General features: G+C 32.6%; 20 protein-coding genes and 1 non-coding gene across 25 annotated transcripts in view; 7 read left to right on the top strand and 14 right to left on the bottom strand.

Annotated features, from left to right (window-relative positions):
• Positions 1–612: 612 nt before the first annotated feature.
• Positions 613–684, bottom strand: TRNAG-UCC. Its single transcript has one exon. It is a non-coding gene; the product is annotated as a tRNA-Gly (tRNA).
• A 69-nt stretch (positions 685–753) lies between these two features.
• LOC123898971 (dolichol-phosphate mannosyltransferase subunit 1-like) lies at positions 754–4,354 on the top strand. The gene is made up of 9 exons (XM_045950025.1): positions 754–891; positions 1,012–1,139; positions 1,459–1,558; positions 1,975–2,008; positions 2,076–2,152; positions 2,339–2,364; positions 2,450–2,614; positions 2,697–2,811; positions 3,821–4,354. Exons 2-9 carry the CDS (start codon positions 1,018–1,020, stop codon positions 3,923–3,925), a joined length of 744 nt encoding a protein of 247 aa, XP_045805981.1. The 5' UTR covers positions 754–891; positions 1,012–1,017; the 3' UTR covers positions 3,926–4,354.
• A 977-nt stretch (positions 4,355–5,331) lies between these two features.
• LOC123898970 (RHOMBOID-like protein 1) lies at positions 5,332–8,584 on the top strand. Its single transcript, XM_045950024.1, has 6 exons — positions 5,332–6,013; positions 6,781–6,944; positions 7,120–7,283; positions 7,418–7,674; positions 7,881–8,007; positions 8,195–8,584. Exons 1-6 carry the CDS (start codon positions 5,652–5,654, stop codon positions 8,318–8,320), a joined length of 1,200 nt encoding a protein of 399 aa, XP_045805980.1. The 5' UTR covers positions 5,332–5,651; the 3' UTR covers positions 8,321–8,584.
• An 11,147-nt stretch (positions 8,585–19,731) lies between these two features.
• On the top strand, positions 19,732–22,366 carry LOC123898725 (expansin-A6). The gene is made up of 3 exons (XM_045949740.1): positions 19,732–20,073; positions 20,285–20,603; positions 21,516–22,366. Exons 1-3 carry the CDS (start codon positions 19,914–19,916, stop codon positions 21,823–21,825), a joined length of 789 nt encoding a protein of 262 aa, XP_045805696.1. The 5' UTR covers positions 19,732–19,913; the 3' UTR covers positions 21,826–22,366.
• A 1,640-nt stretch (positions 22,367–24,006) lies between these two features.
• On the bottom strand, positions 24,007–33,306 carry LOC123898598 (factor of DNA methylation 4-like). The gene is made up of 8 exons (XM_045949594.1): positions 33,297–33,306; positions 27,731–27,823; positions 26,362–27,292; positions 26,021–26,202; positions 25,656–25,724; positions 25,276–25,560; positions 24,757–25,008; positions 24,007–24,437 (listed from the first exon to the last, which is right to left on the bottom strand). Exons 3-8 carry the CDS (start codon positions 27,290–27,292, stop codon positions 24,195–24,197), a joined length of 1,962 nt encoding a protein of 653 aa, XP_045805550.1. The 5' UTR covers positions 27,731–27,823; positions 33,297–33,306; the 3' UTR covers positions 24,007–24,194.
• Positions 33,088–35,977, bottom strand: LOC123898599 (factor of DNA methylation 4-like). The gene is made up of 6 exons (XM_045949595.1): positions 35,873–35,977; positions 34,960–35,141; positions 34,589–34,657; positions 34,211–34,495; positions 33,878–34,090; positions 33,088–33,551 (listed from the first exon to the last, which is right to left on the bottom strand). The coding sequence occupies exons 2-6, from the start codon at positions 35,128–35,130 to the stop codon at positions 33,312–33,314; spliced, it is 978 nt and encodes a 325-aa protein (XP_045805551.1). The 5' UTR covers positions 35,131–35,141; positions 35,873–35,977; the 3' UTR covers positions 33,088–33,311.
• Positions 35,978–39,186: 3,209 nt separating this feature from the next.
• On the bottom strand, positions 39,187–40,859 carry LOC123896633 (factor of DNA methylation 4-like). The gene is made up of 3 exons (XM_045947002.1): positions 40,680–40,859; positions 39,702–39,953; positions 39,187–39,484 (listed from the first exon to the last, which is right to left on the bottom strand). Exons 1-3 carry the CDS (start codon positions 40,857–40,859, stop codon positions 39,227–39,229), a joined length of 690 nt encoding a protein of 229 aa, XP_045802958.1. The 3' UTR covers positions 39,187–39,226.
• Positions 40,860–41,558: 699 nt separating this feature from the next.
• On the bottom strand, positions 41,559–42,521 carry LOC123896632 (factor of DNA methylation 4-like). Its single transcript, XM_045947001.1, has one exon. It carries the CDS (start codon positions 42,519–42,521, stop codon positions 41,559–41,561), a length of 963 nt encoding a protein of 320 aa, XP_045802957.1.
• A 4,172-nt stretch (positions 42,522–46,693) lies between these two features.
• LOC123898597 (factor of DNA methylation 4-like) lies at positions 46,694–52,110 on the bottom strand. The gene is made up of 7 exons (XM_045949593.1): positions 51,767–52,110; positions 50,147–51,254; positions 49,820–50,001; positions 49,657–49,725; positions 49,279–49,563; positions 47,550–47,801; positions 46,694–47,227 (listed from the first exon to the last, which is right to left on the bottom strand). The coding sequence occupies exons 2-7, from the start codon at positions 51,252–51,254 to the stop codon at positions 46,985–46,987; spliced, it is 2,139 nt and encodes a 712-aa protein (XP_045805549.1). The 5' UTR covers positions 51,767–52,110; the 3' UTR covers positions 46,694–46,984.
• An 11,888-nt stretch (positions 52,111–63,998) lies between these two features.
• On the bottom strand, positions 63,999–66,632 carry LOC123896631 (receptor-like cytoplasmic kinase 176). The gene is made up of 6 exons (XM_045946999.1): positions 66,542–66,632; positions 65,757–66,124; positions 65,305–65,440; positions 65,063–65,226; positions 64,820–64,943; positions 63,999–64,712 (listed from the first exon to the last, which is right to left on the bottom strand). Exons 1-6 carry the CDS (start codon positions 66,630–66,632, stop codon positions 64,312–64,314), a joined length of 1,284 nt encoding a protein of 427 aa, XP_045802955.1. The 3' UTR covers positions 63,999–64,311.
• A 1,255-nt stretch (positions 66,633–67,887) lies between these two features.
• Positions 67,888–71,351, bottom strand: LOC123897756 (probable serine/threonine-protein kinase PBL9). The gene is made up of 7 exons (XM_045948506.1): positions 71,165–71,351; positions 70,924–71,020; positions 70,194–70,519; positions 69,495–69,630; positions 69,264–69,406; positions 69,041–69,164; positions 67,888–68,914 (listed from the first exon to the last, which is right to left on the bottom strand). The coding sequence occupies exons 2-7, from the start codon at positions 70,973–70,975 to the stop codon at positions 68,466–68,468; spliced, it is 1,230 nt and encodes a 409-aa protein (XP_045804462.1). The 5' UTR covers positions 70,976–71,020; positions 71,165–71,351; the 3' UTR covers positions 67,888–68,465.
• Positions 71,352–74,576: 3,225 nt separating this feature from the next.
• Positions 74,577–76,061, top strand: LOC123896630. The gene is made up of 3 exons (XM_045946998.1): positions 74,577–75,114; positions 75,245–75,424; positions 75,570–76,061. Exons 1-3 carry the CDS (start codon positions 74,665–74,667, stop codon positions 76,059–76,061), a joined length of 1,122 nt encoding a protein of 373 aa, XP_045802954.1. The 5' UTR covers positions 74,577–74,664.
• Positions 76,062–79,303: 3,242 nt separating this feature from the next.
• LOC123897257 (triosephosphate isomerase, cytosolic-like) lies at positions 79,304–82,601 on the bottom strand. Its single transcript, XM_045947819.1, has 8 exons — positions 82,309–82,601; positions 81,841–81,916; positions 80,918–81,041; positions 80,604–80,688; positions 80,323–80,455; positions 80,047–80,141; positions 79,799–79,877; positions 79,304–79,669 (listed from the first exon to the last, which is right to left on the bottom strand). The coding sequence occupies exons 1-8, from the start codon at positions 82,345–82,347 to the stop codon at positions 79,542–79,544; spliced, it is 759 nt and encodes a 252-aa protein (XP_045803775.1). The 5' UTR covers positions 82,348–82,601; the 3' UTR covers positions 79,304–79,541.
• A 2,132-nt stretch (positions 82,602–84,733) lies between these two features.
• Positions 84,734–87,150, top strand: LOC123897589 (outer envelope pore protein 16, chloroplastic-like). The gene is made up of 6 exons (XM_045948294.1): positions 84,734–85,004; positions 85,089–85,140; positions 85,349–85,380; positions 86,129–86,162; positions 86,253–86,320; positions 86,877–87,150. The coding sequence occupies exons 1-6, from the start codon at positions 84,891–84,893 to the stop codon at positions 87,015–87,017; spliced, it is 441 nt and encodes a 146-aa protein (XP_045804250.1). The 5' UTR covers positions 84,734–84,890; the 3' UTR covers positions 87,018–87,150.
• A 1,383-nt stretch (positions 87,151–88,533) lies between these two features.
• On the top strand, positions 88,534–90,362 carry LOC123897588 (outer envelope pore protein 16, chloroplastic-like). The gene is made up of 6 exons (XM_045948293.1): positions 88,534–88,743; positions 88,833–88,884; positions 89,050–89,081; positions 89,585–89,618; positions 89,711–89,778; positions 90,087–90,362. The coding sequence occupies exons 1-6, from the start codon at positions 88,630–88,632 to the stop codon at positions 90,228–90,230; spliced, it is 444 nt and encodes a 147-aa protein (XP_045804249.1). The 5' UTR covers positions 88,534–88,629; the 3' UTR covers positions 90,231–90,362.
• Positions 90,363–90,410: 48 nt separating this feature from the next.
• Positions 90,411–95,215, bottom strand: LOC123897587 (pentatricopeptide repeat-containing protein At1g07590, mitochondrial-like). 5 transcript variants are annotated; one of them, XM_045948292.1, is made up of 6 exons: positions 94,895–95,215; positions 92,606–94,178; positions 92,066–92,146; positions 91,835–91,973; positions 91,517–91,689; positions 90,411–90,467 (listed from the first exon to the last, which is right to left on the bottom strand). In XM_045948292.1, exons 1-2 carry the CDS (start codon positions 95,180–95,182, stop codon positions 92,928–92,930), a joined length of 1,539 nt encoding a protein of 512 aa, XP_045804248.1. In that variant the 5' UTR covers positions 95,183–95,215; the 3' UTR covers positions 90,411–90,467; positions 91,517–91,689; positions 91,835–91,973; positions 92,066–92,146; positions 92,606–92,927. The 5 variants fall into 5 exon arrangements, with proteins under 5 accessions (XP_045804248.1, XP_045804244.1, XP_045804245.1 ...); XM_045948290.1 differs by lacking the exon at positions 90,411–90,467 and having other exon boundaries at positions 91,365–91,689; XM_045948289.1 differs by lacking the exon at positions 90,411–90,467 and having other exon boundaries at positions 91,364–91,689; positions 91,835–92,146.
• A 970-nt stretch (positions 95,216–96,185) lies between these two features.
• LOC123898351 (protein TRM32-like) lies at positions 96,186–100,349 on the bottom strand. Its single transcript, XM_045949280.1, has 5 exons — positions 100,179–100,349; positions 99,418–99,638; positions 98,644–98,705; positions 97,266–98,511; positions 96,186–97,099 (listed from the first exon to the last, which is right to left on the bottom strand). Exons 2-5 carry the CDS (start codon positions 99,563–99,565, stop codon positions 96,489–96,491), a joined length of 2,067 nt encoding a protein of 688 aa, XP_045805236.1. The 5' UTR covers positions 99,566–99,638; positions 100,179–100,349; the 3' UTR covers positions 96,186–96,488.
• Positions 100,350–104,079: 3,730 nt separating this feature from the next.
• Positions 104,080–108,464, bottom strand: LOC123897882 (U-box domain-containing protein 33-like). The gene is made up of 7 exons (XM_045948681.1): positions 107,942–108,464; positions 107,670–107,788; positions 107,398–107,507; positions 106,302–106,806; positions 105,588–106,139; positions 104,721–105,449; positions 104,080–104,631 (listed from the first exon to the last, which is right to left on the bottom strand). The coding sequence occupies exons 1-7, from the start codon at positions 108,165–108,167 to the stop codon at positions 104,449–104,451; spliced, it is 2,424 nt and encodes an 807-aa protein (XP_045804637.1). The 5' UTR covers positions 108,168–108,464; the 3' UTR covers positions 104,080–104,448.
• A 1,387-nt stretch (positions 108,465–109,851) lies between these two features.
• On the bottom strand, positions 109,852–112,593 carry LOC123897427 (actin-like). The gene is made up of 5 exons (XM_045948066.1): positions 112,304–112,593; positions 112,033–112,102; positions 111,023–111,416; positions 110,254–110,867; positions 109,852–110,149 (listed from the first exon to the last, which is right to left on the bottom strand). Exons 2-5 carry the CDS (start codon positions 112,087–112,089, stop codon positions 110,084–110,086), a joined length of 1,131 nt encoding a protein of 376 aa, XP_045804022.1. The 5' UTR covers positions 112,090–112,102; positions 112,304–112,593; the 3' UTR covers positions 109,852–110,083.
• A 1,816-nt stretch (positions 112,594–114,409) lies between these two features.
• LOC123898523 (uncharacterized protein At3g17950-like) lies at positions 114,410–116,911 on the top strand. The gene is made up of 3 exons (XM_045949506.1): positions 114,410–114,529; positions 114,635–114,772; positions 116,361–116,911. Exons 1-3 carry the CDS (start codon positions 114,518–114,520, stop codon positions 116,856–116,858), a joined length of 648 nt encoding a protein of 215 aa, XP_045805462.1. The 5' UTR covers positions 114,410–114,517; the 3' UTR covers positions 116,859–116,911.
• A 4,973-nt stretch (positions 116,912–121,884) lies between these two features.
• The window catches only part of LOC123897697 (putative E3 ubiquitin-protein ligase XBAT31), a 3,440-nt gene continuing 3,428 nt past the window's right edge, over positions 121,885–121,896 (bottom strand). The window contains exon 8 of the mRNA XM_045948434.1: positions 121,885–121,896. This exon is cut by the window's right edge and continues 903 nt beyond it. The gene's annotated coding sequence lies outside the window, so the exon portion shown is untranslated.

Genomic DNA, 121,896 nt, shown 5'->3' with positions numbered 1-121,896 from the left:
GACTAAGATTGTGGCTAATGTAAATGTAGATTATTTATATTTACTGCCCTCATTTTACTCAATCATAATTACCTATACACACCTAAATGTGATGAGATTTATTTTGACCAAATTATGAGTTGCGTACAAAGCAAGAATTTTATTTGCGTATGTAAAAACAACAGAGTTAATTATACAACAAAAAAACAGAGTTAACATCATCAATACACGGATATTTTAATTTAAAAAAATTGATAGCTTGTGCAACCCACGTTGCAATGTGAATTATGTATGACTATAGAAAAGAAATATAAAGATGCAATATCAATCACACAAATATAAATGAGCTAGTACTACTAGTAGTTTTGAACCAACAAGAAAAAAGAGCCATTAGCTATCATACCAACCACACAAATATAAAGATACAACTAAAACCACACAAAATTATATATTAATCTCATTTGTCCTTACTTTGGACTTTATATTTTTATGGATTCAGACAAAAACCATTCATACAGAATATTGATAAAAAAGACTTGTCATGTAAAGTAACGTATAAAATTAATTTTTCGTGTAACAAAAATAAACAAACAAAAAATAAATAAATAAAAAACAAATAAATAAAAAACAAAATGCGTTTGCCGGGAGTCGAACCCGGGTCTATTGCTTGGAAGGCAATTATCCTAACCGTTGGACTACAAACGCTTGTTGAGTTTCAATCTCACATAAAACTATTAGAACTCAATTAAATCTTGAAACAAGCGAGTAATAACGATAGCTCCAAAATACAAAATAAAAAATAAAAAAATGTAACCACTTTACCATTGGCATCAGAAAGAAACAAGTTGAAATCGCTCTGAACTCAACTTGCCGGAAAACGCAACCGGGGTTAGTTACCGGTCGCCATAAACAGTGAGAAACTTCGTCCATCCTTTACTTTTTTTTTTTTGGTGAAATGTGTTTTTCTTTACATATATGTGATAATTGATGAAATCAAAATCACTATATTGATTTGATTTGTTCGAATTTCAGATTAGAATGGATGAGAAGAAGCTGAATCAGAATCAGAATCAGAAAAACAAATACAGTATAATTGTTCCTACATATAATGAACGACTCAACATTAGTCTCATTCTTTACCTTATATTCAAACACCTTCAGTAATTTCTTCATTTCTTTTATCTATTTTTCTTATATGTTACCATGTTTTTATGAATCTATGTGTATAATTAGCTTCTTTTTCAACCCTAAATTAAAAGATATGGTAAGAAATTTGCTATAGAATGCTCATCTTAGATTATGATCAAAATGCTGTCTATTGCGGATCGCCGGTTTATTCAAATTTTGTTATGCAATAGTGCTATTGCCGACTATACTTAGTGTATCACAAAACAATAACAATGTGTTCGAATTCTGCTACACTATAGCGCCACTGTTTAACAACATTGACAAATACTCCTTTTCATTTCTCAATTTTAGGGATGTTGATTTTGAAGTTATTGTTGTGGATGATGGGAGTCCTGATGGTACTCAAGATGTTGTAAAACAATTGCAGCAGGTTTATGGAGAAGATCGGATTGTAAGCACTCACATTCACAATTTCAATTTTCATTTACGAATAAATCACTAGTAATTAATTCGTAAATAGGCATTTTAGTCATTGAAATTGAAAAATATCCATCAATTTAGTCATTTTCTCAAATTTTGCACCACAGTTTTAAAGGTTCTATGCTTGTTTTGATGCAACAAAACACCAGTTAAGTAAATATGCACTGTATGTCTTTTATTGGTTTTGATGACCGTTTACTGAAGACATATTTTGATGGAGACTAAATGATTGATAATTTTCAATTTAAGAGACTAAATTGACCGATCGTTGCAATTTCAAAGACTAAAATATTTATTTACTCAATTCGTGACCTATTCTATTTTTTGGGATCTATCTCACTCCTTTTGTATCATTTAGAGTAACTGTGCTTATTCTTGTGGATACAGCTGTTAAGAGCGAGGCCTAGGAAAATGGGTTTAGGTATGTACCTGAGACTTTTACTAAATCATCTTTGATAAAATTGGCATTTGATGTGATTAATTTGCAGGAACGGCTTATATTCATGGCATGAAGCATGCATCTGGAAATTTTGTTGTCATTATGGATGCTGATCTATCACACCATGTATGTTATTTTGTTCACATGTAGATAATAGGTTGCTTTCATGAAGAGTGATTAAATTTGAAAAGGAATTGAAAATTAACACTTGGATAGTTGAATGAAATTTGTTTTAGATTCTTAGTTTAGAGAATTTTTTAGTTGCAGCATTCTACAATTTTTCCTTCCTGATATGTCTATGTTGTTCTGCAGCCAAAATATTTGCCAGGCTTCATTAGGTAAGGAAAGCTTTTAATAATATATTTCTTGTTTTCTTGTTACCTGCCGGCTGCCACAACTTAACTCTTCCCTTTTGTTTTTCAGAAAACAGTTGGAAACTGGTGCTGATATAGTTACAGGGACTCGTTATGTTAAAGGTGGTGGTGTGCATGGATGGAATCTTATGCGCAAACTAACAAGCAGGGGAGCAAATGTTCTTGCACAAACACTTCTATGGCCTGGTGTCTCCGATTTGACAGGATCTTTTAGGTAATGGATATTAAACTGTTTGGTGAGTGTTGTTGCTCCTCTATTAACTGGTTGGAGATTGATGTATTGTTGTTCTTTGTAGACTTTATAGGAAATCGGTGCTTGAAGATATCATTAGTTGCTGCGTTAGTAAGGGATATGTCTTCCAAATGGAGATGATAGTACGAGCATCCAGAAAAGGGTACCATATTGAAGAGGTGCAGTTGCTTAATTCCTGTTGGTTATTCTTTATGTTAACCTGTTTATTATGTTGATTTCATAGCTCATGAGTTAGATGCGTAATTAGCATTGATCATCACTATATGTGCTGGCCGTTTATACATTCTTGACATATCTAGCGTAACTTGTACCATTTATTCATACAACTTGTAAATTGAATGATGAAGTGCCATTTTTAATACTGTAGTAATTATAATTGGCTACAGCTTACAATTGCGCTGGTGGATTCTAGAAATGTTTCACCAATCCACATTCACCCTAATACTGTGACTTCAGTTGCCTATAATCAATGATATGCATGTGCTTTGTCATGTAATTGTTTTTAAAAGGCAGTCAGCATGTATTATCCATTCAGATATTCTATTCCATATATTAAATCTAAGCTGTAATTATGGCTTTGCTGTGCCACCATTTTTTGAAAATACCTGCTTTGATAGGCTGTTGGTCTTCTGTAGGTCGCTGATAAATTGAGTTTTGTATGACATATTTTTAATATGAAAGATGCATTTGGTATTAACATTGCCAATTGAATGACAGTCATACTCATACTTTCATCTGCTTTGCAAACTGTCTGAAATTATAATTGCTAAACATGGAAATAATTCCAGGATTGCCCTGGTTCCTTTCTATTGTCCTATCTTTCTCGAAATCTTCATATTTAAATCTGTTTATGCATATACTTAAGGAGAGGATTTGAATGCTTGTTGGTTTAGCTTTTCTTTTTCTCTTTATCATGTCTTTCCAAAATACTTGTCAAGTAGAGGGCTTCTAGTTATTAGGATATGTTTGGTTGTATGTTGCACTCACCGAAACCGCAAGTTTCAGTGCATTTCACTGGGGAAATGCACAAGCTACAAACTGTAGTTTCTAAAGGAACACGCGTTCACATTTAGCCGACTGCTAAAATAAACACAGGCTCAATGTAATTACCCTGTTCAAGCTGTTATTATTCACTTCATAGCTTATCTTAGTGTCACATGTGTACAGGTTCCAATCACATTTGTTGATAGAGTATATGGAAGTTCAAAGCTTGGTGGATCAGAGATTGTTGAATACCTGAAAGGCCTAGTATATCTTCTGATGACAACATAAAAAGATAAATGATATCGACTCATGTATGTAGTTCAGTTCAGTAAGCTAATTATTGAGGACACAGGTTTGGCTGCTCGAATCTTTCATAGCTTGCCTTTTGAGTTTTGTAGCAAGCATATCTGTTTGGCCAACAGTTATGTAGCAACTGTGTGGTGTTTTTAACTGCTTGCAAATATTGATAATTGATTTTGTTTTAGCTGAAGTTGTGACTAATGTTGATCCATTTTCTGGTTTTCCCTTTTTGTCACCACCATTAATATGTGAATCTTCCTAAATGGAAATACAACTACTCAGGCTAGGAGATTTCTTGAACACGATAAATTTTAAACCATAGGTCATTAAGAAGTTGAGTTTTGTACTATTCTGAGAAGGTTTTGTCAATTGTGACACCTAGGAAGAAAGCTACTTGAATGAATGTTTTATTTTCTATACTGGATGAGATTGGACGTTTTAGAATACAGAAATTGCTATAAAAGAAAAATCTTTTTTATTGTTGAGGCAGTAGTATTATCATTCAAATTAACTCAAAAACATTTTTGAATTTTTGTTTTTTTTGTCGGAAACAAATGCATAATACAGTTGGAGAAATAAAACCGTATTATAGTTGAAATTGTAAATCGTGTGCAAACTATAATAGTGCAAACCTGCAACAGCAAAACAATTTATCTGAGTACGTGAAGATGAATAAGGGGAAGTATTAGAGTTCAAACTTCAATCTCTTTGTATATTATGTAATTTTTCTATCAACCGAGTTACGCTCACTAGGAGACGTACATAATACGTATTAGTCATCAAAAAAGTACTAAAAATTGATTTTTTTTTTTTTTATACTTAAATTTTTTTTAATATAATGAATGATTTTTGTATACTAGTTGCTATGATCCGAACATAACCGATTAATTTCAACGGTGAAATTTGAGGTAGTTACGGTGGTGGCGACCACTACAAAAGATAAACTATTACAAATTCACACACATACAAAGTGGAGAGGCCTATATTTGAATCCCAGTCATAGCGTCTAACCTACCAATTTTGATATTTCTACGGGTTGAAATACTGTACGGTACATTAGAATATATATATATTTTTTTATGGCTATTAGAATATTTTTTTAATGAAAGGTACATTCGAATTTTTTTTATAAAAAAGGTTCATTAGAAAATTTGAATATGTTAATCTTTAAATTAATAAATTAACAATATCAAAAAGTTATTTACCACTACAATATTTAAGAGAAAAATTATCATTAAAAAGAAACACAATTTTATTATTTATAATACTAACTGTAAAAAAAACCATTATACTAATTTTTTTACTTTTTTTTTCATATAAAAAAATTCAATACTCACCAATTTTTATCATCTCATGATCCAACATGCACTTAGTATTATATAATTAAAAAAAATTAGAATAAGAATATTGGTGTAGTAAGTTAATTAGGTGGCGTAGGAAGGTAAAGAATTCCTCTCAAAACCAAACCAAACCAAAGTACCAAACATAATCATCATCGTCAACTAACAAACAACGTATCGTCAACAAAAAAACAACGTTAACACACGAGACATTCAAAAACAAACAAACACAAACAACAAATTCCTAACTTTGCTAGGGTCTTGTTGGATTCTGGCTGTTAATAATATAAAACATTATTCTTTTTCAATCATTATTCACCAAAATGTGTTAGAAACTTGAATTCTTTGGCTAACAAGAATCAAGAATCATCATCATGGGTGGACGGAGGGACCAACATGGTGACTCCGTTGAAGTTGACATTGATTCTCCCCGTGATGATGCCGCCGTTCATCATGGACGTGGTGGTGGGTCTCGGCCTCACTCTCGGCCGTCGTCTCATCCTCCTCCCTCCGTCACCCGTGGTTATGATCGTGATTTTAGGCTCTTTGAGCAATGGTTCCCATGGTTGATTCCAACCTTTGTGTTTACCAACATTGTTGTGTTCATTGTTACAATGTATGTCAATGATTGTCCTAAGAATTCTTTTAATAGTAATTCTTGTGTTGCTTCTTTTCTTGGAAGATTCTCTTTTCAACCTCTCAAAGAAAACCCTCTCTTTGGTCCTTCTTCCACTACGTGAGTTTTTCTTTTCCCTTTATCTATTCATCTCATGTTACATTTATAAACACAATTTTTAATTTGTTTTATTTCTTAAAGAATGATACATTAATCATGGTATGTATATATGTATGTATGTATGTATGTATGTATGCTTGTGTCTTGGTGTCGGACACCGACACATGTGGTTTAGGGTTCAATTATTTATATTTTTAAAAAATATTTGTTATCGGTGTTGATGGGTCAGTGTCAGGTGGTTCATAGATTACATGTGTATTTGGTATCACAGTAGGCAGAGGCAAAAGTAATAACAGATACAAAATTTATTTTGACATGTTTGGGTGATGTTGAATGTAATGGATGTTGTCTCTAACTTGAAGCTAGAATTTATAGCATTTGATTGAAATTGATTTCACCTCTAGAATTTATTCTAACTTGGAGTTGATATTTGTAGCTTTGACTTCAAATGTGATTTTTATTTATCGTTCAACTCACTTTTACCTGAATGTATCCATACATAAACCACTTCACATTCAATTCACTGTTAACTAAAATTTATTTTACATAATCAACATTCAAATCAATTTTTGTAACAGCAGAACCAAACACATATTCCCTTTATGGCTATGAAATTTCTATAATTGAAAAGTTTTCAACTCAAATTCAATCCAAATTATGTTTTCGAAATGGCTAATGGATAGTACCAAATATACTTATTTAGGTGGATATATGTTGGAGCTGTTTTTAATGTGCTGCTGAAAACTACTTATTTCTCACATTTTCAGATTACAGAAGATGGGCGCTCTAGAAGTAGATAAAGTTGTTTATAGACACCAAGTTTGGCGCCTTCTCTCTTGTATATGGTTGCACGGTGGGGTTATCCATGTACTTGCCAACATGTTGAGTCTTGTTTTTATTGGAATTCGGCTTGAACAAGAATTTGGATTTGGTATGGCTCTGGTAATTATCGTTGCATTGTTCAAGTATATCATTATATTTATAGCGACCAATAAAATGTTCAAGTATATGTATACACACCGTTGTTTGCCGAGTTTATTTAGCAATTAAAAGCTTCATTTTGCACATTACAGATTGTAATTTCTACATTGTTTATCTTTTTGCAGTTAGAATTGGATTTCTGTACGTGATATCTGGTTTCGGAGGGACTGTGCTATCTGCTCTATTCATACAATCAGGTATCTCGGTTGGCGCTTCTGGTGCATTGTTTGGCTTACTAGGAGGAATGCTCTCTGAGCTCTTGATAAATTGGACAATATATGCCAATAAGGTGAGTCGCAAAATAAACGCGTTCAATTCAATTCAATTCAATTCTATTCGTAGTGCTTCCTGATAAACACTGTGTTTTGTCTTTGTGCCGCAGCCATTTAATTTCTTTCCATTTCGTCTGGTCTTGTTTTGCAGTTGGCTGCATTGTTGACTCTTATATTCATTGTTGTAATCAATTTAGCTGTTGGAGTCCTTCCACATGTTGACAATTTCGCTCATCTAGGAGGATTTGGTTCCGGCTTTCTTCTTGGATTTGTTCTTCTGATCCGTCCACAGTTTAAATGGATTAGCCAAAAACAGTCTCGATCTGGATTTGCACCTTCTGTTAAACATAAGCACAAACCTTATCAATATGTACTGTGGCTTTTGTCTTTCCTATTACTCACTGCTGGGTAAGTTCTCTTTCGTTTTCCATTCATTTTTGTATATTACCTTTTATTTTCTTAGGGTTATAATTGCATCGATATGATCAATGAGTCAGTGCATTTACGTAGGTTTAGGACGTGAATACTATTCTGCAAACACTTTGCTCATAGAGATTGAATTTATGTCAATGCTTGTAAGTACTATTTAATCTAAAGTTGAATAATTTTGACAGATTGATTACGGGGTTGGTTTTGCTCCTTCGAGGTGTTAACTTGAATGAACATTGTTCGTGGTGTCATTATTTAAGTTGTGTTCCTACCTCAAAATGGAGTTGTCAAGAACAAAGGACTTATTGTGAGGTAAGTTCTCATTTCTCGTGTAACTTCTTCCATCAATGCTATTTCCTAGTGCCTAGAGCTATAAGCTGGTGGAATCAATTAACGTGAAGAAAATTTACGATTTTGTTGCTGATTCGAACATTTTATGAGATTGTTGCACAATATTTTTTGTTTAATTAAATCGATTTTGATACAATATTCTATGCAGATGACACAAATCGGAAATCAACTTAACATCACATGCGTGAGCAATGGGAAAAGTGACTTGTATCCTCTGTCGGATAATAGCTCTTCTGAAACGCAACAACTTTGTTCACGACTTTGTCGTGGATAGATAGATACACACACAACATTTCTTGAAGGGATATCATTCAACAACTTGTGTATATAGTGCAGAGAAATTGTTTCTTCTCATGATTGTAATGCCAGCCATCATGTGTATATTGTATCCTTGTCACTGCTATTTCTATTTCCTACTTAGCATGAAATACTAATCATTGTGTAAAAAGAGAGCAAAGGAATGGAAGATGTATATTTGGTTTAAGAAACAAACTAATTCTTAAAAAAATGAAAATGCTGTCAAATGGATTATTAAGGATATCATAATCTAAATATTATAGGGTGCCACTGCCAGTGACATAGTAGGAAGAAATCCAACCAGTGAATTACTTCCAAACTTTGGGGAAATTTCTTTTTTTTTTGGTCAAGTAGCCTAGTGGCTAGAAAATCCACCTTAAAGGTGAATAAATTTCTTCTTTTACACTTCTAAAATTCTGCATTTTTTCGGAAGTATATTTTCGGACGGCTAAAACAAATTCTTCCAAAATTATACTTTTGAAGTGCATGTGTGGGGTGCAAAAAGAAGCTCCTGTGAGTTAGGGTTTAGAACTCTTTTGTTTGGTCTTGTATGTGGCACAGGCCCAAATGAACATGGAAAATGTACCATTTAGAAAGTCCAATTCTAATGCCTGTTAGTATAACTAACCACAATGCATATTTATGATGATGAGGGACCTAAAGAGAATTTTCCATATATGATTACAATCTTATAAAAATAAAATATATTTTTTTGCCAAAAATTAGAACTCCAAGTAATCTATTTTTTTTTCTACATATAATTTATATTATACAATGTCATATCTAATATACCTCATTCCTCACCATAATTTATCTGAAGAGAGTTTTTTTATATGGTAAAAATGCGACACTTATTTTCAAATAAATGGAGTAATTAATTATGCATGTGAACAATCAACTACATACATGAACTTTTTTTTTTGAGCCAAGTAGCCTTATAGCTAAAAATTCACCTTTTGTGGTGAATAAGTGAGAGATCTCGAGTTTGAACTTCAGCCTTACATATAAAATACAATATCATTATCAATCGAGCTATGCTCACGACTCAAGAGCATACGTGAAATAATTATTATGTGAGGTGAACATGAAAACATGAGCACATAAGCTAGTAGGTTGTATGATTAAATATGCTACCTGCCCCTACCACAAATTCTCATCCACCCTTTACTTCCATTTCAGATTGTGTGGCCCCATTTTATAATCAATTATCAATAGTAGTATTTAATTATATGATGCCATGGTCGTTAGTACTTCATGTATACTCAAGTATGGCAGTTAGTTAGGAACAAGAAAAAAAGACAATAAAGAAGGAAAGAAGTTGCTTGTTCCTTAATCTTAGGACCCCCAAAAAAGAGAAACAAATAAAGAAAAGGGAAAAAACAACATGACATTGTGCCTCCTAAGGCACGAGAACAAGATAACTTGTGTGACAATATATATGATTGCTAACTGCTTGTTTAAGAAAACTATGATTGATTAAAGTATTGTCTGTTGATTTGTGGGGATGCAGAATCCTCGTCTCAATGGCTCATTCATACAGTAAAATGGTCCAACTTTGAGAGCATGCATGCCCATTTAACTAGTGATCATAGCACCAAACACCAACAACATGAGGATGATCCGAATGGTTAAGGACTCGGACACTTTAAGTAGTTAAGAGTTTGATCGTTTGAATTTTGCGTATGAAAGAAATTTCATTGATAGAGGAAAATTCAATTTTTGTGTTTAACGGTTTTTACGACAAATGTCATTCATTACGTAAGATACTTCATGACCAAAAATAGTTACGCCGTTGAGATATACCTAACGTCAATCATATATATGATTGTCGTTAGAGGGCCGCGATTCATTCATGATTTGATCCTCTAACAAATTGAGCATTGAACTATTCTAGAGCAACTAATTAACAATGTTTTTTTCAAGGTAAGCAAGTGAGTTTTTTGAACCAAACAAACTTAATTCATATCATTAACTAGTAAATGTTCAATACATAAGGGAATAATCTCAAATCTCTGGAAACTAGCCCAAACATTGGCCGCCCTAGCAAGAGTATGAACAACCAAATTCACTTGTCTCCTAACAAACTTAACCTCAAAGTTTACAGAAGATGACATAAGAAGAATAATGTCGTTAACAATTAAACTAAATTCCGAATTGCCCCGTCTTCTCGAATGGATGGCGTCAACCAACAACTTTGAGTCACTTTCAAATTGGACTCGCTCAAATCCACGATGGATAGCCTCTTTCATTGCATGTAATAGTGACAATGTTTCGCCTTCCAATATGGAATAAAAAGGTTGCTGTCATTGAGTCAAGTCAGCCACAAAATGCCTATTGGCATCACGAAAGCAAAGACCCATAGAAGTAACACCGGTCCCACCTACAAACGCAGCACAGCATCAACATTACACTTTATTTGCAAAAATATAAAAAAAAAAAAAAAAAAATCGGGCATTCTATTTTTTATTTTATTTTTTCTAATGGTTCTCTTCACAATTTTTGTTACTACAAAATACTTTCCATAGCTACTGTAGAGATTGAAAATGTGTCAAACGAATAAAAATTGTACAATCAGGTAGTTTTTCTTACTTTTTAAACCTACTATCTCTATCCTGCAACACACATCTGTGGCCAATGTTTTTATTAGAAAAATTATGTTTTTACGAAGTTCCCAATGCAATATTGATTGCTAATCTCCGTCAAGAAATTTGTAAGGTGCATAATGTGGGTTCTCTTCGGCCAACCAAATTTTCTCCATACACATAAGTCGGAAATCGAACCTCTGACTACATGCTTAAGGGACTAAAACTCTTACCACTTGTACGACCAATATAAATTTTGACATGTTTTTAACATTTTTTTGACATAATATGAGGTTTAGCATATTACATTGACACATCTTAAACATAAAAAAGTATTAGCATTGAGATCAAAATGAACATAAATTGATCATTAAGAACTAAAAATATTTTTAGGGATAAAAACACGTGATTTTTTTTTTTTATACAGATAAAAAACCGAAGTTTATCAATTTTTTGTTTTGTTTTTCACCACCAGTTGAATCTGGTTCGGGGGTCCGTTCTGGCATCAAGTGGTTTCAGCCCCTTCCCGATCGCAATTGCGGGGGATCGAACCGCGGTCCTCCCTACCAAGTTCAGCGTCAATCATCACTAAACCAACTAACAATTGGTAATCAATTTTATAGAGACGAAAAACATATTTATAAATAGCACTTACAATTGTTTTCTTAAAAAATAGAATTATTAATCAAACACAAGGTAACTATAAATAAAATCAAACACAAACATTTTTTATAAAAAATTGAAGGAGGATTTTTTTTAATTATCGAAATGATATCATTTTACAACTATTTTTTTAAAAAAATTAAACTCACTACCTTAAAGTTATAAGACTAAAATTCTACAACTGAACACTTAAAATATAAATTAAATCAAACACAAACATAATTCAACCAGTATTTATATGAACAAAAGAAAAGGAGTAATAGATGATTAATAAATTTGTCCATATAAATAATGTTGTCCCCTCTTTAGTTCACTGGTTATTCTGAACTTCTGATCCCATATATGTGTTGTCTTAGTCTACCTTCTGAACCAAAGAGGTACATTCATTCCCAAATGCAGCAGGATTTGGTAACAGAAGAACAATATCTCAGGTAGGGTATGTTACTGTAACCCAAAGACAGAACAAGCCCATAATTTTTTGTATTTTCCACCCGGGCCCTTTCTTATCTTTTTACTCCACGCTCTCTCTACTTATTTTTGACTAAAAACATTGTAAAAAAAAAAAAAAGCATATGCAATTCTGCATAGTTGCTCAAAAGCGCACTGATGAGATGATGCAGAATTTTTTTAGCTTAACTAAGATTTTGGATTTGATATTTGTTTTGGACATGCAACAACATTAAAATTCTTAGTAAGAGTTCGTCGCACATTTGAGTCCCACAAAGATATATGCAGTTACACGCAAAAGATATATGTGATTTATGAAAAGGAAAAAAAAAACACCATATGGTCAATAAGTTAGTTTATAACACATGGCAACAACATTAAAATTCTTAGTAAGAGTTCGCCGCACATTTGAGTCCCACAAAGATATATGCAGTTACACGCAAAAGATATATGTGATTTATGAAAATGAAAAATAAAACAGCATATAGTCAATAAGTTAGTTTATAACACATGAGTTTATAACGGTTAAGATAATTGATTAGACTTGTAATATTTAGTAAAATTAACGATTAAACAGACTTATAAATATAAAATGACATGTCGCAATGCACAAATTTGAGTTTAGGATTTATAGCTTAAAGCGTACAACTTCATATTGGGAAAAAAGACATGTTTGCTAACATTTTTTTCAAAGAACTTATAGCTTATTTTTAATATTTATAATTTATTTTGATAAACTAATTCAATATTTTTTTTTTACTTATAATTAAGACCCGTGACTTTATTTTAGGGACTTTATTTTATAAGAAAACGGAATTTTTACTTTTATTTTTCATTCAGGGAAAGTGGAGAAATCCAACCAATTTGAAACTAAAAAATTGGTTGGATATGACATTAATTGATGCCAACGGCCAATCCATCCTCTATATTTGCTTTGGATTTATAAGTTGATCTTTTGTTATAAACTGCTTGCATTCATTCATGATCTTATTTTATTTTAATTTTTAAATAGAGTCGAGGTACTAAATGTAAATACATTCATAAGTTGAATATAAATAATGATTTGTTATGTTTTAAGAGTCTAATATATTTTGTTATTAGTTTATTAGCTAGTATTTTATCCTTAAAGTAAATAAAATGGTGTGTTCAAAGGTCGAACTCTAACTTCTGCATATATAACACAATGTCTATATTAATTGAATTACATCGAAAAACCATCCAATTCAAATCCGATCAAACTATAATCCGACCAAACCGAAACTCTAAGCTGACGAAGATATTCAAATTGTCGGATGGACAATTTTCGATCCGAATTCGACCGTTGTCCAGCCCTACTCATAGGGACCGATCATACTTTATTTTATAATTAAAAGTTTTATAACATGATTGACAAAGATGGAAATGGATAAACTGATAAAGTTAAGCCCATCTTCTCACATGGAAGTGGATAGTAGTTGTGTGTCTAATATATCTCATCTTAGTCTTACCATACAACCACATCACATGCAATCGCCTTATAAGCCAAATTCATTTATATCTAACTAATCTGCCACACCAACATAAAAAGTTGCACACCACCAAAAATCTGCCTCATTACAAATACCATGTGCAAGTGCAGTTGTAATCCAAGACTCCTCCACACCACACTCCAAGGCAAAATTGATGGAGACAGAGATCGATCAATTACACCAAATGAATTCGGTCTTTGATTGAAGTTGTGTTTTTATTGATTTATTTTGGTCAAGGTATTTTTATGGATTTTATTAAGTTATAGATACAAAATTATAGCAAATATTTATAATAGAGATGATGATCGTGCGTAACTTTAAATTTGCAACAAAAATTGCAAGTAAAAGAATATATGTCTTAGAATCGAGAGTTAAACTTATCTCAATCCTATAAAATTGATTTGTAAAGTGTTCTCTAAAGAACAACTTTTCTAAAAATAGCAAAAAGTGCCGAGTTGGAATCCCATTCAAACTAAAGATTCACGTGGTTCTGGAGGATCCAGCTACAGGAGAACCGGGAACGAGGAGTTCTCCCCCCTTTTTCCGCCCGACTCGTGATGATTGTCTTTTACTTATAAACTCATGTTCAGATGAACTCACATCCTATGTGAGACTCGCCCCAACATCATTGGACTTTGAGCATAGATATAAATGGTAGGTAACCTGATAGCGGGTGACCCAAGAATCTTTGAGAGGTTCTGATATTATCTTAAAATTAAGGGTTTGGACTAACTAAATCCTACAAAACTGACTTATAAAATGACAATTGCCTCTTACTTATAAACACATGTTCAAGCCAACTGAATTTCTTAACAATATCATAAGAAAATGACGTCTAATTACATATGTTAACCGTTTAATGAGACAAACGATTAAATAGTTAAACGGTAGAAGATAGAGAGCTACATGCAGTTGAGACTTGAGACTTCTTTGTTGACTAACTTTTTTCAATGTACATTCAAAAGTCGTATTTTATTTTATTTTAGTTAAAGACAATGCAAATAAATTCGAGACAATTAGATTTGCTTTATAATTTAAAAGGGGAGACTTGTTGAGCAATGGTATTTGTTGATGAATGAGAATGACCCACAAAATGGTGGATTATTATGACTTTATGCCTCCAACAATCAAGCCTAAATAGGTGGACACCAAATGCTTCCATTCTCATTCTTAAGTCTTTGTTCCGTATTGAATGACTTGGGAGAATTAGGGTGGTTGTCTAAAGCTAAAATATGTCACCAAAGTGCATTAATATAAAGTCGGGAAATTAATGTTTTTGGTTATTAATTGGATTCATTCACTCATTTCCTACCTAATAAGTAATCTTATCTTGTCTACCAAAACAAGAAAGTAGTCTTATGTTCGTAAATAAAAAAGTCTTATGAGTTTACTAATTACTTGGATTCTCTCTCATGTTTTACTCCAAATTTTTAGTTATATTCAATTGTCTTAACATTAAAATTTATCTGATTTTATCACTCACAAAACATAAGTGAAAAATCCAATAAATTTTAATAGTGAGATGATAAATATAATTTTTTTTCTTTACATTTAAAATTCATATTTTAAAGAAATGTAGGATTTCAGAGTGACAGTGGATTGATTATTTATTTTGTGAATTGAGATTTAGATTTAGCGAGACTATATGATGTATGATGGTGAAGTGTATGTATTTTCAGACACTCCGTCGTTAAATGAGTATAATGATTAAAGTGAGTGAGAATTTTAGAATGAGTCTTAACTAGAATATCCTCCTAATTTTTGGACATAGATGTTGAGTCTTAATCTCTATTTTTTTTTTACATATTTTTATAGTGAATTATGTTAGCTTCTAAAGTTTGAGCAAATGAATTTACAAGTTAGAGCAAAAATAAAATGAATTTGTGCGCATACACTAGAATGTGTGTGCCCTCTCAAATATTTTTTATTTAAGATTGTGACTATGAAAATTTGAAAAGCTAGACTTTAATTTTGAGATGTATCGATGGATCAAAATTACAGCAATGGGGTAGCATTGGATAATATTGATGACTGAAGACATATCACTATCTGTTTGGTTCAGCATTCACCACATTAGACATTTTTTTGGGTAACTCCTCTCAACATTAGAACATGATATAATAAATGTGTCTCTTTGTTTATTTTTGACAAAATAATTGTTGATCTTATACTACTACTTACTATAATGTACTACTCCTATAAATGTCTAATGTCTTGAGTCTGGATGACAAAGTTTGAGTATGGATAAATTTGATTTTGAAAATTTAATTTGTTTATAATCTATGATACATGGGTATTCCATTTTAGACAGAGTATCAATACGCATACGATATTCTCCCAGTATGCACCCTCAGAGTCAACGGGGGCGTGTACTTTTTCTTTACAAAGAATTGCTTCTACTTAAACCACGTTTTAACCCCCAAATCATGTTTAAATTTTTTAACACACAAGATAGTAATGCATGTCTTACTAATGATGATTGGATTCCTTTTAACACACAAAAAGGAACATTACATAAAACCATAAAACACTTTTTGTTGATTAATTACAATGGAGGGAGTAAAAAGAAAGTTAAAGGCTTGGGGAGTGTTGTGATTATGTTTTCTTAATTTGGGTCTAAGTGAATGTTGTTAACTTATGATGTCGTGCATGGTTATGTTATGTAGTAAAATGTAACACTCCTTTTAAAGCAAGCATGGTTCACATTATTAGTATTTATAATTGTTAAAATTAAAGTGTTTCCTAAGCAGTGATTAATAATTATTTGACTAAATCTTAAATGTGGAACAACATTATTCAGCAGAGGTTTAAATTGCATGCCAAATCTGAAATGTGTATTCTTTTCATTTTTTGAAATTACATAAATAGACTATAGTCTTACCAAAATAAAATAAATAGATATCCCAAAAAAAATACACTATACTTCGATTCCGCCCTTCGAAAAGGAACATCCGCTCTAACAATTCCGTCTCGCAAAAAGAAAAGGCTATCCGAGATACTCTTTGGTCAACGAAAGAATTTATATTCATTAATTTTTTTTGTTTCGCTGTCAAGATCTTTTATTTAGGCAAAACATGATTTCTTGTTTTTCTATGCGCGGTATTTTTTTTTAATGACAAATTGTTAATTGTTAGCATATTAGAATGTTACGTTAGTTTTTCTCTTTGTCAGGACTTGAACCCTGAACCTCAAACTCCTTAATCCACAGCTTAACTAACTTAACCAGTTGAAGTACTCATCCAACCCCTATACACAATATTTCTACTCTTAGGATCTAAACAAAAGATTTTCATGGAAAAATTGACTATAGTAATCCTCCTTCTATTTCTAAAAGGCTTAATTAGTAAAATGGTCCCTTAAAGATATTTTTGGTTTCACATTGGTCCCTTAAAGAAAAAAAGGACCAAATAGGTCCCTTAAAGAAAAAAAGGTCTGAATTGGTCCCTTAAAGATATCTCCGTTAATCAGTTTGGTCCCTTAAAGACATCTCCGTTAATCAGTTTGGTCCTCAAAAAAATGGACGGAAAGGACCAAACTGATTAACGAAGATGTCTTTAAGGGACCTATTCAGACTTTTTTTTCTTTAAGGGACCTATTCGGATCTTTTTTTCTTTAAGGGATCTATGTGAAACCAAAAATATCTTTAAGGGACTATTTTATTAATTAAACCTTTCTAAAATTACTATATAAATTTATCGTAGAATTAATATATGTATGTAAACTATACTATATGATCGAAGTACGTTGAAAATAATAAGCTACGCATCTATGGCATGTGTTTTTATCATTGCCTATGGAATTCAATTTTGTACCAAAACTTGAATCTTTCTAACTTAGCGTGGGCTTTACTTCAATTTATTCGATTTGATGAGTGTTCAAAATTTTCATATATTTACATATTTTGAAAAAAATAAATGAGAATCGTGTTCCAAAAGGAGGAATGAAATGATGAAGAACGTAACTAACGAAATCTAGAAACATAAACAGCTGCTGGTCATTATCAATCATCTTTTCATATTATTGGGGAATCCAATGCTTACTTACTTCCCAATAGAAATTGTTAAAGAATTTTTTTAATACACTAGTTAAAGAAAGTTTTAATTTTCTTTAAGTAAGATGACAAATATATTGAAAGAAAAATGATAAATTATACTTGATTGAATTAATTTATCAAAATAAATTATAAACTAGTAAAAATAAGCTATAAAAACAAAGTTAATAGAATGAGACTTTTTTTGTCGTGTGAGCTTAAATTATAATATGATGTTGACAAGGAGTTTTAGGCTCTATTTCATAAGGTTATATTTTTAGCTTATACTAGTTTATAAACTCATATCAACTAAAAAAAGACATTTTTTAAAAAAGAGCTTATAACTTATTTTACTAGTTTATAGTTTATTTCTCAAATGTTATTTCAAACAACTTATGAGTTAATAGTTTATCTTTTTTCTTTCAATTTTTTTTTTAAAATCAAATGTATCCTTCACGTACAAGTGCAGAGACTAATCCCCTTGAAGTAATTGAGATACATTAAAGTGGTTGATCTCTCCCAACAAATCTTCTCCACACGCACCAGCTAGAGATCGAACCGATGGCCAAATGGTTACGAGCCCAAGTATCTACCACTTATGCCACACTATGTCGATATTTTTCTTCTAATTTTGTCCATGCCATCTTACATAAAAACATTAAATATTAATAAAAATATATTTTTTTTAAAGTTATTTTAGACTTTTAAGCTAGTTCAACCGCTAATTTTATCTACTATTATCTACTATTTTTTTTACCAAACAGCTTTAGTCACATAATAAGATCCGTACATACAGTTTATATTGTCATTCTCTTTTTGGTTGACGATTAACTGTTACAGGCTGCAGCACTTTATATCATGAATTACATAGACTACTTTATTATATTTTTTTTAGCAGTCTAGTGGTTAGAAAATTCATCTTTAAAAATTGAATAAGTAGAGTGTCCCGGGTTTGAACTCAAATTGCTGCACATATAGTGCAATGTCGGTACTAACTGAGCTAAGCTCACAGAGACAGACTATTATTATTATTATTATATTATTAAATTAAATAATAATCTTTTATTCACCTACTCTAATCACACCCGCATATCACGCCATTTGGGAAACCAACATTACTTTATTCACCTACTCACAATTCATTTTTGTTTTACGGATCACTGAGATTTATTTATTTATTTATTAATTTCATATTAGAAATTGAAGAGAATGATTTCATGACTCGCAGTTAGAGCGTGCAAGGCAGAACAAAAAATAAAGCATGATATTGATAAAGACCAGAATGAATTCACAACATGTGAATGTAATTGGGAAAGTGTTATCTTATACACGGGGCTCAACAATGCAGTCACTTAAATAATTGCATTTAGTATTTAATCTACTTCCACCATTCTAAGATAAATTATACACGGAGTACTCTTTCATCTTCTAAATATAAGAGAAAATTTACTTTTTAAATATATTAAACATTTAATGTATCTAGCTTATAATATAAACCAAATATATTAGATTCTTAATAAATCTAAAAAGTTGATCTTTTTTTATAGTTAGGATCGGAGGGAGTATTTATTTTTGTTTACTTATAAATAAATCATATATATTAGTAGACAAATATTATTGAATTTGTTACAATGAATACTTTAAAAATATTAATAATTAAAATTATGAATGGACATGTGTGAAACAGTCAATTAGATTACTCATTTATGAGACTAAGCGAATAATATATACTATTTGATGACTAACTCATTCGGTCTCAAATTACCTATGTATAAGCAAATCTACAAATCCTAATTCAATCGATGAGTATAATTGTAGTACTCCCTCCGTCCCAAAATGAGTGAGCCATTTTGACTATATGCACTATTTACATATCTTGTTTTGACTCTATTTTTGCTACTAATAAATAAAAACAAATATTAGTATATAAGATGTTATTGAATTCATCTCGATGAATATTTTTAAAATATCATATTTTTATAATTTTTACTATTATACAATTAAAAATATTAATCATCAAAGTTATACATTGACATATGTGACGCAGTTAACTAACTCACTCATTGTAAAACGAAGGGAGTCCTTTTTAGGCCGGATGTCCTAGCTAAGATTGAAAGTAACTTGAAGTATGATTTTTTGAGAATTAAAAAAGTAACCCTCATTATGTACTGGTAGCACTGTCCACTGTAACTAGAGGCAGCATTGTCCATAAGTAGCCCCAAACCCAACCCAACCATTCCCCACTTCACTAACTACTCATCTCTCTGTTTTCCGTATCTCTCATTTTTCTCTTCTTCTTTTCCACTCTCAAAAACAAATTAAATTAATTCAAATCCACAAATGGGTACAATGACCGTGTTGTACATTGTGTCTCTAATCATGTCATTAACAATGTGGATGATGGTAGTAGAGGCTAGAATCCCCGGTGTTTACAACGGCGGTTCATGGCAAACCGCTCACGCCACTTTTTACGGCGGTTCTGATGCTTCCGGCACCATGGGTATGTACTATGTTACTCTCATGTTTATAACTAATTTTCAACTTCCCACTTGGGTTGGTCCGGAGATATTGACTTGAAACCTGAGAGTATGCTCCTCCTTAAGGTCTCAGGTTCGATGCCAATTTGGTTGGACTAATTTAACTTCTAAAAAAACTAATTTTCAACTTAAGAGTTAATTAATATCAACTAATGTTGTTTTTGTTGAGTTTAGGTGGAGCATGTGGTTATGGAAACTTATACAGTCAAGGTTATGGAGTTAACACTGCAGCATTAAGTACAGCACTTTTCAACAGTGGACTTAGCTGTGGTTCTTGCTTTGAATTGAAATGTGCAAATGATAAACAATGGTGTCACTCTGGTAGTCCTTCCATTTTCATTACAGCTACTAATTTCTGTCCTCCTAATTTTGCTCAAGCTAGTGACAATGGTGGTTGGTGTAACCCTCCTCGCCCTCATTTCGACCTCGCCATGCCTATGTTCCTTAAAATCGCTGAATATCGCGCCGGAATCGTCCCTGTCGCCTATCGCCGGTTTGTACCCCACATTTTTACTCGATGAAATTGATTTTGACATGTTTGAGCGACATAAATGTGTTTAATTTTGCCTCACAAAAAATTGAAATCCATAGCAAGGTAGATGAATGGTAAATTTGAGTGTAATAATTACTTTTCAAGTCAAAAGCTACATATTCTAACCTATAGATTCAATTATAGAAGGCAAAGTGGAAATTTAGTGGGAGACATCTAAATATCTCAAAGTTTGTCAATTTTTCCCTAGATAGATGAAATGACTCTCATTATAAACTTACACACAAGTGAAGGAGTCATGGTTTGAATCCTAAGGGTGTGTTTGGTAACACAAATAAGCTAGCTTATAGCTTATTATACGAGCTTATAAGCTTGTTTCAAAAAATTAGAGGTGTTTGGTAACAAGATTTTTTTACTAGCTTATAGCTTTTTTTCAGATGCTATTTCAAGTAGCGTTTGAGCTTATAGCTTATAGCTTTTTACACTTTATTCCATTTTTACCCTTTAATTTAATAACTACCCACTCTAAAAAAGAAACTACCCACTAACAATTATGTCATTTTATATTTATTAACCACTTTAAAAGCTAATTTTACCAAACACTTTAATTTCAATTAGCTAGCTTTTCAGCTATCAGCTATAAGCTAGCTTTTCAGCTATCAGCTAGCTTATCAGCTATCAGCTAGCTTATAGCTTATTTTTACCAAACAGACCCTAATTATAACGTCCAACCTAACAATTTCGACAATTTTTTGTCAATTGAATTAAGACTTATTAACAATATCATTTGGCATTTTAACTTAAACAAGCAAACTATACAAACATCATTTGGCATAAATGAGAGATACTAAGGCAGTGTATAATCAATAAATTTGATGTATTGTACTAAGGCAGTGTTTGGTTGTGATTATGCAGGGTGCCGTGTAGGAAGCGCGGTGGGATCAGATTCACAATTAACGGATTCCGTTACTTTAACTTAGTACTAATCAGCAACGTCGCGGGTGCAGGTGATATCGTGCGCACTTATGTTAAAGGCTCAAGAACAGGGTGGATGCCAATGAGCAGAAACTGGGGGCAAAATTGGCAATCAAATTCTGTTTTAGTGGGTCAGTCTTTGTCCTTCAGAGTTACCGGTAGTGACCGTCGCACTTCCACTTCTTGGAACATTGCCCCACAAAATTGGCAATTTGGTCAAACTTTTACCGGAAAGAATTTTCGTGTTTGATCACTAGATTACCGGTCACCGGTCATCGGTCAAAGTTCACATTGTTATTGTTACAGTAGTATTTTAGTAATTTTCAATATATAATGTGACAAAAAGTGTAGTACAATGTTGTTTTGTTTTTTTTGTTTTTCCACCAATTATGTTTTTGGCGCTCATTTTTACAGCTTTTTGACTGGATGTTTTGGAGACTGTGACGGATTAAGGGGAAAGGTTATTATAGAAAGGTGTGTCAAAGAGGGTAATTAAGTGAGTGAGAGACTTTTGTGAGTTTTGTTTTTTTGTTGGTTTGTATGAAAAATTAAAAGATTAGGGTAGAGTTGTATTGGTGAGGGGATTAAAAAATGTGTAGGTTATGCTGAAGTGGCTAAGGGGAAAATGAAAATGTAAGCCCGCGGCTAATTAGATTTTAATTTAAGTATACAATTATGATTATGATTTATGCAGCATGCATTAATCTATGTAACCATGGAAGTGTGTTAGTTGTTACTTGTTTAACCTTATGAAAGTTGAAATTGAAAAATTTGTTCTATTTTTTCTTGCACTTTGAAGTTTTAACCTTTTGGTGGGGATGTTGTTGTAGTATAATGTTTGTTGGAAGAATTGTGAAGATTCAATCTAGCCAAATTAACAATCCAACTACTACAACTACAAATAGTCAAATAGTGTATATGAAATAAAATCAAGTTGCTACTATGCACAAGTCGATATTCGAACTCGAAATGCTAGTTAAGTAAGTTCATACACTCTAAGGGTAGAATTCTAACAAGTAAATTACTTTTAAAAAAAATGGCTACTTCTTTGTCAAAAAAAAAAATGGCTACTTCAACACAATTACTGGACTCATGTAAATGTAGCAAATTTGTGTTGTGAGCCAAGCCAAGTGTATAAGGCCTATAAAATGAACCTTTTGTTGAAGTTAGCTTGGGGGTCTTCTTATGTAGTAGTATGATTTTCCCCTCTCAATCATCCATATCTCTGTACAAAATTATTCAAGGGCTCCAACTGCAACTACCCACAAATTTATGGATGCAATTCAACACATAACTTTGATTACCTACTTCCTTTTGGAAAGTTAAATTAGAGATAATTACTACCACACTCAGTTTGGTATTGCAGGTAACTAAGTCTGTATTTTAACCTAAAGTTGGGGCGTTTGATTAATTTAGAATAAAACTATCGTTTTCACTTTTATTTAATCCGTAAAATATATGCAAATTTGTCAATTTAGCATGTAAAATATATAAAAATTTATCAGTTTAGTTTCTAACATATACATATTAACATGAACTTAATTGATAGATTTCATATATTTTAAAAACTAAATTAGATTGTTTGTCAAATAAAGAAAAGAACCTGAACTAGATTGAAGAGTGAGTTAAAGATAATAATTATTGATGTTTTATTTATTATTTTTACACCCTTTCTTTAACAATGAACAACTGATCATTTTTGCCATGTATGGCTCGATCGCGCTAGAAATCTAACGTGAGACTCTGAGAGCACCGGGTCTATCCAAAAGTGTTCAAGGATTAACTTTACACCAACTGGACAAGAGCCAAGAGGCAAGGTAAGGTTAAATGCATACATTCTTCTTTTTTTACATAGTTTTTTTTGGTATGGAGACTTAAATGCATACACTCTAGTTACCCATAAATCTAACCTAACGCAAAATATGGGCGTCAATTGCAGTATTTGAGAAATTATTTTGGGGAAAAAAATCTAGCTAGCTATATTTTCATTATATGTGTTGCTATTTATGGCAAAAGTTATTATTGTTAAAACATCACGAATCAATTATGAGGATTAGATCTCTCTACGGGTATAAGTAAAAATATCAAAGGTCCGCTACAGTTACATTTTTCTATCGCGATATCTTGGAGAATTTTTTATTGCTAGAAGTCTAAAACTAGCATTTTCCTTTCACTATTTAATGTCTAAAATTATGAGAATAATATTTACTATAATTACTGTCATAACAGTTTGAGATAAGTAAATCTCTGAAGTACTTTAGAGAATTGAACTGGTATATAGACTATAGAACATCAATATATAGTAGTTCTGACTAATTGTTAGAAAACAGTTCTAGCAATGATATCATACCAGTAATCAACAATTTTAAAGTTCAACTTGTATCAAAAGTCTTAACCCAAAAGTCATACTTATATCCTAAATAAAGTACTATGATATCAGTACTAGCATATAACTAACAACCATACTTAACTCCTAAAGAAAGTATCATTACTAATATGAAGCATCAACAACCATTGGAAATATAATTTTGAGATGTACCAAAGTCTGCCAAATGCCAATTTAAATTAAATTCTCTGCAGACAATTCAAATTCTAAGCTCTTACCGCCCAAATGAAGCCTCAATTTCTCTTTCGCTTAGTAGTTGGTTTCAATAGCTTCCATTGCTTCATTAAATGGCAAACACCCTCCTTCAACGAAGCCTTCCTTCCTTCCCTAAAATTCCAGAGTTCTGGTATTGTGTACCTACCACTAGGATTGTACTCATTCATCTCCTTCAGAGCTGTAGCTACTGCATCATGGACCTCATCCCCAAGCTCTTCTTTCAAACTTTTCAGTTTTTCATCTCCTTCATCTAAAATTTCCTGCATGAAATATCTAACATATATTAGATCATAGTCCTTGCAGTCCACGTCAGGGAAAGAAACATGCCAAATAAGTGTTAACGACTATGCAGCCAACAATTTTTCGCTAAATAGATCTCTTAACAATACTACCAGCATAACATGCTATGTAATCACTAAGAAATGACACGTAAATTTTTTAGGGAATAAATATATCCAGAGGAGTTTCTTTTCTTAATAGAACAGTTAAATTTACAAGTTGTAGAACCAGTCTCTAAACTGAGAGGAAAAACAGATTAACATTAAGTTTAACATAACATAATTCTGTAAGTGATTGTACCTTGGAGTTCCCTTCTTTGTCAATTACAATTTTGAACGGATGCCAACTTGGATCCTTAAGATGTTCCTCCCACTGTGAGCACCACTCAATTGCTTTCAATTTCACTTCATAGGAAAGTTTTCTCTTAGTTGCTGCTTTCATATTCACATCATCAGATAACTTTCTCTCAGCTGCTTCCTCAAATGGCTTGATATCTATATCGCCCATCCTTTTCACAGCAATTATTGCATTACCCTTTGGGAGGCCAATCCACTGTGAACAAGGAAAAATAATTACTTGAACAAAACAAACAATGAAATCATAACAGATAATGAAATCATAGCAGACATTGAAACCATGACAGCAAAACAACAGCAACAAACTAGCTGAACTTATCCTTCTCAACATATAACCAATCTATCATGATATTGCAAAAGACAGTCTAAAGTTGATTTTCAGACCATTGGATGAGTTGGTGGCAAAAAGACATTAACATCATAATAATTATATTTAGATTTATATGTTGAGAAAGATACATACACTTGTTAAAGTTTTGCGGGCATCTTGCAATTCGTCATTAGTTTTGCGCTCCTGAACAACCAGTGTTTGTTGAAGATCTTCCACGCCTTCCAATTCCTCTTCCTTTTCTTGCAGATCCATTTTGATTGACTCCAGTTTTTTCTTCTCTTCCAGATCAGTATCTCCAATGTGATTCATTACTTGGAGAGCTCCTCTCAGCTGTTCAATTTCCAATTCCAAAGCTTGTTTTGCATCAAGTCCCCTCTCCAGATCATGAATTTTCTTGTGAAGTTTCTCTTTTGCTTTCTGCAACATTCAAACCATAAGACTCCTCAAAACTTAAGTGGAGGCAAGTAACTGAATAAAATACATTATAGTTAAAAGGAAAATGAAATTTGTGCCTTGTGTTCTTCAGCCAAATGCATCATTTGTTCATCAGCCTTTTTTTGCTCTGCTATTGCCATCTCATTCTGTAAACAACAAGGTGAAGAATAGATTTAATCCGTCATGAAGTATAAAATTAAGAGGGATTGGTGTACATAATTTGACACGACCAAATGGTCCATACATTAAGCAATTCTAACAATATTTTCTGTGATTGGTCCATTTTACAGGAAGCCAATATACTTGTCCTGTAAATTGATAACTTTCAAAGAAATGTGTTCAAATTTTAATTAGACCTATCAGAGAAAGTGTGTTCAAGAGTAAAAAAGAGAGAATTATTAGAGCATTGCTACCATAAATTCAAAGAGCCAAAATAAATTACTTTTTTCTTCTCAAGATATATCTTATTTCTCTCAGTATGATTATTTGCTTGTCGCCTCTGCAGATCCTTTTCACGGGACATAAGTTCATTCCTCCGAGCTTCCAGTTCCAGCCTAGCTTTTTCGTGATCCTTAGAGACATTCTCCAGATAATCACGTTCAACCTGCCGCATCTTGCTTATTTCTAATGGAAAAATGTGAAACAGAGTCAGATACCATGAAATTTTAAAAATTCACATCAACTACAACAAATCATTCCAAAATGCAACAGACAGTAAGCTACACTAAAAGTATAGATATAATAATGAGAACCAGAATTAATTCAACATAAGTATCAACATACCCTTATTAAAAAGTTCAAGCATCTCCTCTTTTTGAACCATTACTTTTGTTAGGGTCTCACTAGCCTCATGAAATTTGCTTGCTGTCTGTTCATATTCCTTGTTTTTCATCAGCAAAGTGTTGGCCAAACCGATGACAAGCTTTTTTGCTTTCCTATTATCCTCAGCTTCTTTTCCAGAAACAGTTTTCAAATCCCCATTATCCCGGAGGTGTTTACCAAATATGTCCTTAAAATTATTATAGTCGTCACCACGTGCCATCCACCCATAGAGACTATCTCCTCGGTCCTGCTTCTCTAAATCCAAATAATCCTTCTTACCGCAATGCTCAGCTATAAAGCTCCTTTCTAACATCACAGCATTGTGGAAACCATCCCACTCTTTGCCAAACTCAACAATCGCAAAAGGTGTTTGTCCATAACGGTTCCACAGTGCAATAACTTTCAGCGGCTGAAACCCTTTCATGATCAGCTCCTCCTTAATTTTCTTATGATTCTTTCCAACATGCTTTCTGCTCTTCGGGTCAAATTTAGTAACATTGTTTGCCAGAATTACTATCCAAGGCCAGACAAACAATTCATCACCAGCAGCAATGTCAACATTATGTGAACTATCCTTATCAATAGAAACACTCAAAGCAGGTAACTTATCTTTACAAGTCTTAACAGAAGGTGACTTGTGATTACCAAGGTACCTTTGAAGTGCTGAGTGTTTAGCACACTCCTTAACCGTCTCACGTGTGTCACCTATGATCCTGGCAGCATGTCTCAGAAGCTCACTCAAAGAGTCATAATCTTTGTTCCTACAGAATGGACACCTATATGTTGAGCCTGAGATTTCCAACTTATAGTAACCATCCTTCAAGCCATTGTAATATCTCCGCTCATAGTACTCCAAATCAGACTCACGAGTAGGTTCTGATTTTCCATACATCTGGAAATGAAAATAACAAAATCAACTCTCAAGAAGTAGCAATACAACAAATAGCTACATACAGTGATCTGATGACTAAAATAAAAAATTAAAAATCACAAAATCAACTCTAGATGATTATTAAGCTGAATCAAAGCAATGCTTAAAAGGAAAAACACAATTATGAAGCAGAGTTAGAGTATAAACACACAACAATCCATCAAACAGTAGAAATAGATGATTATTAAGCTGAATCAAAACAATGCTTATGAAGCAGATTTAGACTATAAACAAACAATAATCCATGATTAGAGTATAAACACACAATAATCCATGAAACAGTAGAAACAGATGATTATTAAGATGAATCAAAGCAATGCTTAAAAGTTCAAACGCAATTATGAAGTATAAATACACAATAATCAATGAAACAGTAGAAATAAATGATAGTACTGTTACCTTGTGGTTGAAGAATTCGATTTGTGAGCAATAATGATGGTGAAAATCAGAGGAGAAAATGGCGTGAATGAGTAAGAAGATGAGAAGAAAACCCTAAAAGAATGTTCCAGAAACTGAAATTAGTGTATGAAATGAAAATATGAAATGGAAAATTTGTACTATTTGTAAATAAGAAAAAAAAATAAACAAATTCTTGTTACAGTAGTATAATATAGTAATAAAAGGATGAAACGGTATCGTTTGATAGTATTTGGATAAGAAGAGAGTTGGTTTTGATTTGTACGAATACGAATTCGTTGTTGCTGCATTGCATTACATTTTTCGTTAGTACTACCGCGTGCTGTGCTTCGTTTCTGTGTACTGTGCTGAGCAACGACGCAAGCAAAGAAGTTAGTTTCAAACGTTCTATAGTTGGATTGGGATTTTGTGTGTCTTATTTGGGAAAGGTATTGTGGATCAATTTCGTCTGTATGATAAATCAAAGGCTGCAGAATAAGCCACGTGAATCCTTTGTTTGTGTTAATTACTAAATTTTTAAAGATGATAAAAGTAAAAATTGATGTACAAGTGGCTTGTTCTACACCTTCTGATTCATCGGGCAGAATAAATTGATCCAAGAGTATGGTGTTTTTGAGTTAGGATACTTTACAATTTTTGCTTTTTCCATTTTTGCCATTACTAAAGTTTTTGGAATATAAATTCAATGATGTGACATTTAGTGGAGTCAATAATTATATATATATATATATATATATATATATATATATATATATATATATATATATATATATACATAAATGGCTGGATCATAAAGATATAATGTTTCTGTAAACGAAAACATAATCCATAAAATAATATGATCAAAAGTAGGTAAATTATCAAGAAATAAATCTAATTCAGTTGTTAAATAGAATATAATTTGGAAAGTTAATATAAGAAAGAAGAAATTATAACAAAACATTTTTATTCAAATAAGATGCTTACAAAGTATTGGATCTCTAGAATTCCTCAGATTGTTGTACTGTGAGAATTTTTCGATGATCCTTAACACAAACTACACTTCCTTTTATAGATGAGAAGGAAGCTCCTAGACTTTAATGCACTGACAGCTGTCAGTTGAAACTAAATAATTACATGACCATTATTTCTAAAACAAACAAAAAACTTTTACAAAATAGTCAAAAGTAAAGATAAAGATGTCTGCCACGAATCTAGCTTTCTGAAAAGCAAAGATTCCCAAATAATCTTGTCGGCCAAATGACAATAATGATGCTTGAACCAATAATTTTTTAATCCTGTAGATCTATAATTCCATAGCAATCGTCTCCATTATCCCTGGTGAGGCTTTGAGACGAATCTCCTGAGTCTTCATCGTTGTTGATGTCTGACTCCGATATTGCTACTTGTAATTTCTTTAAAAATTCTTTTTTGTTGGTTGAAGAAGATAAATCAGCCAAAAATTTTGATTTTTCGGCTAAGAATTCTTCTTCTTTTTCTGCGACCTCTTTGGGAACGAGGCACTTTGGATTTTTATTAAACCAATCTTGTAATACTTGTGCTTTAATTAAATCGGGATTAAACTTGTTCCACCATTTAATTCTTATGCTCCGAACGATCCAAAAGGTGTTGGAATTGGGAATTGATAATTCTTTTTTGAAAGTCCATGAAGTAATCCATGAAATTCCAAATGTAGCATGAAAAGCTAATACCTTTAAATGATCTGGTACATTAATTCTTGAGCTAAAAGATTCAAATGCTATAGCTGCAAAATCTGGATAAATATTGTCTTCTGGGCCCCATTCATGGAACCATTTAACAAACCATAATGGGAATTTAAGGGGGAAGTCTTTCTTAAACCAGATGAACCAAGAATGATCAAATGGCTGATAATATAACATATTGGACCAAGCGTCCATGTAATCATAATATGAATAATTCTGGGGAGTAAAGCGCCTAGTGAAGCTTCTGGTATGAGAAGGATGAGCCTTCCAATCAGAAGGTGATAAAATTTTTAAAATTTTTAAATTTTGAAAAAATAATTTTATTTTTATCATTCTTATCAAAAGTATGAGTTATATCAATGGACTCAGTATCCACTAAAATAAACTCATAAAATAATCTGGACTTTTCTGGGTGAGAGGGTAAGTAATGAAAACCTTGAGGGAAGAATTTGGAAGTAATTTGAAGTAATGATCCATTGGAATTAAATTCTGGCTCTAATAGAAAAAGAATCTTTTTGTAATCTTTTTCCATAAAAGGACAGGATAATGAATCTGGGGGAGTGTAGAAGGGTAATTTTTCTGGGTTTTTTGAAGGGGTATTTAATGAGGATGGAGTGTTTAAAGAAAAAGTTAATGGCGAAATTAATTTTGAATTTAATGATGGCCTAATACCTCTAGGTGATGAAGAGGGATAAAAGGCTGGTAAGGCCAAAGGGGTTAATGGGGTGAATTTATTTTGGGTTGGTAATGAAGTAGAAGCCGATGAACTCTGTAATGCTTGTTTTGCGGTAATAACTTTTTTGGACTCCTCAAGAGGAGGGCCATAACTGTCTTTTTTACTCATTTTCTCTGTAAAAATTCTCTAGTAAGATAATCTGGTAATGAATTCTTTTCTCCTTTAATATGTTCTATATCAAAATCAAAACAGGATAATAAAGCTTGCCATCTGGCAAAAATATGTTTGGAAACTAGATTTTTAACATCTTTTTGTAAAACTTCTTTTGCAGCCTTACAATCAGATCTTAATAAAAACTTCTTTGAAAATACATCATCTTGAAATTTAGTAATACATAAAACAATTGCTAAAACTTCTTTTTTAATAGTACTGTAATTTAGTTGTGCCGGATTCCAGGTTCCAGAATAATACCTAACCACTTGTTCTAAGGATGACTCTGGTAATTTTTGTTTTAATATTCCTCCAAATCCTAAATCAGAGGAATCAGTTTCTACTATAAGAAAGGCTTGGGGATCTGGGATTCCTAAGCAGGGTAGTCTTTTGACTAGTTGCTTAATTTTTCTAATACTTTGACTCATGGTTTCATCCCATGGGGGAGGGTTCTTCTTAAGTCTTTTGAACAAAGGTAGACAAATGATTCTAATGTTGGGAATAAAGTCAGCCACATAATTTACGCATCCTAAAAACCTTTGTAATTGTGTTTTATCTTTTAATTCATCTGGGAATTTATCTCCAAATTCTATAGCTCTACTAATGGGAGTAATAGTTCCTTGATATATGTTAAAGCCTAAAAATCTCACATTAACTTGGAATAATTTCATTTTTCTAGCTGATAAAACTAATCCATTGTTTTTAATGATTTTAAAGAATTTTTCTAAGTGATCAAAATGTTCATTTAGAGATTTGGAAAAAACTAATATGTCATCTAAATAGACAATGGAAAATTCTTGATAATCATTTAATATATCATTCATAATATGTTGGAATTCACTAGGAGCATTTTTTAACCCTAGAGGCATTACATTCCATTCATAATGACCGAAGGGAACTACAAAAGCAGTTTTATACTTATCTTTTTCTTCTAATTGAATTTGATAATATCCTGACTTTAAATCAAATTTAGAAAATATAATTGAATTAGATAATCGTCCTATTAAATCTTTTTTATTAGGAATGGGATATCTAATCCATTGAAGCACTTTATTTAAGGGTTTATAATTAATAACTAACCTGGGAGCACCTCTCTCTAATTATATATATATATATATATCATAAAACTCTTCAAAACTATTTCTTTTGGTAGAAAAACTCTTCAAAACTCTATAAATGAAGAGAAAAAATGGAGAATAGAAAGGGAGATGATCATAACTCGGTGTTTTTTCTCTTACAAAGACATACTAGTAGAATCACAATCAAGTTTTTTTCAAACGTAATAAAAGCAAACAAAAACTATCTAATTTTCTTAAAGTTTATTATTATTTTTTTATTTATTTACAATGAGCTGAGAATCGAACATACTACCCAAACCCCACACCACTAGACCAAACTTAGTGGCTTAAAGTTTATTATTGAATTTCAGATTTTTGCTTTGACTGATTAACTAATTTAACTTAAATAGAAAATAATAAAAAAATAAATAATTGTGCAAAAACAGAAAAAATAAAATACTGTTAATAAAGAACAAACTTCCATTTTAAAAAAATGACAAGTTCTAAATTTGAATAAAAATCTTATAAAGTAAATTTTCAAACGGTACAAAAAATTTAAAATTTTTATTTATAACTTTTTTTTGCATGCATGTACTTCACCCATAGTAGTTCATATTTTTTTTCCCCAGATGGAATAGTTATTTGCAAGATCTAATTATTTTTGTAGGCAGTGAATAATATCTTATAATCTTGAGAATGGAACATGATCAATAATGTTTAACTTGTCAAGAGAAGCCATAAAATATTTTCATGTCATGGACATATTATTAATTGGAGGTAAATTGTCACAATCCATTTGTTTAAGATTTAGTTAGATCCTAGAAGTAAAGAATCCGAACATCTTATATCATAATTTAGTTCGGATTCTAAAAGGTTGAAAGTTTTCGTAGCGCCACTGGCTTAGTTCCCCACTCGGATTGTCGTGCTTTGTCTTTCTCGGGTTTTTTAACCGTTCACCACGACATATACATACATTAACCGATTAACGACTTTCTCTAAACTTGCAAGAATAAGAGAGGGCGCATAACTTGAAAAATAATTGGAGGTAACTTTCGTGTCAAACAAATTAGGCACTCAAAGCATATTTGACATATTTACTTTGTGTCAAATAAATGACCAATGTAGATCACCAGTGGACAAAGTGAGGAAAACTGTGCTTACCAAAAACCAATAGGATTCAGAACTTTCAGAGTTTTGGTGAATCAATGTTGGCAAAACAAAGCTTAAGGATTATATCTCAGCAACATTCATTAACAGCTAGTTGCAATAAAAGCTAAATGGATCATAAAAAATGAACTTGTTCGAAAATAGAAAATGGCAAAAACATCAACATTTGGGAAGACAATTGGATTCCCCCATCAGATTCGAGTTTGAAGTTGTAACACGAAAGCCTCTAGAGTCAAAGATCTTATCGGTTAGGGACCTTGTTGATACGGACAAAATTCCTTGCTATTGATCGAGAGATGGTATTTAAAATTCTTATTGAACATCCTAATGAGAAAGATCAACAACCAACATTGTGGGTGGACAAGGACAACAGAGATGGAATATACATTCTTATGTATGGCCAAAATCAAACAATGGAAAACAACAAATACATTGTGGAAAAAAGTTTGGAACCTAAAAGCACCTCCTAGACAACAAATTTTCATTTTGACTTCAATTTATAGAAGTTTTTTTCTGACCAACTTGTTTTACAATTTTTTATAACTAAATATTTTCAAAAACATTTAAAATGCTCACATTATCTGCTAAAATAGTATATATGATATTACATTATATATCACAATTAAACGAAGTATCACCATCACCATCCGGAGATATAATTTGAGCCGGAGAGTCTGTTAAAGCTAGAATTTATATTAAATTTTCTGCATATAAGTCTAATACTAAGTTCTTACCACTGAAATAAAGCCTCAAATTCTCCTTCGCTGATTTGATCTCGATTGCTTCCATTGCTTTATTAAATCGGAAACACCCTCCTTCAATGAAGCCTTCCTTCCTTCTTTATGATTCCAGAGTTCCGGTATTGAGTACCTACCACTAGGATTGTACTCATTTAACTCCTTTAGAGCTGTAGCTACTGCATCATGCACCTCATCTCCAAACTCACCCTTCAAACTTCTCAGCTTTTCATCTTCTTCGTCTAATATTTCCTGCGTGATATAACTAACATATATTAGATCATGGTCCATGCAGTTCACATCAGAGGAAGAACCACACCAAACAATTGCTAACGATGGCAATTTTCTGTAAATATATGTCTCTAAACAATACCAATAGCATGCGATGCATTGTAATAATTAAGAAACGATGCATTATATTTTTAGGGGATACATGTTTTCCAAAGAAGTGTCTCAATACAACAGTTGAAGTCTCGGTCACAAGTTCGAGTAGCAGTAGGATCAGCCTCTAAATTGAGAAAAATATTAACTTTAACTTGAAGTTACGGTCACAGTTGAAGTTATAGAAGTCATTGTACCTTGGAGTTCCCTTCTTTGTCGATTACAATTTTGAGAGGAAGCCAGTTGCAATCCCTAATATGTTCATCCCACTTTGAAAACCACTCCATTGCTTTCACATGCGCTTCATCAGAAAACTTTCTCTTAGCTGCTTCCAAAAACGGCTTAATAGGAAGTTCGCCTATCCTTTTAACTGAAATTGTGGCTCGAGCATCTGGGCAGCAGCAAATCCACTGTGAACAAAGAAAAAGAGTTACTTGAGTAAAAGCCATTCTAAAGTTGATTTTCAGACCATTGGATGAGTTGATGGCAAAAAGATATATATAGATTTATATGTTGAGAAAGATACATACACTTATTAATTTTTTGCGGGAATCTTGCAACTCGTCATTAATTTTGCGCTCCCAAATAACCAGCATTTGTTTAAGATCTTCCACAACTTCCAATTCCTCTTCCTTTTCTTGCAGATGCATTTTGATCGCCTCCAGTTTTTCCTTCTCTTCCAGATCAGTCTCTCCGATGTGCTTCATTACTTTGTGAGCTCCTCTCAGCTGTTCAATTTCCAATTCCAATCCATGTTTTTCATCAAGCTCTCTCTCCAGGTCATGAATTTTATTGTGAAGTTTTTCTTTCTCTTTCTGCAACATTCAAACCAAAAGAGTCCTCAACACTTATGTGGATGCAAGTAACTGAATTAAATACTTTAGATAAAAGGAAAACGAAATTTGTGCCTTGTGTTTATAGGCCAAATGCATCATTTGTTCATCCGCCTTTTTTTGCTCTGCTATTGCCATCTCATTCTGCAAAAAACAAGATGACGAACAGATTTAATCCGTCATAAAGTATAAAAATAAGAGAGATTAGTGTACGTAATTTGACGCAAAACACCAAATGGTACATACATTAAGGAATGCTGACAACACTTTTAGTGATTGGTCCATTTTTTAAGAAGCCGATTTAGTTGTCATGTAAATTGATCACTTTCAAAGAAACGCATACAAATTATAAGAAATAGACCAATCGGAGAAAGTGTTTTACGAGATTGTTATAAGAAAAATTATTAGCATTGCTACCATAAATTTGAAGAGCCAAAATAAATTACCTGTTTCTTCTCAAGAAATAGCTTATCTATCTCATTTTGATTATCGGCTTGATGCTTCTGCAGATCCTTTTCATGGGACATAAGTTCATTCCTCCGAGCTTCCAATTCTAGCCTAGCTTTTTCATGATCCTTAGCCACATTCACCAGATATTCGCGTTCAACCTGCCACATCCTGCTTATTTCTAATGTGAAATAAACTCAGGTAGTCAGGGACCATGAAATATTAAAATTTCACATCAACTACAAAAAAACATTCAAAAATGAATTTAAGCTACACTAAAAGGATAGATATAGGGTGTGTTTGTTTAAGCTTTAAAAAAAAATGATTTTGTTTTGAAAAAATCTAGAGATTTTTTTTAGGGATTTTTTAAAAAATCTTAAACTACTTTATGTTTGTTTACTATCTAAAAAATCATTTTCTAAGCCCCTACACCTAAATACCTTTTTCTTTAAAAAAAAAAAGTTATTAGGACTCATTTCAAGTCTAAAAATGATTTTTTTAACAAAACGATTTTCTAAAAAATCTAAAACAAACACTATTAAAAAGATAAATGTGATTTTTTTTAAAGAAAAAATAGATTTTTTTTTGGAAGTATGGCTAGTCGAGTTCTCTTGGGTTCGATTGATCTAGAGGTTTTCTTTTGTGGGAAGTCTTGTCTCATGTCCTCTCATTGAGGACTAGTTTAGGGATAGTCTCCCTAATTTTGGTTTTGTTTTTGTTCCCTTTTTTTTTATCTGGGTAAGGTTTGGTCCCCCACTTTGTATAGTTTCCCCCCTTTTTTTATATTATATATATGAGCAAAGAGGTATACGATTAGTGCTACTAGATGTCTCTCTCTGATGTCTACTAGTCACTATGATGTCTTATAATGCTCTTAATTTACCTACAAAAAATAATCTGTAACAAACGCACCCTTGATAATATATGTTGAACCTGAGTAACCATCCTTCAAGTCATTGTAATATTTCCGCTTGTAGTACTCAAAATCAGACGCACGAGTATGTTCAGATATTCGATACATCTGAAAATGAAAATCATAAAATGAACTTCAAAGAAATAACAACATAACAAATAACTGCATACAATGATGACTAAAATGAAAATCATAAAATCAACTCCAAAGAAGTTACATATATATGCAAAATGAAGCAATATGCAAAAGGAAAGTAAATACTAGATGATCATTAAGCTCAATCAAAGTTATGCTAAAAAGAAAAAACGTAATTATGAAGCTAATTAGTGTATAAATAGAAAATAAACAATTAAATAGTAGAAATGATAGTGTTACCTTTGTGGTTGAAGAATGCGCTTTGACAAGCAAGCCTTAAGGGTGAGAATGAGTGAGAGAGAGAGAGGAAGAAGATGAAAAGAAAACCCTATGAATAAGAACTTCCACAAATATGAAAAGGCGTGCATATATGAAAATATGAAATGAATGAAATATTCAAGGGTAATGAATGCTAAATGGAAATGCTAACTACAAAAAAAAAATTGAGAATCGTGAGTACTATTCATATAACATGTTCAATTTATCGCAACGAGTATTTTTAAAATATATAATTTTTATAATTTTTTATAATAGATAATTAAATATAGGAGAATGTTAACTTGTGCCCTTAAGGCACATGTTAAGGAAGTAAAAATAGAAATTATTAAATGCTAATTTGTGCATTTTGACTTTTGAAGCATTAAATTTCTTGTATCATTAAATGTTGAATTTCTATTTTGGTATATCTTATCATGTGCCCTTAGGGCACATGTTAACAAGACCCTTAAATATATTATTGACCAAAATTTTGCATTGAGATGTGTGTATTGATCTAAAATGACACTTAACAAGTTCTTAAATATAGTTTTTTTTTTGATAAGTTCTCAAAGGAAAGAGATTTCATTTTAAAGAAACTCATTAAGTTCAATGTCTTGGTTAAATGTCGAAGGAGTAAATGTTTGTCACACTAGATATAAATAGGACTCGAAAAAATAATTAAACTATAGATTGTTTCTTCCATTCACATAAATATGCAATAGTTGCATAGCTTCGTTCAATTTTAGTGTTAACTAAACTGTGTATAGTTAAGACAAGCTCTCCAAAATATGCATTGTAATAATTATAATAACTAGTACATAATTTCAAATGCATATATAGGCATTAGATTGATAGGAATGAAAGAAAAGAAAAGAAAAACTCATACAACTTTCCAAATTGTGTAAGATGACATTATACTCTTTGAGAATGATTTGGTTACAGTTCACCTTCTCTAAACTTGTACTCCCCCGTCCTAAAATATAAGCAAAATATGGTCGACGAAAGTGGATGTATTTGGACCATATTTTGGACCTATAGATCACTCGAGCGTAAAAGGGATAGTGAATTTGTGAGTTTGTTCTAATGTTGTTGAGTCGAGTCCTTTAACGGGTGTGGTTTAGATGTTGAAATAGTGGTGGAAGTTGGAATGTCGGATGGCTTCGCCGGAGCTTGCCAGCAACGAGGATCTGACTGTGATTGGACTGAGCTAGGAACCATTTGGCGTAGATAGAAATACATAACATTAGCTAATTGTTAAATAAACCAGTCAGTCAGTTGTAGCTAAAAATAAAAAATATGCTTTTTATAAGGATAGGTTTGATTTCAACCTATATGCTTCCCAAAACATTTGTTACTGAGACAATACCCGATTTTATAGGTTTGATTTCAACCTATATGTCTTATAGGGATGGCAAAAAAACTCAAACCCGAGAGACCCACCCGAACTCAAACCCAAGTCAACGGGCGAAACCCGATTTGACTGGGTTTGGGTTCGGGTGACACCCGATAATATGGGTGTGGGTTTGGTATCAGTCAAACCCACACCCGAAACTCATACACCCACCTGAAATATTTTACAATTACCTAATTACCCCCATAGTCTCCCTCAATTTCGTTGGAAGACCTTAAATTTTAGTTGTAATTTAATTTCTTGAAAGTCTATGTTGTAATTTCTTGAAAGTCTATGTTTGAATTTCCTTGGAAGACCTTAATTTTAGTTGTAATTTAATTCAAAGTCTATGTTGGAATTCAATTTCTTAAATTTGCAAATTATTTTCAAATGTGCTGCGGGTTTGGGTGGAAAAAACTCGAACCCAATGGATGTGGGCGTGGGTGTTGTTTTGCCACCCGAACATCCTTTGGGTTTGGGTTTGGGTGATGATTTCGAGTGTGGATTTGGTAAGTGTCAAACCCGCATCCATGGGCGTTCGTTGCCATCCCTAATGTCTTAGTTGAATCGTCAAAACAATACCAATAGCATACCATCCTTTTCCAAATGTTACAGCAAGAAAAATGAACCTGAACAAACTCATCATATAATGCAATGCTGCACAGGGATGTCAAAATGTAGATGCAATTGCCATTGATATATATAGTTTCAGCATGAGGCAAGTCTCGCTAAGCGACAAACTTTCCTTCAACACCAGCTACTATGCATATGTTAGAATCCAAACCATGTATATCAAATGACTGAGACCAGTAGAGCATGATCTCCAAATGTAATAACAATACCAATAATTGCAACACTAATAGCTCTCAATATTGTAGCTAGCAGCCAACACATAATCCAAAACTGTCTTCAATATCAGAAAGTCACAAACACTAAGCCAAGAGTTCATCAAACCATGTATAAATCTTCATCAAAAGCTTCCAACAACGAACCCAAAATTTGTCTTCAATATTCAGGGCTGTAGGCAAACTAGTAACAAGGACAAACCATAATAGACTAAACATCAGCTATTGTTACTGAGGGAAAGTAATGACAAGAACAGTAGTGATTGCAACTTCAACAATTATGCAGAACTGAGTTCGATATTGCAATAGGAAAGCACTGTAAATCACTGACATACGAAAAATCCACCGGGATCGAAGGGAAAGATTGAAACCGAATCGAATATCAACAATTTCAAACATATACTCGCCTTAATAATTTTTCGACATATACTCCAATATCGACAATTTCAAACATCAACTCGTTTTAAAGTTTTAACCCAAAAGTCATACTCACATTATCCGCTAAAAATGTATATATGATATTAGCATTATATGTTATGAAACATGGTATCCATGGAAAAGTAGAGAAAACGTTGTGAATATATATAACAATTATACCAAGTATCACCACCAACAAACAGCAATATAATTTTGAGCGGTACCAAGTCTGTTAGAGCTGAAATTTATATTAAATTTTCTGCATATAATTCTAATTCTAAGTTCTTAATTACCGCCCAAATGAAGCCTCAAGCTCTCTTTCGCTTATTTGATCTCTGTCGCTTATTTGATTTAAGTTTCTTGTATTTCTTCACTAAACAGGAAACACCCTCCTTCAATAAAGCCTTCCTTCCTTCTTTATGATTCCATAGTTCCGATATTGGGTACCTACCACTAGGATTGTACTCATTTAACTCCTTTAGAGCTGTAACTACTGCATCATACACCTCATCTCCAAACTCATCCTTCAAACTTCTCAGCTTTTCATCTTCTTCGCCTAAAATTTCCTGCATTATATATCTAACATCAGAGAAGAAACATGCCAAATAGCATACCATGCATTGTAATCATTAAGAAATGATGCATTCTATTTTTAGGGGATACATATTTCTAAAGGAGTGTCACACATTCGAGTAGTAGAATCAGCTTCTAAATTGAGAAAAGTATTAACTTTAACTTGAAGTTACGGTCACAGTTGAAGTTATGGAAGTCATTGTATTGTACCTTGGAGTTCCCTTCTTTGTCAGTTATAATTTTGAAAGGATGCCAGTCAGGATCCCTAAGATATTCTTCCCACTGTGAGCACCACAGGATTGCTTTCACTTTCGCTTCCTCGAAAAGTTCTCTCTTAGTTGCTGCTTTCGCATTCACTTCAGCAGAAATCTTTCTCTTAGCTGATTCCAAAAATGGCTTACGATCAAGTTCGCCCAACCTTTTCACTGAAATTGTGGCTCGAGCATTTGGGGAGCCAATCCACTGTCAACAAAGAAAAAGAGTTACGTCAACAAAACAAACAATGAAATCATGGCAGCAAAACAACAGCAACAAACTAGCTGAACATATTTTTCTCTAGGTTTAGGCATCGAATACCCTATGATTGAACCATTATGAAAAAACATGACATATTAACTAAAAATGTAAAAATAAAATATGTTCATTTCATAGACCTGACCTGATTCTACCAATTTTCTTCTAAAATGTGAAACATTATGTATCAATATCATCATCTTTGGACGCAAACAACTGGAGAGCAAATAGACAGTTTAAACAAGCAATCACATGATTCACATTGTAGGATATGATATGTTGAAAAATTGTAATTCCAAGGATATAGAAACTAAGGTTAAAATGTCGAACATTTTGTATTGACCATTGTAAATACATGTAAACAAAGACTGATGCGAACGCAATCTCAAACACACAGAAGGGAAATAGCTGAATATTATTGATGGTAATGAAATTAAACTGCAAAAAGGGATGAATCCCTTTCCACCCACAGAACTAGGCTCCTCTCAGAGAAGACATTTCTGCTTAAGTTTTACAAGGCAATTTATACGAATCGAAAATCTATCATGATTTTATAAGAGACTAGTTACAGAATACATTATAAAGTTGATATTCACACTATTAGATGAGTTGATGGAAAAAAGACCTATTAACATCATAATAATATTTACATTTATATGTTAGAAAGATACTTACACTTATTAACTCTTTGCTGCGGACATCTTGATACTCGGCATTAGTTTTGAGCCCCTGAACAACCAGTTTTTGATAACGAGCTTCCTCGGCTTCAAATTTCTCTTCCTTTTCTTTCAGATCCATTTTTATTGCCTCCAGTTTTTTCTTCTCTTCCAGATCAGTCTCTCCAATGTGATTCATTACTTGGAAAGCTCCTCTCAGCTGTTCAATTTCCAATTCCAATGCTTGTTTTGCATCAAGTCTTCTCTCCAGTTCGGTCCTAAGACCGGATACCAAGTTTTCAAAAAAAAAAGTCCTCTCTCCAGTTCATGAATTTTCTTGTGAAATTTCTCTTTTGCTTTCTGCAACATTCAAACCAAAAAAAGTACTCAAAACTTAAATGATGCAAGTAACTGAATTAAATACTTACGATAAAAGGAATATGAGATTTATGCCTTGTGTTCTTCAGCCAAATGCATCATTTGTTCATCAGCCTTTTGTTGCTCCGCTATTGCCATCTCATTCTTCAGAAAAAGTGTGTTTAAGAGATTGTTAAAAAGAAAAATTATTAGCATTGCCACCATAAATTCAAAGAACCAAAATAAATTACTTTTTTCTTGTCATGATATAGCTTAGTTCTCTCATTATGATTCTGCAAATCCTTTTCACGGGACATAAGTTCATTCCTCCGAGCTTCTAGTCTCAGCCTAGCTTTTTCGTGATCCTTAAACAAATTCTCCAGATAATTGCGTTCATCCTGCCGTATCTTTCTTATTTCTAATGGAAAAATGTGAAACGGACTTAGCTACCATGAAATATTAAAAATTCACATCAACTACAACAAATCATTCCAAAATGCAACAGACTGTAAGCTACACTCAAAAGATAGATATATCAATATTAATTAGAACAATTCAATTTAAGCATCAGCATACCGTTATTAAAATGTTCAACCATCTCCTCTTTTTCAACCATTACTTTCGTTAGGTATTGACTAGCCTCGTGATATTTGCTTGCTGTCTGTTCATATTCCCTGTTCTTCAGCATTAAAGTATTCGCCAAGCCAAAGACAAGCTTCTTTGCTTTCCTATCGTCCTCGGCTTCTTTTCCAGAAACAGTTTTCAAATCCCCGTTATCCCGGAGGTGTTTCCCAAATATATCCCTAACATTATTATAGTCGTCACCACGTGCCATCCACCCAAAGAGTCTATCTCCTCGATCCTGCTGCCGTAAATTCAAGTAATCTTTCTTACCACAATGATCTGCTTGAAAGCGCCTTTCTAACATCATAGCATTGTGGAAACCATCCCACTCTTTTCCAAATTCAACAATTGCAAAAGGTGTTTGTCCGTTATGGTTCCACAGCGCAGTAACTTTCACCGGCTGAAACCCTTTCAAGAGCAGCTCCTCCTTAATTTCATTATGTTTCTTTCCAACACGCTTTCCGCTCTTCGGGTCAAATGTGGTAACATTGCTTGCCAGAATTACCATCCATGGCCAGACAAACAATTCATCACCAGCAACAATCTCATTCGGTGACTGGTTCTCAGCAATGTTAACATTATGTGAACTATCCTTATCAATAGAAACACTCAAAGCAGGTAACTTATCTTTACAAGTTGCTTTAACAGCAGGTGACTTGTCTTTACCAATGTACCTTTGAAGTGCAGAGTGTTTAGCACTTTCCTTTATTGTCTCGCGCGAGTCACCGGTTATTCTAGAAGCATGTCTCAGAAGCTCACTCAAAGAGTAATAATCCTTGTTGTTACAGAATGGACATCTATATGTTGAACCTGAGATTTTCAACCTATAGTAACCATTGTAAGAGATATTTCCAAAATATATAAACTTGGAAATAAACATTGTTTTACTGGTTATATAATTATGGTTGAGAAATATATCAGAACTATTAAACTGGCCTAGTGGTTGTGCGTTGAAATAATGAATTGGAGGAACATGGTTCGATTCTTGCCTCTTGGTGTTTTGCGTTTTTATTGTCAATTAATTTGAATTATCATGATTCAAATTTTTAGCAAAAACGGTTGAGGGAGAAATTACCAAACGTCTAGCATTCCCTCACGCTTGGCGCCAACGATTCTTTTTTCTAGAAAAAAAAAAAATAAAGAAAAAAAATCCTATGCCTACGCTAATATTAAGTAAAAAAAGCATGGCACAGGAGTTAAACACAAACACAGATCAGTTTGTTAAAGGTTACACACACATGCCAATAGACCAGACCAACAGTTACTGATATATTTTGAATTGTAACCGCTAATAACGGTTATTTGGGAGAAGTTATTCTCTTAATCAAATCATGGTTATCTCTTTATAAATAGAGAAAGTTGGAAACAGTAAACATAAGAAAACTGACATAATCAAACCAAATTCTCTCCCACTTACATTTTCTTCTAAATCATCCTTCACTTCATTAATGCATGAGTGAATTGTTGGAATCATATTTTTGTAAAATGTTATCAAAGATATGCTTGTTGTGTTAGTGCAAACCACTACAAGGTGATCAAAGTATCCTGCAGGGTATTCGCCGTACATCCCAATTGCATCCAATACACATTATTGGTGGGGGCGAATAGAACCTAAAGGTTAGTGTGAAAACACGCTTTGAATCTTTACGTGCATCCATCGGCGACATCTTCTTTGTTCAAGTGTTGCAGCATCTTCCCCAACAAAAATCTCCAACAACCATCCTTCAAGTGATTGTAATATCTACGTTCAAAGTACTGCAAATCAGACTCGCGAGTATGTTCTGATTTTCGATGCATCTGAAAATGAAAATCATAAAATCAACTCCAAAGAAATTGTTACACAAATAGCTACATACAGTGATGACTAACATTAAAATCATAAAATCAACTCCGAAGATTGAGCAACACAAATAGCTACAAACAGTACTGCTAAAAAGGAAAAACCCTATTATGATTTAGATAAGAGTATAAAACCTATGAAGCATGGTTGCAAACACGACACCAGATACAACACGAATACTGGCAGCTTGGCACCCATAATAATATGAAAAGAAGGAAATAATTCAAGAGTAAACTACCAAATTGGTCTATCTTTGTAACTCGCTCTCAAATAGGTCCCGACTCTTTCAATATCTCAAATTAGTCTGTCTCTTTCAAACGTTTCTCAATTTAGCCCTCTGTGAACATTTGTTTCACTTTCGGTCAAATAAATCTCTGTCTTCATCCACTTTCTATCAAAATAATTCCACATATTTTCAACTTACCGTCAAACTAGTCTTTATCTTCTTTACCCTTTTTTTTATAAAATAGTCACTGTTTTAAATTGACCATTGACTACGTGACACTTAAATTGTGTGATGATAATATCCATTTAACGGTGTAGAGAGAGAGAGAGAGACCAATTTTATAGTTTACTCAACAATTCAATTTAATCATATATGTCAGTGTCACACACTGACGCATGTCCAACATTGGAACACACCTAATCGGAAGAGTATCTCTGCATCATTATTAAAACGTAAAAGTAGATGATGATTATTAAGCTGAATCAAAGTAATGCTAAAAAGGAAAAACGCAATTATGAAGCAGATTTAGAGTATAAATACACAATAAACAATGAAATAGCAGAAATGAATGATAGTACTGTTACCTCGTGCTTGAAGGATTGAATTTGTGAGCAATGTTGATGGTGAAAAGCAGAGGAGAAAATGGAGTGAATGAGTAAGAAGATGAAAAGAAAACCCTGAAAATAGGAATCTTCCACAAATGGAAATGCGTGTATATATGAAACTATGAAATGACTTGCTATTTAAAAACGTACCTGCCTCATGCCTGTTTGTTTCCAACGTTCCATATTCCTTCCGATCGTGCAACGTCCCAAAATATAAAACCTAGTTTGATTAAGGCTTAATTAGTTTATTGGTCTCTTAAAGACATTTTAGGTTTTACAATGGTCCCTTAAGGGAAAAAAAGTCCGGAATGGTCCCTTAAAGAAAAAAAAGGTCCGGATTGGTCCTTAAAGACATATATTTTTGTCATATTGGTCATTTCCGTTAAAATTTAACTCCAAATATAACAAAAAATTCCAATGGTTAAAATTTTAAAAATTAATAAGGTTTTTGGTGGACCACTTACACTTAATGACATCCACAATTCAGTCTACTAAAACTAACGTTTTTTTGTAAAAAATTGACGGAAAGGACCAATTGAGAAACATATGTGTCTTTAAGGGACCAATTCTGACCTTTTTTTCTTTAAGGGACCATTGCGAAACCTAAAATATCTTTAAGGGACCAAAAGACTAATTAAGCCTTTGATTAATACACTTATCTTAATGCACAATTTTGATCACTAATGTTTTTAATTATCTATTAGTAAAAATTATAAAAACTTGATATTTTGAAAGTACTCGTTAAAACAAATCAAACAAAATATGATATGCTAATATTTATATCTTTATATTATTAAAAAATATGGTCAAAACAAAATAAATGAATAGTGTCGTTTAGTCAAAATAACTCCTATATTTTGGGACGGAGGTAGTAATAAAGAACAAATTTTTCGTGGGTGAATTTGGTTTGCGACAAAGTGAGAAAAACATGGAAACTAATAAATGTATTTGGACTAAAGTTTAGTTCAAATATATTCATTTTTTCTCTTTACTTTTTTTCTTTTTCGCAAACTAAACACACCATTAAAAAAATAAATAAAAGGCAAACAAAGAAGAATAAAAGACAACTTTCAAAGTTGAATAGAAAACTAGTAAACTAAATTTTTCAACCAATAAAAAAAATTAAATTTCTATCTATAATTTTGATTTTATTTGACATGCATACTCCCTCCGGCCTCCGTCTTATATTATATGCAAAAACGTAATAAAAAATATATATTATAAGTAAAAAAAATCATTTTTTTCCTCAAATTATAAGCAAAAACAATTAAGTTTTATCATTTTTAAGATTTAATTTTACTTATTCTCATAAAATCTAATACAAATTACATTTAATTTACTCTTTTTTTCTTCTTTTCCCCATAATAACCAATCAATTTTTTTTTACATTTTTCCATAATACGTATTTCAATAGAAATATAAAAAAATCATACTTCAAATTATCATTTTTTTTTTAATAAATATGATTTTTTTTATTTATAATATAAGACTGAGGGAATATATCTCATAACATAGTAGTTCAAATTTATTTTAGTTTACATATATGTCGAGAGAAGCCGTGAGATATTGCCATGTCATGTCATTTGTAACATGGATATATTCGATCTATCGGTTAAAATTGAAATGAATTCCACTAAATTTATAATATAATTTGATAGGACCAATATTATTTTCAATCAATAGAAAGTGTGTTGTGTTGTGTTATGTATGTCAGTTGTTAAAGAGTGTGTTTCTAATAGCAATGTTGTGGCCTACTGCAGAATTCTGCAGGTCAATAGCCTGTGGAATGCGGTCTTGTTCTCCGCGGTTGTGAAATGGAGTAGGGATCTCGAGGGAATACATTGCTTGTTATGGAAATTGTCTCGTGAAGATGAAATCCTCCTAACGAATGTGGAAGGTCCAAGACGGACACTAACAGATAGTGATCTCTGTCCAATTTGTAATAATAACTCGGAATCATATCTCATATTTTTCGCGACTGCACACTGATCACAATAATTTGGACCATAGTGGGAGCTTCTAAATTGAGTAATTTCTTTGAATTGGCAGGTGTGAATGCTTTTTAATATGGCTGATAGCAGATATGTGTCTGATTAGAACTTGACTTTTGTGGTTGCATTGCATTAGATTGTAAATGGAGGGGGAGAAATGAACTGATCTTCAATGACCACATTATATCAGCACCTGACACAATCTTATCCAGTATGGTTCACTGAGATGACATTAAGCAAGATAATTTGTTGGCTAATTTGGTTGATATAAATGCATAACATTACTAGCTAAAAAATTAAAAATATGCTTTATATATAAGGTCAGGTTTGACTTCAAATGAATTTAACTTAAAGGAAAACAAATTATACCACTTATTCGCCTTGATAATTTTGCAGTAATCAACAATTTCAAACATCAAACCTGTTTTAAAGTTTTAACCCAAAAATCATACATTATCTGCTAAAAAAGTATATATAATATTAGCATTATATATTGTTATGAAACCTGGCATCCAAGGAAAAGTAGAGACAATGTTGTGAATACATAAAACAATTATACGAAGTATCACCACCAACAATTGGCAATATAATTTTGATCCGTACCAAGTCTATTAGAGCTAGAATTTATATTAACCTTTCTGCATATAAGTCTAATTCTAAGTTCTTCACCCAAATTAAGCCTCAGGTTCTCTTTCGCTTAGTATTGGGTTTCAATAGCTTCCATTGCTTTAGTAAATGGGAAACACCCTCCTTCAATAAAGCCCTCCTTCCTTCTTTATAATTCCAAAGTTCCGGTATTGCATACCTACCACTAGGATTGTACTCATTTAACTCCTTTAGAGCTGTAGCTACTGCATCGTGCACCTCATCTCCAAACTCATCCTTCAAACTTCTCAGCTTTTCATCTTCTTCGTCTAAAATTTCCTGCGCGATATATGTAACATATATTAGATCATGGTCAGTGCAGTTCACATCAGAGAAAGAAATATGCCAAATAATTGCTAACGATGGCCATTTTCTGTAAATGGATGTCTCTAAACAATACCAATAGCATACCATGCTTTGTAATCATTAAAAAATTATGCATTATAGTTTTAGGGGATACATATATACAAAGGAGTGTCTTAATACAAGAGTTGAAGTTAAGGTCACACGTTCGAGTAGTAGAATCAGCCTTTAAATTGCAAAAAATATTAACTTTAACTTGAAGTTACAGTCACAGTTGAAGTTATGGAAGTCATTGTACCTTGGGTTTCCCTTCTTTGTCGATTACAATTTTGAAAGGATGCCAGTTAGGATCCCTAAGATATTCATCCCACTGTGTGCACCACAGGAGTGCTTTGACTTTTGCTTCATCGAAAAGTTCTCTCTTAGTTGCTCCGTTTGCATTCACTTCAGCATAAACCTTTCTCTTAGCTGCTTCCAAAAATGGCTTACCATCAAGTTCGCCCAACCTTTTCACTGAAATTATGGCTCGAGTCTTTGGGTAGCCAATCCACTGTGAACAAAGAAAAGAGTTACTTGAACAAAACAAACAATGAAATCATGGCAGCAAAGCAACAACAACAAACTAGCTTAACATATTTTGCTTGAGTAAAAATGTAAAACATTATTAACTATGATTGGACCATTATGAAACAATATGACATATTAACTAAAAATGTAAAACATTATGACCTGATTCATTTCATACATAACATCACATAATCATATTTATCATTTTTAATTTCACAAAAATTAAATAATGGGTGACAATAAATGCAAAAGAGGTCGCAAAACCAAAAATCCTTCTCCCGAAACCCTAGACATCACAGCCACCGCCCCAACCACCGCCATAGCCGCCGAACCTTCCAACATTGACGACGATTTCTCCATCGGAAACGTTGAACTCGTAGACAACAGCACCACTTCTTCCCAAATCGGCCGCGGCCGTGGACACCCTAAAAAACTCCCCCACCGTTCCCGACAAGGCTCCAGCCGGACGCCGTGTCACCCTCGGGGTTGACAGTAATGGTGCTGTCCCAACCGTTCTGGTTGAAGTCGGGGGCCCTACTACCATGGACGAGGATCCTATATGGGAAAGCGTGTCTGCTAGGGTGATACCGTCGATGGATTCGGTGGTGAAAGTGTTCTGTGTACATACAGAACCAGATTTTTTTCTACCATGGCAGAGGAAGAGACAATACAGTTCTAGTAGTAGTGGGTTTGTGATAAGTGGGAAGAGGGTTCTAACTAATGCACATTCTGTTGAGCATTATACTCAGGTGAAGCTCAAGAAACGTTGTCTCTGATAGTATTTGGCTACGGTTCTTGCCAAATTATGTGATGTTATGTTGATGTTATGAAATGTAAAATCTGTTCATTTCATAGACCTGACCTGATTCTACCAAATTTCACCTAAAATGTTAAAATTATGAATTAAAATCATCATCTTTGGACACAAACAACTGGAGAACAAATAGACGGGAAACAAGCAACCACATGCTTCACATAATAGAATATGATACCTTGAAAAATTGTAATTCCTTGGATATAGAAACTAAGGTTAAAACCCCGAACATTTTGCATTGGCCATTGCAAATACATGTCAACAAAGACTTGTTCAAACCCAATCTCAAACACACAGAATTAATAGTAAATTTTAAAAACTGAAAAACAATTGAGGGAAATAGCTGAATCTTATTGATGGTAATGAAAGTAAACTGCAGAAACCAACAGACATATGCTCCTCTCAGAGAAACAGCTGTAGGTAAATTAAAAAATGTAAATGACCTTACATTTCTGCTTAAGTTTTACAAGGTAATTTTTTTTTAACATGGTTTTACAAGGTAATTTATTATACAAATAAAAAATCCATCATGATTTTGTAAGATATTAGTTACAGAAGACATTCTAAAGTTGATAATCAAACTACGAGTTGATGGCAAAAAGACATATTAACATGATAATATTTATTCGTTCAGAAAGATACTTACACTTATTAATTTTTTGCGGGCATCTTGCAACTCGTCATTAGTTTTGCGCTCCTGAACAACCAGTGTTTGTTGAAGATCTTCTACGCCTTCCAATTCCTCTTCCTTTTCTTGCAGATCCATTTTTATTGCCTCCAGTTTTTTCTTCTCTTCCAGATCAGTCTCTCCGATGTGATTCATTACTTGGATAGCTCCTCTAAGCTGTTCAATTTCCAATTCTAATGCTTGTTTTGCATCAAGTCCCCTCTCCAGTTCATGAATTTTCTTGTGAAGTTTCTCTTTTGCTTTCTGCAACATTCAAACCAAAAGAGTCCTCAAAACTTAAGTGGATGCAAGTAACTTCATTAAATACTTTAAATAAAAGGAAAATGAAATTTGTGCCTTGTGTTCTTCAGCCAAATGCATCATTTGTTCATCAGCCTTTTTTTGCTCTTCTATTGCCTTTTCATTCTGTAAACAACAAGATGAAGTATGTCTAAGAGATTATTAAAAAGAAAAATTATTAGCATTGCTACCATAAATTCAAAGAACCAAAATAAATTACTCTTTTCTTTTCAAGATATAGCTTTTCTCTCTCATTATGATTGTCTGCTTGACGCTTCTGCAGATCCTTTTCACGGGACATAAGTTCATTCCTCCGAGCTTCCAGTTCCAGCCTGGCTTTTTCATGATCCTTGGATAAACTCTCCAGATAATCGCGTTCAACCTGCCTTATCTTGCTTATTTCTAATAGAAAAATGTGAAACAGACCAATATTAAGCTACACTGAAAAGATAGATATAATAATAAAATCCAGAATGCTTCGCCTCTAAATTCAGTGAACCAGAATACCAATATTAATTAGAACAATTCAATTTAAGCATCAGCATACCGTTATTAAAATGTTCAACCATCTCCTCTTTTTCAACCATTACTTTCGTCAGGTACTCACTAGCCTCGTGATATTTGCTTGCTGCCTGTTCATATTCCTTGTTCTTCAGCATTAAAGTATTTGCCAAACCAGAGACAAGCTTCTTTGCTTTCCTATCATCCTCAGCTTCTTTTCCAGATACAGTTTTCAAATCCCCATTATCCCGGAGGTGTTTGCCAACTATATCCCTAACATTATGATAGTCGTCAGCACGTGCCATCCAACCATAGAGTCTATCTCCATGACCCCGCTGCCATAAATCCATGTAATCCTTCTTACCACAATGCTCTGCTTGAAAGCTCCTTTCTAACTTCATGGCATTGTGGAAACCAACCCACTCTTTCCCAAACTCAACAATTGCAAAGGGTGTCTGTCCTCTAGCATTCCAAAGCGTAGTAACTTTCAGGGGCTCAAACCCTTTCAAGAGCAGCTCCTCCTTAATTTTATTGTGATTCTTTCCAACATGCTTTCCGCTCTTCGGGTCAAATGTGGTAACATTGTTTGCCAGAATTACCATCCATGGCCAGACAAACAATTCATCACCAGCAACATTCACATTAGATGACTGATTCCTAACAACATTAGCATTATGTGACCTATCCTTATCAACAGCAATACTCGAACCAGCTGACTTATCTTGAGCAGTTTTAACAGCAGCGAACTTATCTCGACCAGTTTTAACAGCAGCTGAGTTATCTCGACCAGTTTTAACAGCAGCTGACTTACCTTGACCAGTTTTAACAGCAGCGGACTTATCTCGACCAGTTTTAACAGCAGTTGACTTATCATGACCAGTTTTAACAGCAGCAAACTTCTCTTTACCAATGTACCTTTCTAGGGCAGAATGTTTCGCACTTTCCTTCACCGTCTCACGCGAGTCATCCATAATTCTAGAAGCATGTCTCTGAAGGTCACTCAAAGAGTCATAATCCTTGTTGTGACAGAATGGACACCTATATGTTGAACCTGAGATTTTCAACCTATAGTAACCATCTTTCAAGTCACTGTAATATCTATACTCATAGTAGTCAAAATCAGACTCATGAACATGTTCTGATTTTCGATCCATCTGAAAATGAAAATCATAAAATCAATCCATAGAAATTGCTACACAAATAACTATTACATACAGTGATGACTAAAATGAAAATCACAAAATCAATCCAAAGAAATTGCTACACAAATAGCTACATACAGTGATGACCTAAATGAAAATCATAAAATCAACTCCAACAAAATTGCTACCTATGAAAGCACAAACATGGACACCGGACACGACACATACACTAACTATCAACATTGATCATAATTTTAAAAATAACATAATTCAATGTAATCACGCGTCGGTGTCAGACACCTGGACACGCCTAATCCGAAGAGTGCGTGTGTTTCATAGATTGCTACAGATAGCTCCATACAGTGATGACTAAAACAAAGCAATGAAAAGTAAAGCAAAAACTAGATGATTATTAAGGTGAATCAAAACTATGCTGAAAAGGAAAAACGCAATTATGAAGCAGATTTAGAGTATAAATACACAATAATAATCAAATAAGCAGTAGAAATTGTAGTGTTTGTTACCTTGTGCTTGAAGGATTCAATTTGACAGCAATGTTGATAGTGAAAATGGAATGAGTGTGAAAGAGGGAGAGAATGAGGAAGATGAGAGGAAAAGAAAACCCTAAGAATAAGAATTTTTCCGGAAATGAAAATTGCGTGTATTGAGAATATGAACTCAAATTTTGCTGTTCTTGGTAAAGAATCAAAAACCGGTGACTTGTCAAACCGGTAAATTATTTTAGTATTTTAATTTTAAAAAAACAAAAAAAAAATTGAAAAAGAAAGAATGAAAACGAGAGATCTTCGAATGAGAGAGAGGAGATGCAAGAAGGGTTTGAGTTTGAGAGAAGAAAACTAATGGGCGCAAAAAAAAAATATTTGAAAAAAAAAACGATTTTCTTTATTTATTGCTTTTCTTTTAATTAATAATTCTATTTGGTGAACTTTTTCATAGTAACATTTTGTTAATTTTTTTATGAATAATGGAGTAATTTGGTTTGCTTTTAGTCAAATTTTATGGGCCCGTTTGGTGCGCAGGATAGGATAGAGATAGGATAGGATAAGTAGCTGGATAAGGAAATGATAGGATAGTGACAGGATAAACATATATCATGTCATGTGTTTGGAGCACACCAGATAAAAAAATAGGATATCATTATATTATCTTATCATGTGTTTGGTGCAACTTAATATTGACAATAAAATATCTATTATATATTTAAATGCCCAAATTATATTAGTGAAACAAATACATATTTTTAAAATAAATAAATTATTATATTTTTAATTGACATTACAAATTAATAAATAATCAATCAAAATGTAACTTTTTATAGAAAACAAAAAATAATTAATTTTTTTTAGGAACAGGAGCACAAATTTTTTTCCAAATCAACAGTAGAGCAAAATTAGGACCGAAAAACAAGATCAGAGACTAATTAGGAATTAGAAGCATATGAATACTAATTCACAAAAACAAACCGATTCAATCTCTGAGAAACAAATCCTTTGATGATTAGAAGCAAATAAATTTTGGATTGTTACATGAAAGAAGGTGGAGTTGAGAGAAAAGAGGTTGTTGCAAATTAATTGTGGATTGTAACATGGTGGAATAGGAAGGAAGGTGCAGGAAATTGAATTGATTGTAGAGAAGAAGATGACAGTGATAGTTGCAGCAAACGAACGATGATCGAAAGAGAAGAGGAGGTTGGTACAGAGAATGAATGACAGTGGAGTAAAAAATAAAATAAGAAAAAATACGATGTTGGTAGAGAGTGGGAATCGAAGGTCTTTCCTGTGGAATGGAAACAATACGCGTGTTAGCTCTATCCTATCAGGTTGCTAACCCACCAAAAAATAAGGATTAAAATAACAAAGGAGTAATAGGATAGGATTAGTAATAGGTTAGATTTATCCTTTCCTCTTGGTGCAACAAACAAGAGATTTAAACAGGATATGATAGTTTTATCCTATCCTGTCGCCTTATCCTGCGCACCAAACGGGCCCTATAAGGATAGGACCGAGTGTGTCGGTTCAATCCAATTTCTTTAAAAGTATCGGCATAAATAATATTGACTAATTATATTTTTGACCAATTATACCGTAAATTTGGATGTGGATATGACCGAGGGCACCGGTTCATTTGAATTTAATATTTTTTTGAATTTGATATTTTTGGTTTGACTAATTAATTGTTTTTTATAGAAAAATCTTTCAAATAATATTGGTTGATTATATTTTTAATCAATTGCGTCATAAAGTTGGACGCGGATATTTGACCGTTGCGCTGGTTCAATCCATTTTTTTTTAATTTGATATTTTTGGTTTGACTGATTAAGTGAATTAGGTTTATTGACGTGATATAAGTAGAAAGTTTTGCTGATTAATCAAACATATGAACATTTACTTAAAAGGGCACAAATCTCATAGCATTTTTTTATATTTACAATGGAGTTGAATATCGAACTCAAAACCTTTAACATACTACTCAAATTCTTATTACATTTCTTTTTATAATTTTTTGTATGAATATTCATTTTTATAATAAAATAATCTTCATATATGTTTGACAATACCAATAAACCAATTTATAATTGATTTCTTATAAGCTCATTTGATAAAAGAGGATTGTGAATTCTCTTTTAGAGCAAAGTGTTATAGAATATTTCCCTAACACAGGGTCGTTCCAATTAAATTAGAGGCTTGACTCTCATAGTAAAAATAAACCCCGAATAAATTAAAAATAAAAAATTTTACAAAAAAATAAAAATAAAAATTTCTATTTAAATTGTAAATAAATAAACTAATAATAATTTGCTTGTGGGGTGCAAACAATAAGTCAATGTATCCTAGGGAGGGGAAAACAGTAAGTCAGCAGTCCACTTCCATCGGCCTAACACAAATCCAAGTGAACTGGGCTGATGGAAGTAGCTTGTAAACTTGTTGCTTACACCCTCTATTCTATGATGACTTGTTGTTTGCATCCCTAGATAAAAAAAATTAAAAATTGGAAGCCCGGCTCTGTTGAGCAATTTGCACCTCCCTGAGGGCCGTGCAACAAGTTTTTGTAACCGAAGAAAACTTGAAGGGTAACGGTGCAACAAATTATAAACTTAAATTACCTATTATTACCTAAAAGACTTAAACGTTACCTAAAGTCATCATAACCGAGAGATAAAAATGCATGCGGTTCGATTTGATTCGGTTGATTTTTAAAAAGCCATCCAAACCAAATCAAACCAAACCAATGCGGTTTGGATTGGTTCGGTTGGTGGTGCGGTTTACACATTTCAGTACCGAACAATTTTAAACATCCAGTTTTTTTTTTTTTTGAAGTTCCACCAATAAAAATTGTTCATCCAAAATAAAATTATAATATCTTACAATTTTAAATATCCAAAAAAGAACTTGAATTTTCAAAATAACATCACAGTACCGATAACAATCGTTTATCTAAAATAACATTACAACACCAAAATAACATTAAAGTACAAAAAATAAAAACAACTTGAAGTTCCATTAATTTGGTCGACTGACTTGGTAATTGGGATATGTATATTGGAATATAAATATATATATATAATAGTAACTTAATGCGGTTTTTGCGGTATCCACGATTTTTGTGATTTGCGGTTCAGTAAGAAATTCATCAAAATACATTCAAACCAAATGCGATTTTTACGGTTTTCAGTTTGGTTCGATTCGATTTATGATTTTACTTTTGAATTAGTTAGGATACGATGAACCCCTAGTTTGGAGAATCCAAATTCGCATACATAAGGCACAGAATAGATACATTGGAGATTGTGAAACAAACCCAAAAACAAAAACAAAAGCAAAACAAAGCAATGTCTGGTGTGTGGGTATTTGACAAGAAAGGTGTGGTGAGACTAATAACAAACCCAACAAAAGAATCATTCGAACTCAAAACAACAACAACAACTCCTCATCAAGGAACAGCTACTGCTCCAGGTGCAAGACCAAGACTTCTTGTATATCTTCCAACAAACCAAGTCATTAATTCTTTCTCTCAACTCGAACAACTACTCACTGAACTCGGTTGGACTCGTTACAACTCTAACTCACACATTGTTCAGTTTCATCGTTCAGAAACATCAACACACCTTCTTTCTCTTCCTAAAAATTTCTCTAGTTTTAAGCATTTTCATATGTATGACATTGTTATTCAAAATCGTTCTTTCTTTCAAGTTTGTGATCCCACTTCCTACTACTAAGTACTACTAACCCTAGCTAGATACCTTAATTTCTAGTTACTTGTCCCTAGCTAGCTACATACACACTTAACATGCATTGTGTGTACTACTAGTACTACCATTTTGATGATGATGATGATGATGATTATGAACGTGTAATGTTTTGATCATGTATATCTCTTGTTTAATTAATTATTAACTATTCTCAATATTTTGTGCTTGTTTAATTTGATGTACTTTCTCCGTCCCAAAATATAAGCAAATATTAGTCTAACAAATTTGATGTATTAGGTCCAAAATTTGGACTAAATACGTTCAATTTTGTTGACCAATTTTTGTTTATATTTTAGGACGGAAGAAATACGTCATTTGTTTGAAATTTGAATTCAATGGATTTTTTTTTTTTTTTTACAATAATTCAATGGAAAATTTAAACGACTGTATCATCGCCATTGAGTGATTTATTTGTGCCAATAGTGGTCAGCTTCTTATTTTTGTTACATGGTTAGCTTCTTATTTAATATTGTTTATGTTATATTTCTTGTATTCAGTGTATTTATTGTTAAATTGAGTATGTATTTCATCTAATTAAAGATTAATTATATGCTATTGATTTTTTAAGAAGGAATTATATGCTATTGATGAATACTATAAAATGCACCAAATTTTCTTTAGTTTTCAAAATTCTGAAAATATATATATAGCGTTTTTTTTTTTTTAATTTGAAAGTATATGTACATATGTAGTCAAACATATGTCGTGATAAAGATTAAAGACCCCCCTAGTGTTTAAGGATATTTCGAATCGAAAATATAAATTGACGAATAAATTTAATTTATAAGAAATTAAAGATTTTTTTTATAATTTTACCAAATGAAGTTTTCATAAAAAAAAAAAATCAAAAGTTTACTCGACTTGGATTCAAGGAGTTCCCTAGGGTCGGGACATAAGTCAACGGTCAAAAATGCCGATAAAAAGTTTTTGTTAAATTTTTCTAATTTCGCATTCAAACTCTAAATTATCAATAATTTTTTTTTAAGAATTAGAGGAATAATGTCAAAACAAAGTACTAAAATTCATTTCTAAAGTGTTTACTAGTATATTTTAAATAACATATTAAGGCAAGTATCAGCTTGATCCGTATAGAAATTACCTGCAAACAGAATTCTAATGTGTCTATTGAGTGAAGCAAACAAATACATTCACATGTGACTATTTCTTGACACAGATGATCAACAACCATTAATTAACCAAACTAGTTTAATAAAAAAATTTCAAAAAAAAAAATTAAATAAAAAAAATAAAAACAAAGCAACTAGTTAGCTAACTAGTTACGATTTCAACTGATATAAGTTGAAAACAAACTAGTGGCTTGGCCAAATACTGATCTTAACAGTGGAAATATGCGAACAAGGATTCTCAAGTCATGTGTTTTCTTTCCTTCTTGATAGTGAAACTTATCTGATGTGTAAAAAGCTGAATTAGATGATGCAAGCAGATTATAAATAAGCTGATAGCTGTCAACTTCTCAAGGCTGCAATGTTAGTGTACTTTAGTACTGTCTTATTAGTGTATATTTTTGCATCACAAGTTTCATCATTTTGGGTCTATAAAGCTATAAGGCTACTCAAGTTATAGACTCTATTGTATGGTCATAGAGCTATGACTCAAATTTCTTCAACTAGCTAGCTATAGGGAGGGGGATGACAGGTAAACATCTTTTAATATTAATATTTGTTTCAAATATATTATTGCGTTCTTTTTTTTTTAATATATATATAAATAAGGTAGACGGACAACAAGCTGCGCTGCTAATCTTTTTTGAATAGCAAAACTCAATCTTTGAAAAACTACATCCCTAAACCTAATCGTAACGACATTACAATGCATCACCTTTTGAACTCTTTTCAAAAGGTTTACGGCTAAATTCAAAAGTGTCGAATGCAAATGATATAAAAACGTGTTGATTGTCAGAGCATGCTTTCTCATGTTTGAACATTTTGTTTGAGACAGCTTTGAGGGCTGCCCGTCCCATAGTAAAATCTCCAACCCCTAGTCCCACAAGTAGGGAAACTCCAATCAAATCTACACAAGCATGTTTCTCACATACTCATCCAAACACTAGAACATCCGCTGAACGAAGTGTCGATCTCGCTTCTTGTGAGTCAGTCAAGAAGTTCACTGGTGCCTCTTTCTTCACAGAGATTCCAGCATGCCTAAAAATATCAAAAAACATATCTCTGACCAAGTCATGCCTGTATTTGAAGTCGGGAAGCTCCCTAAATGCTCCCCAAGAGGGTCGAGACACGCTTTACGACAAACAGGACAAACCTCATCCTTATGAATTATTGGAATTATGAGGCGGTACCTAAGGATGGTACGATACTCAACCGGGGACATGTGTTGGCCTAACCTATCGATAGGGATAGAGAGAAGAAAATATTCAACATGTGCCGCTTTCAAACACCCAAAAACTTTATTTTTTTTTTTTGTCTTGTGGTCATGCTAAAATCAATTTCCATGTCCTAAACAATTTTGCCAAAAAGAACACTCGCCAAAAGATGTTGGAATTTAGGGGGGACAATGTCCTTGATAGCAAAATTGCTAAAGTCATAAGTCGGAATCGTGTCCCGAAGACCGTCCAAAGGATTGTTAAAATCCAAGTCCATACCACATCTTTCGCTGTCTCTCAATATATGATCTTACAAAACACAAGATTGAGCCCTAAAAAGTTACAAAGGCATATGAGGTGGCCTTTACTGCTGAATATAATCCTAACCCTCAAACTTAATGGTTAAAGAAGCGATCCTCTATTGAATGTCTCAAAAAAACGAATCTCCTCCAACCACGATGTTTTCAACCGTCACTCTCAACTCTTTCTCAAACGAAACAACTACTCCTCCATGTAAATTGATTGGCATGTCCTGAGGTCGAAAAAAAGTTTGGCAATACTCATGGATGACCGAAGTAGAAGAAACTCACTTTGTAGATCTCTTAACTTATGAAGAATATGCATTAACTCAACAGCTCTGAAAACTCTTTTTATGGTCACCTCCTCTATAAAACCTCTATCTCGACTAACAGCACCTCCAAACAAGGGCCTCTCAATGTTCGAAAGAAATGACCCCTTACGAAATTTGCGCTCAATTACTTTAATTATAACAAAATTTTATTGAACAACTAATATATTTATTTAATATATAATATAAACAAAATAAATGACTTTTTATAATCTGTATAAAATGTTCAAATAAATAATTTAAAATAAGAAGATAAAACGTATAGTCAAACAGTATGCAGGACTACTTTGGTGACTGATATTCGGCAGTGGTCCAAAAGTAACAAAGTTATCTCACTTTTTGAATGGCCAAAGTATATGATGGGGCCTTTTGGGGAATGAGAGAGATTTGCAATTTATGATATGATGGCTACGAAAACAAATTGACTCTGTGAACTGAATTACACCTTCTGATTTGACATACCAACTGACCCATAGAGTGTACCAATAATTCCCCATTCCACACCTACACCCTTGGTATAGTATAGTAAAAAGGCGGATTCTAGGGTGAGAGAGTGAAACATATCTCTCACCCATGAAGAGTGTTTTTTCACCATTGGATTAGATGACAAAATAATGGAAGGTAGAGATGAATGACTAGAAACTTGTTGCTACAGTGTTTTTTGGGTTATTTTAAATTCTATTTTTGCTATATGTTTTTTAATCAAAGTGGAAGATAGTAATTAGATAAAATACAACAAAACCTGTGTCATAGACAGACACCACCTCACAACTAGCCAACAAAAAGAAGCTAAAGAATACAGCAATCAAAGAAAACAATCTGAAGCTTACTCTCCAAAAACTCTCAGGACCTAGAAAAAAAATTCATGAAAAATTGTGATGTTGTTTTCTTCACATTTTTCCTCTCTTTTTGTTCATCTTTCTTCATAAAATTCTTGAAAAACTCCAGATGCTTAACCAGGCTTCAAACAAACCCAGAAAAAAATTCCAAAATTCGACCATTTTTGTGTGCAAAGATCTGCGGTTTTTCTAGATCTGGGTAAAAACTTTAGTCATGGTCATTTTCTCTATTTCAATCGATGACGATCTGCCTTTGCCTTTACTATCAGCATCAATATACACTTCTTTTTCATCAGATTCTTGATCATTTAAAAACATAGCATATTTTATATTGCAAAGAAGTTAAGTGAAAGAGGAAGAAGGAAATATTTGAGTGCAGAGATCTGGGTAAAATTTGGGATTTTGTTTGAATTTTATAATTTTGGAATTTTTTCTGGATTTATTTGAAGCTTGGTTGAAGATCCTGAATTTTCATGAAGTTTATAAATAAAGATGAACAAAAGGGATGAAGAAGGTGAAGAAAAATAAATAAACTTTTATCAAAAATAAAATAAACTTATGTATTAAGGGTTCATTATTAGATATAATGACAAATGCTGGGAGTATATGAGTTTTAATATCTAATTTTAATATCTAATAATAATTACAATATTATATTCTCAATTAATAATTACCAAAGAGAAAAAATCGGAACAACCTCTAATAGCAGGTAAAAATCACACTTCACGGGTGAGAGATATGTTTCACTCTCTCACCCTAGAATCTGCCAGTAAAATAGAGTTCGTTATTTCAGATTTACTATATCAATTAAATTTATAAAATGGAAAAAACTAACATACACAGCTTAAAGACACATGTTAATGATAAAATAAAAAAAAATTATTGTAATTTGTGTATTTAATTCACTTTTTAAATTTTTTGCATAAAATTTCAAAAAATATTTCGTGTTTTGAATGTTAGAAAAACCCTTTATAAATTTAGAAAAATGTCAAATATTGTCTCTGGAATACTAGTTAAAAAAATTAAAGCAGACAAGATAAATGAGCGAATGTGTGTAAGTCCGGTTAAACATGACCGACTATATAGTAAAAACATTTTGAAACTTGTATAGTAAACTTTTTTTAAAATGTAAAAAACATAATATTTTCAATATAAAATTCTTATCATAGAGCATAGACCATCTTGGTACCCAATAAATGTGTCTATTGGGAAGAAAATACAAGTAATAATTATTGATTTCAGTTCTTGGAACATTCTATTTTTATGGTTCACATACTATTTTAATACTTTTTTTATCTTTAATCATAATTAAAAACTCACTTTTAAAATTTATTGACCGATATACTAGTATTTGGGTTATTCAATGAATTTGAAAAATTGACTTTTGCTTATAAATTGATGGAGTATCTAAATCTTGAAATACAACAATGATATAAAGATAGGGTGATGATAAACAATATCCTTGGGATAACGGTTAAGGAAATAAAGGTAAAATTTTAATTTGAAAAGATTCATTTTTAAAATTTTAAGTCATTTGTCAAAAAAAAATATTTGTCATTTTTTTGAAATGAATGAATGGATAGATAGATAGAAAGAAAATGAGTGTTTATTAAAAAAAAATGATTTTCATTGTCAACTTCATTCTTGCCATGGTGGATATGAGATTTGAATAACAAATTGACACATATTAGTTCGATGTGTCAAATGTTAGAACACATTATAAAAACCAAACAAAAATTGGTACTGTCAAAGATAATTTTGGTTAACAGAATTTTGAATTTGAGATTTTTAAATGTTTTTCTTGTTAGAAGTTTATTTTATTTGGTAGTTTATTTTATTTTCGTATTTTGTTTTGACAAACTCATAATGCTTCTTGTTAATGCATCATGAGTTTGAGAGTAGGTGTTAGATAATAAAATAATAGTCTATGTTATTGGGCCTATTAGTTTAGAGTCCATTAGGTTTTATTATATATTCTCTCCAATAACCTTTTGTAATGTCAAGCTATTGGTATTCTATTGAAACCCTAGCCGTCTTTCTCTTTTCCTATTTGTGTATCTCTAATTCTAACATGGTATCGAGAGCTTGTTTCGATCCACCTTGAACCACTTGTCGCTTCCGCCGTCGAGTTCCCACAAATTTGGGAATTTGTTTTGTTTTCTTTTTTGTATGGTTGATTCTATTTGACCGCTGGTTTTAGTTGTAACATTTCTTTGTTCGTCTCGAGGCTGTGTGTGGGTTCTTGGTTGTTTTTCATCTGCAAGTATTTTGGTTGCTTCTCGGTAATTTGTGGGTTTGTTGATTCTTTGTTTGGAATTGCTTGTTTTTTCACTTCGGTTAGTGTTAGATATATGTTATTGGTTTAGATCTAAGACTTGCTACTTAGGAATTTTGAAGTTGAAGTTAAAGTCAGTGCTTCGGTCAAACGGTAAAACTTGCATTTGTTTTTGGTAAATTGATTGGTTTGAAGAAATAATTTAGTGGCTTTTGGATGCTGAAGTTGTTGGCACGTGATGAACGTGATGAGCTATCATGGTGGAACATGGTGGTTGATTCAATTATAGGTAATTTTCATTGTTCCACGAATTGGAATAATGGATTGTGGATATTGATTTCTCTATGTTTGATTGCACTTCTCTCTGCCTTCTTCTGATTGCATTGTACTTCTCCCTATTGCACTTCTGATTGTATTGCACTTCTCCCCTATTGCACTTCTTCTGATTGCATTGCACTTCTTCCTATTGCACTTCTGATTGTATTGCACTTCTCCCTATTGCACTTCTTCTGATTGTATTGCACTTCTCTTTTGATTGCATTGCACTTCTCCCTATTGCACTTCTGATTGCATTGCACTTCTCCCCCTATTGCACTTCTTCTGATTGCATTGCACTTCTCCCCCTATTGCACTTCTTCTGATTGCATTGCACTTCTCCTCCTATTGCACTTCTTCTGATTGCATTGCACTTCTCCCTCTATTGCACTTCTTCTGATTGCATTGCACTTCTCCCTCTATTGCACTTCTCTTCTGATTGCATTGCACTTCTCCCTATTGATTCTTATGATTAGTTTAGTTTGAATTTGTTCGATTGATTTGGATTGATTGACTTTGGACCGGACTAGATTGGATGTTGGATTAATTTGATTTGGTTCTCCCCTCTTTGATGGTAAATTGCTGCGTTGATCGTGATCTTAATTTGGTTGATTTGTTGTCAGGGCTAATTTGTAACAAGCTTAAAGCTTAGTAAGCTTTAGCTTGAGGGGTGATGTTAGAAGTTTATTTTATTTGGTAGTTTATTTTATTTTCGTATTTTGTTTTGACAAACTCATAATGCTTCTTGTTAATGCATCATGAGTTTGAGAGTAGGTGTTAGATAATAAAATAATAGTCTATGTTATTGGGCCTATTAGTTTAGAGTCCATTAGGTTTTATTATATATTCTCTCCAATAACCTTTTGTAATGTCAAGCTATTGGTATTCTATTGAAACCCTAGCCGTCTTTCTCTTTTCCTATTTGTGTATCTCTAATTCTAACATTTCTTTCATCTTAGGACTAATATGATATAGTGTGGCGCTTTCAAGAACGAAAGTAACTGTTTATTCGATTTTTGACATCAAAATATTGATGTCCAATTATTATTTTATATATAATATGACACTTAACATTAAAAAAAACCCACATAATTTGCAATGGCCTAAGGAAGAAGCAGCCCAAACAGAGATTTTATGCCTCAATATTTTGAAAAGAAAAATGTATTAAAAGATTTAATTGATTATCTTCTTAACCTAAGTTTAACTAGTCTCAACAAAATTTATTATTATTTTTTTTTAATTTAAAAGTTCTCAATATAAAATTTGATAGGCTTTTAAATATTGGGTCAGTCCTAATTTAAATAAATACCACTCTGATCTTAAATATAAGCAAAGATTAGTTTTTCATATTTATTGAGTAATTAATGTATTTGGTCTATAATATAGATAATATATATTAGTTATTTAATAAATTTAAAAAAAGACTTTTTTACTAATATTTGAAGGAAAATGCTAACTAGTTAAGGAATCAAAGATTGTAAAAACATCTTGAGATTTATATAATCAAACTCTTAAAAATATTAAAGGTGTTATTTTCAATATAAAACTTACTTCGTTTAGTTCCTTAACTAATGTCACAGGGGCACTAGTTAGTATGATCCACATTTACAATCGGACGGAGTATAATTATAATTTTTTTTATAGATGAGTGATCTAGTGGCTACACACCTAGTATAAAAATGATAGAAAGGGATTCAGACAATCTCATAAAATATCTTCACAACCAATTAGGCCATAATAATGGGGCCAAATAGGGCTTTGTCTAACTTGAAAGAGTAGTTCAAGTGTGATGCATAGTGCATAAGTCATGAATATAACATTACAACGAATATGAATTTTACAAAAGGTCACGTTGTGACGTGTATCCTGATCAATTACCTCTCTCATGTGACGTGACACCACGTTGGCAGGTGCCACGTATGCGGTAAACAATCACATCATCAAAATAGATGAAGTAGGGGCAATTTGATTGACGTTTTACAATTTCAGAAAATATTTAACGAATTTTAAAATTTCAAAGGTATTTGGCATTTCAATCGTTGAACAATGATGTAGTGCTTCAATTCTCATTTGGTTCACCATGTGAAATTAAGAGGACCGATAAGGATATTTGGGTCCTTTTTAAAGTTCCCTTATACTTTTGGAAACAATTCTCACTTAGTTCATCATACAAAATTAAGAGGGCATTTAGGTCTCATTCAAAAAAAATCAAAAGATGAGTCACATGAGGAGGAAATAAATGTCAACCGTATTTGGAAGACTTTTGGAAAACAATCGAAACTTGTGTCTAACGGCAAGTTTAAGCACAGAGAGAAAACTATAAGATAAACAACTCAAGTGTTGTTGTGACTATATATATCCATTGTGAGTGGTACCTGTGATCATGGACAACATCACCAGCAAATCATGCAAGGTGGATTCCCTGGTCTGTCTGCAGGACAGTCAGTTCTACCAAGTTTAGAGATTGTCCATCAGCATGCTTTAGATTGCCTACATTCAAATTAGGAACTTGCAGCTTCTCCAAAGTTCTAACAACTTCATCCATGTTAGGCCTGAACTTGGACTCTAATGATAGGCATTGCAGAGCAAGAGTGGCTACCTTGTATGCCTCTTCTGTCAAATACTGCCCTTTAAGCTCACTGTCCAACAGACCGAAAATCTTGGTTTTGTCGGCCAGGTGCGGCTTTATGTATTCCACCAAGTTGTCACTTCCATATTTAGTCATGTCAAGTACCAACTCACCAGTTAATATTTCCAGCAGGACAACTCCAAAACTATAGACATCACTCTTAGTAGTAAGATGGCCTACAATAACAACGGTTTTAGCTATTAACCGTAAGTAAGGCTACTAAGTTGAATCAGTAATACCTTAACAAAATATAAAAAAATGAGAAACATCAAGCCGAAAATACCCGAGTCTACATATTCGGGATCTGCATATCCCTCAATTCCCATTATCCTGGTGGAGACGTGGCTTCCGTTGTCATTCGGACCATCCCTTGCCAGTCCAAAATCAGAAAGCTTTGCATTATAATCCTGTAATCAAATCCAGAATTATGATTCGGACATGTTATCCAAATAATCACTTGCATTTATCTATCCTAGGTTTCTTTATTATTTATTATAAGACAGTGAAAGAATGAAAGTGTACATACAGAATCCAACAAGATATTTGAAGTCTTGAAATCTCTATATATCACTTTTGTTGTAGCACTGTGCAGAAATGCAAGCACTTTGGCAACATCAAGAGAAACCTTCAGACGGATGCTCCAAGAAAGAGGTTCGACAGCATCTGGATCTGGCTCTCGCTTTCGATATCCTGTTTCAATAACATTTTCAATGTCAAACTTCTTCTGAAGTTAAAAACAGATGGAAAAGATGGGGACAAATAACTCACTGCTGAACAAGTGATCTTCCAAGCTTCCAAGGGGCATAAGTTCATATACGAGAAGGCGGCATTCATCTTCAAGGCAATAACCAATCAATCTCACTAAATTAGGATGAGAAAACTTTCCAAGATAGTTGACTTCAGCCTAGATGTGAAAACAAAAGCATTGTAAGATAAACATGTACCGTCTGCATGCACAATCAAAAATAAATTCCTTAGTTTTCCAATCATAACTAATTACTAACATAGTTGACTTCATACTTATAAGATAGTTCAACGGCTAATTCTACTAAACACTATAAATTCAATTGGCTATACTATCAGCTTCCTAATTTATCTGCTAGTTTATAAGTTATTCGTTATAAATTAACTTATCAACTATCCACCGTTATTTGCATAACTATTAGCTTCCTAATTACAACATTAGGAGCAAATAATTTAAATAAGTAGATTAAACTCACCAACCACTCCCTATGACCCTGTAAGCTCTTTGGTCTTAGTCTTTTGACAGCAACAGCAATGCCAGTGCCAGGTTTGGTAGCAGCCAATGAATTCTGATGAATCCACCCCTTATAAACCAATCCAAAACCACCATCTCCTATTATACTATATGGATGGAAATTTCCAGTGGCTATCTCAAGTTCTGCAAAGGTATATCTCTTCAAATTGGACGACAGCAAGATATCACGGTCACTTCTTCTAGCATTCTGAGGCCCTGATACAGCGGAAACAGAAAGGTCTAAAGTTTGAGAAATTAAAACAAAATTGAAATGAATGGTGGATGACCCGATCAGAACTTGATACCAGACGGCCGAACGGATTATACCATCTTAGAGAGTTTGGCCTAACTCAACCTATAAAATCCGCTTGTAAGAGCCTCACTTATAAACACGTATTCAGACCATATGGTGATAAGTGATAAGGTATTCAGTATTCTTATAAGTTATAACCTTAAGGAACGAAAATGAAATTCTATTGACTAATGTTGTAAAACTTCTATTATTACTATATAATAGAATTGTTATGATCTTTAATTTTAGTATATAAATATTGTTTTAGGGAGTTCAGCTGAAAAAAAAATAGATAGCGGAAGCAATAACAATAATTGAAAGAAACAAAACAATGATCAGAACAAATAATGTTTGGCATAATAAATGTTGTTCATTGATGTGTATACGTTGGATAGTATCAATATTGTTTCCAAATAGGAGTAAGTGTGAGTATTACATTCGGAATGGAGTCAAACCACCACCATCAAATATGTCATTGAGTGTGCAACTTGATCGGTTTAAGAAATTAAAACCCTCCTTGTGTAAATGCAAAGAAGGTTTCGTCATAACTCTGCATATTTTTTGTGTTCAACTACATAGATTTTCCGCGATATGACTAACATAACTTTTATTTTATTGTGACATAGAATGTGATATATACTTCAAACAATCATTATTTATAGTGGGAGAGATTGGTGGGAATGATGAAGAAAATTTTGATAGTATATTATATAAGATCATGACGCATACCTTTTAGGATTTCGGAGAACGATGACAGAAATAAGCATGAGAAGCGGAACTACCCTCATCATTACTAGTGTTTCAGAGAATCGGGTCTTACCTTATGTTGAAACGTCTGATGGGATAAGTTTATATAACTGAACGGCTGAGGGCAGGGACCTCTCGTTGGGCTCTTGTTTCTGAGCTATGACTTGTCATTTCGTCTATTTAAAAATAAAAAAAAAAACTAATATGGATCTTAGGGTAATTTATTTATTTTTAATGCGGATATTCAAACTATGTTAGGGTAGAGAGTTCCCAACAATATTCCTTCTGCCTCTCATTATTTTGCCAGATGGTTTGACAATTTGGTTAGCATTTGTCAAAAGAGTGACCCAAAAAAAGGTAGTACGGCTTGACAAATCCTAAAGGGTCCAAATTACTATAAATAAATAGCATAGAGAATCATGTGGAGGGGAGTATTATCCAAAGTCAAAAGATTTTGCAACCTCATTATTATCTAGTAGGGCAGGGTTAACTGTACTGAAAAAACAACATACAATACAGTATACAGGAATTGTCATCATTTGGCTGGTGGTTTGGGTGATTTGGAGAACAAGGAATGATGTAATTTTCGCTTATAAAGCTCAAAATATTCATGAAGCGGTTGAGAGAATACAATATATCTCTTGAAAATTGTTGTTGACATCAAAGCCTCACTCTCTTTGTTTGTTTTATGAATGGAATGTAAATCCATTATATTGTATAATTAAGACTGTCTTCGCTAGGTTTAGTACCCCAGGTACTTCATTTCATTTTAATATATTCATGCTTTTTTTGGCCGTTAAAAAAATATATACTATACTAGTAGTTACATAAGATTTTAGTATATCCAAAGTTCGTATCATATTCCAAATCAATTTCAAATGTTTCTTCACATAATGATGAAAAAATATATTGACCAATGTTTTCATTTATTGTCAGAATCATGTATACATGAATGATGAATGAAATCAAGCTTGAAAGAATCAATAGAATATAGCATCAGCCTTTAAAATGTACTTAGTAAGTAGTACTATATATATACTATGGCAACCATGTGTTACAAAATAGATTAGGAAAAACCACACCAGCCCAATAAATACTATAACAAAAAATGAGCTAACCATAGCAATTATACAAAAGTACCTTCTCTTCCGTTCCCAACTACTTTTAGCAGTTACAAACATTTGATAGAACTCAAACAAAATCTATGAAGCGTTGACACAGACACATACATATACATGGACACAACATTGACATGTCAAATTGTTGTCAGTATTGACATGTTGATACTGACAATAATTTGAGAAGATTGAAAAAGTAAATGTAACCACACATATGTTGGTGTCATGTTAAACACTTGACATCTCTCAGACAGCCTTTAATGTGAAGTGTCGGTGCTACATAGCTCAGAATACACTCAATATTAATTGTTGAACATTAGCAAATCTCACCAGGAAATGTTAAGAGAAGCTTGGTTCTGAATATATTAGCGCAAATATGATATGTACAGTCTATTAGCTAAAGAGGTGCATGTATTAATGAACAAGATCGCCAGCAAATGATGCACGGTGCTTTCCCTGGTCTGGCCACAGGACATTCAGTTCTGCCAAGTTTGAAGGTTGCGGATCTTCAATTTCAAGCATAGAGAGGAGATGCTGAAGGACGGGGATAAGATGTGTGAGCTCTCGCACTCGCACAAGATTTTTTGTGAGTCCTTGCATGGGTAACATCATCAGCACTTTTTCTCCGATAACGCCTTTGATTGCCTACATTCACATTAGGAACCTTGAGCTGCTCCAATATTCTAACAACTTCATCCATGTTGGGCCTGTACTTGGATTCTGTTGATAGGCATCGCAGAGCAAGTGTGGCTACCCTGTAGGACTCATCTGATGAATACTGTCCTTCGAGTCGGCTGTCTAACACACTGAAAACCTTACGTTTGTTAGCGAGATACGGTTTAGCCCATTCCACCAAGCTGTGTTGTCCAGATGGTCTATTCTTGTCAACTGCCCTCTTACCAGATAACATTTCCAGCAGGACAACTCCGTAACTATAAACATCGCTCTTAGTAGTAAGATGACCTACAGTAACAATGTTTTTTTGCTATTAACTGAATTGCTACTAAGATGAACCTACAATAACTTAACAAAATTATAAAAGGAGAAGCAAAAAACATATATGGTTCAGCAACATGAACTCAAATATACCTGTGGCTAGATATTCAGGAGCCGCGTACCCATAGGTTCCCATTACTCGGGTAGAGACATGGCTTTTGTCACCTGTTGGACCATCCTTTGCCAACCCGAAATCAGAAAGCTTTGCGTTATAATCCTGCAATCAAATCATATAACACGTTTCAGACATTTCATCCCAATAATCTTTACATTTATCAATCTAACTTCAAAAGTAAAAGACTAAAGGTTTACATACAGAATCCAACAAGATATTTGAAGTCTTAAAGTCTCTATATATCACTTTCGTTTCAGAGCTGTGCAGAAATGCAAGCCCTTTTGCAGCATCAAGGGCAACCTTCAGACGGAGGCTCCAAGAAAGAGGTTGAAAATACGAGCCTCCTGTTTCAATAAAATATCGCCAATGTTAAACAAACTTCTTCCATTGTTCAAAACTGAGGGAAAAGATGGGAAAGGATTAATAACTCACTCCTGAACAAGTGGTTCTCCAAACTTCCACGGGGCATAAACTCATAGACGAGAAGGCGGTGTTCATCTTCAAGACAATAACCAATCAATCTCACCAAATGAGGATGAGAAAACTGTCCAAGATAGTTGACTTCAGCCTAAAAGTGAAAACATTAACATAGTAAGGCAAACATGTATTGTCTGCACATCCAAACATAAATTCCTCTTAGGTTTTCAATCATAATGAATCACAGACACAGTATTGAAATTGTAACGGGTTTTAAATGCAGGGATGTATATTGACTTATTTGAGCTTATCAACTAGTAAGTGGATTTTTTTGGAGAAAGTTTATGAAAACAACTTATGACATATTCATAAGCTGTTTTCAGTTTATTTCCAGTAACTTTACAGGATAGCTTACGAAAACAACCTATAGCTTATATAAAATCAATTCGACTTTATTTTATCTCTTATTAAGAAAATAGCTAATAAATAAGCACTTATATGACAATAACTTATGCTATAAGCGCTCAATTAAGTTGTTTATCCAAATAGGACCTAGAGCTTAGAAGAACAAAGATGAGACAAAACAACTTGAGATTTTCTTTCCATCATTAATTAACCATAGTACCTTGACAGTTGACCAAACAATGTAACAGAAACTATTTGCTTCTTATAATTATCAAAAGCAAATGCTTTAAACAAGTAGATTAAACTCACCAACCACTCCCTGTGACCCTGGAAGCTTTCTTGATTAAGTCTTTTAACAGCAATAACAATGCCAGTACCAGGTTTAGCAGGTGCCAATGAATTCTCATCAATCCATCCCTTAAAAACTGATCCAAAACCACCTTCTCCTAACACACTATCCGGACGAAAATTTCTAGTGGCCGACTTAAGTTCTGCTAAGGTATAGCTCTTTACATTGGTTGATTTCAAGATCTCACCCTCGCTTCGAGGAGTCTGAGGTACTGATCCAGTTGAAACCTTACTATTTGTACTGCTCAGATCATTTCCAGCTGAATTAGAGTTCTTTGAATTTAACCCTGCCAAACCAAACCAATCCATTTTCATATTCATATCCGTTACAGTTAAAGCTTACACATGAATATCACATGAAATGTAACATAGATTGAGCTATCTAACTGGATCTTCAATTGTGTTCATACAATGAAATGGATCAATTTTTGTACCTTTAGGGATACAAGTTTCAGAGTTGAGCCTCAAAAATACCACTAAATGAACTTTTTGGATATTGAAACTGATAAACAAGGTAAAATTCTACATGATTTTATTTTGGAAACACAGAAAGAATCAAACTTTGAAGAAATAAAAGGAAATTGAGAATACCCAAAAGCAATAAACATCAAAGCAACTCAAACTCAAATGAAATATACACAATTCATGTAAAGGGTAGCAAAAAAAAGGAAGAGAATTGAAGAACATATACCAGTGTTATAAGGACTTTCAGCTTTGATTTGAGCACTCAAACAAACTCCCATGTTGTAGAGCCTTGTTCCCTCAAGACAGCTATATGCAATAGACAACTGCAGAAAGCATGAAACTTGAATTGAATGAATGGAAATAAAAGGAAAGGTTAAAAATCTATGGTGGTAAGTAAAAGTGGAAATATGCACGAAGGAAAAAGAAAGCTATGAACCTGTTTAGAGAGAGAGAGAGAGAGAGAGTACCTTGTTTTTGGGGTAAGTAATTGAAAAGGTGGGATTAGAAAGAGTTGGAAAGGAACAAGGAAGGTGGGTATGTTATGGTGACAGACTCACATCATAGTGACACTCATTCATGAAATCAAATAGTAGAACGGACCCTTCTTCAAGATAACACAATTAATTACATCGAGTTCAAGCAGTTAACGAGTCTATCTCATTATCAAATCTGATAAAAGAAAATTCAATAGTTAGTTGGTTTAGTGATAACTGATGTTGTACTTGATAGGGAAGATCATCGTTCGATCCCTACAACTGCGATCTGGAGGTGGTTGAAATCACTTGATGCCAGAATTGACATTCGAAACAGATTAGACAATCCAGCGGACCAAATACCAGTGATCTTGATAAAAATACACTTCAAATTCTGATCAGAACAATCATCAACCTTCTCTTATCACACTTTCCACTATCATTTTCTTCTAAAAACGGAGAGTTAAGACAAAAGCATATCCTAAGTAGTGTACGATGTATGTCTTACTGTATTGGCGGTGAGTTCAACAAATTCATGATAATATCATTATTTTATTTAACTTTTATACCAAAATTACACTGTTTCACCGTAATTCTGTCAAATTTACTGTGAATTCAGATAAGCTCTTATTTTAATGTGATTTGCAAACAAACACCAACTTTCTTTAGAAAATGCCACATAAGCTGTCAATTGGTGTTTGGTTTGGCACCGTTCAACTTGTTGCTTTTATGCTGCATTGCTGTTCCATGGCTTTTTTACACTTTGACATTAGGTAAAAGCTAACTACCAACTTTATGGTCCTTCTTATTCGTCATTTAACGTTGTTTTCATTTAATTTCTATTTTACTATTATCATTATTATTACTACTACCACCTCTATTTTGTCCTTGTCTTTTTAATGTTTTCATGTTCATACCTTATCCTTATTCTGTGTCTTGTCTTGGTCTGTATGAGTCATGTATGTTTCTTTTTCCATATTTTGACTTCAATATGGCCTATTTTCCTTTTCAAATATGTATTTTTCTTTTAGGTCTTCTAATAAACAAGGGATTAAAGTTAGTTTTTATTTATAATGATTAATTTTTGCTTCATCAATAATCAACAATATTAATAATATAGTCAGAATATTTTATTTTAGAAAGAAAAAAAAAATATGGACAAACCATTATTTTAGTGGTCAAAATTTTATACCCTAAAATAAATAAATATGGACAATCATATTTAAATTTATATTGCAATATTTTTATTAACTAAGTTAGAGATATTAGAATGAGTTTGAATATTCTAATCAAGGGAATAATGGTTCTTGACTAAATTGATTTTCATTATTTGGAATTGGATATATAGTGCTATATATATTATTTAATTTAGTATATACGGCAAACCATTATTCTCTTGCATATGCACATTGACAAATTTGGATTCAGAAAGGGTGGAATATTTGACTATCTTACGTATTCTTTTTCAAAACTCTCTCATTATTGAGATGTAGAATAATTGAGCATATCCTCATGACCTGATCAGTCTTCTTCACTAACAAAATTATATTTTATTTGAAAATATCTCTACAAGAATTTGGTGTACTACTACTATATGAGCAAATATTTTCTCAAGATCTCAAATATCATAAAATAGTAGTACTCGAGAAAGATTTTATGTGGAATTTAAAAAATAAAAAAATTATGTTAATTTACTTTTTTTCATGATAAACATTATATTATGTTAATTTACTTTTTGTTATAGATATATAAAGGGCTTTTTACTTTCAAAAAATTATTTTCAGTTTTTAATTTCTAAAACTTGTGTTCATTTAAATTGTTAACAAGATGAGAAATTCATGCAGTGAACAACTATGTGTTCATTTAAATTGTGTTAACAACTAGTATGTGTTAACAACTTGTGTTCATCTAAAATCTAAATTGTTAACAAGATGGAAGTTAACCTATATATAAAGTTTGCAATTTCAAAAGATGATTATTATAGATCGGCTTGATATTATTTATTCTTTTTTAACTTTAATATAAGGCAATGTAGTTTATTTTATGTTTCGTAAATGTAGTTCAATTGGTACATGTGATATTATTGAAGGAGTTGGAGCTCGAACATCAAATTTTCCATTTCTCCATATTTAAAATGTGTGAATCAAGGCTCTGTTTGGTAAAATTAAGCTATAAGCTGACTTATAGTTGATAGCTGAAAAACTAGCTTATAGTTGATAGCTGAAAAGCTAGCTGATTGAAATTAAAGTGTTTGGTAAAATTACTTTTTTAAATGATTGATAAATATAAAAATACATAAAATGACATTTATATGTAGTAGGTAGTTTTTGTTTTAGTGGGTAGTTTTTTATTTTATAAAAAAAATAATAAAATTAAATTAAAGGTTAAAAATGGGAAAAAAAAACCTGTAAAAAGCTATAAGCTATAAGCTCAAACGCTACTTGAAATAGTATCTAAAAAAAAACTATAAGCTCGTGAGAAAAGCTTTTTACCAAACACTTTTATTTTTTTCAAACAAGCTTATAAGTTAGTCCAATAAACTATAAGCTAGCTTATTGGACTTACCAAACACACCGGAAATCACTATACTACTAAACTAAAAAACTGTAGTTCATTCTCTTGGAAAGGAAGTTCTCCTTGTAGCTTGTCTCCACTTATTTTATCATGTTTCACTTTGTATAAAAATTTAAACAAGATGGACAATGATATATTTCATGTGTTAGGCCTCACGTATGCAACATAACAACTTATGCATTCATGAAGCGGGGTCCAACGACATGCAACTTGGATTTAAATATTTAATAATTTTTTTTGACCAAATTGCAATCACATTCACCTATAACATCGTAGCTAGTCGTGGGACATTTGCAGCCGCGTAGGGCTCTTGGCACATAAATTTATTCCAAGGCTTCATGTTGAATTCTGTTATACTGTACTTTGAGACTGAGAAACAGATATATAATATAATGTGATAAAAAGAAAGATACAAATAAATAAGGTTTGTGAATGAATGAATGTTTAAAAGAGCTAATGTTATGGTGGACGACTTTGATCTATCGAAAACGAATTTTATAAAATTTACTAGAAAATTTGAAAATCATTTGATATGTTATTGAAACCTATCAACATTTACAGTATTTAAAAAATTGAGCTATACGGGTCGGCCCATCGGGCTAGCCCATTTTGATAGCTCTACTACCAACAATGAATTTGTCAAAGTGGTAAGAGTTTTAGTATGTGTTTGGTTCTGCGGTGTACAGAATTGATTTTGATAGAATTGAGTTTGACAGAATTGATTTTGATAGAATTGAGTTTGATAGAATTGATTTATGTTTGGATATCCTATATATTAACAATGCAAACCCATTCGTCGAGAACTATTTCAGCCAAAAATCATCCAGTTTTCAAAATACTGAACTCTCCTTGATTGGGCCACTGTTTGTTTAGAAAAAATAGGGTTTTTACTATTAGATTGTACCTCAAAATTCTCATCAATGGATACATCTCTCTCTTTCTCTAGACTCCTCTCTTCTTCCACCACCACATCACTCTTATCTCCCAAAACCAAAACCCTCTCTTCCAATTTTACCCTCCCCCTCAAACTCAACCGTTTCAACCCAAAACCTCTCCGATTTTCCACTTCATCCAAAATCTCCGCCACCATCTCCGTCGGCGACAAACTTCCCGAATCCACCTTCTCATACCTCGACCCCGCCAGCGAAGTCCAAACCATAACAGTTTCCGACCTAACAAAAGGCAAAAAAGCCGTTCTCTTCGCCGTTCCAGGAGCTTTCACACCAACATGCTCACAGAAACACTGCCAGCTTATCATGTGCGATTGTTCCAGCTTAATAGGGTGTTTTAGATTCGTTTTTCAAAAGCTTTGCGCGCGTAAATTGATTCTGATTATGGGAATACTATGCGGCTTTGTTTCTAGCAATTGGGTAAGAATATATTCTGATTCTTCTTTTCTCTATAATCATTTGAATAAGACTATTCTCAACAGTGTGTTATTGTTTGTGATTCTCACTTATAAATATCCATAATTTCTTTTCTTCTTCCATTGCATTTGAGGCTGAATCAGTCATCCAATTCGATTTCGAAATGGCAACCCAATTTGACATGTTGTGCGATGTTCTTCCTGGGCATAATTCATGGAAGTTCAAAGTTCGTGTCCTCCGTATGTGGGCAATTTCTTCTTTTATGAAGCCTAATGAGTTGAACTCTATGGAAATGGTGCTGATAGATGAGAAGGTTTGTTCGTAATATTTGGTTTGTTTGCTAATTCATAGAATTGATTATTGTGTATGATTATTTTTTTTTGGTTTTGTTTTGATATGTTTCTCGTGTTCTTGGTGATGGTTGATCTATAAATAACGAAACTTTGAATAATACACAGGGAGGTAAGATTCATGCCTTGATAAGGAAAGAATTGGATCTATGGAAACTTAAAATTCCTAGCAAAATCTATAACCACACAATTAGTGCAGAAACTACTAAAGTGTCTGCAAATAGTTCCGATGAAAAAGCAATAACAATAGAACTTCATGTACAAGGATTCTATAAGCTTTTTGTTCAGCCTTTGGCTGGACTTCAACCTATACCAACCGAAAGTGATTTTATTGTATCTCCTATCTATAAATACAGTTTCAAGATTCCTCTTTTCTATCTCTCTATTTTATCTTTCATTTTATCTCGAAGGTTGGCCAATTTACCCATTAGCAAGGATTTAGCTAATTATATTGAACCCTATATTGTTGAAAATTGCATTTCAATGGGACAACAATTTGGAGAGAAAGAATTTAAGATTGTTTTTTATATTGAGGTCGTTGAAATAGATCTGGCAGATTGTGAAGATTGCGATGATTATCGTAGACGCGGTATCGTTTGATTGATATTAATGATTAATTGTTGATGGTTTTCTAGGTCTTGGTATTTTTCTTTAATATATGGTATGTAATTTTATTAAGTCGTGGAATGCCCTTATTCCTGATGATGAATATTAATTGGTTTGTAATTTACTTATAGTTAGAATTGAAATTTATCTATTTGGGTTGGTCTGTGCAGATAATAATTGTATCATTACTTTGTGATCAAATATTCAAATGTGCTAAAGTGATTCAAAAAGAAGCTAAAGGATTAAGAATATATTGGTCATCATATCTACGATCATGTGCAAGACCTCCATTCAAGATAAATATATATTATGAAATACTTTGTTTGTGATAAATCTCATGTCTCTGATGTGTTTTATCGACAAAGTTATTGAACCTGATTTATTGTCATTATGTTTGATAACTTATCATTAGCTTCAATGATTTGAAAGTTTATTTATTTATGCTCATGCAACATGTGTCTGTAGTACGGACTTTGAATATAAATATCAATTAGTTTTAATAATCTGGTCTTACCTTTGGGAAATTTTATTTTTAATTTATTTATAAAAAATTTATCCTTTATAATTTTTACTATTTATGGTTGAAAATAATTGTTAGATTATGTATTAATTAAATATTTTAATTAAACCCGTGCATCCGCACGGGTCTTACACTAGTATTCATACAAAAGTGAGTTGAACAAATAATTTGAGTGTAAAAATCAATTCTAGAATGAGAAGCTACAATTTATAGCTTCAAGTAGAATCCATTCTGGAGGCAGAATCAATTCTAGTTTTGAGGAACCAAACAAGTCAGAATTCATTCTACATGTCCAGAATCAATTCTGGCTGCTCCAGAATTGAAACCAAACATACACTTAGTCCCCTTAACCATATAGTCAGAGATTAAATATCTGACTCATGCGTATGAAGAAAATTCGATTGAAAGAAAATAACTCAACTGTGTGCCTAGAAGTTTCCAATGGAGAATCGGAGATCACCAGCATGTCCAGGTATGTGTAGTGTATGTGACCAGATCCACTTTTTCCGTTTGCAAAACCTGTCCGTACGAGAAACAATTAAGGTAGCTGTCCAACTTTTCATTACCATCATCACGTGTAAAAGGATCTTGACTCAATTAAAGAGAGGGATTCTTTCGTGTATGAAAACGAAATGACAAAGAAAAATGGAAGACAAATGAATAACCAACAACCATGATTCATGCTATGTTTAACCGGAATTTGATTGTTTTAAAGTGGTGCATCTACATTTTAAAAGATTAGTTTTGGTGTAAAATCCATTGTCAATTATTTTTTGTAATTATAATATTAGTTACACGAAAATAGTATTAGTATAGTATATACCGACTATATAGAAATATAGTGTTTGTCTGTCACAAACCTTTTATCTCATTTTTTTAATTTAATAGTTGATAAATAAATAAATAAAAAAAACTTGAGAAGAGAGAGAAGAAAATTGAATAAATGATTAAAATTATCCCATTTTACATTGGAGAGGATCCAAATATGATTCTTCTGCATAACTCGAATAATTTGTGTTATGAGTTGACCGAGACTAAAACTATTCACGGGATGATTTTGTATCAACTAAAAATTGGATGAAAATATTTAGAAAGACTAAATGCAAAGTATTGAAATTTTATAGAAACTATAACACATATTCACATGTTACAATTATTATGTTATGAAAGAAGAGGGAAGGAATCAAAGGCAGGAGTTGAGATTTCCACATAAAATGGAGACCACATATTAGGTATGTATGTATGTCACATTTGAAAGTTGTATAGTATATATGAGTTAATAAAGATTAAACAAATTTCTAGAAAATGGTTGTCCATAAGTGTTTCAATCTTTTTATTTTGTATCATCATTCCAAAACCTTAGATATGTGGTAGGAATTAACGAAATTTGTGGACAAGGAATAGCAAATAACTTTACAGATTGTGAAAACTAAATAACTCTCGTGACATGTTCATACAAAGTGAGTGAAGATGGATTAATTTACCAATCCAAAATTAGACTTTGACCTAAATAATAATGTAGTAGTGTTGTAGGCTTTGCGTGACCAATTTTCCTTTCATTCATCAACCATTCACTAGTTCATGACATGGAGTAATTATAGTATTTGTAAAATGCTTATCAAAAAAAAAAAAAAAAAAATAGTATTTGTAAAATATTAACAAAAATTGAAATTAAAGACGAACTATGATTCTTGTCATTAGTTTATTTGTTTTATTTTTGTTGGCGGTTCTCATTTATACTCTGTTTGAGAAGACTCATAAGCTAGTTTATAGCTTATTTTACTAGTTTATAGCTTATTTTTCAAACACTATTTCAAGTAGTTTATGAGCTTATAACTTATCTTTTTTTTTCAATTTTATCCCTACCATCTTACTTTAAAAAAATTAAATATTAATTAAATATTTTTTTATGTCATTTCATACTTATAAAATTATTTCAACCGCTAATTTTATCAAACACCGCAAATTCAATCAGCAAGCTTATTCGCTATAAGTTAATCCACCATAAGCTAGCTTATCAACTATTCATTATTTTTTAACGAACAGAGCATTAGCGTTATTTCAAAATAAATTCTTAAAGGTTGTCCATAAGACTTAGTTCAACCAACAAATGTCGATATTGTTAGACTAACAGTCTAACACCTTAACCCAGATCGAACTCGGAAACTTCATTGTTGTGTGTAAGTTTTTGGTGGTGATTGTTCTTCATAAATATGCTAAGAAAAAAGTAAATAAATTGTTGAGGGCTTTTAAATTGGCTTGTTAGAACCAACAATTGTGTCTATATGAGTGGACTTTTCTATATTGGTTCATTGAAAACTTTGTATCTAATTAGCATGGAAGGATTTGTGATCAAATAACAAAACCAATGAAATTAGATCAGATAATTTCCTCCTCAAACTGTAACAGATTTTGCTTCACGCAGCTGAAGCTGGAGCTACAAACACTGACAAATATATGGCTTTGTTCATATTCAGCTGGTGAAATGATTCTAGCACCTCATTGGTATCAACGTTGATATATAGAACAAAATTGGTTAAGATTGAGATCCACTTATTATTGCATGAACAGCACTTGTCTTATGGTTATCAAAAACTAAGCACTGGAGCTTCGTGTGATGAGGACAATTCACTTCTAGTTTAAGGGTCCAAATCCTCAAAAAACAAAACACAATCCAAATAATACAAGTATCAACAGATATATAAGAAAACCGCGATAAAAAACACAGGCAATTTGAAATTATTTACTAACCAAATGTTATGGCAGTACACTATTTCTGCATAGAAACTTAACAAAAATCCAATTCATCGCCCATGGACGAGTTAAAAGGAAACAATATTTATTTAGTACTAAACACAAGCTTAAAGCATTGGTCACAAAATACAGAATGAAAACTCAAACAGAAATTTCCGAAGCAGCTTGTAAAGCAGCATATCAATTTCTACCTACGGATTTCAGTTCTTCACAGTGGCAGCGTTGATGATGTCAACGAACTCTGGCTTCAAAGAAGCACCGCCAACCAAAAATCCATCAACATCATGCTGTGATGCCAATTCTTTGCTGTTTCCTCCATTTACAGAACCTGCAGTCATTAAATTAAGTTAATTAAATAAGAAATTATTGCCAGTTTACTACAATACCTCAAAACTCAGACAAAGTTGTTATTCTTTGACATTGAAAGTAACCGCATATACAAGGACAAGTAAAGTACCTCCATAGATGATTCTGACAGAAGCAGCAACTTCAGCACTCACGTTGTCGTGAACCCATTTCCTTAAATCAGCATGGACCTAAACCAAAAACCAACACAATTATCAAGAGATTGAGCAACTATATAGCAGAAAGAATGAGATGTATCCAACAGGCTAATTGTTCACAAGAACAAAGATATAAAAACAATGAAATTTTAAAAACAACTATAAATCGATAATGTTATCAATGAAATATAGGTAAGCATACCTCTTGAGCCTGAGCAGGAGTTGCAACCTTTCCTGTTCCAATGGCCCAAACTGGCTCATAGGCCAAAACAACATTATCCCAATTTGATACTTTAGCTGCAAATAGAATCGAGGTCAGTAACAATGTCGATTGCCAGCAAAAAAAAAGTAAGTGATGTAAATTGTAATAAATCAAATAATTGAAATCCAGTTGATGCAATTAGAATTTTCATTTTCTTTGAGAACATCATCTCACATAGAGAAAAAAACAAAACAAGAGTTCGTGAACATAAAGTACCTGCAATTGCCTTTGTTTGCTCAGCAACAACAGCAAATGTGCTACCAGATTCACGCTGTTCAAGAGTCTCCCCAATGCAAGCAATAACTTTCCTCCCTAGTGAAAGTGCATAGGCAACTTTGTCTCCCACAAACTGTAGCAGATCAAAAAGCAATAAAAATTGGGAAAGTATAGCAAGTAAAAGTTGATTTTTTGCAAATACAAACAACTCCACAAAGTAGATAAGTTATAACACAACTAGCACAGAGGGGAAATTTGAAAATATAAACCAAAGTTCATACCTCGTTTGATTCATTTAGAAGCTGTCTTCTTTCAGAGTGACCAAGAATAACCCAGGGAATATCCAAGTTAACAAGCATTTCAGCACTGTTAACAGAAAAGACACAATAAACACAAATTAGATAAGAGATAGAAACTTCAAGAATGTGTGCCACGCAATCAATAAACCACCGATACAAAAAGGGAGACAGAGAACCAGACAGTTCTGTTACATGGTTTAACCAAACATTGAAAGGCCAAAACCCTTATGTCACTGGCAATAAAACGAAATGCAAAACACCAAAATAAATTGAAGAGACAACTATGGATAATATACCTAATCTCCCCGGTATAAGCACCACCTTTGCTAACCCAGGCATTTTGAGCAGCAACATGGAAGTCAGAGCGAAGTAAACTTTTCACGAAGGGAAGGAACACATAAGGGGGGCTCACAACAACTTCTGTAAAACCAAAAACACATTTGTTAGCACACGCCATTTACCAGAAACATCATCACCAAAACATCAAAAACAACAACAGAAATTAGATGAAATGAGTTAATATTAATATGAGTAATAAATGAAGAGATGCAAAAAAAAAATCGATATTACGATACCAGTGGCAGTGAGAAAAGTTCAGATAATTCAGTGGTTGCCAGAAACTTGATATTCAGTTAAAAGTTTAAGAACCAAATAGATAAGCAAATTTCGTTTGTAAAAAAGTGAAGATGCAAAATACAAATAACTTATAAAGTGCAAGCATGGAAAAACACCGGGTATGCCTGTATAAGGAATTTAATTCTCATTTTAACAACTCAAAACTTGCTATAAGTTAACTCAAGGTACATAAATAAGCGGTTCTGTTTTAGAAAAAAAAAAAAAACAATTTAAGAACCTTCTAGTACTCACACTCAGCACTTTTCTAATTAGAAACATAATCCAAATTAATACTAAAATTAACTCATAGCAAGATAGGTCATTGGCAAAAGTGATCTAAGAGCCGTTTGGATTGACTTATTTTTAAGTTTATGTAAAACAGCTTATGCAAATAAATAAGCTTTTATGTATTATTCATAAGCTTGTCAAGATAGCTTATGAAAATACAATTTTTGTTAGGGAGAACTTATGAATTAACATAAAAGCTTATTTATTCGCATAATCTATAAGCTCAAAAATAAATCATTCCAATCAGGCCCTAAGTATCAAATATATTTTGATAAAAAGAGATAAAATTCATTGCGATCCTGCTAAGATCACTCACCAACAACATCTTCTCCAGGAACTTTAGCTTCATTCAAAGTAGTCACAATCTTTTTCACCTCTTCAGTGGTTCCATTCTGCAACAAAAATCAACCCAAAAAACATTTACAATTATAGATCACTAGAAATAAATAATCTAAATACAAGCAACACAAAAAATCCATAAAAAAAGTTCCACAAGACAATTATGAATGCTAATATCATATATTATGCAAAAACCATTCAAATAAACACAAAAAATTCAATTACACATGAATTTTAGCATGAAGAGTGTGATTAGAACTAAGAATTTGGTAGATCGGTAAAAGGGTATTGAAAATCAATTGATCCAATATGAATTAACAACACAACAGAAATAAATTCATCCGATCTAATTTTTAACATAGTTTTAGAATCATAATCGATGTTGTAAATTGAAAAGAAAAAAAAAATAGAGAAATAGAAAGAAGACAGAGTGATTGAAACATACGCATTTCCAGTTACCGCCTACGAAGAATTTTCTGCCCATGTTTTTGTTGGTGTTTTCGATTTCAACGAGAAATTGTTGTTGTTGTTGTTCTAGAATAGAGTGAGTGTGTGTGTGTGTCCTGTATTCACCTTATATATTGTTTATAGATAAACCTAAGAATATGCTTTAAGCATTTTTCAATTTTCAATTTTCTTTTCTTGAACAAAAAGAAAAACAAAAAAATTCTTTTTTTTTTAGAGATTAATTTATTGAGCGGATTTTCTTTAAATTTTTTAAGAAAACCAAAATACTATATTAAAAAATAAAGAAGCATGGAAAGTGCTTAAAATTACAAAAAATTATACAAGAAAAAAAAATTTATTTTCTTGAGCAAAAAGAAAAAAATTCACTTTTTTTTAGAGATTAATTTATTGAGCCGATTTTCTTTAAATTTTTTAAGAAAATCAAAATATATTAAAATAAATAAAGAAGCATGAAAAGTGTCTAAAATTACAAAATATTATACAAGAAACAAATTCTCAAACAAGCACAAGCGAAAATCAATTTGGTCCCTAAGCTATCAATCTCTCTCCAATTTGATCCCAAAACTATACAAATATACCAAATGATTCCTAAACTATTAATAATCCATCATTTTGGTCCTTTAATTATCATTTTCTCTCATGTTTTTAAAAGAATTGAGAGACTAAATTGATGTATTAATAATAGTTTAAGTACTATTTAATATATTTTGATAGTTCAAGAACTAAATTGAAGAGAGATTGATGGTTTAAGAATCAAATTAATGATTTATTCGAAACTTCTTTTTGGTGAAATAAAGGGGTCAAGCCCCTTATTCGAAATTATTTACCTAGACAAATAATACAAAGGAAAATATTGAGGAAACTTTTTCGATTATTATGGTCAGACGTTTCCCTCTATCCGTTTGGTTGGAGCAGAAGGGCTGTAATCTAGTGGTCATTATAATTGGAATAACTTCATTTTTCTATTTTGAAAACTGAATTAACTTTATTTTTTCTTAAATTTTGTTTTCTTAAATAAAAAATGAGAGACACTCTTTGTCGATAGATAAATAAATGAGAGACACTGACCTCAACGTGACAAAAAGTTGAGATGGTGATCTATATTATTAGTCACTCAAAATTTATTTGTAAAATGTAAGTACCGTACATAACAGTATATGATAGTGTAATTCAAGACAGATATTTAAAGTATTGAAAAAAAAATTGTCTTAAAAAATGCTTAGTGAATTTTTTTTTTGTTGATATTTTAGACAATTTACGTAGAAGGCAAAAATTTATCATGTGATTCATTGAAGAAATTTTTTTAAAATTTTATCCATTCATTTAGTCCTAGTTTGTCTAGTAAACAAATTTAAAATCAAATATATATATATATATATATATATATATATATATATATATATATATATATATATATATATATATATATATATATTTTTAACGGATCAAACAAAGTTTTATCCTTCAAACTCAATCCTTTATGTTATGTCTCTCTCTCAATCTACTTTACTACTCTTCAAATTAATATAAAAGTATCTTTATTTTGGCCAAGACATGGATGAGTATCTTCAAACGTGACCCGTGCCTTATTCTTGCCCCATAAATTTGTGGTTTTCTTTGTATGTCCAAAAGAATGGTTCTACAATAATATCTCAATTAAAATCCAGTGATATCAGATATGCAATGAATCAATGGCAGCCACAGAGAACGATGATAAATAATAAAATAAAATAACACAAGCACTCCTACATGGGCTAGAGTTGTCTGCTACATTTCAACGTGAAATTTTGCAAACCTATAGTTTGTACTGGACATAAGTAATACCTAACAAACAAACCTATAATTTGAACTCGAGTTCAGGAGAACAATTCACCCTTATTCGGAGCATATTACACTTAAATCCAAACGCTCTCTTTTGAACACTCTCTTTAACACTCACTCTTTAATTAGGTGAAACTCATGCGAGTCTCACCACTTCATTTGCGACCTATTTTCAAAGTAGGAGACTCACACTAATTACAACTAATTAGAGAGCGAGTGTTATTAACGCTCCTCTACGGTTAACAATTTATAACTCGCTCTAGTTCCTATTACATGAAATATTCATTTTTAAGTCTATTGAATAACTGATCCATCTGATCTTATAATATTGTCTAAATACATCAGTTATTCAATAATTTTTTTTCCTAAGTGACTACAAAGAGTATATTTTTACATCTACTTTTTTTTTAATAAATGATTAAGATTAAGAATTAATAAATCAGTAATTAATATTGCATTCAACTTTTAAAATAAAATAATTTGTCAAAAAAAAAAAAAACTTGTAAAATAGAATAAAGTAAAGTAACAAAAAAACAATAACAGTAATTAAAAAGTAACAAAAAGCACTAGATGATAGATATGTTGATGATGTTCTCAATTTTCAATGATCACAAATTCACAACCTTAATAGTTGTCAATTTTTTGTGGGCAATCCCTTGCTAGATACTACCTTCCCTAACAATCAAACTAGTAGTAACTAAACAAAGCAAGGAAGTATCAAAGAAGTGAGTGTGAAAAATGCCTTGGAGCAGGATTTCAGGGTCAGTGTCCTCTCCTCAGGTGGATGTGGTTATTGACATGGGCAATCCATTCCTTAACCTCACTCTTGATGGTTTTTTGAAGATTGGAACTGTAATTATTTTCTCAACTTCTTCAATTTCTTCTCTTTCTTCTTCTTCTTAAACAATCTGAACCAAACTTCTTGTTCTTTTTCAGGTTGCAGCCTCAAGGGCACTTGCAGAGGATGCTTATCATATTGTTAGAAAGGGTAAGTATTTCTCCACTTTTGATATAACCCTTTTGTTAAGATTGCTAAAAGATTAAAACTTTGATCCTTAGAGATGCTTTTTTATTTAACATTTATTTAGTTCTTTGTTTAGATTTGGTTTGGGTTTTTAAAGGCCAACATTTTCATGTGTTTCCATTTTCATTTGTTAAGTTCTTTGTTTGACTTTTTTTTAACATGTCTGTTACAGGAAGTATCTCAAGTAATGATTTTGAGAAAACTGTAAGTTCATTACAGAAATTTCCAATTTTACTGTATAGTACAGTTCCAATTATGAATATTTTACAGATTGGTAATTTTTAACTATCTATGATGATTCACTTTCAACATTAGTGTTGGGGGGTTTAGTCCTAGGAAAATATAATGGCAGGGAAGCCACTAGATCTGGATTCTCTCATTTCAGGGAATCACACATTTGCAATAAAACATCATTTGGACTGTCAGATCAAAATCGGATGACATGTGTTCTGACTTTGATAAATAGGTCCAAATTACGAAGATGATACATGAGTCATTTGATCTTGATTTGTCAGTCTAGATCGGCAACTGTGTGATTGCATTGATGTTGAAAATTTAAATTCTCGAAAGAGCAGGAATTCCATTTGATAGTCATTTTGTGAGTAAATGAGCATTTATGTCCTCCAAATTGTTAAGGGTAGAGCAACTTAGTTCTTTAAATTTACAGAATAGCAAATTAGTCCCTTAAATTAAAGAATGTCGATCAATTTAGCTTTTCCATCAACATATCTCTTTAGTAAAACTGTCATCAAATCATTGAAAGATTTACATATTGACTTTAAAATTGTGGTGCTAAATTTGGAGAAAGGTTTAAATTGAATGACATTGTTCAATTTAAGGGACTAAATTGAATGGTCTTTATAATTTTGAGGACTAAAATGTTGATTTACTCTACATTTTGTTGAGCATGATATGCTTTGTTCCTTGTTAATGAAAGATAAGTTTGTTGCAGCTGAAGAAGATGTGTAAAGAAGGCGCATATTGGGGTAAGACTTGAATTGCAATATGCAATATGGCAAGTTCAACTAGTAAATACATTGGCTCTCTGTAATGCATTTTCTTTTCTATTCTTACAGGAGCTATAGCTGGCGTATATGTTGGAACGGAATATGGGGTAGAGAGGATCCGTGGCACCAGAGACTGGGTAATTCTCTCCATAGGGTAGTTGGACATATCATTTGTCCAACCACCAACAGTCTACTTTTGATATTTTAAATAGACTTAGGTTCTGTTTGGATAGATAACTTCATTAAGTGCTTATAAAATAAAGTCAAATTGTTTTCATATAACTTATAAGTTGTTTTCATAAGCTATCTTGGAGTGCTTATGAAAATAAGCTGAAAACAGTTTATAGACATGTCATTAGCTATTTCTATAAACTCTCCTAAACAATCTTGCAAGTGTTTATGACAATAGATAAACTCAAATAAGCCAATCCAAATAGACTCTTGTACATTCTATGCTAGAGAAAACACTTTATTCTGGACTTGTCTTCAATATAATGACATCTAATCTCATAGATTTCAAGCTATTATTAACAAGCATCAAATTTGGAAATTAATCAGTAAAAATTGGGTGTCAAACGTGTGTTAATTTTGTTTTAGGCAGTGCACCATACCTTTTGTTGTTCAATTTAAATTTAATTTTTTGAGATTCTTACCGTAGCCCTACATTGTTCCCTTGTCTTTGATGTACCGCAGAAGAATGCCTTGATCGGAGGTGCAGTGACAGGAGCTATAGTATCTGCAGCCAACAAAAACAAAAAAGACAAGATTGCAGTAGATGCCATTACAGGTGCTGCAATTGCCACTGCTGCAGAATTCATAAATTACATTACCTGAATCAACTTCAGTGAATGTCTTGTTGGTATTATTGCATGTTTGAAAAGGGGTTGCACACTTGGTCTCCTTTGTCTTTGCTGTTAATGTAATAATTTCGATGCAATAAGATGTGCTATTCAGCTCTGTCGCTTAACATGCTTTGATCAATTATACTCGCCCATCAATTAGTACTTTTTTGGTTCGGCGGTGACAAAAATTGCTCGAGTTGGATCAGAAGAGTCAGCCTGCGGGGTAATTTTAACATGTGCACATTGTCTTTTCCTGTAGTAAGAAAAGATAGCTAAGTCTGGTTTACTTTAAAGCATATATGGCTCTTACATTCTTATATGAATATATGTTGCATGGGAAAAAAAGAGACGCACGCCAGAGGTCGAAGCCTTCTATTAATCCCATGCAGGTCTATCATATTTAGGCGATCGCATACTCGAGTGAATTGCCCTATTACCAGACCAAGAACTGAGTTTCCATTCAAACCATGGCAAGACAAAGACTGATGATACACAAAGAGGATTGCCGCGCAATTCAAGACTTGGTCGATCGTTTAGCGGCAAAATTAATACACATTAAGTGTTGAAAAATGATAAATTGCGGGTTCAAATGAACTCAATACATCAAATGTCATGCGGATCTTTATCATTACGACATCTTGAGTTTTTTTTTTTGGTGAGAAAACTGAACATTAGTCTAAATATTTTTGAAAAATGCTAATTTATGCGCTTAAACTATGAAGTTTTAGTCAAAAAAAGTTATGAAGCTAAATATAGAATTATTTTCTTAGAAATTGTATATATAATATCTTAAAAGTTTATTTATCTTTTCAATATAAATTAATTTTTTAATTCTTTTTCGGTTCTTTAACTTATGCCCAAGAACATACACTATACATCTAAAAAAATATAATAAAAACCGATATTTACGTTTACGTTTGCAATCTTGTTCCTCAATTGAGTCAATTCTACAACGGGGTTACATTTACATGCAAAAAATGAACGGTGCTTGTTGATATTGCAAAATAATATAAAATAAAAAATTTAGTTAAATCCATATGTCAAAGGACACCCAATATTAATGCAAAATATAAATGTGAGGTCAAACGGAATTCAATTTAGAGTTTTTAATGAGTTATAAGGATATTTAAAAAATTTAGTAAAATTGTTTAAATAATTGTGAAGCAATATAAAATAATATAAAATATATGATGCCTCCTAGGAAAAATAAATTCATTCAGATCTCAATACATATAGTATAATATAATAATTTATTTATTTTTATTTTCAAGCTAGCAGCACTATCAAACAAGACCGACATCAAAGTATAAAATATAAAAATGGGATATCCATGCACACATCTAAGTAAGCCAAATAGTGAGAGTTGGTTTATCTTGTTGGGCCCTTTCCCTGACAGGTGGAGTATACAGAAGCTATCCTCGTTTATTAACCGCGAATTTATTTATTAATTAATTTAAATTTTTTAAAAATGTATGTATAAATACATAGATCATGTTCTCAATCATAACAGTCATCTTTAGTTTTTTTTTTCTTTGTGAGCACTGAGCAACACTTTGCTGCTAACTAAACAAAGCAAGAAAGTAACAAAGAAGTGAGTGTGAAAGATGCCTGTGAGCAGTATTTCAGGGTCATTATCCTCTCCCCAGGTGGATGTGGTTATAGAGACGGGCAATCCATATCTTAACCTCACTGTTGATGGTTTTTTGAAGATTGGAACTGTAATTCATTCTCAACTTCTTCATTTACTTCTCTTTCTTTCTTCTTTTTTTTTTAAACAATCAGAACCAACTTTGTTTATCTTTTTCAGGTTGCAGCCACAAGGGCACTTGCAGAGGATACCTATCATATTGTTCGAAAGGGTGAGTTAGTATTTCTCCACTTCTGCTACAACCCTTTTGTTAAAATAGCCAAAAGATGAAAACTTTGATCCTTAGAGATGCTTTATTATTTAGCATTTATTTATTTGAATTATTATTTTCATTTGTGAAGATCTTTGTCTGACTAACTAATCTTGTATGTTCCAGGAAGCGTTTCGAGTAATGATTTTGAGAAAACTGTAAGTTCATTATTTAACATTGTTTTAATCATATGGTTGATTCATTTGGGGTTGGCTTCATTCCTAAATAATTCACATTTACATTTTCTGTTGCATACACTCCAATTTCAAGTATTTTACAGATTGGTATATATGCATCTTTGTTTAAGAGTAGATTGTTGGGACTTGGGAGGTTTAGTCCTAGCAAAAAATAATGGCAGAGAAACCCTTGGATTTGGATTCTCTCATTTCAATGAATCACACATTTGATGCAATTACATAATTTTGAATTGTCCGATCAAAATCGGACGATCCATGTTCTGACTTTGGTAAAGAAGTCCAACATACAAAGATGGTACATGAGTCATCTGATCTTGATCTATCAATTTAAATCGGCACCCCCGTGTGATTGCATGAATGCTGAGAATCTAAATCCTCAAAAGGGAAGGAATGCCATTCAATAGATATATTTTGTCTACCATGACATGCTCTGTTCCTTGTAATAAGATATAGTTTTGTTACAGCTGAAGAAGATGTGTAAAGAAGGTGCATATTGGGGTAAGACTTGAATTGCATTATATAATATGGTGAGTTACTAGTAAATGCATTAGCTCTATTTAATGTTTTCCTTTTCTTTTCTGCGCTTACAGGAACTATATCTGGCGTATATCTTGGAGTGGAATATGGAGTAGAGAAGATCCGTGGCACCAGAGACTGGGTAATTCTCTCAATAGGCTAGTCGAAAAACTTTAAAATTTAAATAGACTTAATATTATTGTACATTATGTGCTAGAGAAAACACTATTTTTGGATCTGTCTCCAATATGATGGCATCTAATCTTATAAATTCCAAGCTGTTATTAACAAGCATTGGGGTTGGGAATGCATTTGTAAAAATTGGGTGTCAAATGTGTGTTAACTTTGTTTTAGGCAGTGGACTGTGCCTTTTGTTGTTCAATATAAATTTAACTTTTCAGTTGAGATTCTTACCATAGACACACCCCTTGGTCTTTTGATGTCCTGCAGAAGAATGCTGTCTTCGGAGGTGCAGTGACAGGGGCTCTAGTATCTGCAGCCACCAACAACAAGGCAGACAAGATTGCAGTCGATGCCATTACAGGGGCTGCAATTGCGACTGCTGCAGAATTCATAAATGGATGGAATTACTAATGTGTGTATTGATGCTATTATTCCATGTTTGAAAAGGGGTTGTACACTTGGTCTCTTTTGTCTTTGTCTTACCGGTTATGTAATAATTTTGCTACAATTACTAATAATATGTGCTATTCTGCTCTCTGTCAATTCTTAGTCTTCGGATAAATGGGTTTTAGTATAAAGAAGTCTTTGGATGCACAAGTTTTCAAATTTAAACATTTGTTGACAGACAAATCAAGATTCTATCTGCATCTGCATAAATATAATTGCAGTTTTAGATCATATGAGGAAGGGGATGTGTTGTAAGGTAGGGAAGATCTCCCTCCCTGTTGAAAGCATGATATATCAATCTATCTAATCATGGTGGCTTTATAACATAGTGAACTAACTATAGCAATATTTATAGATTTTATAAAAGAATAATACATTTTCTGTGAATATATTAAAATTTACAAGTCCTACAAAGACCCTCAAGAATGTTAACTCTATCAGAAGCGTAAGATAGTTTTTAATTACAAAGAGTAGTCTATTATTATAAACAAACTCAATAGTCAAGACAATAAATACAAAACATTTATAGGGCATAAATTCCTATTTGTATGATATGACCTGTATCAATTATATAGGGTATAAATTTCCTATTTGTATGCATATGAAATAAATACACATTCTAATATATTTTCAACTGTACTTAACAAGCTTTATGAATTGTATTGAAACATAAAATTTAGAGAACTAGCAGCAGTCTAATGAAGGGCCTTGATTTGGGAAGGGGATCCTCTCAAGTGTGGTATCCACACATTCTAATGAAGGGCCTTGATTTCACTTGAGAAAGTTTACATGGGAGAGGATCTTCTCCCCTTGTTTAGTAAACATTTTCCGTGTTGTCTACTGTCCCAAGGTCTATCCTTACATAGTTATCTAGACAAAATGTTCATGTGGCTTATAATCAAGCCAAGCATTTTCCAAGAGAAAGAAAGTGTAGGCCCTTGTAGGGTACAAAAATAATATTCCCTGAACTGGAGTCCAAGTATATGTATCTCTATAGAACATATGCATATCCTCTAAAGGTCACTCTGGTTGGACTCTTTTGTTGGACTCTGAATTCATAAATGGGGAAACTTTACCGACATGCAATGTGAATGATATTATTATTAAACCAAAAGTATTATATTATAGAGGCAAAAAGTGTGTATATAAAATTATTGCAAAATACATAATTTAGCAAACTTCATCAAACTGAATGGTTTTCAATTTCACACAAAATGATATGCTTGAGTTCTTGTTCACACAAAAAAAACCTTTGCAGCAGGTATTGCCATTGTGTTTTCAGCACCCCAAGGTACATTGTGAAGCCAGACACTAATAAAAGGTCCATCTATAACTCTCCAATAAAGGTGTTCGCCTTCACTTGGATCACTGGTGTTTGCTTTGATAGTGAAATATTTCTAACCAATTCAATAAATGGTATAAACTGTAAAAAATACAGGAATATTATAAAGATGTGACAATTTATAATTTCTTGATGGCTAACATGAAACATTATATTCAACAAAAACTGATGACACATGCCATGACTTTTTGAGATACTAAGCAAACCAAAGTAGATTGTATTTTACCTCTTTCTTTTCATTTTTCCTGCCACAGTTCCCTGGTTGAATATACTAAACTCTGCTTCTTCAATTCCTTGTTGGTTCCAAGATCAACTTTGGAACTCCTAATATCACTTTTCTATTGTTTCTTCACACTCCCAAAAATCTGAAAGAAGAAACCATAAACAAAATATAAATGACGAGTACATAGATAAAAAAGTAAACACGAAATGAATCTACTTCTTCATTGTCATTAACTTGAGACATTGATTCAACAGACTCATCTTCCTCCGTAGAATTTTCCCTCCCAATAGATGAAAAATGAAGTTCAATCCACCACTGAAAAATAAAATGGTAAAAAAAAGGTGTAGATAGGAAAATGTAGCAATCAGTCAAGAGGTATGCATCCACAATCTGAACAGATTCAAAATAAATAAGAGAAGGAAACATATATGCCTCGGGTTAAAACTGAATAAAAAAATAGAACCAAACCATCGACAATTAAACTATCTAATAAAGGAGTTTGTTTATATGAATCCCTTGAAGTTGTGTGTATAGAAAAGACTCTTTTTGATTCCTTGAAGTGAAGACACAATGATTTATGACAGAAACACTTGAATACGATACAATGTCTCAAGAGCACAAAATCATTCATTTCTTGCCAACAACATCCCATTTTCATGCATTTTTCCTTACCAATAACAGTTAAATTCATATGTAAATTTCAAACCAGACCATAAACTAAAACTGAAAAACATTCAGAACAAAACAGTTTAAAAAAGATCCATCATCACATACCTAAAAGAGCGCACACCAACCAAGCCACCAGCAGTTATCTCCAAAGACAAGGAATCCTCACCTTTCCAAACAACTGAAACTGGCAATCTATTATGGAGCAATGTAGCTGAATTTGGAGAGATCAATGTAAATCAACGTTATACCCACAGTATCTTTACATTATCAGTTGTTGATGCAAACAAATGGAGCTTTCATATGCAATGGCAGATGTTCTTATTGACTCTTGTTCCACAATTGATACATATTTATTAAATAGAATGACAACATAAGAATACATATAATGATATAACATTAACCTGGTTGTAAACTATCAATAAAACTATCAGGTGCGAAATTGTTCAGCAATTTTCAAAAGACTGTAAGTTTCAGCATCAGGATTAGCTCCTCCAAGAATCATCCTTCTCAAAAGATTTGGATTATAAATCTTAGCTTTTACATAAGCCTTAATCAAGGTATTATATACAAAAGTATACCTACAATACTTAGCTTTATGAAATTCTTCAAACAATCTCTCAACATTTTCGACATCACCTTTTTCAGCAAAAAGCTCAGCAATTGAAAGAGTGGTCTCCAACCATGGTGTTGAATTACTAACCCTCTTGTTAACCGGAAAACGCATGCCCAAGTCGAATGTCTTCAAAGCTTGCTCTGCCTTACCCGCTTTCAAGCAGCCCAATGTAAGATGACGATACGTTATGGCATTCGGTTTGTACCCCTTTGTCTTCATATTTTTGTACAACCTAGATGCTTTGTCAATCACTCCATGTTTGCAATACACAGTCATCATTGAATTAAATTGCTCTACAGATTTTAATCCTTTTAATGACTCCATCTCAGACCAAATCTCTTCAGCTCGGTTTAACTCTCCAATCCTACCAAATGCTTCAATGGCTAACATATAACTTTTAGATCTAACAAAAGGAAGTCCTTTAATGATATCCCAAATCCTTTCAAGCTCTTTCTGGCTCCCCAAATACCCATACAATATAAGCAAGATATCCAACGTTGACCAATTATTCCCCGTCATAGATTTCTCCACAGCCTCAACATACATTTCAGTTGCAGCATACAACCTAGCAACTGCATGTGCAGTAGCTAAAATACAGTAAGATATTTCATTCGGTTCAACCTGCACCCGTTTCATTCTATCAAAAAACCTCATCAAATTTTCAAGATTATGTTCATTGGCCTCTATTTTCATCAATATATTGTATGTAGAAACATGCGGAGTGACCTTATCAGCCTTCATTTGGTTGAGTAAACCGGGTATCATCTTCCTGCGACCCGACGATGAATGCAAAATTATTAAGCGGTTAAAGACCAAATGCGAAATGGGATAACCCAATTCTCTCATTCTCTTCATGTACTCAAATGAACGCCTAATGACACCTTTATCTAAACAAGCAATCACCAGGTTGTTGTAGAGTAACTCATTCTGAAATTCAACAGGAACACGTTTGAAGAGATTTTCACCATGTGGAATTCCATGAAGCCTAGTTGTAAATTCCACTAGATAAGAGTAATCTAGTTCACTAGGTCTATAGGGTCTCTCCCTAATCACCCATTCCATCACCTACCAAAAGTCAGAAGACAAAATATTCAAGTCTCTAACAATGGAGCTTTATACAAAACACAAAGACACTGCCTGGAAGAACTCACAAAAACAAATTTCGACATGTTCATAGCTTATTTGCATAAGCTCTCAAAGGTAGCTTATGAAAACAACTTATAGATTATACAAAAGCAGTCTGAATTGGCTTATTTGAGCTTATCTACTGGCATAAGTTTTGTGAGACCGTTTGTGAAACTTACAAAAACAACTTATTACATTGTTCATAAGCTGTTTTTAGCTTATTTTCATAAGTTCTCCAAGATAGCTTATGAAAACGGCTTATAGCTTATAAAAAAACAATATTTTATCATGTGTTGCGTTTGGATTTGACTTATTTTTGAGCTTATGCAAATAAACTTTTATGTTAATTCATAAGTTTTCACTAACAAAAATTGTATCTTTATAAGCTGTTTTTTCATAAACTACCTTGAAAAGTTTATAATAATAATACATAAAGACTTATTTATTTGCATAAGTTGTTTGGCATAAGCTCAAAAATAAGTTAACCCAAACATGCCGGTCATTCATAAGCGCTTATACGATAAGCGTTAGCGCTAATGAGCTGAAAAATAATCTGTTTATCCAAACAGGGCCAAAGTGGTAGTTCTATATTCATTGAAGCAGAAAAAAATTTGATTGAGAAAACAAAAAAGAAAGAACAAATGTGTGAAAATTACCTCAAGTGCACGTTTATTGAAGTTGAGCTTTCTGAGACGGTTAATGGTGTGAAAGACATCGGTGCCGCGAACGGGGAAGCCATCACGCATCCAACTACGGAATGCGGAAGATATTGATTCTCCTTTGGGAAGCTTTTCGATTCTCTTGCATAAGCTGTCTTGGTTTTGTGTTGTTTGTGTGCAAAAGAATTTGAAACTGAGTTGTGTTTGAATGCCACTAAGTGTTCGACGTAATGTCTCTATGAACTTCGCTTGTATTGCGATGCTCATTACACTTCGCATGCTCATGCTTGTCACTTCAACCCGTATATTGTTGCTTGGTAATTTCCATGGTGTTTATATACTTTTTGGAATTATTGTCCATAATTTTTATTTTTTATTTTGATTTTCTTTTGTTTTCACCACCAGTATTCGGCCGATGGACTACCTAGTATGGTTCGAGGGTTAGTTCTGACATCAAATAGTTTCAGCCCCTTCCAATTGCAATTGCGGGGATCGACTCATGATACTCACTACCAAATCCAGCATCAATCACCACCAAACGAAATTGATCTTCTGTTTTTTTGTTTTGTTTAAAATGTACATGAGATGAAGCCACAAACTTTACCTCACCATTAGACCAAATTAGTGACTCAAAAAAAAAATACTTTTATTTATTTGAGTTTAACTTTTTACTATTGTGTTTGGGTTAATTAATTCCAATTATTATTTTAACCGGAGTTGATTTAATCGAATATATTATTTTGGTTTAAACCAATTGTTAGTTGGTTCAGTGATGATTGACGTTTGACTTGGTAGGGAGGACCAATGTTCGATCCCCGCAATTGCGATAGGGAGGGGGCTGGAACCACACTTGATGTCAGAACTGACTCCAAACCAGATTAGACAGCCCAGTGGACTGTATTTTGGTGGTAAAACCCAAAAAAAAATAAAATATTATTTCGGTTTCAATTATAAAAGTCAATTAAATTTGACACTTTAAATAAGTGACTATGAGCCTGATCTTAGAATTTTAAAGACAAAGTTGGGTAACACATTTTGTGTGGTTCACATATTCTTCAAAGGATATTAATCCACTGTTAAACGACGGTGAATATTTTAGATCTATAATATGATAATCCGATTTTTTATGAGTTTAATAGATATGCTCTGTTAGTGTAAATTAATTTTACACTGACATCCAATAAAAATCAAACATTTCTCTAGGTTATACGGTTGAAGTGGAGTGTAGTTAAGTGATTTTGAGGATACACGATTGCTATTGAATTACACTCTAAAAGTTTACACAGTCTTTTTTGAAGGTATGTTTTTTTTTTTTTTTTTGGTAGAGAGAAGGTATGTTATTTACATGAGAATTAAATTAATAAGAGACTTTATTGTTACTTTAACATCAATCAATAATAAACAATCTTGAAAGTATGTTATTTACATGAGAATTAATATGCACCAAAACTCTTTAAGCAACTCTACATAACATCTGCTAAGACAATCCTATTTACAATGAAATTCTATTCTGCATCAAAAAATCATCAATGAACTGAGACACACTTGAATCAGTATTGAACATTGAATAAATATAGGAGAGTTTCCAACATCAAGAGAAGATAATTTCATCTAATAAATCATCTATGATCATGTCCTCCAGTTCAAGTGCTACACATTCCTCTTCCTGTTGAAGATTCATCCAACCAGTTCCCTTTGTCAAATCACGACCGACAACATCATCTAATGTCTCATCTAACTCTGGTCTCAAACTCAAATATGAACTAACATTGTTCCATACTTCATTAACAAGATAGTTCCCTTTAGGCATTGATTTGAGTTTGTAGTTGAAGGCGAAGGGTTTCGGAAAGTAAGTTGGTGACTTTTCGTACATTTGAAAGAGTACCTCGTTAATCAAGTTAAATAGAAGTTGGCGATCACATATGTTGGTAATCTCGTCACCGGAATACTCATTTTCATGAAGCAAAGATTCTTCCAAAGCTGTGAATAACGATGGTTTTATTGGCTGGTCTACCGTGTATCGCATTTGAGCCTGCTCATTTCTCGTGAAACCCGAATATTCAAGAATATCTTTCACATATTTGAAATTGGAATCGGTTTCTGAATATGACTTGAAGTGCAAGATATCAGTTTCAAGACTCTTGTTTGTGTCTTCGGCGGCTGTTACACTAGCATTTGAGCCTCGTGCATTCGATTCTTTTCCTGGTATACATAGCCAAAAAATGATTAGTAAACGATCTGTTACTGTCAACCAATCAAAATCATCTTATGAGTGACTTTTAAAGTAGTTACGAGTAAAATCAAACATTTTTAATATCTAATGATTCTGTTATGTTAGTCTCATGCACATTAACATAAATTTTGTTACCTTCTTGTTCCGATGCTGGATCGTGTATGTTCTCCCTTTGATCACAGGTAACTCCTTCATCAATTTCCTCCACCATCTTATCCGATAAAGAACGAGAACTAGGATTCACATCTCGTCCACTTCCTTCAACTGTTTCGTCAATTTCAGCCTCTTTAAAATGATCGGTTGATTTATCATTCTTTAAAGAAAGGCTCACTGATTTACTTTGAACATCATTATCACTTTCCACTATATTATTTCCGATATCATTTGTTTCAAGAAGAGCTTCATGTAGAATGAATCCTAATGCCTCGAGATTAGGCATAGACAAATTGCTTCTGGAGAAAATACGAGCATGCTTACTCTTTTGAGTCTTATCGTCATTTGTCAATCTTAAACTCTTCGACTTTGAGCTTTGCCACTTGACCTCTTTGCTTAAACTTTTCTCAAACAATTGAGTATATCTATCCATCGATTCGTTAAGAGAAGACGTTCTTCGCATCAGGTGAGGTTTGTGTTTGTTGGAACCAGATTCAGAAGCTTTAGTCTCACTCAAGCTTCTACTCTTTTTGTATTCATGAATTGCACCATCGTCTAAGCTTTGCGAGATTTCTTTCTCATTATCAATGTTGCTGTATTCAGGTGAAGTTTTACTGTGACCACTTTTCTTTAATTCCACAATTGCATGTTTAATCTTCTGTTTTATAACTTTGAACTGATGAGTAACCACTTGATTCCATCCTTTGTGGTTTAATCCGTCAGAAGACCACGTAGAAATGCTTGACTTTTGTTCCACGGCAACGACACTATCAATTCCATTATCAGTCGCGGAAGGCTTCAGCGTTTCATACGAAATATCTTTCACTGAACTTGATCCAAACTTTTTCGGTACATGAGTGCCGACACGCAACTTTTCTCCCTTAGGAAAATCCCAAATTTCAGTTTGCTTGGCTCGGAAGGTACTAGAGCTAATATTTTTCGTCTTAGAAGACGCAGGTAAAGGAAACGATCCCGATTTTGTCAATGTTGCTTTGTTGTGGGAAGCTTTATGATATTTTTTACCACCAAAGTCTATATCTTTTAGAAATTTGAGTAACAAATTCTTCTCCACACTAATTAGCTCCAAAACATCATCATTATTCTTAAATTTAATTGAAATGTCTCTCTTAAGGGAACTTTCTGTTGTATTTCCATCTTTCTTCTGATGAAGTGCATTCTCACTACTAGTTTGACCTTTAGCACTTGATATTTCTCTATGTTGACTGACCTGAAATTTTTATTTTATATTAGATTCAAACACAGATATTATTATATAATGTACAATATTATTATACATAATCATTGTTTATTTGATTTTGGTTGTGACCATAAAACAAAATCATGAATTTTTTAAACATACCAAGTGTGATTCTGCTTCTGTAACTACATTATGTTGCTCTTGCAGAGTGATCTTTCTCTTATCTGCATATAGATTAAAAAGTCTATTAAGCATTTAAAGTCTTTCACAGAAGTAAAATGTGGCCATGATACAAATAATATGCAATTAAGAATAAATTTTTTTACAAGTTAGGGTAATAATATATATATAATTAATGACATAGTAGTTTTATTACATCCAAAGTAGAGAATAATTTTGATACACAACAAGTGTAAAAAATTTTACACCATCAAACCATTTTTTTTTTTAAAGATTCAGTATTTAGCTCAATAACCGACTAATCTGAGGAACACTAATTTCATTGTCCACTAACAGGGGCCTATTTAAAGCCATGGACTGGTCCAACATACGAAGTGCCAGTCAACCAATCATAAGTCATCATTTGCAAGACATTTATGTTAGAAATGATAAAAGTCAAACTTTTTAATGATCAAACAGTTATGATTGACTAACAATGTAAACAAATTTTACGCCGTCTGTGCATATGAATTAAATCATGTGGAGTAGGTAGAATCATTCAATTAAGTTGTATATTATTGACACAAAAGTTCTTGATAAGATGGACTAAATTGCCTCCCTTAATTTCTGTTTTATTATTAAGACACTTTTAATGATTCCTTTCAAGATAATTATTACTCTAAATCAATTGCAATGATTCCTTAATAAATAAATAAAAAATCAAGTGATAAAGAGAAATTAAAAAGGAAAAACAGGCTGTGGTATGAAATTGCTTACATCTGTTATGTCTTTTCTTTTTATGATGAAACACCTTTTTGACACCCCAATGATGGTAATCAAGAATATTAAACATTCCCCACATGCATCCTTGATTAACTTCTTGAATTTGAGTGGATTCCTCTGAATTAATCAATTGTTTTCCCATAACAAATAATAAAAAATTTCTGTAAATTTCAATCCACTCAATTGATAATCAATTTCTGCTACTATACCTTGTCCTGCAAAAACCATGATTAATGTTACAAAAAAAAAGAAAGAAAACATGACAATATAGACTATATATCATTCATATGTTCATAAATACATATTTATATTATATGATTTTTTAACGAAAATTATGAGTTTATTGAATATGCTCTTTCAGTATAAATTAATTTTACACTGAAAACTAAACATTTCTCCATGTTATGCAATTAAAGTGGAGTGATTTGACCGAATAAGCGGTCGCTATTCGATGATAAAATTTTACACTCTACGTGCATTTTTGTAGAAATTATTACCAAATTAACATATACAGAAAAATAATTTGGATATGAAATTTTGAGAACAAAGACTGGAGTTATTATTAGATTAACAATTAAAAGATTGAAAGAACATAGTGGAACCTTCAGTTTCATCAAAATCTATGAATTAAAACCGTTTTTCATAATAATTGAAAATTTAACAGAAAAACAAACACATAGAATCTGGTCAACATATAGAGAAACAAAACATATGAAAAACAGTTTTGATTATTAATGAATGAAACACAAACTAACCTTAAATTAACGGATGAAAACAAAAGTGAATTGAAGCAGATTTTTTGTGACAGAGAGAAATGGAGAGTTATGATGGTGATGATTTTGTGACAAAGGTTTTTCAAACAAAGGTGGCTGGTAACGCTATAAAACTATCACAACAACCTTAGAGACAAGTAAAGTACAAGTCAAAGCATAATAATTTTGTTACTATAATAATGAAAAATAAAATTAATATTAAATGAAATTGTTGTGGCTGCGCTGCATTGCAAAAAGGTGGTTATTTAGAAAGTCTTATTTCTGATCTTCTATGTTTCTAGACTATATACAAAATTTTATTTTCAAATTCATCGAATAACTGATGTATTTTGTCTATATAGTATAGATCACATACATTAATTATTCAATGAAAATAAAAAATCAACTTTTGATTTATAATTGTAATCGAAGAGAGTATAAAGTATAATAATTTTCATATTTGTAAAAACAATATTGTTTTTTTTTAAGATTGTATTTTTAATTATTTTCTATTTAATTGTATTTTCTATATAAAAAAATCCTACCTTGTATTTATTGTAATAAAAATACACTAATAAGAATAAACTAATAAAATTATATATTTTTTAATATATGTGAAATTGACAAATACGATAAATATGTTGAACTAGGGGCTAGTAGATATACATGACCCATAACAAACTTGGTCTTCTATCTTGCTTTGACTAGGACTAACAATAAACACTACACTATTCAAAGTCAACATCTAAACTTACTAGAGAGCGGATCATCTCCTATGTAAATTTCCATCGGTCAAATTTAGATCCTTTCATTTAAAATTCAAAAAAATAAAAAACATAAAAAGATACTCTTTTAATGGTGGAGATGTAAACTCCTCTCCCTCCAATTATTTTGCAAATTGAGGGGATCTTGATTGCACTTCCTTAAAATAAAGCGTACGTTTGATTCATTTTTTATTTTCTATTTGTTGTCAATTTAGGAAAGAGATAAATATAAATAAAAATCAGCTGTATTTACTTTTATAAGTGGACCTCATTAGTGGATTTTATTATTCTTATTATGTTTATGTCTATCTCTTTTATAAATGAATAATAAATGACGGGGTAGCAAATGGATAAAACTGAACCCCCTCAAATAATGGTAAACCTTTATAAGCCACTAATAGTGAGGGATTTGGATGATATCATTGATATGCTAGAGGTTCTGGTTCGATACTCAGCTCCATTGTAAATTAAAAAAAAAAAAGTAAACCTTTATTAAGAGTTTTAAGGCTATCCACTGTACAAGTTTGGTTTTGAACTTGAGACCTTAATATTATTTGATTAAATTTGTAGAATATAAAAGTAGTTTTTCAATCGAGTAAATTGTATATAATAATATTGACAAAAAAAATAAAATCGTACATAATAATTTTTTTTTACTCAAAAATCATATATAGTAATTACGAGTTCAATCTTTAGTCGCAAAAAAAAGTAGGGATTCACTTGTTTTTGTGAAATAAATGTACTTGAAAAATAAATGTAGGGACTAAATTTGGATGATTTGAAATAGAGGGACCAATTTTTTTTTTTTATGAAAGAAGGACCAATTTTATGAATAAATAAAAAAATAAGAGAATTAAAATTGTAATTAAGCCAAAATAGTAAGCTAAATGGACTATCATTAAATATTATGTTAGTGTTGATTTGTTTTTTAAGGGTGTGTTTGATTTGTTAAAAAAATAAGAGACTGGACAACACAATTTCTGTTGTACTACTATTTCTAATATTGGACAAACTGGAGGGTCAAGGGACATGACAAAAACTGAAATTATTATCCTCACAGAACTATATGACAACTTTTTGTCCTCAGCACAAATTGTCTAAAATACCAAAATAACCTTTTGACCATCAAACATCGTACAACACAAAGTTTGTTCAGTACGTTTGTCATGTGCGTGTTGTGTTGTACTGTATCTTTAATTTCATCACCCTATCACTTGTCATGCGCCACCAACTCCATCGAGGTTGAACAACCTCACTCCTCCTTAGAAATTATATGATTTGCTACTTACTTATGCAACTTGTCCAAACGAGATAATCCAAAATCCTTGAATAACAATTCACAAATATTCCCGCAGATGAAGTTGACTAACCCTTTATTAATTTAGTTTTCATAACTTAGTGGAACTTTCAAACATGAACCATTCCTCCTCCTCCTATAAAAACGGCTGTTCCGTGGAATGCAATGCAAAGACATATTTTCAAACACGTAAACTATTTTAAACTTTGAATTTAACCAATTTTAAAGGCCAAAATGATAAGAGGTTTACCAATATACCCCCGTCCGCTACTTAAGTAGCGGACACCCATCAAAACACCATACCTTTATAACGTCCACTACTTAAACTACTTAAGTAGCGGATGATATTTTTCAAAAAAAATTCATTTTTATAACGTACACTACTTAATAGCGGAAGGGTAAAATGGAAATATCATAGGGCGCGTGAGTAACCGGTAGGGCGACAAAAGTAATTCCCAAATGATAATAGACTGCCCTTGAAACTAGAATGATCCAACCTTGAATTTGAGGAAAAATTCTCAACCCACCCCTCACGTTTCTTTTTCACCCCCTAGCACACAAAAAATTTCGAAAAATACCTTCCGAAGTTGTTTTATAGTGTAAAATTTACACACTATAAAAAAATTCGGAAAACGTTTTCTGAATTTTTCTGTGCTAAAAGAGAAATGTGAGGAGTGGGAAGAGAATTTTTCGAATTTGAGTAGAGGCAGCCCATGAGCCCAATAGCTATTATGAATGCTCTTTCTAGCATGTACGAAAAGTATGCAGTTGTAACCACTTCAGATTAAGGAAAGTTTAGTTCATTGGTAGGTTGCACAATCGACACACCTTTTATAATCCGAAGTGTAAACAACTGCATCAACTTTAGTTGAGACCTATGACTTTTTGAACATGCTAAAAAGAGCATTCATAAGAGACTAGTGGTGGTTTTCTCCTCTACAATGTTAAAAACAACATTCCGATATAAGTAACAACAATCGGATGACACCAAGTGCTTGTCTATTGAGAAAGTTCCACTCATCTTCCTTCATCGAATTTGGTTTCTTTTGTGAGAAATTGATGTAACTTTTCCTGATACAGATAATCTAATCTTCAATTTGCATCTTCCAAAAGCCAAAGTTCACAAATCAAACTTTTCAATTTTCAGTTTACTTCGTCTGCGGCCATCACTCCCACTTGAATCTGACTAACTCAGGATCGTCTCTAACAAATTTTTTGCGAATCACCATACTTTACAAAAATTATTTTTTAAGTAGTTTGCTAATAATAAATTATTTCTAAAATATCTAATAATTACAACAATTTCATCGCCTTATTCCTTCCAACATATCTTAGCAAAGTATTGCTTGCAAAGCAAATTACACCTGCTGAAATGAGATCATTACACTATTTGCATGCAGGTTTAACCGAGACACTGAAATTACCGGAAGAAGGAACTCTACATAAGGAAGAACAAAATCACGCTTGGAGGTTGTCCAATGGAATTCAAGGTTTTGGAAGTTCCTCCCAAATGTCGACTACCAGTCGTTCCAAGGGAAAAATCACTGTCAACCACATTTGGCATATGTAACTCTGATTTTAACAAGAATGAAAATCAAGAAAACGATGCCTCTTGCTCAAACGACTCTGATCTTAGCTAGGCCGAGCCAACCATTGCTTATGATTTTGTACAATGGCAGGTTATTAGAAGCACTAGAGTCTACGCTAGTCTCTGTAGAAGGTGTCCGTAGAAGATTCTATAAATTCTATTGTATAAAAGGAATTTCCAATCATGCAATACAACCAACCATGTATCATTGAACACTTGAAAATGATTAAGCTAGAAAGTATTACAGAAGAACAGTGAAAAACAATAGCATATACATATATTGGTTAACATACAAAAAGGGCTATTTTTTTGTCAACAACCCATATAAATGACTACTTTTACAAAAATGATGACAGGACTATGAACTATGACATCTTTGGCATTCTTCGTTTTCTCTTTGCTCTCTCGGCTGGAAATTGTGGCCAAAATACAATTTTTTTATGTACTTGAAATGTGTAACACAGGTAATTTGTGACAAAGCGGCAGCTAAAGTTGACTAACTAAAGGGTTGGGATCAAATCAATTTAACAAAGTTCTGTTGGATACAGGATAGATTTACAACGAGGGACCCTAAACTTAAGGGGGATAAAAATAGTTCTTTAGCCTAAATGAATTAATGTACCTTTATGATTTGCAAAGCCAATCTTGGATGGCAAGTCTAATTGAGTGATTGGGAGTGAGAAGCAAGTGATTCAATTTTAAATTAGTCATCGGAGACGTATCATGCCCATTTTCCAACCATTCACGTATGGCATCTCCTTCATATGTAAATCCATCCGCTGCGATTTGAGGATCGTGCATTATTTCCTGAAGAAGGAAGCCAATATAAAACATGAGCCACATAGCATACAAAATTTAGTTGCGCTTTTTCAATGGTTAAAAAAAAGACCAATTACCTGAAGGATTGGACATAAGAAAAAAGATGGCACAGGTCTCTCTTCTGAAACATGTAACTGTTCCAATTCTCTCACGAGAGTAGGTGTTAACTCTGGTCTGCTTCTACGATTTTGCGCGCAACATTGCAAACCCAGTTCAACCAACCGTGCTGCTACAGATAAAGGCCATTCTCCAGCTGAAGAATCAAGAATTGATGACAATTTTCCAAATGAAACTGCATGGCGAACTAGAACTGCTAATCCAACTGGAGTCCTACCAGTGAGGAGTTGCAAAATAATAAGACCAAAGGAGTAGATGTCAGACTTGGTTGTTAGTACTCCAGTTCGCTGAAACTCAGGATCCGTATATGTGAAAGCACCCTTTGGCTCAGTGCTCAAGCGGAAACTACTACTAGGACTATAGAGAGACTCCTCCGTCCCAAGCCTACTGAACCTGAATTCGCATATCTTGCAACTAAGTGAAGAATCGAGAAGTATAGTCTCAGGCTTAAGATCACCATGAATAATAGCTTCTGGTTTAAAAGAATGTAAGAAACAAAGTGCACTGGAAATTTCGGCAATCATTCGTGTTCTGATATTCCATGTCAAAGGGATAATGTTACTTTTTCGGAATAGGTAGTTTTGAAGAGTTCCATTCGGGAGGTACTCATATACAATTGACCAGGCCTCAGGGCAAACACCAAGCAATGTCAATAAATGAGGATGTTGGAGACTACTAAGAATTTGAACCTGGTCACAAAAGGATCAAATCATCTAAATCAGACAAACATACAAAAAAGAGAGAAATTCGACCATTCTTGAGAATTGAACATATTTCCATTTGTTATTGTGCGGAAAGAAACAAAAGAGATTTATGTGAAAACTGACCTCTCGATGAAACTCTGCTGGTCCTTGCACATTTTGTTGATGGAACTTCTTTATAGCAACAGTTCTACCTAACATCTCCCCCTTATATATACAACCAAATCCACCTTGTGCGATTTTAAAGCTCTCGGAAAAATTACATGTAGCATTTTCAATATCCGATAAAGAGAATTCTGCTAACTCAGGCAGTTCTTCAGCGAACCCAATGACTCCATTGTAATGAGCTGCTCCGATTTGTCCACGACTTTTCCACCGTTCAAGCCAGCGGAGGGCTTCCATTTTCTGTCTCCTGATCTGCTGCCTTTCTTGCCACAAGGTTGATATGGATGTTTGAATTAGCAAGAGCTCGTGTGCAGCTTCATCTCGCCTACGGATTGTTTCCTTAGCACGGCTATCTAGTAGGGCCACATTTCTCATGGTCATTTGTAGCTCTCCCGAGATACGTTCACTCTCTTCTAAGAGCTTTTGTTGTTCTAGTACGGTATCTCTAAGTGCAACCTCAGCCTCTTTCCTGAGCTCCACCTCATGCGCATGGGCAGATTCAAACAATTTGACCTGAAGATAGAATATATAATTAGGTTGAGAGAGCTTTCAAGCAATTCATAAATCAATCATAACACAGACTGGATATCATCATTTAGTACTAATTTGGATATATACAGGTAAAACATATAACATTATGTCCAAGAAATCTCCAAACAACACATTTATGCTTACTTTCTGCATGGCTTCCGCGGCTTCAGCTTCCGACCTCCTGCACTTTATTAGTTCTGCAAATGATTCATCTGTTGCTGCCTCAGCTTCTCTTTGGGTTTCAATAAGTTGACTGTTAATTCTTTCTTCCATGACCTCTGAATATGCATCTAGATAAACCGCAGTCGAATTTTGTGGAGAACAATAACTGCTGCAACTGGATGATTTGGATGAATTAGTGGCTTCGGTTTCTATGATTTCACCGAGATCCAAGCTTCTAATTTCAGAACATACTGCAGTTCTAGCAGAATTTGGTTGAAGATCTTCCAAATGGTTGAACATACTACATCTCAAGCTTTCTGTGGTTGCAATCTCTGCTTGAGCAGGTGAAGACAAAGAACACAGTGTTTCAGAAGCCTCTCTTGTCCAAATGTGTCTGCCTTTATATATAAACCATATTTCACAGAACGGGGGAGCATGTTTGAAAGTGTAATTTGCTTTCCCAGAACTCCTTTTCACTTTCATGAAACTGCAATTTTTCATTACGATTTGGTAAGTAAAAATATTTATCGTCCCTTCTCTGAAAGAAAAGGGACAAAGAATGAAAATACTGAAGCAGATTGTATGCTCCATGTTATCAAATGAAGACACAACCGGTTAGTTATGTCAAAATCTTCATTCTTTACAGCAAATATTGACATCAAACACTTGAGACCAAAACAATAAAATTTAAGCTTTTGGTGGAATTTTCATACTATTGTTACTCAGAAAAATTTATGTGAAATACTAGGGTACTCTAACAGCATAGGCAGGACCCTCTAAGAGACTGTAAGTGGCTCTGTCCCTGCAAATGAACCTATCCACTAGAATGAAGCTAAGAAGCAAATGAGCCAAGTTCAATGCTGACTAACAAGGCAATTACTCTCTCTATCTCATTTTATTCGACAATTATCGTAATGCGCACATTGCAAATTTGCAATGAACAAACGGACATAATAGGATAGAAGGAGTATGTATGGAAGAAACATACTTCCATGCCCCAATTAACTCGCAAAATATAAAATCTAAGACAGTTCAAAAAACAAACACCGATTAAGCATACACTCAATGCAGTACTTACTTTTCCGTTTCCGCTCCAATGACAAGCTTCCTAATATTATGACTAACAACCAAATCAACAATTCCTTTTTGGATTTGGCCAGTTTCCGCTACAATAACGCTCGCCTTCACCTGACAACAAAATTTACATCAATACAATCAATAATTGGTTTCATACTTTCATAAAAATAAATTCAGTTAAAAATCTCACATAAGCTTGAGTCAAAAAACACAATGATAATTACCAACACATAAATTTTTATCTTAAATTCATAATGCAAAAGAAATACATACCTTAGCTGCATAGCAAATGCTCAAATACTTATCAGTAAACCTCACAGTCTGTTCTCTTTCCTCTCTTCTAAAAGCAGATACCACTTCAGGATTAGCTTGGGAAGCTGGCATTTTCCCCACTAAATAACCAAATTAACAACAAAATTAAACTAATTAAGCTAATTAGGCAGAAATTATTAAAAAGAAAAAAGAAAGGCCCAGAATAATAAAACAAAAGGGATTATGATAAAGCATTGAAATTTAGCATTAAAAAGTGAAAAAAAAGAACTTACATAAAGTGGGTATAACAGGAGAAGGTTGATAAAGATGAATCAAGACAATTTCTTGGTTCCTAAATTGATTGAAAGTCCATTGAAGTAAGGTAGTGGTTTTGTGAAGGGATTTACCAACAGCAAGATGAATTTGATTAGGGTTAGTAACAGGAGAAGATTGTTCCATGATGGGTGAATGAATATGAGATTGAGAAGAAAAGGGAAAAGGGTTGTTCAAAAGCTTCATGATGGTTATTGAAATGAAGTGAAAGATGAAAGATTATTGGAGGAGGAAGAAGAAGTGGGGTACCACAAAAAGAAGGGGTGTGGATAGGAAAAATTGAAACATTGATTGAATTGGATTGTGTTGTGTTACTACTAGTTTTGGTTTATGTTTTTGTCTTTGAAAGAGGAAAGGAACAGCGTTAGAGAGAGGATTGACTTTGTTGGTCATGGTGGTGGCGTGCGGATCCAATCCCATGTGGAACATGATACAACATAGTACAGTTACATACATTGGACTTGTGCTGTTATTTATTACTTCAGTTTCTACTTTTTGTTGCTGTTAAAAGTGAAACATCACCACGTTTACGCGCCAGCCAACGACCTTATTCACAGAATCCACATGGAGAAGATAGTTTTTATTAAACTCGGTTGAGTAGCTTAACGACTGACATCAGAATGATTGACATTTATCATAAATGATGGTTTTTCATCCGATATTTCGATAGTCATTATGGATTGATGATGTTGAGAACAAGATGGAGGATGGTTCCATCATAGCAACAAAAGTTACAACGATCTCTCTTATATTATTCTCTCATTTTATTTATCATTTTTCCTTTACTTTGATTTTTGTAAAACACACTAAAGTAAAGTTACGATGACTTTTCTGCCGTAAAGATAAAAAAATTCATTTATATATGACATGTTTGTTGATAATGTTATTTTTATTTTGTTATTGTATATGAATCGAGTTTCTACCGTCGTTAATGATAATTAATTTTTGTAAAAAAACCTATAAAAAAACACAAGATTGAACTCCTGACCACCTGCTGAAGCCGACCAAAACTCTTACCGATGAAATCAATTCATCGTTAGTTTTAGTTATGTTAACTTTAGTTCTAGCTAAACACACATTAACGTTAGCAATAATATTTATATTTATAAATTGATGTGCTTCATTATAAGAGATATGGGTCTCTCAAAAAAATAAAGGATATGTTTTGTCACCTAACACCAGAGAAAACCCCAATTTCAATTTTCAACATTCATTAGGTGAGCGAAGTGACATACAAAAATATAGTATTATTCCCCTTTTTGCTTTTGTAAACCTGAGCTTAGAAATTTAACATGTAGGAATCTGAAAGACAGCCTCACTACAAGGCACAAGCCAATGGACCTCATGGGCAGATGATTCTCATATAAGTACAAAACCAAATATGGAACAGGGGCCATGGGTGGGGGTATAGAGCCGTATGCGCGGTGGGGGTTACAGAGGACGTGCTCAATTTTTTTAAGCACACTCACAAAATACTAATTCTAAATTTTGCTTTTATGCGAGAGTGCCTAAGACTTGTGCCCGAAGTCTTGTAACCGTGGAAGAGTTGCTCCCTCGTCGGAATGTTAGTTTTATTATAATATCAGTCTACGAGATAGTCCATTTTTGCAAAAACAAAAAAAATGTGCTAAATATTCAAAATGTCCACTCAACAACCAAAAACATATTTGTGCAACAAATGTAAAATTTATAAATCTCAACTAACCAACCTGTTTGACAAGAAGATGAATTTCATATAATACATGGACATTGGACAAAAAATGGAGGGTTTGATTTAACTATATACATGCTTAATTATTCTTCTTTTTGTATAAAATTATAGGATCCAACATGATCAGTTTAATTAGAATAATATGTTGATGGAGAAGCAATTAGAAATAAATTGAAATGTCTTTGATTTATAGTTAAAAGATCAAAAGATCACCTGTTGAACAATTACCAATTGGTAAAACAAAACAAATGAAAGAATTAACTGCATTGTAACTCAACCTTCACCGTTCTAACATTACATAAATACTTCAAAAATTATCAATGGTTGCAAGGTGCTATTGCATTGCCAAAAAAGAACACCGTACCTACACCAAAACATTCTCTGCACCATTTTAAAAGCATTTCCTGTGTACAATTGAAGGACCAGATTCATCGTATTCGGCCTTCGCAATCCACATCTACATTCCCAAAAATAAGTGTCTCATCATTAGTATTCCAAATAAATCAAACATGTTAAAAAAAATGTTGTACGGCGGCGTGCTGCACAGATGGTTTAATTTACCTGTTGAAAAGTGCTAAGAGAAGCTAAGATAGAGCCACCGATCCAGACACTGTATTTTCTCTCGGGTGGAGCGACCACCTTGATCTTCATGCTGCTTGGGGCCAACGCCGTAATTTCCTTGCTCATTCTGTCAGCAATACCAGGGAACATGGTTGAACCACCACTGAGTACTATGTTTCCATACAAGTCCTTTCTGATATCAACATCGCACTTCATGATCGAGTTGTATGTTGTCTCATGAATGCCAACAGCTTCCATTCCAATCATGGATGGCTGGAAAAGAACCTCAGGACAACGGAAACGCTCAGCACCAATGGTGATGACCTGTCCATCAGGAAGCTCGTAGCTCTTCTCAACGGCAGAGCTTGTTTTTGAAGTTTCAAGCTCTTGCTCATAATCAAGTGCAATATAAGCCAGTTTTTCCTTCATATCTCTTACAATTTCACGCTCGGCTGTGGTAGTGAAGGAATAACCACGCTCGGTAAGGATTTTCATAAAGGCTTCAGTGAGATCGCGTCCTGCTAAATCAAGACGAAGGATAGCATGTGGAAGGGCATACCCTTCATAAATAGGCACAGTGTGGCTGACACCATCTCCAGAGTCCAAAACAATACCTGCACAAATTAATAGAGTTTTCAATCAGAATTTAAGCATAAAATAGCCAGAGATAAAACCATTTTTTGTTTTTAAATTCGAGGCTTGAAATCCATTTTTTAGAATGTAAACTAGATGTGACACATTACTTTTCTTAAACCGGAAAATGACTAACCAGTTGTACGGCCACTGGCATAGAGCGATAGAACGGCCTGGATGGCAACATACATAGCAGGCGTGTTGAATGTCTCAAACATAATTTGTGTCATTTTCTCACGATTAGCCTTCGGGTTGAGAGGTGCTTCGGTGAGCAAAACCGGGTGCTCCTCAGGGGCTACACGGAGTTCATTGTAGAAGGTATGATGCCAAATCTTCTCCATGTCATCCCAGTTATTCACAATACCATGCTCAATTGGATATTTTAGAGTCAATATACCACGCTTGGACTGAGCTTCATCCCCAACATATGCATCTTTTTGTCCCATGCCAACCATCACACCGGTGTGGCGTGGTCGACCAACAATGCTAGGAAACACAGCCCTTGGAGCATCATCTCCAGCAAATCCAGCCTAAACATTGCAACCCACAATGCAATAGTTTCACCGAAAATTAGTAAAAAGTGGAAGTTACCATACAAATAGAATCAATGTTATCAATCATAGATTGCAAAAAATAGCGGTTCATTCAAATTATGTTTAGCAATAGTGCTATAGCACTATAGCCGCTATTTAACAACATTTTGTGATAAATAGCATATCGCAGAACAATAACAATTGGATTTAATTAATATGCACTTATGGTGTAAAATAGTTTTACACTATCGGTCAATATCAACCATGTTTTCCGCCACATCACCCCACTTTCTTGATATGACATGGTAAAATGATGGTTGTTTATTGGACGATCGTGTAAAACTATTTTACACTGTCGGTGCATATCAATTAAACTCATAACAATTTGTTCAAATTTTGCTAAGCTGCTATAACCACTATTTAACAACACATAAGAGAAATTGAAAAAGATACTCAGTCTGTTGGGATTGACTTATTTTTGAGTTTATGCAAAACAACTCATGCAAATAAATAAACTTTATCTATGATTATAAGTTTGTCAAGGTAGTTTATGAAAACATATAAATTAACATAAAACTTATTTATTTACATTTTCATAAGCTGAAAATTTTACCTTAACCATTCCTGTCCCATTATCACAAACGAGTGGTTGAATATCCTCCTCTGCCATTGTCTTCCAAAAGCTGCACAATTCAAAGAATTTTTTCTCATCATTTCTTTTAACAACTATTTCTACACCTCACTAATTATTTCTCTTACACTAATCTCTATTTACATCACCATAATAACATGTTATACATAATATTACATTATCATTAAAACTAATCAAAACAAAACAAAATGGATTAACAGAACAAACAAGAAGAATAATTAATGTTAAAAACCTGAAAAGAGATAATTGATTCTATGATCTCAGTTGCAAACGTTTGAAAGCAATATTTGTTTCTTAATAATGTAGGCCAAATGAAACCTCAAATTTTGACGGGTTTTCAGTTGATAAAATGAAAGTGATCAACAACGTTGTGAACAATGTTTCAACAACGTCCGATTCTATGAACGACATTCACGTTGTTCATCACGCGTGTCCTGTTGATCTGTGTGGCTCTGTTCCGTTGCTTTTTATAGTTTGTTTTGTTTGGCCCATTCTTAGAACTCACTACTTCTTTTTGCTCTCTACATTTGGACCCTTTTTTTCTTTCTTTCATTTTGGGCTATGTTATGTATACACTCCTTGCAAAATAAAAAAACTAAATTATTTAGAATAATATATCTAAATTTAGATGATTTATATTTAAAATGAGATATTATTAAGGAGTCAGGATCCGTTGACACCAACTAGTTTGACACCAAATGTTACACCTCTCAATAATGTTTTAACCGATATAAATTTTATAAAATCCACCGTTGGATTGAAAGTTTACATCATATAGATCATTTGTGTAAAATTTCAAATAAATCCAAAATCATTTGATATGTTATTGAGATACATCAAAATTAACGGTTTTTGTATTTTTTTAAATGCCGTTAATCTTTATGTGTCTCAATAGCATATCAAATGATTTTGGATTTGTCTGAAATTTTACACAAATGATCTATATGATGTAAACTTTCAATCCAACGGTGGATTTTATAAAATTTATATCGGTTAAAACGTTATTGAGAGGTGTAACATTTGGTGTCAAACTAGTTGGTGTCAACGGATCCTGACTCATTATTAAGATACCATATATTATGAATCATAAGTTGTGATCATCTAAGGATTTGATTTGTTTTTGTTTCGGTCTGGGTCAAGACCCATCTGTGAGCTAGATCAGATCATTCAAATTAGACTTAGCTGAACTGACAATACAATGGACATACCCTAAAAAAATATATATAGAATATCATTTATGGGACCCGCCAGATTTTCCGCCTAGGCATCAACACCTGTCTTTAGAGCATGTGTCTAGGAGAAGTTCTAGGTTACCTATTCCTCTTATATAAACATGTCTTATGGGCTAGGCCAGATATATCTTATCTAATCTAAACCTCTCACTTTCGATGTTTACAGACTTGATCGTCGGGCACCCCCTCCTTCACAAATATATACAACCTCCAACAATCCTAAACCAACAACCCAATAGTAAAACCTATCATCCAAATTTCAAGTCCGAACATACTAATCTGAAGACAAATTCCACCTTCCATTAAACTCGATTGAAGCGAAAACAAAATCCCCTGGCCCAAAGTCTTGCTGGACTAGAACAACTACCACCCTAGGGACATTGCAATATGTCCCACCTCTTATGCTTTGTCTATTGACAAAAGAAACAGCTATGGTAAACAACTAGTAAGGTTAGTCGTATAAGCAATATATTACCAAAAGAATATCTCCCAAGTGTTAATGAATGATTTAAGATATGTTATGCATGTAATCCAAAATTATGCAAAGAGTGAGCATTGTTTTATTAAAACACCTGCCGCGCTTTGAGCATAAGTGATGCTTTTTAGAAAGTGACTTTGGACAATATTTTAGATGCTTGTGATTGTCTTCTAACACTACTCAAACGAATTGCATCCTTAAAATACTACTTTTCATAGGATCCTTACTCTCACCGTTCATTAATCATAAGTGCTAAAACACCTTTGATATTTTTTAATACCGTAATATTTCATATGTTCTCAAATCTTAGCGGTCTAGAACTGACTCTCGAACCACTTGATGACAGAACTAACCCTCAAATTAGATTAGGCAGTCCAGTGAGCCAAATAATGGTCGTGAAAAAAAAAACTTAAATATAAGCAAAAATTGAATGCTTGCATTATTAATGACAAAGTATTATAAACACTGTATCAAAATACAATAAGTTTATAAACACTGCTCATGCAAAACAGACTCTGACCAATTAGTACCTCGACAAAATGATTATGTTTTTCATTATAGTCAACAGAGGTAAATATAAAAACAGAGATAATGGTTATTGCCTGTCACAAATTATAACCATTGTCACTTGTTATGTCACTCTTTTTTGACCTCATTATTTCTTCTTCTGTTTCTCTAATTACACACCTCTTGCCAATTATAGTGAAATAGTAGTATTAAGATTTAAGAACAAAGTATGGCTCAACAGGTACTTTTTTCTTTGTGACTACTCTATGTTAGTTTTTGGATTTTTCCTCTTGAATTTTCATTTGCATTAATGACTTTTTTCATATAATTGATTATTTGATGTTAGAATGAGGGGTGGCCACTGGGTTTACAGCCATTGAATGGGAGGAGGATTGGGGACAACTTTGGATCAATGTCATTCAACACCTTGCTTACTGGTTCTCCTACTTCTTCTACAAATTCTTCATCTGATTTAGACACAGAGGTTAGTAAAACTAAGATTAATTAACAAAATTTATGGGTAATAGTTTTTGGTTACTATGTTGGATTATACTCATTGGCGATTACACCGTCCGGCATCCCCAGCACATGCCTGGGCTCCCCTTTTTTTTTTTTTTTTTGTAATAATAAGAAACAAGAAAAAATAAAAATAAAAGAAAGAAATGCATTTCGTAAAGGTACCGTACGAAATATATTTAGTCTCTAATGTTTATTTTAGGTTTTAATTTGGTCCCTTATTTTTTAAAAGTTTCAAGTTGGTTCCTTATGTTATTGATCTCAACATAAGTTGGTCGTTTTCGTTAAATTTTGAGTTAATTTTTTCTAACTTTTTATTAAATTTTGAGTTAATTTTTCTAAAACATTCACATAGTACTCTCCTAAGTGGTCTACGTACGCAAATTCATTAGAAAAGTCGACGATTTAAACTAAAATTTGAGGAAAATGACCAACTTGAAACTTTTAAAAAATAAGGGACCAAATTAAAACCTAAAATAAACATAACAGACCAAATATGCAATTAATTCTAATTTTTAACAACCTAAAACCTTCTCAATCTATAATCTTTGTTTGATGACTTGATGGTGTTTTGAATTTTAAAATTTGTTAAGCTGTTTTGATTGTATAAATAAGTAGTTTAATATAATTATATACGTCGATGTGGATTCAGTTTTCATTGTAGTCTCTTATTTAGTTGAGCCTTAATTATATTGGAAACATGACTATACTCTTGCATGTTATTTCTTGTTTAAAAATTTCTTCCAAAATTAAATATTGAAAAACAGAGTTTAAATATTTTTATATTCGAAATTTGGGTTGATAAAATTCCCTCCAAAAATTTGCCCAGGCTCCCTAACAATCCTGGAGTCGCCACTGATTATACTACTCCATGTATTTGCTCTTTAAATTAAATTTTGTTATATTCTATTTCATTCTATTCTATTCCAATCTATTTTATTTCGTTTCACTTCATTCCATTATGTACTACTAATTCAAACTTGCCTAAAGACATGTTAAGTTTAAATTTTTACATGTGAAAGGTATTATTAGATGTAAAAGTTCATCAACACTATTTGCATGCAACTAAAAAATCAGGAGGAAGGAAATAATATGTAGGGAGACTCACACTTGAGGAAGATATTGTTGGATTTAAGTGTGACCGATTAGTTTCACATCAAATATATGAACGAACTTAGTGTTAGATATAGATATATAAGAGGGGTGATAAATATACTCAACATATAAGGATTTAGATAGAGATGTGGTGTACCGATGATCCTTGATCATTAGCATGTTGTTGCTCTTAGTGCTTCCTCCTGACTCCCCAACAAGTGGTATCAGAGCCTTAGTTCACCTTGGTGGGGGTGAGAAGGGAAAATGGGATTGATTAGAAGTGACTTTTACTATGGACTATGGACTATGACTTTTAGAGCCTTATGTAAAAAATTCTAATTGTCATTTAACATCAGAAGTGACTTTTACTATGGACTATGGAGGTTTTCTATCTTAAATTCTGGTATTTTGATTATGTTGCCTAATTTCTTAACAGTTGCTAATTTTTGTCTTTAATTCAGTCCACAGGGTCATTTTTCCTTGACAAGAGTACTACACTTGGGAGCCTAATGGGAGTCAATGGCATTGTAGAGCTATCTAGAAAATCAATAAGAGAAGCCAAATCAGAAATCTTCAAAACCAAGAAAGATCAGAACAAGTACTTCAATTTCAGCTCATGCTTATTCTGTCTATGTTCAAGGAACAAAGATCATGAACTTGATAACCAGAAAAACAATCCTCCATCTCTTGGTCAATTTCTTGCCATTGAAAGAAGAACTACTAATGGAATAAATAGAAGAAACCACCAAAGCAATCATGTGTTTTGCCATGATGATGAGTTGAATGAAACCAATAATGCAGAATCAAATTCGTTATTTGTGAATGGCACAGTTGCTCCTCCTCTGTCTATAAGGCAGAGTGTTGAAACAAAGAGAGAAAGTATGGTATTAGAGCAACAGAAAAATGGATTTGGTTCAATTGGAGAGTTGTTTTCATGCATGTTTCGACAAAATATATAGCATGTATGATTAGATATGGTATCTAGAATTTCCTACTCTAGAATTTTATTAGATATGGTATCTAAATATATAATAGTTAATCATGTTGTCATTTTTTATATTTAATTTTTTAATTTCAATTGAAATTTTAAATTATTTTTTTTCAAAATTTAACCTTAGGAATAGTTATCTTGCTGAACAAGTTACATATATTTTGAATATTTTGCATTAAAAAAAAACAGAATGTTAGATCATATCTTTGAGTAACAAACAAATCCTAAAATTTCTAATATATATCTTAATTATATCCTAACAATATTTTTCTAAGTATAAATATAAGATCTCCAAAAGAATTCTCATCAATTTAATCGATCACAATATTCTTTCCTCAAGTATTTTCAACTCTCTCTGTTCATCTTTCTTCCTCTCAATTATTGTGAATTAAGTTTCAACAATGACAAGATCTTTCAGAAAGTCATCATGCAATGAAGAACAACAAGACATTTCACTTCAATTTTCAACATTGGTTTTTCAAGAAAGAATTATCGTTCAAAAGGTCAATGAGAACGATAAGCCACGGGCGGTTGAATTGGGTGGTGCAGCTGCGGGAAAGAGCAAAACGATCGCATGGTCCTTCCCTGGCGATGAGGTAGAAGAAGAAGTACATAGTGTGAAGAACAAAATAATGTCTTTGAAGAAGTTCCAAAGGTGTCATAGCATGTAGTATTTTATTTTCTTTTTATGATTGACTGATTACTATCAGAGCAATCAAGGGATCCACTGTGTTCTTTTTTCCTATTTTAGTAACCATGCAATGCATACTTTGTAACATTTGATTTTAGAGTTTGATGACTTTGTAGAATTGCTTCTACTTTCCTTTACCTTAAAATCAGTTAGTTTTGAGTGTATTTTGTGTGTCGTAATTTGTTTTTAAATTAGATATGTTTCAACCAAAAAATAATAGAGATTTTGTTTGTATTCAAAATAGAGTGAGATTTTATCTTATTTTAAACAGATTTGTTTGTTTCAACTTTTAAGCCTTATATTTATATATTGAGAGAACCATGTTTCAACATGATGTATTTATAGATTTATGATATCTCACACTAACTGACTGGTGTACTAGCAAGCATATATATAATAAGAAAATAAAACTAACTTTGGTCCATATCGTCGTCCATGTATATTAACTCAATTTGATTTTTGCATTTATCATAAATCAACTGATTAGTTAATGTTTAGCAAATAATCTCTTGCCACTAATCACATTAGATAAAAGTCAAATTGAGTAATAATTTTATGAATGATGCAATACATTAGATAAAAGTCAGAGGCGGTAATTTACCTACCCTATGGAGGATGCCAGCGGTTTGAGTCCGCTTATCTCCAACTCGTGAATTTTAATGATATATAAAACTACTCCTAGCTCAATTTTCCTATTCGGTAGTTTGGTTTAAGCTATGCTATGATTTATCATTTTTGGACGTTGATAAGATCCTTTCATCTAACAACACCTTAGGTTGGCATAGGTTTCAAGTTAAGAGTGAGGTTCAAACGAGGAAAGGCTACCTAGGCACCCAGAGACAAGAAGAGCGTAATAAATGACGAGATGCTCTAGGGAGTTGACAATAAGCATAGATTTGAGTATTTCCGAATAGGTCAACCTTTCGAACTATTGTCACGAGTCATAAAACCTAAACTGTAACATGTTAGCAAGTATCATTTTAATTTCTGGAAAAAAAAAAATTACAGTTTTCTTTAATCTTAAAAAAAATGTGATAGTATTTTTATTATCAATAAAAAAAGTGAATTGGATTACATGCGGTTGGACTGAATGCAGTCGATGGTTCTGAGCTGTCTTATTAAAATCAGACAATTTAGATTTTAAGATAATTTTTTATTTTTGTTTAAAACAAAATTCTTAGATGAAATCTAAACCGTTCGATCAACATCAAACGATCTAAAATTTACTGACTGCATGACTGCACAGTTTTCAACAACCAAGAATACGAGTCCATATGGAAGGTATGTATAGTATTTGCTTACCGTACGTGACACGTTTATAACTTCTTATCGTATTCATGTTGTTGTGAATTCGGACCGAAAACCACATCAATAAAACCTTTGATGTGTGGGACAAATGAATTGAAGCAACCAAATCAAAATGAATGAGAATAAGCAATAAATCAACAAAAGCTAGAACTACCAAAAGCAATAAAAGACACGAATAAATTGTTTACCTAGTTCAGTTATAACAACCTACTCTGGGGGAGAGAGCCACTCTCCGTTCCACTATCAATGGAAAGCTTGATTACAAAGATTCAATAGAAAAGTTGCAAGAATTTAGAGTTTTCCTAAATTCTACCATTTTCCCGAATCTCTCCCCATGACCAAGAGATTCAATGTGAAAGTGTTTCCCAAGGTGATGGATCAATCCCAACCTTAGTGTTTCCCCAAGAGAAGTTCTCTTTCAAACCCTAGTCTTTTGTTGGCTTTAGAAACCCTAAAAACACCTTGCAAATAACAGAAAATGTGACACATATATATTACTGCGTGTTTTTCCGCCCGGAGCGCCAAAACAGAAAGTAAAGCTTGATTACAAAGATTCAATACAAGAGTTGCAAGAATTTAGAGTTTTCCTAAATTCTACCATTTTCCCGAATCTCTCCCCGTGACCAAGTGATTCAATGTGAAAGTGTTTCCCAAGGTGATGAATCAATCCCAACCCTAGTGTTTCCCCAAGAGAAGTTCTCTTTCAAACCCTAGTCTTTTGTCGGCTTTAGAAACCCTAAAAACACCTTGCAAATAACAGAAAACGTGACACATATATATTACTGCGTGTTTTTCCACCTGGGGCGCAGAAATTTCCGCCCGGGGCCCCAAAACAGAAAGTCATACCTGTTATGCAGAAATTTCTACCTGAGGCGCCATTACTTCCGCCCGAGGCGCCAAACCAGTAACTTTTTTGTGTCTTCCTCGTTTTCAAGGCAATTTACAACACATGTGAATCTGCAACAACTTCGATTGGATCCAGATATGAAGATTACGAGATTCTGAAATATTTCTTCCAATTTATTTTTTAAAAGAAAAACTATTTCCAATTTGATGTAGCTAGTCTGTATGATTAAAAATATGTATATTTCCATTTTTTATTAAATAAAAGTTTCAAACTTCAACTCTTATATTTATATATATAATGTGATGTTTCTATCAATTGAATTAATCTCCTCTTTAAATTTAAATTAATTGTCTTTCAAGATTTTTGTCATACATTAAGAAAATTGATGACATTCTCATAAGTCATAAAAAATTTACAAAATAATTCTTTCTAAAAAAAATACAAAATAATTTTTTTTGACCAAGCTAAAATGAGATATATATTACCACAACAGTCTCCCCAGCACAAGACGTACCGAGATAGACTACAAAAGTTTACAAAGAGTCAGAGGAACAAAATCATAAACAAATCATACAAAGCTCAAACAAAACATAGGACTAGATCAACAATTATGGTAGTTAGAAGTTAACGTAATACTCGTCGACTTCAACCACCTAAAAGAGAAAAGCTTGATCTTGTCCATCAAAATATGATACAAAATAATTTTATTAATTATCGATGTACTTTTCCCTATCATAAATATAAAATAAAACATGTTTCAAAAAAGATAAATGCAAAATAAAATATTTTGATAATAGTGCACATAAAACACATCTGAAAAATAAATAAATTATGGCGGATGGTAACATATGCCCTTAGTCCTAAGGGAACATAATAAATAATTTAATATAATTTTTTATTTTTTATTTTAATTATATACATATATATGTAAGATAATTATACTTGAATGAAAGATAAATGGACAATAAATCATGCCGTTAACTCTTTTTGAATGACAAAACTAATCATCTTAAATATTACATCTAAAGATATAGAAGACATCATATTGCTATAAGCAAAAAATATGCATTTAACTTTTCAAAAGCTAAATGTTGTATTTCTTAATGTATTAATTTTACTATTAGGTTATTTAACATGTGCCTTTAAAATACATATTAGCAGCAAGATCTATAAATTAAAATCTACATTTAAAAGTAAAATACGTTAATTTTAAAATAATTTTTTTATATGTACCCAAAATATATTAATTTTTTTATTGTTCTAAAACTGCGGAATTATTCTTTAAGATATTTTTGTACTTGTCGAAAAAAATGCTGCAACATGTCGGCAATAGTGATTATTCTTAATATCTTGTAAATATCAACTCTAATATTTTATTATTAAAATAAAAATGCTAATATCTTGAAGAAAGAAAAAAAAACTCACGGTCACACACTGTTGAGAGTTGGAACAAAGCCATCAAAGAAGAGGTCAAACGCGATTATTACATCTTAATCACAGCTTATGGAGAAATGACACCTATACTATTTTGGGCCATGTATGAAAGTGACATAACTTTGTTTCCTTCTTTTTCTACGACGTGTCTTTTTCTTGTTTCCATTCTTTGGTGCAAAAGAGCTTTTCAACAAAATCTCTTTGCCATTCATTTAATTAATTTTATACAAATAATTATTTTTTATCGACAACTTCTCAATATAAATTTTAAAAAATACAAAATATCTTCTTTATGGTACATTTTTACACGGTATGTATTAGACTAGTGGCCAATTGGCATCCAAAAATCATTATTCCAAAACACACAAGTTGATCAATTATGTAACAATTCCAATTCCAAATATCTAAATTACGTAATTAAAGGGCTAAAGACTTCCCTTTAATGATCCCACCATGCCACATATGTGACACATGATTTGATCATGTCATAGTCATGTTATATAATATATATGTTATAATTATAATTGTCAAAAATAATAATAATTATAAGTTAGAAATGTAAATATCCAATTATTCTCCCAAGTGTACAAATAAATAATTCAACACACAAACTAATGGAGACATGATCACATGACAAAGGAGAAGCATACCTTGTCTTTCTCCTTTGTATTTTATTGCTCATTTGGTATAGTACAAACAAATATAAACAAAAAATGCAATGAAATA

The sequence above is a fragment of the Trifolium pratense genome, linkage group LG7 (genome assembly GCF_020283565.1).
Source record: "Trifolium pratense cultivar HEN17-A07 linkage group LG7, ARS_RC_1.1, whole genome shotgun sequence".
Classification (NCBI taxonomy): Eukaryota; Viridiplantae; Streptophyta; class Magnoliopsida; order Fabales; family Fabaceae; genus Trifolium; species Trifolium pratense.
The sequence above is the reverse complement of the archived record's forward strand: the minus strand, read 5'-3'. Positions and strand labels throughout refer to the sequence as shown.

Coding starts and splice junctions, on each gene's coding strand:
- LOC123898971 (XM_045950025.1), top strand. CDS start 1,018: ATGGATGAGAAGAAGCTGAATCAGAATCAGAATCAGAAAAACAAATAC. Junction 1,140..1,458: donor CTTATATTCAAACACCTTCA/GTAATTTCTTCA, acceptor TCTCAATTTTAG/GGATGTTGATTTTGAAGTTA. Junction 2,365..2,449: donor TATTTGCCAGGCTTCATTAG/GTAAGGAAAGCT, acceptor TTTGTTTTTCAG/AAAACAGTTGGAAACTGGTG.
- LOC123898970 (XM_045950024.1), top strand. CDS start 5,652: ATGGGTGGACGGAGGGACCAACATGGTGACTCCGTTGAAGTTGACATT. Junction 6,945..7,119: donor TGAACAAGAATTTGGATTTG/GTATGGCTCTGG, acceptor ATCTTTTTGCAG/TTAGAATTGGATTTCTGTAC. Junction 7,284..7,417: donor GGACAATATATGCCAATAAG/GTGAGTCGCAAA, acceptor CTTGTTTTGCAG/TTGGCTGCATTGTTGACTCT.
- LOC123898725 (XM_045949740.1), top strand. CDS start 19,914: ATGGGTACAATGACCGTGTTGTACATTGTGTCTCTAATCATGTCATTA. Junction 20,074..20,284: donor TGATGCTTCCGGCACCATGG/GTATGTACTATG, acceptor TGTTGAGTTTAG/GTGGAGCATGTGGTTATGGA. Junction 20,604..21,515: donor GTCCCTGTCGCCTATCGCCG/GTTTGTACCCCA, acceptor GTGATTATGCAG/GGTGCCGTGTAGGAAGCGCG.
- LOC123898598 (XM_045949594.1), bottom strand. CDS start 27,292: ATGTATGGAAAATCAGAACCTACTCGTGAGTCTGATTTGGAGTACTAT. Junction 26,203..26,361: donor GCTTGAACTTTTTAATAAGG/GTATGTTGATAC, acceptor TTTTTCCATTAG/AAATAAGCAAGATGCGGCAG. Junction 25,009..25,275: donor CCCGCAAAACTTTAACAAGT/GTATGTATCTTT, acceptor CCTTGTTCACAG/TGGATTGGCCTCCCAAAGGG.
- LOC123898599 (XM_045949595.1), bottom strand. CDS start 35,130: ATGTGGCAGGTTGAACGCGAATATCTGGTGAATGTGGCTAAGGATCAT. Junction 34,496..34,588: donor ATTTGGCCTATAAACACAAG/GCACAAATTTCG, acceptor TGAATGTTGCAG/AAAGAGAAAGAAAAACTTCA. Junction 33,552..33,877: donor ACAAAGAAGGGAACTCCAAG/GTACAATGACTT, acceptor TATATCACGCAG/GAAATATTAGACGAAGAAGA.
- LOC123896633 (XM_045947002.1), bottom strand. CDS start 40,859: ATGAATCACATTGGAGAGACTGATCTGGAAGAGAAGAAAAAACTGGAG. Junction 39,954..40,679: donor GCAGCAAAGAGTTAATAAGT/GTAAGTATCTTT, acceptor CTTTGTTGACAG/TGGATTGGCTCCCCAAATGC. Junction 39,485..39,701: donor ACAAAGAAGGGAACTCCAAG/GTACAATACAAT, acceptor TATATAATGCAG/GAAATTTTAGGCGAAGAAGA.
- LOC123896632 (XM_045947001.1), bottom strand. CDS start 42,521: ATGTTTATTTCCAAGTTTATATATTTTGGAAATATCTCTTACAATGGT.
- LOC123898597 (XM_045949593.1), bottom strand. CDS start 51,254: ATGGATCGAAAATCAGAACATGTTCATGAGTCTGATTTTGACTACTAT. Junction 47,802..49,278: donor CCCGCAAAAAATTAATAAGT/GTAAGTATCTTT, acceptor CTTTGTTCACAG/TGGATTGGCTACCCAAAGAC. Junction 47,228..47,549: donor ACAAAGAAGGGAAACCCAAG/GTACAATGACTT, acceptor TATATCGCGCAG/GAAATTTTAGACGAAGAAGA.
- LOC123896631 (XM_045946999.1), bottom strand. CDS start 66,632: ATGACGAAACCTTCTTTGCATTTACACAAGGAGGGTTTTAATTTCTTA. Junction 66,125..66,541: donor TGACATATTTGATGGTGGTG/GTTTGACTCCAT, acceptor AAACTCTCTAAG/ATGGTATAATCCGTTCGGCC. Junction 64,944..65,062: donor CAAATATCTTGTTGGATTCT/GTATGTACACTT, acceptor ATTTGATTACAG/GATTATAATGCAAAGCTTTC.
- LOC123897756 (XM_045948506.1), bottom strand. CDS start 70,975: ATGGGAGTTTGTTTGAGTGCTCAAATCAAAGCTGAAAGTCCTTATAAC. Junction 70,520..70,923: donor TGAAAGTCCTTATAACACTG/GTATATGTTCTT, acceptor TTGGTTTGGCAG/GGTTAAATTCAAAGAACTCT. Junction 69,407..69,494: donor GGAGAACCACTTGTTCAGGA/GTGAGTTATTAA, acceptor TTATTGAAACAG/GAGGCTCGTATTTTCAACCT.
- LOC123896630 (XM_045946998.1), top strand. CDS start 74,665: ATGGATACATCTCTCTCTTTCTCTAGACTCCTCTCTTCTTCCACCACC. Junction 75,115..75,244: donor GCTTTGTTTCTAGCAATTGG/GTAAGAATATAT, acceptor ATTGCATTTGAG/GCTGAATCAGTCATCCAATT. Junction 75,425..75,569: donor TGGTGCTGATAGATGAGAAG/GTTTGTTCGTAA, acceptor AATAATACACAG/GGAGGTAAGATTCATGCCTT.
- LOC123897257 (XM_045947819.1), bottom strand. CDS start 82,347: ATGGGCAGAAAATTCTTCGTAGGCGGTAACTGGAAATGC. Junction 80,142..80,322: donor GCAAACAAAGGCAATTGCAG/GTACTTTATGTT, acceptor TTCTATTTGCAG/CTAAAGTATCAAATTGGGAT. Junction 79,878..80,046: donor CTCCTGCTCAGGCTCAAGAG/GTATGCTTACCT, acceptor TTTTTGGTTTAG/GTCCATGCTGATTTAAGGAA.
- LOC123897589 (XM_045948294.1), top strand. CDS start 84,891: ATGCCTTGGAGCAGGATTTCAGGGTCAGTGTCCTCTCCTCAGGTGGAT. Junction 85,005..85,088: donor GTTTTTTGAAGATTGGAACT/GTAATTATTTTC, acceptor GTTCTTTTTCAG/GTTGCAGCCTCAAGGGCACT. Junction 86,163..86,252: donor TAAAGAAGGCGCATATTGGG/GTAAGACTTGAA, acceptor CTATTCTTACAG/GAGCTATAGCTGGCGTATAT.
- LOC123897588 (XM_045948293.1), top strand. CDS start 88,630: ATGCCTGTGAGCAGTATTTCAGGGTCATTATCCTCTCCCCAGGTGGAT. Junction 89,082..89,584: donor GTAATGATTTTGAGAAAACT/GTAAGTTCATTA, acceptor GTTTTGTTACAG/CTGAAGAAGATGTGTAAAGA. Junction 89,779..90,086: donor TCCGTGGCACCAGAGACTGG/GTAATTCTCTCA, acceptor GATGTCCTGCAG/AAGAATGCTGTCTTCGGAGG.
- LOC123897587 (XM_045948292.1), bottom strand. CDS start 95,182: ATGAGCATGCGAAGTGTAATGAGCATCGCAATACAAGCGAAGTTCATA. Junction 94,179..94,894: donor TCAATAAACGTGCACTTGAG/GTAATTTTCACA, acceptor GACTTTTGGTAG/GTGATGGAATGGGTGATTAG.
- LOC123898351 (XM_045949280.1), bottom strand. CDS start 99,565: ATGGGAAAACAATTGATTAATTCAGAGGAATCCACTCAAATTCAAGAA. Junction 98,706..99,417: donor AAAGAAAAGACATAACAGAT/GTAAGCAATTTC, acceptor ATCTATATGCAG/ATAAGAGAAAGATCACTCTG. Junction 97,100..97,265: donor TCCAGCATCGGAACAAGAAG/GTAACAAAATTT, acceptor TATGTATACCAG/GAAAAGAATCGAATGCACGA.
- LOC123897882 (XM_045948681.1), bottom strand. CDS start 108,167: ATGAAGCTTTTGAACAACCCTTTTCCCTTTTCTTCTCAATCTCATATT. Junction 106,807..107,397: donor ATTGGAGCGGAAACGGAAAA/GTAAGTACTGCA, acceptor GAAAAATTGCAG/TTTCATGAAAGTGAAAAGGA. Junction 105,450..105,587: donor CAGCAGAGTTTCATCGAGAG/GTCAGTTTTCAC, acceptor TTTTGTGACCAG/GTTCAAATTCTTAGTAGTCT.
- LOC123897427 (XM_045948066.1), bottom strand. CDS start 112,089: ATGGCAGAGGAGGATATTCAACCACTCGTTTGTGATAATGGGACAGGA. Junction 110,868..111,022: donor TGCCAGTGGCCGTACAACTG/GTTAGTCATTTT, acceptor TAATTTGTGCAG/GTATTGTTTTGGACTCTGGA. Junction 110,150..110,253: donor CTCTTAGCACTTTTCAACAG/GTAAATTAAACC, acceptor TTGGGAATGTAG/ATGTGGATTGCGAAGGCCGA.
- LOC123898523 (XM_045949506.1), top strand. Junction 114,773..116,360: donor CATCTGATTTAGACACAGAG/GTTAGTAAAACT, acceptor TCTTTAATTCAG/TCCACAGGGTCATTTTTCCT.